General features: G+C 38.1%; 4 protein-coding genes and 1 long non-coding RNA gene across 13 annotated transcripts in view; 4 read left to right on the top strand and 1 right to left on the bottom strand.

Moving 5' to 3' along the window:
• Window positions 1-30,155, top strand: part of nbeal1 (neurobeachin-like 1) — a 57,498-nt gene extending 27,343 nt beyond the window's left edge. For 2 of the 4 annotated variants that reach the window (XM_079628568.1, XM_079628566.1), the window contains 40 exons: window positions 1-21; window positions 140-259; window positions 1,510-1,896; window positions 1,995-2,084; window positions 2,212-2,386; window positions 3,069-3,202; window positions 3,292-3,451; window positions 4,535-4,637; window positions 4,764-4,920; window positions 5,909-6,067; window positions 7,413-7,572; window positions 8,235-8,323; window positions 9,184-9,723; window positions 10,518-10,693; window positions 12,202-12,490; window positions 13,709-14,008; window positions 14,141-14,290; window positions 14,797-14,954; window positions 15,137-15,261; window positions 15,372-15,495; window positions 16,655-16,803; window positions 16,891-17,024; window positions 17,186-17,287; window positions 17,397-17,492; window positions 18,053-18,177; window positions 18,592-18,732; window positions 19,266-19,396; window positions 19,816-19,925; window positions 20,254-20,371; window positions 23,474-23,571; window positions 24,013-24,129; window positions 24,215-24,304; window positions 24,896-25,005; window positions 25,087-25,259; window positions 25,438-25,532; window positions 25,636-25,752; window positions 26,625-26,786; window positions 26,893-27,041; window positions 27,731-27,866; window positions 29,296-30,155. The exon at window positions 1-21 is cut by the window's left edge and continues 112 nt beyond it. In XM_079628568.1, the coding sequence (XP_079484694.1) occupies window positions 1-21; window positions 140-259; window positions 1,510-1,896; window positions 1,995-2,084; window positions 2,212-2,386; window positions 3,069-3,202; window positions 3,292-3,451; window positions 4,535-4,637; window positions 4,764-4,920; window positions 5,909-6,067; window positions 7,413-7,572; window positions 8,235-8,323; window positions 9,184-9,723; window positions 10,518-10,693; window positions 12,202-12,490; window positions 13,709-14,008; window positions 14,141-14,290; window positions 14,797-14,954; window positions 15,137-15,261; window positions 15,372-15,495; window positions 16,655-16,803; window positions 16,891-17,024; window positions 17,186-17,287; window positions 17,397-17,492; window positions 18,053-18,177; window positions 18,592-18,732; window positions 19,266-19,396; window positions 19,816-19,925; window positions 20,254-20,371; window positions 23,474-23,571; window positions 24,013-24,129; window positions 24,215-24,304; window positions 24,896-25,005; window positions 25,087-25,259; window positions 25,438-25,532; window positions 25,636-25,752; window positions 26,625-26,786; window positions 26,893-27,041; window positions 27,731-27,866; window positions 29,296-29,397 (6,072 nt within the window). In that variant the 3' untranslated portion in view covers window positions 29,398-30,155. Of the gene's footprint in view, window positions 22-139; window positions 260-1,509; window positions 1,897-1,994; window positions 2,085-2,211; window positions 2,387-3,068; window positions 3,203-3,291; window positions 3,452-4,534; window positions 4,638-4,763; window positions 4,921-5,908; window positions 6,068-7,412; window positions 7,573-8,234; window positions 8,324-9,183; window positions 9,724-10,517; window positions 10,694-12,201; window positions 12,491-13,708; window positions 14,009-14,140; window positions 14,291-14,796; window positions 14,955-15,136; window positions 15,262-15,371; window positions 15,496-16,654; window positions 16,804-16,890; window positions 17,025-17,185; window positions 17,300-17,396; window positions 17,493-18,052; window positions 18,178-18,591; window positions 18,733-19,265; window positions 19,397-19,815; window positions 19,926-20,253; window positions 20,372-23,473; window positions 23,572-24,012; window positions 24,130-24,214; window positions 24,305-24,895; window positions 25,006-25,086; window positions 25,260-25,437; window positions 25,533-25,635; window positions 25,753-26,624; window positions 26,787-26,892; window positions 27,042-27,730; window positions 27,867-29,295 lie in introns of all 4 variants that reach the window. The other 2 variants (XM_079628567.1, XM_079628565.1) reach the window with 1 other exon arrangement.
• Window positions 30,156-32,386: 2,231 nt separating this feature from the next.
• On the top strand, window positions 32,387-80,542 carry rbm26 (RNA binding motif protein 26). 6 transcript variants are annotated; one of them, XR_013799555.1, is made up of 28 exons: window positions 32,389-32,613; window positions 32,704-32,798; window positions 33,108-33,226; window positions 35,299-35,435; window positions 35,998-36,089; window positions 36,268-36,518; window positions 37,244-37,507; window positions 37,599-37,838; window positions 39,154-39,294; window positions 41,421-41,555; window positions 41,672-41,783; window positions 43,357-43,516; window positions 43,607-43,771; window positions 45,676-45,795; window positions 45,884-45,949; window positions 47,200-47,322; window positions 47,415-47,489; window positions 48,520-48,687; window positions 48,771-48,875; window positions 50,893-51,096; window positions 51,182-51,268; window positions 51,342-51,455; window positions 53,227-54,086; window positions 54,177-54,249; window positions 54,344-54,737; window positions 64,078-64,223; window positions 77,950-78,073; window positions 79,487-80,542. XR_013799555.1 is itself a non-coding variant. In XM_079628560.1 (24 exons), the coding sequence occupies exons 2-24, from the start codon at window positions 32,740-32,742 to the stop codon at window positions 53,314-53,316; spliced, it is 3,078 nt and encodes a 1,025-aa protein (XP_079484686.1). In that variant the 5' UTR covers window positions 32,389-32,613; window positions 32,704-32,739; the 3' UTR covers window positions 53,317-54,001. The 6 variants fall into 6 exon arrangements, 4 of the variants coding, with proteins under 4 accessions (XP_079484688.1, XP_079484686.1, XP_079484687.1 ...); XR_013799556.1 differs by having other exon boundaries at window positions 32,414-32,613; window positions 36,001-36,089; XM_079628560.1 differs by lacking the exons at window positions 54,177-54,249; window positions 54,344-54,737; window positions 64,078-64,223; window positions 77,950-78,073; window positions 79,487-80,542 and adding an exon at window positions 52,451-52,501 and having other exon boundaries at window positions 53,227-54,001.
• Window positions 73,879-110,581, bottom strand: LOC307007004. The gene is made up of 3 exons (XR_013799557.1): window positions 110,466-110,581; window positions 77,758-77,850; window positions 73,879-73,995 (listed from the first exon to the last, which is right to left on the bottom strand). It is a non-coding gene; the product is annotated as an uncharacterized lncRNA (long non-coding RNA).
• A 6,593-nt stretch (window positions 110,582-117,174) lies between these two features.
• On the top strand, window positions 117,175-122,687 carry obi1 (ORC ubiquitin ligase 1). Its single transcript, XM_079628564.1, has 6 exons — window positions 117,175-117,671; window positions 118,412-118,547; window positions 118,695-118,786; window positions 120,218-120,439; window positions 121,003-121,091; window positions 121,276-122,687. Exons 1-6 carry the CDS (start codon window positions 117,600-117,602, stop codon window positions 122,342-122,344), a joined length of 1,680 nt encoding a protein of 559 aa, XP_079484690.1. The 5' UTR covers window positions 117,175-117,599; the 3' UTR covers window positions 122,345-122,687.
• Window positions 122,688-123,880: 1,193 nt separating this feature from the next.
• On the top strand, window positions 123,881-126,831 carry pou4f1 (POU class 4 homeobox 1). The gene is made up of 2 exons (XM_079628559.1): window positions 123,881-124,321; window positions 124,646-126,831. Exons 1-2 carry the CDS (start codon window positions 124,199-124,201, stop codon window positions 125,630-125,632), a joined length of 1,110 nt encoding a protein of 369 aa, XP_079484685.1. The 5' UTR covers window positions 123,881-124,198; the 3' UTR covers window positions 125,633-126,831.
• Window positions 126,832-144,179: the final 17,348 nt, after the last annotated feature.

Below are 144,179 nucleotides of genomic sequence, written 5' to 3'. Positions count from 1 at the left end.
TGCTTCTGTGATTCGCTCTGGGTGAGTCACATGACCAAATAAATATTTGTGTTTTTTGTTACAGCATGGACAACCCAGTTCTTTGTCCAAGACCAAAGTTAAATTGAGTTGTAATGAGATGTTGGTATTTGACCTGCAGCACAGCATTGGTGTAGTTCACGTGCCGGGGAAGAGGCCGTTTGGCCAGAGTCTGGTTTACATCTTCGTGGATGGACAGCAGAAACTATCAGCACCTTTAAAATACCCAACCATGACTGAGGTGAGAGAAGTAACCGAGTCTGTACCGTTTCTTATTGAAAAACCACTTAAAAAAACACCCTAGCAGCATTTCAGAAAGTGAAACGGAACAGGGGAGCTATTATACCCTTTTTCAGAGTCTTGATTTTGTTTTCGGCCTCTACTAAAATAGGGTTTCATGCTTTATTTATAATAATACACGCTCTGGGATGTGTTTCCCGAAAGCATCGTTAGCCAACTATGGTCGCAAGTTCTGTCATTATCAGCATAGTTCAACGAGTTAGTGTTTCCCAAAACCATCGTTCCAACGAACATCACAAGCATCACAAAGTTGTGTGGTTGGGATGACAGCTCTCGACCTGTGAAGCAGAGTTTCTGGTTTTTATAACATGTGGGCTTAATAAATCCTCATCTTGAGCAAAATAAGCAAGCTGACATTCAGTACAATCTGTATCTTTTATTTGGAATACATGCAAATGTCATTTTTAAGAGATTTAAAGCGCCGTTTTTGAAGAGTGTGCATGTGCGTCCGAGCTCTAGTCCATAAGAACGAGTCTATGATTGAATCTGGAAATAAACCAAACCTGATGCCATGTCCGTAATTTATAGTGAAAAATCTGGCATTAATTCAATCTCAAACTGAGTAATTAAAAGTAGTTATTACTCCACCATGCGCGTGACGTCATTAACCAATGTGGTTGAACGACAAATTTGCGGGAATACCGTTTTGTAAAAAAAGTTGTGACTAGCTAGTTGATTTCTTCAACGATGCATCGTTCTATGGTAGTTAAGCAGCGAGTTACGTTGTTGAATGGGAAACACACCCCTCCTTCTCTATGAAGCCTCTCCTTCGGAAAAGCACAGTGTGCTCTGATTGGTCGGCTGGACGAGTGCTTTGTGATTGGTCAACCGCTTTGAGCATGTTTTGGAAATTTCACAGCCCTTGCCACGAATTTCATCACACTACTAACGCAACTCAACCAAGCCTCTTTTTTAACATAATGCATTGGGTGGGAATTATTTAAATGAGGAATACTGTGAGGTGTTCGTTCCCGGAAGGAAACTCAAGACTACAATGGAGGCGTTTCAGGGAGTTCAGAAACAGTGACACTGATATAGAGAATAACTCCCGCTGGAGGGACTTTGCAGAGATGTTTCATGCTCAAACAGCAACATAACGCACTAAAGAAAGTTGAAAATATAAAAAAGCTCTTTAAACTCTGTGTCTGTTCAGTCAATTATTTTATCTTTGTATCTCTCTCTCTCTCTCAGGCCTTCACGTCATGCTGTATCGGTTCAGCGGGTCACCGCACCACGACCCCACCTCCCTCTCAAATCCCAGATCCTCCGTTTTCCGGAGGTAATTCCTCGGGACGCACGTCTCTGGGCGCCATCCTCCCGGGCTGGGGCGGGCTGCTAGGGACCAAACCTGAGTCCGTCACCAAACTCATTTCCGCCGGGACTCAGGACAGTGAGTGGGGGAGTCCCACCTCACTGCAAGGGCAGCTGGGAAGTGTCATGGTCTTCCACGAGCCCCTCCAAGCCAGTCACGTCAAAGCCCTCTGTAGCGCAGGACCAAACTGTATTTCTCCCTTTAAAAGCCAAGAAGCTGAACTCGGAGACTTAGCACCTAAACTTCTGCTACACTATTCTCCAAAGGTGAGTTGTGCATGTAGATCACCTGAGCTGGACTGAGCTGTATACAGTAGACATTATTTATTTTCGCATCATGTCTCATTGTTCCTTTGCATATACAGGCATGTAGGAACCCAATTTGTCTGGATTTGTCCCCTAATATGCTGCATGGTCGCATGACAGGAAATAAAGTGGTCAACTGGGATATCAAAGTATGTATGCCGTTCCCGTCCTTTATACAATTTTTTTATCTCTGATGTTTGTAATCTATCAGAGTTTTGTCTGTAACTCTCCTTCTCCTTAAACACCTGCTCACACACACTCTTTCTTCTTTTGTAGGACATGATCAACTGTGTCGGAGGGCTCCCTGTGTTGCTTCCAGTCTTGGAACAGTTGACTTTGTTAACCCCTGATTTACATCACGTGGACCGCTCGGGGTCAGAGTTCATCAGCCCCGACTCAGTCACACCCGCTGAGGGAGACTGGGTCATACTGCCTTCAAACAGGGCGTCCGGTGAGCACACACTCATCATTAACTGAAACTGTTAAATGTCTTATTAATTAACAGAAATAAAGCTGAAATAAAATATAGCATAGCATTTTTTAAATAAACTGTAATCAGTTTAACTTAGTTACTAGTTACTAAAACTGAAATAAATATAAATTAAAGATAAAAAGAAAAACATAAAAAACTAGTAAAAATGGATAAAGCACATAACAAAATTACAAAAATGAAAATGAAAATTGAAAATATAAAAATTAAAGCTAATTTGACCTGTGAACTGAACTAAAATATATATATATATTATACAAATATATATATATATTATTTTTACAAAATAAATTAGAAATTCCAAGCCATTTGTCTAACCAATTTGTGTTCCAAATTTGAAGTTTTGTGATAAAAGTTTTGTGATAAATTGTGATAAAATAGCAGTTTCCATGGTAAAGCAATGTCCAATATCAAAACTGAATTTTGAGTGTTTAAGCTTATGATTATTACTAAAATATGTGAAACTTTAAGCGTATGTAAATAATCCTGTAATAACACTGTTATTAGCTGTTGGTAGACAGAATGAATATGTTACTGATCTTTTGAATCTTAAAGATCTTATCACTTGCCTGTATTTCTGATTACCGGTATTATATATCTCAACAATGTTGTCATGTGATGTTTGTGGACATTTATTATTCAGAGGCCAGACTGGAGAAGAATCTCGTAGCGACGTTCTTGCTGGTTATCAAGCATTTCCTGCAGCGGCATCCCATAAACCAGGAAACACTTCTGCACTCGCATGGTGTGGCCACGTTAGGAGCTCTGCTGCAGAAGGTACCCATGGTTCTCCGTCTCCTGGATTCTCAGTGTTTCCCTGTGCATGTCTTGGCTTATTCATCTTGATGTTCTGTGTCTGTGTGCAGTTGCCAGCGTTCCTGGTGGACGTGAGTGTGTTGGTGTCGGTCCAGCTGTTGATTGAGCAGATGACGTATGAGAAGAACTCGCAGCTCCTGCAGCAGCTCCACACACACCTGCTGTTCAACTTTAGCATCTGGAACCAAGGAGATTTCCCCCTGCGCATCGGTCAGTCTCGAGTCCTGTCCCACTATACACTTATACTACACTATATATTCAACCATGTAGTGTATGAATTTAGAAGGTTATTTTGTCATTGAATATCAGAGTCTGATAGCCCCTCCCCCTCTGCTGTGTAATTAAAGCTGCGACAGGTGATTTTTTTTTTTTGGTTAATTAAGTGCATCATCCCGGTCTTTAAAGTGCACTATTTTTTCTATTTGGAATTTTTATTTACTCGCATTATTTATACTATAAACTGTCATAGAATAGTGTATAAATGTGAATTGGGACGCACATTCTGTTTATTCACGCTGTAATTATGTTTGTGCAAAATCCCATTAATTTTCTCCATAATTTTTTTTTTTTTTTATAACTTGTTTGAGTTAAATGCATAAAAAAGCAATTGGCAAATGTGTTTAAAAAAAAAAAGCAATATAAATGTATATTGCATTTTTTTTAAAACACACATTTGCCAATTGCTTTTTAAATAATTTATGATTTATACTTTATGGTTTTATTAACCTACATTTGAAAACAAACCAGTATATGTCTTTATATTTCAAATTGAAAATGTAAGTTTAATTATTTAACTACATTTTAAAACGTGTATAAGTTTTAATTATGTCTATTAATTTGTCCATTTAAATAGTGATTTATTTATATTTATTTTTTTGTTTGATTTATTACATTGATAACTGATTGCTTCATTTTAGTTTTAAGTGCCACTCCTAGTCCTCCTTAACCATTAGCCATTGAGTTGCTTTAATTTATTTATTTTGTTATTATGTTTTATTTTTATTTTTTTATGTATTTTATTTTGTTCCAAGATATTATAAATATAATTCTGTAAAAGCCTCAAGTTAGTGTGATATCAAATAAATGTTTAAAAATCATGTTTAATTCCCATTGAAGAACCAAACTAGTGATTTGAAAACTCCGAAATCCCTATGAAGAAAATGAATATGAGAAATATTAGGCTGTTGAAAAAGTTATCGGTCACTGTTGCGCTCTATTGTGCAGTTATAATGTGCACGTTTTGTGAGGCTCCTGTACATTTGTGATGAGCATGATGTGTTTGTCGTGGTGAAGGTCACATCCAGTACATGTCCACCGTCATCAAAGACAGCAGGAAGCAGTTCAGGAAGAAATATGGAGTGCAGTTCCTGCTGGATACAGTTCGCCTTTACTATGGGTAAGACTACATCACAGAAAGTGACACAGCAGAGAAGTGAGGGATTGTGGGAGATGTAATTACCTAATGACTGTTCTGCCTCTTTCTCATCACTTCATCCTTTCTCTCTTTTTCTCTACTTTCTAGTTCTGGAAGTAAAGATGCAGATCTGAGTGAAGACGACATTAAGACAATCAGAGCATCTCTCTGTGGCCTTCTGAAGTATTACATCAGCAAGGGTACCACCCAAGATGAGATCCAGAGCATTCTGGGATACATCGCTGCTATTGGAGATGAGGAACAGGTGAGAAGAGGAAGATATTAGCGGAATTAGGATTAGTGTGTCCCAAAACATAGTGTGCTGAAAATAGTACACTACTGTTCAAAAGTTTGGGGTTGGTAATATTTTTTTTATATTCTTTGTCTAATGCTCACCAAGGCAATAAAAAATACAGTAAAAACAGTAATATTGTGAAATATTATTACATATTAAAATAACTGATTTCAATTTGAATATATTGTAAAATATAATTTATATTATTTAGAATTAAACATAATAATTTATATAGCTGAGTTTTCAGCATCATTACTCCAGTCTTCAGTGTCACATGATCCTTCAGAAATCATAATATGCTGATTTGCTGCTCAAGAAATATTTCTTATTATTATCAATGTTGAAAACAGTTGTGCTGCTTAATATTTTTGTTAATATGTATTATCAGGATTCTTTGCTGAATAGAAAGTTCAAAAGAAAATAATTAATTTGAAAAATAAATATTTTGTAAAATTAAAACTATTTCATACTTAAAAAGAGTGTACTTTATCATCACCACTGCAGTGCATTATTTACATACTAGGCTATAAGTTAAATAGAAAAAGACTGAATTTTAAAGCATTCTTAACTTGTTTTGGATTATTTTGACTATCAATTTCTTAATAATTTATTTTAGCTTTAGTATTTGAATTTAGATAGCTTTTATTTATACGTGATGTTTGACTGTTTGTGTGAGTGTTTTGTGCATGTGTCCAGGAAAGAAGCACTCTCTTTTATTGTTATTGATCTGCCCTTTCTAATCAGTAGAGCAAACGTCTGTCTTTCTCTATTTTAATTATTCCTAAACCTCAATGTACTCAACCACAAACTGGATTTACTGACCCGCCAATTCATTTAATCGATGCCTCTTCCGGTTTCTCCTGCTCTTATCACTTACTAGCAATAAGCATGAACTAAACATGAAAATGAAATGAATGCAGTGCTTGTGTTGTGTCTGAGCGACTGTGTTGTGTTGTAGCTGTGTGTGATCCTGGAGCTGTTGCTGACTCTTCTTCAGACCAGCGCTGCGCGGGACCAGCTCTTTCTGCTGCTGTTTGAACCGGGATCTGCCGACTCCTGCTACGCCCTGCTGCTCAACAACAAACACTCCGACCGCCTCCGAGAGCACGTCTTCAAGGTGCGCTTAACACCGTGTCCTAACCAGACGCGATAAGATTCCAGAGACAAATAATTTGTCTGTCCACTAGACGCGACTGCGAGATGCGTAAAAATCAATCAAAACCCACAGCCAATCAGAACAGCGTGTGGGCGGAGTCTCGCGGCGAGTGCACGGCACCAGAGAGTAATCTTGACGGCAATCGCAAGAAAATGGAGAAGTAGGCTACATAATCAAATTCACAAATATTACACCATTTAAACATTATAAAAAATACATAGGCTACTGAGTAAAACAATCTTTGTCAAATAATACACTTGTTTGTTCACACTTTGAACGTTGTTGTTTCCATTTGTTTAATTTCAAGATCCGAGGTGAATTATCCATTGTTGCTTTTACAGCTACAAAGCTGGGAACACTAATTGATATTCAAAGTCACATTACACACTTTTAACATTAAATAAAGCACATAAACAGTACCTGAGATTATCATTGCCGTACTTTGTGTTTGTTGTTCCAGCGCGACGTCGCAGAAAAATATAAACCGTTTCTAAAATAGAATCGTTGCGTGTCGCTGCCATCTTTCATCTGTGACACACATTATTATCAGAGGTGTTTGCTTCTCATGCTTGGGGTTAGAGATCGAGAAATAACGATAACGTATGCGCATCACTTGTTTTTCTGCAAATGAAACCTAAAATCATGCTGTTAGATTTCTAACCATTCAAAACAGGCACACACATCCCATAGACTTATAGAGAGCTGAGCATGTCTAGAGACCAGATTATTCAGACTTGCGATTAGTCTTTTCTTCCCTATTGTGACGTATATCTGAGTGAAACGGCTTCTCCAACAAGAACAAATGTAGGGCGGGACTTGATTTTGTCCATTGGAAATTGATTGGATGGTTGTGGTTTGCTATTGGTCGATCTCGTGTGAGTGACAGGTTGCCCCGCCCTCATGCAAGTAACCACGTCATCAGAGAAGAGAAGAGATGTCCCTGCAAGAGGGAGGGGAAGTTATAATGATTAAAGATTATGAGAGAACATGAATATAAAAAAAAATTATGCCAAACACCGATAAATAATTTATAATAAACATTTTTATTCATGGTGACTTTAATGTTCATTCTAATAAAAGTCAGAACTTGGATTCAAATATATTTTGATATGTATTCATGTTTGAATGCTCAGCAACTATACATATGCTTTATTTAATGCATGATGCATTATTTAATATTTGAGAATGAAGTAAATTAGTATTAAATTAAAATGTAAGATACTGTCTTTGTCAAATAGAGGTATTATTAGTATGTATATTGACATTTGAACGGCTGCTTTAGTCCAAACTCTGTGTGTGTTTGCAGTTGTTTGAGCGGATGCTGAAGTGTGACCGTGTGTATGAGAAGAGTAAACAGAGGTTGCGTTTGCGGGATGTGGGATACTCTGGCCTCAGTCTGCTGTTCTCTGAACTCCACCTCACTTCCACCCTCATCAAGTGCCTCCTTCACCAAGTGCTGTCTACTGGTCAGTCTGATTACCTCTAATCCACACACCACCTGACTCAGCACACACTCTGAGTCCTGGCCTGGCTTGGCCGGTTCAAATATTCATGATACATTTATAAGAGTTTTGGTGGCAAAATAAATTAGGTAACACTTTCTTTCAATGGTCCACTTTAGACATTCTACTGACTATAAGGAACTTTGCAACTACATGTATTTATGGCATAATTGCCATATTTTCAAAGCAAATACAGTGTAATATATAAAATATATAATATAATAAAATAGTAATCATTGTTATACATTTAATAATGCTGTCAAATCGATTAATCACATCTAACATCAAAGTTTTTGTTTTTATAATATATGCATGTATATATTATATATATTTGTGTTACACACACCCATTTATGAATGCATATATGTATATATAAATATATATGTGTGTGTGTATATGTATATTTATACATACACACACATTTAAAACTTTGATTCAATTATAATTATGAGTATATATAAATTATATTTATACATTTTTATATTTGATGTATTTATCTATATTGTCCAGCACTTATTTATGCACATGTACTTTATATAGAGAATGCAATGAATTGATAAGGCCACAGTGAATTTGTGATGTGAAATGTTGTTTTTCCTTATGACCTTAAACTCTTTGTCCTCCAGATACTGTGGTGAACTATAAAGATCTGATGGCTGTGATTCAGCTGACCCACAAATCGGGGCCCAGTGTTCGTCTGACCGTATGCAAGAGGGTTAGAGCACTTTCTTCTCACATGTACATATCATGTTATTAATGTTATTGGGGGGAAAAAATGCATAAAAAGTATGTAATTAAAAAAAAGAAAAAAGGTTTCTTTTCCATCTAAAAGGACAAAATACACTATAGAAGTACCAAAAATAATCCATATGTGTCCCTGGATCACAAAACCAGTCGCACAGGTATGTTTGTGGGAATAGCCAACAATACATTGTATGAGTCAAAATTATTGATTTTTCTTTTATGCCAAAGATCAGTAGGATATTAAGTAAAGATCAGGTTCCATGAAGATATTTTATAAATTTCCTACCGTAAATATAAAACATTTATTTTTGTGAGTGAAAGCAGCACAATCGTGAACATAAATGTACAACTTTAAAGGCAATTTTCTCAATATTTAGATTTTTTTGCACCCTTAGATTTCAGATTTTCATCTCAATAGTTATATCTCTGCCAAATATTGTCCTATCCTAACAAACCATACATCAATGGAAAGCTTATTTATTTAGCTTTCATATGATGTATAAATCTAAATTTTCAAAAAATGGACCCAAGTGACTGGTTTTGTGGTCCAGGGTCACATATGATACTTGAGCTATGTATTTAGGCTTTTAAAGCTGATGAATGATTGCTTTGTGTGAAGAAACAACCAAAAGTTTTTTTTTTTTTTTTTTTCATGGGACATAAATTTTTTTTGGTGAACTTCCCTTTAATAAAAACAAACAAACATGAATTTTCAAAAGAACGAAAACTAAACTGCAACTCAAATGTGCACTGAATTAAATAAAAAAAGGAGAAAAATATTTATTTATTAATGATTTCAACTTGTACACTTTTTCTTTCTTTCTCCCGCAGCTGTATGCGCTGTTGCAGTCTCATCAGGATGCAGCGCTGCAGATCTCCAAGCAGACGTGTTGGCAGGGCACTCTAATGCGCTTGCTCGTCCGGAGCCCCGGGAGCGACGGAGGTTCGGGTCGCGGTGACGCGGCCAGCCTGGGGAGTCTGGAGCTGAGTCGCAGCAGCGGAGGAGTCCGTGTGGAGCCTTCTCTGGAGCGCAGGACTGTCGGAGGCAGCGTGAACGAAGAGCGAGACAGCGTCTCAGACAGCAGGTCCATAGACAGCCTGGACAACGGAGACCTAATGTCTCTCTCCGAGACGCCAGGGGACGCACCCACACCCAAAGCCTGGGGCGGGAAAGCAGGGGTCTTGAGTTTGGACCTTTCCCATGTGCATCTGTTCGATCACGGGGACAGTGGCAGTCAGACTCCTGGTAGCATGCCAAGCACACCGTCTCCCCTAGAGAATTATAAACCTTTCCTCGGAGCTTCCTCTCTGAATGATGACAACTTCCTGTTCAGTGACAATATGTCCCTGGGAGAGTCTTTTAACAGCGAGGTGAGTCTAGAGATCTGATGTGTGTTTCGGAGTGCGTAAGTGGAGCATTTATCCTTCCTCGTACAAATAGTGTTGTGATTTTTCATCCTCTGTAAGTTCTCAACAAGAAGTAACTATTATAATGAAGGAATCAAGCGATTCTAAAACAGAAATTATAGATGAGTCTCATTGAAAGACATGGTACATTGATGCAAGAATGTGCAGATTTTACCAAGTATTTACAGGGTAATTCACTAATTTACTTGGCGGAATGGTTGTGTATTCCAGTGGTTAATATTAATACATTTACATTTTTATTAAACATTTTTGTCTTTTATCATAGTGCTATCTTATACAAACTTTTTCTTACCTATAATGCATTACATTTACACTAACATAATTTACACTACCGTTCATAATTAATATTTTTATTGAGCAAGGACTCATTAAGTTGATCAGAAGTGACAGTAAAGACATTTATAATGTTACAAAAGATTATAAAATAAATGCAGTTTTTTTTTTCAAACTTTCCATTCATCAAAGAATCATCATAGTGTTTCCATATCATGGTTTCCACAAAAATATTAAGCAGCACAACTGTGTTTATCATTGATAATTTTTTACATTTTATTTTTACTGGTTTTGATCAAACAAATGCTTTGTTGAGCATAAGATACTTTATTTAAATATAATTGTATTAAATAGGTTAACACACCAAAAATGTCTAATTAAATGAAATGAAAAAGTACCTTTATTAGCCAGAGCCAATGTTTTTTTCATTTGAAATGCGCCTGATTGATTGATTTTCCGCCCAGCGTACGGAGGAGGAGTTGTCTCGTCTGCTGTTGGAGATCGTGTTGTGTGTGATGTGGAGAGGTGTGGAGGGGTCAGATGACACTGCCTGGCTGGAGAGGGGTCAGGTGTTCTCTGCCCTCACCAAACTGGGCACTGCCAATGAGCTGCTGATGCCCGTCGACCAAATCAAACTCAGGTGACTATACAGCTCAAGATAGTTTCCTTGGAACTGCAGCTAAATACAAATGATGCACACATTTTTTTTTTTTTTTACTGAAACCAAAATTAAAGTTTTTATTTAAAGTTATCTTTAAATAATTGATTTATTATCAACAAAAACAGAAATACTTTATTTAATAATCAATGAATAATCAAAACCTTCGCCTTCCGAGTATACAGTTCTCAGTATGTTTACGGTTAGTAGAAGACTGTCTCATGTGACCTTGTTATTTGTACACGCTGTGACTATACAAGTCACAACATGTAAATAGAAAAATGTTGGCGTTATTTTGTCACTTATTGGGAGCAGTATGCTAGCTGGAGCCATTTACCTCTAGTCTTTGTGCTAAGCTAGGCTAGCGGCGGGTGCGTCAGACATGGTTTCATTAATTTAATTTAATTTATTTTATTTTTATAGCATGAATAAACACAACAGAAGTTGACCACTGTGCTTTACAAAACAAAAGTCCAGGAAACATGAGAGGAAGAGCAAAACACCATTACCATTGAGACAATGTAATAAAACCATAATTGAAATTTAGAGAATTTTAGAGAAATGCCCGGTCAAAAAGATACAGCTTTAATTTACATTTAAACTCATATAAATATAAAGAGGACAGCGATCTCAGGGATACGGGGAGGCTATTCCACAGCCTAGGACCGACAACTGCAAAGGCACGATCCCCTCTCGACTTTAATCGTGAATGTGGCTGGGACAGATTATAACTGCTAGTGGAACGTAGACACCTACCGGGCACATTCACAGTTAAAAGTTCAGATAAGTAAGAGGGTGCAAGGCCATTTAAGGATTTAAAAACAAACAACAACAGTTTAAATCGACTCTATAACACACCGGCAACCAGTTAAGAGACAATCAAATAGGAGTAATATGTTCATGTTTGCGAACCCCAGTTAGGAATCTGGCAGCAGCGTTTTGGACCATTTGAAGCCTTGTAATGGAAAACTGGGATATTCCTGCATATAAAGAATTACAGTAATCCAGGCGGGATAGAACGAAAGCATGTATAACTCTTTCAAGCTCTTTCGGTGATAGGAAAGACTTTACTCTAGTCTAGATAACAGCTTCAAGTGAAAAAAACTTAATTTAACTACTTTATTTATCTACTGTGTTTATGTGTTTACGCACGGAGATGAAAAGGGTCTGTATGGACTTATCTAAGTCTGGGGGATACGGTGAATAAGCTAAAGTCCCAACTCCCAAAAAGTTGGCGTGTTCCTTTAAAGCAGGATTGATTCTGATTGGCTGTCAATGTTTTTATCATTCATCAGCTGGAAAATAATTGTTCCGAAAGAGTCTCCAATTATATTATTTCTCTGTGCTGTTATCGCTATAGTTGTAGTGTGGACTCTCTCTGCTATTCTTTTATATTCAGAATGATTTCTAGAACTATATCTTTATCTTTATAGTTATCGCCCTTTGTCTGACTGGGCTTTTAATGCATTGGCTAACCTCTTTCTGTGCAGTCTGATGGAGAGGATGTTGGAGTGGGCCGTAACGGATAACCGCGAGGCGACGACGGTCACGCTACCGCAGCACACAGAGAATGCAGTGCGTTTGCTTCACGTGGTCCAGGACTTCCTGCAGGCTGAGGGTCTGGTGAATCCCGCCCTGTGGACTGAGAAGGTTCTGGATGAGACGGTGACTCTGATGGACGGGCTGATGGTGTGGTACGCCTCAGGGACGCAGTGGCTCCAGCTGTCTCAGGTGGGACTACGGCTGCTGCTCGGGTTCATGGCTCAGGAAGATCCGCAGGTGAGAGACCTCATAAGCCTATTACCTGTGATCAAAACTTTGCTGAAAAGAACCTGTTGTACACACTCTTCAGTTACACTTGAAAACGTGAAACTCACAAAATTTGAGTATCGTGCAAAAGTTCATTTATTTCAGTAATTCAACTTAAAAGGTGAAACTAATATACTATATAGACTCATTACATGGAAATTAAGATATTTCAAGCCTTTATTTGTTATAATTTTGATGATTATGGCTTACAGATTATTAAAACCTTTTCACAATATTCTAATTTTGAATTTGGGGTTTTCATAAGCTGTAAGCCATAATCATCAAAATTATAACAAATAAAGGCTTGAAATATCTCACTTTGCATGTAATGAGTCTATATAATATATTAGTTTCCCTTTTAAGTTGAATTACTGAAATGAACTTTTGCACAATATTCTAATTTTTTGAGTTTCACCTGTAAGTAACTTTGCAACTACATGTCAACTAACTCTCATTAAAGTATAAGTAGACTGTTATGGTAAGGTTAGGGTGAGTAGAGTTAGTTGACATGTTGTTGCAAAGTCACTTATAGTTAGTAGAATGTCTAAAGTGGACCAACGAAAACAAATCTTCTACATGCCTTCTGATTGGCAGTTCATAGTTTTTTAGCAAGTAAAAGGTATTCCAGGTGAATTTTAAAAACTTTAATCTTCAGGTCATGGTACATGCTTTTTTTTATAAAGTCAACATAAGAATAACTACTGGTATATTGATAGTAATATTTCAAGATGAACATATTCTGGATGGAAGAAATTTAGGTTTACTTGATTATCCATAAGTATTTTATTAGGAAAATCATGTTAAATGTGAGTATTAAAATATGATACATCAGGCTTTTGAGGTCAGGAACATTTATTTTTTACATCTCTTAATCATCGTTGTATTGCATTATATTATATGTTTTTCTCCCACAATAAAAACTACAGAGCTTTGATCATAAAACTAAGCATGCAAACTTCATCTTACTAAGACATATTATTGGGAGATATAGAGTGACACCTGGTATTTATATGCATTTTATGTAAATAGTCTGCTATACTGTAAATACTCCAAACTTTTATCTTACCGACCCCACATTTTAGAACAGTAGTAATTATTGGTATTAGTACTCCTAAACATGCTCCAATACCAAAATCTGATAATAAAAATCTTACATTATTCACGCTGTTTGTTCTTCATTTCCGGCAGGTGTGCGCCATGGCTACGGCCAAACTGAATGGCATCTTACAAACCAAGACAGTGGACTCTCAGGACGAGGCCTGTTATCTTCTGGGCCGCGTGGAGGGAATCCTCAGGCGCTCCGTGAGCGAGGAGACCTACTCGTTTTTAGTGCCTCTTCTCCGTACCCTCCTGTCTAAAGTCTACAAACTCCTGTACATGGAGCTGCACCTCCCTTCCCTCCCCGACACCAACGGAAGTCCGTCCTTCTTTGAGGATTTCCAGCTGTACTGCAGCTCGCCGGAGTGGAGGGTCTATTTGGATAAATATGTAAGAGCTGTATTAATTGAAGTGTAATTCCATGCTGGTCAAGCTCTCATAGTTATTTCCTGTTTCAAGTAGCATGCTCTCCGTCGCCCCCTGTAGTTTGTAAAGCTAATTTTTGTTTATCTGTCTCGTCAGATTATCCCCTACATGAAGCAGTACGAGATCGAGACGTTCAGTCAGGGTCATGAGAACATGGCCCTTTTTTGGAAGGACTGTTATGAGGCGTTCATGCTCAATCTGCACCGCAGGGACAGAGAGAGAGGAGAGAGCAAGATACGCTTTCAGGTACCAAAACATTTACACACACATACATACAAAACTAGTGTTTTCATACATTTACATTCTCACTGAATCTCTATTTCAAAGAAATGCTGTTCTTTTGAACTTCCATTTTAGCAAAGAAATAGAATGTATCAATTTCCACAAGAATATGAAGTTGCACAGCTGTTTTTAACATTGAGAATAATCAGAAATGTTTCTTTAGCAGTAAATCAGTATATTAGAATGATTACTGAAGGATCATGTGACACTGAAGACTGGAGTAATGATGCTGAAAATTCAGCTTTACATCACAGGAATAAATTATATTTTAAGATTTATTCAAATAGAAAACAGTTATTTTAAATAGCAATAATATTTCACACTATAACTGTTTTTACTGTATTTTTGATCAAATAAATGCAGCCTTGGTGAGCAGAATGGAGGCAGCGAATATTATTTCCCTTCAAATTTAATGCAGAATTGAATGGCAGACATTCACAAACATTTTAATTATCCTCAAAACTTTTCAGGAGCAGTTTGTGGAACCGTTCAGTCGTCGAGGGCGTCAGGAGAACCTGAGGTACAACAGCATGCTGAAACAAATCCACACGCAGAACAGCGCCACCCTCAGGCAGTGGAGGGCAGCGCGCAGAGGACTCTTCTGTGAAAGAGGACCCTGGGTGGACAAGTGAGTGTGTGTAGATGTCGCAGAGATCAGGAGTGGATTCTGTTTGTGCAAGTGGATGTGTATATGCCTAAAGACTATTCAAATGTGGTTTTCCCAGGGTGTAACAGACTAAAAGCTATTGGCTATAAAAAAATTAAATAAAATAAAAAGTGATCTGTAAAGCAGCTGTTTGTGTTTGGCAGGCAGCAGAAGGACACACACTGGAAGCTCTCTAGCGCTGAGAACTACTCCCGTATGCGACTCAAACTGGTGCGAAATTACAACTTTGACCCCCACAGGGAATCCAGTGCCTTGAGAGACAACCTGGGTAAGACATACACATATATAAAGTGTGAAATATGTGTATGTGTGAAATATAAAGTGCCTTATATTCTTATAAATCTTGTGAAATAACTGGTTTTGTGTGTGTGACCTCAGGTGTGCAGCACCAGCAGGTAAACGCTGAGTCACTGTTGTTAGAGGCGGTGAAGCAGGTGAAGGTCAGTGATCTGGAGGATGACATCCTGGAACTCCTGGAGGAGGATCCTGCATCGGCCAATCAGTGAGTCTCGGTTTAGATGGACAGGAGCAAAAGCCAATCGCTTTTACACAATAATACGTAAAACGAAAATAAACGTAAAAAATAGATGTGCAATCTCATGGAAACACCTTGAAAATTGTTCTTTAATGTGTAAATGTGTTGACTTTAGCTTAAAATAATTGGTACAATTAATTTGTCTCTTTGCATATAAATGCATTTGTTGCTGTGTAAACGGCTTAGTCTGTTTACATTTTGACATTAACATGTCAAGGTAGATTTCTTGCATTAATCAGTTTACTGATTTGTATGTTCACTGCTGTTCAAAGATTTTTTGGAAGCTCCTCAAGGCTGCATAAAAAACAAAACAAAAAAAGACATTAACATCCCGTTTTGCAGACAAGGCTTAAAGGGATAGTTCACCCAAAAAAGAAAATTCTGTCATAATTTACTCACCCTCAAGTTGTTCCAAACCTTTATGAATTTCTTTCCTCTGCTGAACGTTATAGAAGATATTTTGAAGAATATGGGTAACCAAACAGTGGATGGACCCCATTGACCCACAACTGATTGGTTTCCAACATTCAAAATATCTTCTTTTGTGTTCAGCGGAAGAAAAAAACTCATACAGGTTTGGAACAACTTCAGAATGACGAAATGATGACAGAATTTTTGAGTGAACTTTCCCTTTAAACCTAAGATATCTTAAAATATGTCAGTCCCATTGTTTTGTCTCAAGATGCACACCAGTAATGTTTTTGTTTTAGGCACGTTTATAAAAGCTTCTTAAATGTCCTAATTAAACTAAGGTCTAAGGCTGGCTTAATCTAAGCCCTGTCTGTGAAACTAGGCCTAGAAATATTATTCCAATCTAAAATCACTCTTTTCTATTTGAATATAATGTAAAATGTAATTTATTCCTGTGATCAAAGCTGCATTTTCGGCATCATTAACCCTTCAGAAATCTTTCTAATGCTGATTTGCTGTTTAAGAAACAATTATTATTATTCATGTTGAAAACCGTTGAACTGCTTCATATTTTTTGTTGAAACCATGATTTTTTTTTTAGGATTCTTTGATAAATTAAAAGTTCTAAAAGACCAAAAATTATTTGAAATGTCTTTACTGTTCTTTCATTATGTCTTTGTGGAATAAAACGATACATTTTTTGTCATTCTCTAAGGGCTGATTCAGAAGAGGCGGGTCAAAAGGAGAAGTTGGTGATCTCAGAGGACTGTGAGCTGGTCACTGTGGTCGACGTCTATCCGGGTCGTCTTGAGCTCACCACACAACACATCTACTTTTACGACAGCAGCGCAGAGAAAGAGGAAGGTGAGGAGGAATGGGGAAAGTGCAGTGTGAAGGTCAAAGGTCATGGTATGTGAGGAAAGAGCTGGTATTGATGTTCTCCGTTTTCAGGTGTAGGTCAAGACTTTAAATGGCCTCTGTCTCAGATCAGAGAGATCCACCTGCGCAGATACAACCTCCGACGCTCAGCGTTAGAGATCTTTCTCATCGACCAGACCAACTACTTCCTGAACTTCAAGAAGGAGGTCAGAAGTATTTCAAGTCATCATGAAACGGAAGTCGCGATAATCTTTTATTTTCTCTTGTGTTGTATATCCAAGGGACTTGATTTTGCCCATTGGAAATTGATTGGATGGTTGTGGTCTGCTATTGGTGGATCTCATGTGATTCTGTGTTTGATTGACAGGTGCGTAATAAAGTGTACAGTCGGATGCTGCTGCTGCGCTCTCTCTCTCTTCAGGCCACTCACTCACCGCAGGAGCTGCTCAAAGCCTCTGGACTCACACAGGTCACTGCAGACGTATGAGGCACTCTCAGTTTAGGGATTTGATGTTGTACATGTGGACTGAACGTTTAGAGCTGATTAAGTGCTGACTGTCACTTCTCTCTGTCATCAGAAATGGGTGAACAGGGAGATCTCAAACTTTGACTACCTGATGCAGTTGAACACTATAGCAGGAAGGACGTATAATGATCTGGCTCAGTATCCTGTGGTGAGTGACATTTACACACACGCTCGCGATTCTGTTTCAACTGCAGTATGGTCACGTGCCAAGTATGCCAAGTAAGACATGGTTCCTGGATCAACATGTTTTACAAATTTTTTATTCTTTTTCCTTTTGAAAATAAATAAAACAACAACAACAAAACAAAAACAGCCACAATCACATCTAAACAAAACAGAACATTTGTTTGGTCACTCATACATTCTTACATAAAACAAAATTGATGATAGTATATACCGGTATGTCAGATGATACATTGGTCAATAAACATGTTTTGTTGATCCTAGAACAACATTCCTGTCCGAAAATGTAGTCCTAACCCTGCTCCTAAACCTAACCCTACACATAACTGGATATGATATGTGTATAACACTGATGTAGAATCACCTAACTCTGGTTGTAAGTCTAAATTTGACATAAACTGCAAACTTGTCCCCCAAATCTGATTGGTTGATTGGAATGTTGTTCCAGGATCAACAACGATGTTGTACTTGGTGAAATCACGTTCACTGTATGGTGATTACCTAAATGATCTCACATGTTTTTAGTTCCCCTGGATCCTGTCGGATTATACGTCAGAAGAGCTGGATCTGTCAGATCCGCGTGTGTTCAGAGATCTCTCCAAACCTGTGGCTGTGCTGAACGAGAGGAATGCCAAAGCCGTCAGAGAGAAGTGTGTTTCTGTCTCTGTCTTGTTCTCTCAGTCCGAACAGATCATATTTACTAAGATAGAAATCTCAGTGTTAACTGCAGGTTTCACTGTATAATGCTGTTGTGGACCAGTGTTATTTTATATTATATCATAGTTCTATTATAGTATTTATCTATAGTTGTAATCATTTTCTTAATGATTTCTTAATGTTTTTTTCATTAACTTTATTTTTCATTATTATTTTTAATCAAAAAATATATTATTTAAGTGCTTTCAAATCGATTAATCGCATCTAACATAAAAGTTTTTGTTTATGTAATGTGTATTAGGTTCCATTTCAGTTGTAGGGAGCTTTAGAAGGAAGTTTCAGTGAAGTTTAGACCGGTTCGGCAGCAATAAATGCAATTGATAAATGTGCTTGTAAATGATCTGCAGATATGAGAGCTTTGAAGACCCCACGGGCACCATCGACCGCTTCCACTACGGCACGCACTACTCGAACGCTGCGGGAGTCATGCATTACCTCATCAGAGTCGAACCCTTCACATCCCTGCACATCCAGCTGCAGAGCGGCAGGTCAGGCTCTCTGCTTTTCCTGCTTCCTTTGTCAGCGGTTTTCTTTCTGTTCTCTTCTGTCTTTTGTCAACCAAATCACAACCTTTTTCTGTATGCTTTAAATTAATTTCACTTCAGTGACCTTTTCTTTCCAAAGGCCTTATATTCTAAGATCTTCCCTGAAGTCCACTTGCAGTAAACTGTCAATCAAGTTTTCTTGTACTAAAATCAGGATTGTTTTAGTTTTTCATGCTCTCTCTCTCTCTCTCTCTCTCTCTCTCTCTCTCTCTCTCTCTCTCTCTCTCTCTCTCTCTCTCTATCTCTATCTCTATCTCTATCTCTATCTCTATCTCTCTCTCTCTCTCTCTCTCTCTCTCTCTCTCTCTCTCTCTCTCTCTCTCTCTCTCTCTCTCTCTCTCTTCTCTCTCCTCTCTCCTCTCTCCTCTCTCCTCTCTCCTCTCTCTCTCTCTCTCTCTCTCTCTCTCTGCCTTCAAATCATATCTTCGCAAAATCCTATTTTCTATTAAATTAATAAATGAAATTGTCTTTGGCAGGTTTGACTGTGCTGACCGTCAGTTTCACTCCATTCCTGCTACCTGGCAGACCCTCATGGACAATCCCAACGATGTCAAAGAGCTCATCCCAGAATTCTTTTACTTCCCGGAGTTCTTGGAGAACCAGAACGGTGAGCAGGGGCAGCAGAGTAAACATTTCTCAGAGAAACTTTAAGAATTGCAAAAACTAGGTTGAGCTAGTGTTGCCAAAAATGGTCAGTGTGCTGTGAAAAACACTGAAGATTCATGTAAAAACAGAAGTCAATATGACCCAACACAAAAGTTGTAACAAAATTTGTGCAGCCTTTCCAAAGCACATCTACATGTCGAAACGTGCACATGCGCATGCTAATTTCTGAAATACACTCAAGAAGAAATAAATAGTTTAAACGAGTGTTTCAAGTTGTTTAAGAAAATTTAATGCGGGTTCATTTAGAAAATAAAATGATACTTCACTTTTAAAAACTCAATTTCAACCTACTAAGTGTCATGTTTCCCTTCATTACAAACTCCTTTTTATCATATCGTCTCTTTCTCTCTTTCATTGTAGGATTTGACCTGGGTCGCTTGCAGATCTCTAAAGAGAGGGTAAATGATGTCATCCTGCCTAAATGGGCCAAATCTCCCGAGGATTTCATCTACAAGCACCGCAAAGCCCTGGTGAGCCCGTTTCTGATGACCTCATCACAGCTCTTCTCCACTAACCTCAATAGAGAGCCTCCTGGGAGGGATGTGTAATTGAATACGCTCCTCTCTTGTTATCTTTTTCTCTCTTCTTCTCAATTCCTCTGCTGCTTCTGTCCTATTAAAGTAATGGCTTTGTGAAAGGTTACAAAATTAGAACGACAAAAGAGTCTTTCCCAGTCACCTCTTGGCAGATTCCTCTCATAATGGCGGATGGCCTCAGGTCTATCCTTCGAGACAAAATGGTTTGGAAGCATAGCATGTGACCACTTTCTTGATGTGGATGTTGTGTGTCTCTGCTCAGGAATCAGAGTATGTGTCGGCCCATCTGCATGAATGGATTGATCTGATCTTTGGCTATAAACAGAGGGGCCCAGATGCAGTGGAGGCCCTTAATGTCTTCTATTACTGCACTTATGAAGGTATGAAGTTGTAATGTCGATAACATCCTTTGCTACCAATTCTTGAGTAACATTGAGTGTGTTACATTCTTAAAGCTTAGAATCTCAGCTTTTTAAAGCATCTAACCACTTCGATCAACTCTGAAAGAGAGCTGACTAGACACGCTAAACTGGACTGTACCGCCCCGCGGGCGCCACTAAGCTGCGAAAATATTAATTACCATATTTTTCAAACATATTGCCTTGATTAACACAAAATAGGTCTCATTTGAAAGCTTAGAGTCTGAACTTTACAGTGAATGTAGCCAATTTGAGAAAATCCTAAGTTTTGCGAAGTTATTTGCTGATAAATAGATTTTTTTCCCCCATAATCTATAAAATACTTTTTTATACTATGTAGGCCTACTGCAATGTGTCAAAAACATCATACCGTTCACGAAACATTCACAGATCGTTGAAAATAGCACTTAATTTTTTTACAGCATATTATTACAATTAAAATTACCCCAAAATTAACAATCCATTGCTTTTATGACAAGATATTCCTAATGGAGAAACAATTTTAAAAATGCCCATGAGGGGGCGTCAAGGGCTGAACAAAAAGACTATCTTGGTTCCAAATGCTGTAACTTTTGATTCCTTTATCCAATCACCACAAAATTTTATCCAGATGCAGCTTACATATAGAGGGACTTCACCAAAAATTATTTTCCTCTTACCTTTTTTCCTTCCTGAGTTATTCCATGACAAATATGAAAGATATGCAAATTAATAATAACAATTATATATATTTTTTGTCTTTTATCAGCAGTTTCTCGGCAGGTGAATATCCAAATGTAATGTCATTTATATTTTCAAAAAACATGAAAAGTGTTCTTTCAAACGATACCTACCTTTTGATTCTCCTTGCTATAGTTTTGAAGTTATGAGTCTTTAATTCTGTGTATGTCACTCAGAAAACATTTTTTTATTGCATTCCAAATGGGGGAGGACTAAACAAAAAGGCTACCTTTGTTCCAAATACAGTAACTTTTGAGTACTTAATGCGATCACCACAAAATTTGATCCAGATACAGCTCACACTTAGGGGAACTTCGCCAAAAAATTATCTTCCCCCTACCGGATTTCCTTCCCGAGTTATTGCATGTCAAACAAGAAAGATATGCAAAATCATAATAAAAATTATATATATTTTTTGTCTTTTATCAGCAGTTTCTCGGCAGGAGAATGTCCAAATGTAATGTAATTATATTATATATTATATTATATATTATATATAAAATATTTTCAAAATATTTGAAAAGTGTTCTATCAAACGATACCTACCTTTTGACTCTCCTTGTTATAGTTTTGGAGTTATGAGTATTTACTTTTGTGTGTGTCATTTAGACAAAACAACTCTAAAAATGCCTTCAGGGCTTAAGGGGTTAAACTGAATAAAATACCAATAATTAATTTAATTGCAAAATGTCTGTATAAAGTGTTTTGAATTATCACTATCCATCCCTTATTTTGTTAGATTTTGTAATTGTCAAATACTGAGTAACAAAAATTCTTGCATTGTGTTCCCTTTCTAACCAAATGTTATTGTTTGATTGTAATCATAATGCAAAACCTGATACTTATCTAACAAAAATATCAAAAAGTAGTCTTTTAGAATGTCTAAATATATATCTAAACAAAAAAAAAGAATAAAATGGAGAAATAATGCCTAACAAATAACAATGGGAATCAAAAAGCATCTCTATAGGGAGCTATATAGGCCTATTAGCCTACAGGCGGTTGCATGACATTACACACATTAATGTTTCATAACGCCACTGGATGGCGCTTTACTCACTTAAATTTTTTTATTTTAAAGGCCTGCACTCTATTTTAATAGGAAATGTTGTATTTATAAAAAAAATAAAAAATAAAATAATAATATATATATATTAATTCTAATGGAAAAAATAGCTCATAAAAATTATATAATTAATGCAAAGTATCATAAAAAATTCTAAAAATTCTAAATAATAATCAGAAAATATTATAGAACAAAAAAATATTTGATTGGTTATCCTGGGAAAAAGTAAAGTTACATTTTAAGGCTTCGTCCGTTTTTGACCGGGAGGAAGCTAAGTGTAACCCATTTACGAAGAAGCCCAGAGGGTTAAACGCATGTTCTTAAACCAATTATGCGGTAGGGTAGGAGAAGAAATGTATCACAAACTCTGACTTTTTCTTGACCCAAGAAATATAAAAATGGGTTCTCATCTCGTGCAGCCAAAGGTCAAGTGGTACAGTTGTAGAAACTTCAAATATGAGATACTCTGGGGGTTGTATAGCTTTATTTAACATCACAACTCACAATATAAAAATAGAGTACTCTGAGTGAAATACATGGATGCTTGCATTTTGACGTCACCACCGGAGAATAACCTGTTGTTGTTGTTGTTGTTTTTAACACAGTCTTGTAACCACACGGTTAACTTGCATCGCCAGGTCATTGATTTGTAAACCGGTAAATCGAGTTGTTTCAATAAACTGAGCTTTGGTAGTTATCAGCGTATAGGTGTGCGTGTAAACATGCTCATTAACTAGTAATCGTCTGAATATGACAGACTTAATTTTATTACAGCTACAGTTTATTAAATGTTTAAACTACCATTTCTAAAGCAATTTTTTTTTAATAGAAACCATAGTTGCATTGATCTAGAAATTATAAAAAGGCACCATTTATAATTCATGTACAAATACCACAATTACTGTGCTAGAAGGATGTTGGTGAATGAATATTGTCCTTTAAACCAATTCTTAAAATTAATAACTACTATGATACTATATAAATATTACAAAAATAACACTGTTAAACTGTGGTCTTGAGTCAGACATCTAATTTCATATATAGCTGTGCTAGTTTCATGTCTTTTTGTCTCTTCTCACATAACGAATTAATTTCAACATATATCCATATTTTATGCACACTTATTAATGAATTCATTAATTTGGTAAGTATCCAAATAATAACCAGTCCTTTAGGGGGAAATAAAACTGACTACAAATGATGTTTATAGTATAAATATAATTAATATAGTGCAACATTTAAATTGAGCAAAACGAGACTGTCTCTGGCTGTTTTAGGGGCTGTTGATCTGGACGCCATCACAGATGAGAAGGAGAGGAAAGCTCTAGAAGGCATGATCAGTAACTTTGGACAGACACCGTGCCAGTTACTGAAGGTACGACACTGATGCTTCTTCAGACATGCAGGCAGTGTTATTACAAGCTCAGATGGAGATCACTGAACACTTGCAGCATCTTTAAAGAATTAGTTTGTCATTTACTTACCCTCACTTGGTTTTAAACTTGATTTGTGAGTAAATGATGGCAGAATTTTCATTTTTCAGTGTTAAATGGGTTACACTTTATTTTACAGTACATGTACTTACAGTGTACTTACCCAAGAAAGTGCTGGGCAATACAATGTTAGTACATGGGTTAAGGTTAGGAATAGGAGTAGGTTCAGGCCAGGGTCAGTACCTAGTTATTATAATTACTATAAGAAGTACTTTATGTACATGGGGAGCAGGACTGTAAAATAAAGTGCTACCATTAAATGCATAGCTTGAGTGTACAGATGACATAAACGTGACAGATGCTCTGTGTTAATGTGTGTTCAGGAGCCCCATCCCGTGCGTCTCTCTCTGGAGGAGCTGGAGAAGAGGAGAACTCGGCTGGACTCCTGTCCTCTCAACATTTTCGAGCACCTCACTGAACTCAAATCATTCTTCATTGAGGTGACTGAATTAGCAGTCCTTCATTGATGCGTTGTTCTGTTGAGTGACAGCTGTGGACTGATGGAGTTTCTTCTCTGTGTTTTAGGGCATCAGTGATAATGTGCCTCTGGTTAAAGCTGTCGTCCCTAAGAACCAATCACATTCATTTATCTCGCAGGGGAGTCCAGATACTCTGGTAAGTCTGGGCTTTATTAGCCTCGTCTAACAGACCGGTTTAAAGACACATAACATCTGAATTGACCCTATTATTTTATTTATTTATTTCATTGTGCTCATTTAATCAGTGCATGTAGTAATGCATTTACATATGTATATATTTATTCATTTATATATCATTTCAATATAATTTAAATAAATAAAAGTAAATATAATCATTTGAGTTTATTTATTTGGTAAGCAGCCATGTATTAAGTGAGGTACTGTGTGGGTCCTGATAACTCCAACATAAAAAAATGTATGATCCTCTCTCATTGTGGACAGTTTATCAATGCACATTGTAATAAAAATTTAAATATTAAAATTAAATTAAATTAAAATGTATAATACAAATATTTGAGTCAAAGTAATTTTATATTCATATAAATATCATTATTTTATATCATTTTCTATGTACTGTTAGAGTCCTGATCACCCTAAGAGTTTATTTTACAATAATGGTCATAATACATAATCCCGAAATTATAAATAAATGCATTGAAAATACCATTCCACATTGTCTTTAATGCCCTTACACTAATCATAAATAATGTGTATTTGGGTCATCAAGGTAACGCTGAGCCACAACTGCTTGATGGGAACTCATGGCTGGCTGCCCTACGACAAGAACATATCCAACTATTTCACCTTCATCAAAGACCCCACCGTAGCCAGTCCAAAGTGAGTCTCTCTGACGGTTAATGTCTCACATCCTGTTCGTAGCTGCCCTGCACTTCCTTTAAAATCGTTCTCTCTCTGTAGGACTCAGAGGTTTCTATCAGGGCCGTTCTCTCCCGGGGTTGAAGTCACCGCTCACCTGTTTGTTGTGTCTCATGACGGGAAGTTGCTCTTCAGTGGAGGCCACTGGGACAACAGCTTGAGAGTGACGTCACTTGTCAAGGGCAAAACAGTCGGGCAACATATCCGCCACATGGGTAACGGAAACTCTCTGCTTCTCTCGACCTTCCTCCTCTTCCCCTCTTTCTTTCCGCCGGTCTGTTTTTATCTCATGAATAAACGCATCCAGATTGTATGTTCTCACTTTAACCTTGAGTTGCAGGAAAGAGTTCTGCTAACTTGTGCATGTTTGTGTCTATGTTTCTGTCTCGGCAGACATCATAACGTGCCTGGCCACAGATCACTTTGGGATTCACCTGATCTCTGGCTCCAGAGACACCACATGCATGGTGTGGCAGGTGTTACAGCAGGTGCGGGGCATTTGTCTTCTCTCCTCATATAAAGGGGTTTGTATTTCTACTGCTGTGCTGGGACTCTGTTTAACTTGGTGTGTGTGTGTGTGTGTGTGTGTAGGGAGGTGCTCCGGTGGGTCTGTCCTCTAAGCCAGTGCAGGTATTATACGGACACACAGATGAGGTTGTGAGTGTGTCCATCAGTACAGAGTTGGACATGGCAGTCTCTGGATCAAGGGTGAGTCTCGTCTCTCACACAGTCACTCAAAAACACTTGCTGCGTCCCAATTCGCCTACTTATACTATGCCCTAAAAGTATGTACTGTTTTTGTGAAGAAAAGGACACACTTTTGAGTGTGTAGCAGAATAGTAGGTAAGCTTTGGGACAAACTACTTCATCATAATTGTGTGTTTAACGGACCGCTCTGTCTATTAGTTACATGCATCCTGTCACCGTATAAACTGCCCTGTCAGTCATCTTATCACCGTTAAAATCCTCCATATTCAATTTAATTTAATTTCCTACCGTACCGGAGAGAAACGCAGTAGCACGTTGATCTGCCAGTCGTGTGTCTTTCATGCGGAGACTCTCCTTGTGTTTGCATAATGATGCGTTTAAAAGTTAATGACCAAGCGCATCTTTATAAAAGTTCCCAATTGCGGTTGCAGATTAAATATAATGTGGATAAAATTGTAGTTCTAATTGAATCTTCGTCCAATGCTCAATGGGTTGTGGGTAATATTAGCTGTTAGAGTGTGCAATGATCTGCACTTTGGATTCTAACCAGAAATAGACCATCCGGGTATCAGTACTCATTACAACATACTATGATTTGAGACACACTAATTCTAATTTCAAATACTATTTAGGATGGATACGTGAATTGGGACGCAGCAACTGTTTACTTCTCACACCTATTCAGAAACTCGAAATCAACAGTGGCATTATATTAACCAATACTAATAGAGCTAATTTACATATAGAATTCCTTAAAGTACTGTCGTAAAACCATCCTAAGGGTCAGAGAAATTATCAGATTTAAAAAAAAAAAGGGATTTCAAGGAGGAAAAAGGTAGAACCATAAAAATGAAGGCATTTGTGTGTCACAGGATGGAACAGTGATGATTCACTCTGTTCGGAGAGGTCAGTACATGCGCTCGCTGCGGCCGCCGTGTGAGAGCTCTCTGCCCATGTCCATCATGCACCTGGCTGTGTCCTGGGAGGGACATCTAGTGGTGCACACCTGCATAGAGGGCAAAGCCACACTGAAGGTATCAAACACGGCTCAGTTCCTCTTCTCCCCGCCCGCACATATTTTTGTGCTCATGTAAAGCGATCCTCTGTGTGTGTGTGTGTGTGTGTGTGTGGTGTTTGCAGGATAAGAACGCCCTGCACCTGTACTCTGTGAACGGGAAGCATCTGTGCAGCGCTCCTCTGAAGGAGCAGGTGACAGACATGTGTGTTTCAGGAGAACATGTTGTCATCGGCAGCGAGCAGGGTTTCCTGTCTGTCAGAGATCTGTACAGGTGAACTTAAACAAGCATCAGCTTTCTAAAGCAAGCAGTTTCAGCAGTTAAAGGATTAGTTCACTTCAGAATTAAAACTTCTTGATAATTTACTCACCCCAACGTCGTCCAAGATGTTCATGTCTTTCTTTCTTCAGTCGGAAAGAAATTAAGGTTTTTAAAGAAAACATTCCAGGATTTTTTCAACGTGATTTATATGTGCGTTGCATTGCAGAGCTAGTGCAAGACAGACATTTGTGGTTAAAAAGTATATAAATGTTTCTTTATTTTATAAAATGAGCAATGGTTTGGGTAGATAAGACTCTTATTCCTCGGCTGGGATCGTGTAGAGCCTTTGAAGCTGCACTGAAACTGCAATTTGGACCTTCAAACCATTGGACCCCATTGAAGTCCACTATATGGAGAAAAATTCTGGAATGTTTTCCTCAAAAACCTTAATTTCTTTTCAACTGAAGAAAGAAAGATCTTATAAACATCTTGGATGATGTGGTGGTGAGTAAATAATTCTGAAGTGAACTAATCCTTTAAATTCCCTGAAGCCAGAAAGTAATGGCTCTTGAGTGTCATCAGGGCTGTCACTAATATAATCAAGTAATTGTGTTTATGTTTTATGATTGCTATCAGATCGTAAGCATGCCTGTTATTGAAACATGATCATAACACACCCTTTCTCCTGGTTATCACGGCAGCCTGACTCTGTGTGTGTCGCCGATGGCGATGCGGGTGCCAATCAGGAGCGTGTCTGTGACCAAGGAACAATCTCACATGCTTGTGGGACTCAATGATGGCAAGCTGATCGTGGTGGGCGTCGGGAAACCCGCGGAGGTAAAAAACTCCTTCAGGAACTACATCACCCAGAGGATGGAGGGTTCGCCTCTCATGAACACACTGCGTGTGCGATCGCCCGCACACTTGCTGCATCTCAGAGACCAGAACACGTTCAGCCATGACGTCATCTGACACAAATACACACACTCACACACTTAACAGGTGTCAAGTTCAGATACATTAAGCACATGTTTACCTAGCTATCTAAATAGGGACTACAGATTAATCTGAACCCAAAACCATAACTCCAATCTGCATTTTTAACATAATTTACGGTTTTTTTAAGACATGCCCAACAATAGTACTGTCAGCTTTAGCTGAAAACATCTGATCACATTTTTCAACAATTTCATACTCAAACTATCAATCACATAAACATAACAAACAATACACACACACAACATAAAAATGTAAACGTGCATTGAAACTATTGCCAAGGATTTTTAACTTGAGCATTTGTTGAATAATCAGTGGTAATTGTGTAAATGTTGTTTACTTAGTTTTCTATTAGCAGTTGGAGTTGTAGCCTAACCAGAGATGATACTACTAACAATGCCAATGGTAGTAGTAATAATAAATAACTCGTAGTGTCATGCTAATTCTAGAATAATTTTAAAACTGTAAAAATTATTAGAGGAGGGTTTTGATGAATTTTTTTTTTCTTTACGGACATTTTCCGATGTGCTTGACTGCACAGGTATTCATGCCAAACACTGAAGCAATTTTTTTTATATTTCAAACAATGCAAAGCGTTCTCAAGTATTTCCTCTTAAATATCAGTAGCTTGAATAGCAGCATTTGGGTTTCTGCATTGGATGAATTGATATGTTTTGATTGGAGAATACAGCCTGAAACATTCTCTACATCAGTACATAATCACAGACACTTGTAAACTTGATTTTACACATCAGTGATTTCTAAAATGAAACTCGTAGCATGTACATTTGCCGTTCTCAGCATTTCCACAAAGGGTGCTATAACGGACATTAATACAAACTGTCTTCTACAGTATGTTCACGTTTTTCATAGTGGAACAAGTCTTGGCCTTAGGCAAAAAAATGGAAAACACTGATTCAGTTTGCCATTTTCAAGTATGTGGAACTGGACAATTCGCTTGAAATGCATTCGCAAAGCATTCCCGTCTGTGTTTGCGTACTTGCATAGAGTATATTTCGGGCCTTTGGGTTTGTATACATACATAATCAGTACACACAATTATCATTTCCTTATCTCATCTTTTTTTGAGTTGCCTCACTTGAAATGTACCTTTTGATTTTGCACTGACCTCAAAGTGAATCCAGCACAGATGATCTCACATGCACTCATCAATCATCTTTTTTCCCCACTGTTCACCTCCTCTTTCCTTTTATCCTTCACTGCACTCTCCTTTCCTCTCCTCTCCTCTCCTTTCCTCTCCGTTCCTCAGATGCGTTCTGGCCAGATTACGAGGAAACTCTGGGGCTCCAGTAAGCGTCTCACTCAGATCTCGTCTGGAGAAACAGAGTATCACACCCAAGAGCAGCCCTGACCCCGGCCCCTAAATCACAGCCTTCCTGCCTGATTGGCCCCCTGCCCTGTCAATCACCCGAATCCATTGTTTCAGTTCAGAGGATGGCTCTCCTCTCTCTGAATCAATAAGAAGGACTTTTTAGCACCTGTATGCAAATCTGTGTTGTAGAGCCAAACGTATGCATGTTCCCTCGTATGTGTCGGCGTAAACGTGTAGTTGGACTGGTGCAGGCACCATCTGACTATATGTGTCTGGATTCTGTGAAAACCCTAATGTTGACCCTCCTGACCCCGCCCTCTGTCTTTTCCCACCACGCCTATTTTATGTTAATCACCATTACCACACAGTCATCATCAGCATCATTACAACAATATCTGTCTGTGTCCGGATATGCATTTAGTTTCAGTGGCCTTTCATACAGCAGGTGATCTTGGGTAACTCTTGGATTGTTTTATCAGTGGACACAGGCATTATTTATTTGCACAGTCTTGCTTTGGCACAGACCTCGACAGGTGGACGATCAGTATAATTCACAATACGTGTGACGTATTCTGTTCCAATAGACCAACACATCACACACTGCTTCATTTTGTAACAAAACTGATGTGTGTGGAGTGCTAAGGTGGATTTTTGTGTGTGTGCATAACTGTTGAATGTTCATTACTTGAATTACGATGTAGTTATTTCAATGAAGAATGCAAGATTTGATTTCAATGTTGTGGATGTATATGCAGTACTACAGTTCGATTTGTTGCATCTGCAGTTCTTTTTTTGGGGATAAAACACTACAAATACAAAGTGGGAAAAGTTCGAAGGGCTTTGTGAGACAGTAAGCAATACGGTTCGTCCTTCTGATGACACTTATTGAAGCATTCCACTGGTTAAACGATGCTCCGCAGTCTTCCTTGTATCCAAACCGAGCACTACATAGGGGAGCGGGGTACTTGTGTACCACGGGACAGCTAGAACCAATGCCGTGTAATTCGACAGTCAGGTGAGACGCTGTTTCCCACTCCTCTTTTATATTTCTAAGCCATGCAGTCTTGGTTTACTATGCAGGTAAACTTCCAGGCCTTCTAGAGAATTCACAGTTACGGACTGACGTCTGAATTCTTGCTCCTCCATATGCAGTTTTTATTTCTTCACCATAAGATGTGTTTTTGTTTCCCTTACAAAAATGTACCATAGTTGCTGGCTAAATGCTTTAGTTGATTATAGTCACAATGGTCAATCCATATGAAGTCTAAGAAAACTTTTCCATTTGTTAATACCAAACTACAACACTTACATTGTGATAATAACTGAGGTATTTTGGTGGACGCTATCTTTTCCAGTGTTTTTTTGAAAGGGCTTAGTTTGTTTTAATTCTCATTTTCTTACACTAATGTCTTTCTGAGTGACACGATTCATTCCTTTACTAAAGGACGGTTGTTTTGAAACGTATAAGTGATCAATGATATGAAGATATTAATGAAGATACTAATACCAAAATGCAGACGTCTTTATCAGGATGTTGGTTTTGTTTTGGTGTGTGTTGTGTGTTCTTCCATATATGTGCTTTAGTTTGCAATGGTGCTGAAGTTTAGATTTGAAGTCTAAATCGATATGTTGTTTGTTTTATTTCCTGTCACAAAGTGCTCCCTGCATCTGCTGTTTGCTCATATACCGAGAGATCTAGATTGATGCTATGATTTCTTTGCATTTGTTCTTTTTTTAAATCTGGCTTTTCTTAGCATCTCAATGAACCTAGGAGATTCCCAAGGTGGCTGTTTTTATTCACATATCTCTTTATATGTATGTGTTTTTCTTCCTTTAAACGAATGGAGTGCCTTTTTATTCTCTTTCGTCATGGACATTAGACTCCATGATCAATGACTCGATAGCATGACCTTTCGTGACCCCTGTGGACTTCAGCAGCGACTCGTCATGTCAGACCTGTGACTTACTGAGCTGCTTTTATTTTAGCCGTCACTAATGGATGTGTGTATATCTGTGCTTATTTATGAATCCAGTATGAAATGTACAGCATGAATTTTATTTCTGTCTATGATTTTTTTTTGCACTTTGCAGGTACGGCAAATTGTAAGAGAATTGTTTTAAATGTCTCCTTGATCTGTACAGAGAAAATGCTTTGTTATACGTGAAGATTTATCATTAAAGTACTGTTGAAAACTCAGTGATGTTTTTAAGTTGTTTTTGAACTGAATGATGGTTTTCATTAATAATTTAATAAAATGCAACATCATTAGAATGAGACATTGTGAATCTTTACTTTATCATTTATTATTTTATTTATCACAGTCACAGTGGCAAATCATTAGATTTTGGCTTCATTAATGAATCATATGACATGATAAATATATTTCAGTATGAAACAGGACTACAAAAAAATGATACAAAAAACATTAGGATTGTGTATTTAAAACAATACAGACAAGAGTATCCTAAAAATAAAGAACATTAGAAGAATACAGGGTTACGTCACAAAATTAAATAATTGTAGTAATTATATATACACACACATGATGAGTTAGTATATACTTGCAAGTACCTCATTTTTTGAATATATATAAATGAAGTGCTTGTGATTAGATTGTTACATTTAAAAATGCGCGTAATCAAACTAGGCTACAATTATGGTTTATTGATGTTATTCTCACAATGGCAGTAAATTATTCATAATTCATTGATTGTCCCCATACTATCACTTTCTTTCCTTTCGAAAGAAAGTTTAGCATAAGTTAGGTCAATAATAAAAGTTAGATATTAGTCGAATTATTATAATAATAATAATGATACAATTAAGTTCACGGTTCTCTGATGCCGGTTAACACGGTTCACATGCCATGCTGGGTAGTATGTATGATATAAATTCAAATAACACAATAGTTGAAATTATATGTTTTTTAAAGAAACTTATTTTCATATACTGTAGAATCTGATTTGTCAAGTGTGAGGCTGCCTGCCCGCTGCCTGCCCCTTTAAGAAACTCTCTGGAAGAGACCATGTGTGGTGGCGTGCTCTCGCGAGATCTGCCCGCGAGAGTAAACAGTCGCCATTTCTCGAAAGTAAGAAAGAGCAGAAAGTGTGGCGGATAGTTCGTTCGCATCGGCAGAGAAACCAACCCCAACCAACTCTTAAATTAAGCACCGTATCTAAGCTCTCAGTTACCGGCTGTCTTCCCTGACTGCTGTACAATTAGATGTGATATTGCAGCCGGAGTTTATGAGGGCGGTGAGTGAATGAGGCCTGACAGTAAAAACACATTACTATATCCTGACTAGACTAACGTTACAAACTCACTGTTGTTGATCACTCTCACAGGGGCACAGCTGCAGAAAAACAGCCCTCCCCTGAAAAATGATCATTGAAAACCTCGATGCCTTGAAGACATGGCTCTCGAAGACTCTTGAACCCATGTAAGTGATGCACTGTGCATTAAAATGAGCCTCGCACAATGATGCTGTATAATTATTTATTATTTACAATATAGTGGTATTAACTATATGCTTGAATGCTAAATGCGTTAATCTGGTTTTCTTAGTAGTTATGAGTTACTAGCAGTTGGTAGTTGAGTCTATTGTGCAGATAATTTAAATGAACTTTTGTTTAAAATTGTAACTTAGGTTGTCATATTAAAGACAGAACTGCATTATGCACTCTTTATGTGCAGCTGAAGATCATTTAAGTGAAATCTTCTAACTGAATTATATGTATCTGTCCCACAGATGTGATGCTGACCCTTCTGCTCTTGCGAAATATGTGGTTGCCTTGGTGAAGAAAGACAAATCCGAGAAGGAGTTGAAAGCACTATGCATTGACCAGTTGGATGTATTCCTTCAGAAAGGTACAATCCAATATAATGTTCTGGAGATATGCAGTTCCCTAAGTGGCTTTTGCTAAAACCAGGGGAAGAACCCTAACTAGTTGGATCATGTCAAGGTGGTTGTTGTGAAAAATTTTCTGAAGTTACTTTTATATTATTTGGCTGACAGCTACTTCAATTGACCGTTCGCAAAACCCCGCCCTCGAACGGTTCTCGTCCAATCCTAGCTCAGCAACTGTAACTAAGGAGAAGGACCTCCGTCAAACATTCCGATTTCAGCAAGATAGACCAACGCTACTTTTGCGTCATCGAAGGGTAACGCCCCTTTTTGGGGGAAAACAAACGGATTCCCCTGAGAACAGAACTCGCTCTAATAAGTTTCTTGACAGCAAAAATGGCACAAATATACACACTCTTTGCCGGCTGAGGACAGTGAGTGGTATTTAAAGAAGCTACTGGATATGGGGATACAGAGGTGTCCCTTTGAAATGGTCAAAAACTGGATTAATGACCCCACGCAGTGGCCAAATATGGACTATTCAGAGTTTCAGACATCTTCCACTGTCTCGTGGAATCACCAAATAACGTTAGCCTATTTTTTTTGTCATTAACACACTCACAGTATGACAAACTAGACGATGTCTAGAGGAGTCGGTGGTTTACTTGGATCATATTTCACTTGATTTAAGCTATTGACATAGTTTTGTTGTCGACTAGCTAACGTTGTTAACGTTACTAGTTAACGTTAGAAAGACGAAGCTGCTAGCAGCAGTTTAGTTGGTATGATAACGAAATTAAAGCCAGTAACTAGCAAGTACACTACATGTTAAATACACATAGTTTGGGGGGTTGAATTAGTGACACGAGCAGAAACCAGCCAAGTCCACTTTAGTCCTAGCCTGCCACTATTTCAACAGTAAAATCAGTTAACAGCCAAGGTAGCGTGCCTAGTGAGAGCTAATCACGTAAGTTAACTTTAACGTTAGCTGCAAGCAGCTTCGTCTTTCTAACTAGTATAGCTAGTCGATAACAAAACTATGTCAATAGCTTAAAATAAATCAAGTGAAATATGATCCAAGTAACTTAAACCACCGACTCCTTTTGACATGGCCTCGTCGTCTAGTTTGTCATACTCTGAGTGTGTTAATGACAAAAAAAAATAGGCTACTTACTCTTTAAATACCCCTCACGGTCCTCGGCCGGCAAAGAGAGTGTGTATGTTTGTGCCATTTTTGTTTTTTAAGAAACATTTTGCAGATCTAGAGCGAGTTCTGTTCTCGGGGGAATCCGTTTGTTTTCCCCCAAAAGGGGGCGTTACCCTTCGATGACGCAAAAGTAGCGTTGGTCTATAGTGCAATGATGCGCCTATGGCAGTGAGGTCTGCACGGGCTTAAAACTTGCTGTATTTTATGATTGCTTGCAACTATTATAAAAAAATAGGCTACATGTACAAACACCGTTTCACTACGGCACTGCGGCCCCTCATCAGTCAGCAAACGAGGAAAAAAAGAGAAAAAGCACGGACTTACTAATTACGAAACTTTGATGTGGTTGAACAGCTACACAGTCACAATTCCTCTGGAACTCAAACATTAAACTTCAAAACAAAGTTCGCGCAGTTGCACAACTATTCACACAAATATATCCTTATCAGTAGTTTGAGTTATGAATGAAGAGAACAGCATCGAGAGTTGATGGTTTCAGCGCGTCCTCTGATCGCAGTGTTGTGAAATAGCGCGCGCGGGAGCACATGCGCAAAACAGTTTTGTAAAATGATATATGATCAAATAAAAATGATTAATATATAATTTAACAAAACTGTTTTGTGCATGTGCTCCCACGCGCTATTCTGTCTATATTTCTGTCGTGCACTGGAGGATATGTCTGCTGCATTACTCCAAAACCAACCACGTATGGATCTCAACCCAGCCATGGCTATGGTTCTCAATTGTTTGACGGGCGTAGTAACAATAACTAAGGGGCGTGGCTTTTGCAAACGGTCAATTCCATGCCACTTATTTCTATGTTTATATTGCTGCATTGTCAGAACCGAACCCTTGATGATGTTAACATGCGTTTGATTTTGTTTTCAGAGACACAGATATTTGTGGATAAACTTTTTGAAGCTGTGAATGCAAAGAGTTACCTACCTCAACCAGAGCAGCTGACTTCCACAAGCAGAACCGAACCTCACCAGCGCACTGAGAAAGATGAAACAAAGAGAGAGGAGGTACAAAAACAACAACAAAAAAGAACAGATCAGTCCTTAAATTATGCTATTTGTTTTTACTTTTGAAAGAAAGAGATACTTTTATTCAGTAAGGATGCATCAAATCGATCAAAAGTGACATCTAGAATGTTACAAAAAACAGCAAATAAATGCTGTTCTGAACTTTTTATTAATCGAAGAATCCTGAAAAATGTATCACGGTTTCCACACAAATCTGAAGCCGCACAAATGTTTTCAACATTGATAATAATCAGAAATGAGAAGCAAATCGGCACATTAGAATGATTTTTGAAGGATCATGTGACACTGAAAACTGGAGTAATGATGCTAAAAATTCAGCTTTGATCACAGGAATACATTTTATTTTAAAATATATTCAGTTATTAATGATACTTCACAGTTTTTACTGCATTTTTGATCAGATAAATGGGTGAGCATAAGACAACAACTTTCAAAAACATAAAAAAATCTTACCAACCCCAAACTTGTAAAGTTTTATTGTGAAATTTTACCTTAGATGTCTGTTTTCTATTGTGTTTGATGGTTTTGATTATTTTACTAGCAGCTCAACCGAGATGAGGATCGAGAAAAGAAATTCACCCGGAGAATAAACCACAGTCCTCCGTCTAGCTCCAGGTACAGCCGAGACAGCAGGTGAGAATAACATTATAAAAATGTAACTTTCCCAAAATGCCTAACACACACACACACACACACACACACACACACACACACACACACACACACACACACACACACACACACACATATTAAGTTGCCTTGTTTACTAACCTCATCTGTATTTTCTTTTCTATTTTAAATGAATGTACAGGAGACTAGATGAGCGCAAGAAAGATGAGCGGACCACCAGGAAACGGGAGTATGACCGTAACCCACCCAGAAGGGACTCGTACCGAGAACGCTACAACCGCAGAAGAGAACGCAGTCGCAGTTTCACTCGGAGTCGCAGTCGCAGCTGGAGTAAGGACCGCACTCGTGACCGAGAAAGAGACCGGGACAGAGACCGGGACCGCAGCAGAACGCGAACTCGCTCACGGACTCGCACTAGGAGCAGAAGCAGAGGTGTGACGCCACTTTACTTTAGTGGTGATATTTATTGTCATTTGTATGTGTTCACTTGACATGACATAGTGCCATCTAAAACTTTTTTAAACAGACTTATATTTTGTGACTCATATTGATACAGACTGCATGAAATATTTTTACTTAAATACTAAAACTAGTCATTTTAGTTTAGGTGTTAAGTAAAAATGTTTTTGAAAGAAGAATTCTTATGTTCACCAAGGATACATTTATTAGATTAAAAATACAGTAAAAACACAAAATATTGTGAAATATTACAATTTGAATATATTTTAAAATGTACTCTTTTCCTGTGATGGTAAAGCTGAATTTTCAGCATCATTACTTTGGTCTTCAGTGTCACATGATACTTCAGGAATCATTTTAATATGATGATTTGCTGCTCAAGCATTTCTTATTATCAATTTTTAAAACAGTTGTTCTGATTCATAATTTTGCAGAAACTTATTTTCAGGATTCTTTAATGAATAAAAAGTAAAAAAAAACAGCATTTATTTGAATCTTTTGTAACATTATAAAAGTCTTAACTGTCACTTATGATCAATTTAAAGCATCCTTGCTGTATAAAAGTATTAATTTATTGCTGAAAACTGACTCCTTTTAAACTGTACAGTACTTGCATATACAACTCTCACACTACAGCACCATTTACAGTGCTTGCTTTTTTGTCACGCTCCTGTTGAATGCTCTTCTTGCCTTTCTAGAGCGAGATCCTGCAAAGGCAAAATACGACCACAGCCGCCCTGAACGTCAGGAGGGCCCGACCACTGATGGCTACACCGCCACACCTCTCACACCTGGAACATCCTCTGCTCATTTCCCAGTGCCCACCCTCAGTAGCACCATCACCGTCATAGCCCCCACACACCATGGGAACAACACCCCTGAGAGCTGGTCAGAATTCCCACAGGACCACACGCAGTTCAACAGAGCCGGCCCACCAAGGAAACGCTGTCGTGACTATGATGGTATAGAATTTTTAACACCCTTATCGGTGAACAGTGTTCACAGGCTAACCATCTTTGTGTCAGTAACATCCCGATTTGGTTGTCTTGACAGAGAAAGGCTTCTGTATGCGAGGAGACATGTGTCCTTTCGATCATGGAAGTGATCCAGTGGTGGTGGAGGATGTTAATCTTCCCAGCATACTACCTTTCCAGCCTCCGCCTCTTCCTGGAGTGGACGGCCCACCTCCTCCGGGTCTGCCGCCCCCTCACTCACTCCTGACTCCACCAGTGAACCTCAGGCCACCTGTGCCTCCACCGGGCACCATGCCTCCCAGCCTACCGCCTGTAGCAGGTGCGAATACAACCCTTTACTGGAAGCCATTATACACAGTATAATAATAATAATAATAATACATTTTATTTAAAGGCGCCTTTCATGGCATTCAAGGACACCTTACAAAATTCATAAAAAAAAGACCATAAACAATTAAACCAGTACAGCAACAAACATTAAATCGCATAAAAGCCTGCCTGTACAAATACGTTTTAAGACGAGATTTAAAATCTGAGAGACTAGAACTGTTGCGAACCTCTACAGGAAGAGAGTTCCATCAATGGGGAGCAGCAAAGCCAAAAGCTTGTGATCCCATAGAAGTTGTCCGAGTGCGTTGCTGAATAAGTGTAAGTGCAGAAGCAGATCTTAGCGGGAAGGAGTGTGTATATGAAGAAGATCTTGAAGATATGAAGGAGCCAAATTGTTAAGTGCTTTGTAAGTTAAAAGTAAGATTTAAAAATTTACACGAAATTTAACTGGGAGCCAATGCAACTTCTGTAAAACAGGTTCAAATGTGTTCAAAAGTGGAAGTTTTGGTAATGACTCGAGCTGCAGCAAGATTAGGAAGGAATCCTATAAAACAAAGCATTACAATAGTTGATTCTAGATGTTACAAGAGCATGCACAAGTGTGGCAGTACTCTTGAGGGAAAGGACAGGACGCAGACGATTTATATTGCGGATAAGGAAGCATGCAGAACGGGTAACTCTATTAATGTGAGATTCAAAAGACAGAGTTGTGTGTCAAGAATGACACCAAAACTTTTGACCTGGTTCGATAGAGGAACAGAACAGTTATCTAATTCCATAGAAGAAATATTCGACTTACTTATTGTATTTTTTGAACCAACAAGAAGAATCTCTGTTTATGTTTATAATTATAAGTCATTTCAATGCATTCATTTTGCTTTCTAATGCACCTAATATTGCATTGTATGATCTTATGAATAATTGTAGCCACATTTATAATAATTTTCTATTTATTGTAGCTCTTTATAAAGTATATTTCATTAAATGGCAAACGAACAATTTCAGATGTGACAAGGAATCTGCAAATATTATAATGCGTTTTATGTTGGGTTAGTCATTTGTAAAGAGATATAGGCTAATGCATTAATGTACATCATGAAAATACCCCATTACATGTAAAGGCTATTAAGTATTCTAGATATTTCAATATCAAATATGTGAGAAAATTATTATTTTTGAACATTCAAGCATGGAAACCTATTCTTGTAGACCTCTAAAACAAAATAAAGACTTTGAAAAAGGTCATAATAGGTCCCCTTTCTTGTTTGAATGTCTTTTATAAATGTTCTGTTCCTCTCTCTCAGGTCCTCCTCCTCCTCTTCCTGCCCTGCAGCCCTCTGGCATGGACGCCCCGCCGAACTCCATGACCAGCTCTGTGCCGACTATAGTCACGTCAGGGATCCGGCCTCCGATCACCCAGCCTCCACCACCCCTGTTCACTTCAGGTTAGTGCTCATAGATGTGTCATGTCTAATACAGTGATTGCTTGACTCTGAAGGTGTTTATGTAGACCAGGGGTCACCAAACTCGGTCCTGTAGGGCCGCTGTCCTGCAGTTTAGCTCCAACCCCAATTAAACACACCTGAACCAGCTAATCAAGGTCTCACTAGACGTACTAGAAACTTTCAGGCAGGTGTGTTGGACCTGGTTGGAGCTAAAGGTCCTCCAGGACCGAGTTTGGTGACCCCTGATGTAGACTGTCATATCTTGAGCCTGAACTTGTATTAACTGACCCATATGAGGATATATGTAAATTATGACTGGTTTTGGTGCAAGAAACCTTGATTAACGCATAGCCGTATAGCCAGCCAGCCTTCATTTCAAAATAAATTCTATTGATTACGACTCTCTTGATAACTTTTTTTTTTTGCTTTATAAATAAGTGTTACATTGTGTTCAGCATGCATGAAGATGGAGATTCAAAAACAAAACAGGCTTTAATAATCCACACACTGAATGAATGTGCAGGAGAATAACGCAAACCACACAATGCATAAACGAGAACTGACCAAGAACAACTGAAACACAGGGCTATATAAACAGGGTTAGAACAAAGAAAAGTAAAGTAGACATGTGAAACTAATACATAACTATAGAATCAAACAAGGACATAATCAGTAACCAATGAAACCAAAACAGGAACTAAAGGAAATGAACAGAATGTCAAAATAAGGGTCCACATTACAGAACATAAAACTGACAATAAGCTTGTTGGTCTATTGTTATATGTATAACAGTTAGTTCCCATCCTCGCATCTGACTGGACAAGAGACTTTCTCAAACTTCTGATATTTCACTAGTATCAGCACTGCTCGTGCATTTAGACAGGCTGTCAGTCACTGCAGGTTACATTATTACAGCACTAGGTGGCGACGAGGGTCTCGGGTTTACACTTTGCAGACAGTCCCTTTGCACTTGTCTCTGCCTGCTCATAGAGACCAATTTATATTATAAAGCAAAATTGGGTTGTAGCTCGTTGTCTACGTTACTATGATTGGAAATAGGTGTCATTTGTGTTTTTACAGCGTTTAGCTCACGAGTTATTGATCCGGGAAGTTCGAATCTGTGAATTTATTGGCAACTTTACTGAACTCTTTACTGAACTAATCACGTTAGCATGTCTTTTCATTTGAGTCCAAGTTCAAATACTATGAACCGCTCCATTGTTAACGCATGGAGCTCTGAAACACTGCCAGCGGGACATTAAACAGGAAGTGTTTGTCCGAGCTCACAACAGGTTTTGCGAGGGAACGCAAAGTTTTTCGGGGTAACGCAAAAGATAAAAAAAAAAAGATTTTTTTCTCACATCCCAAATTTAGCCACTACCCTGTCCCTTTAGGGGCTCCGTAGATTTTTTCTTATTATATCAATGTTTAAAACCGATGTGCTGCATAATATTTTTGTGAAAACCATCATACATTTTTCGAAGAAAAGGTTTAAAAGAGCTGCATTTATTTAAAATAGGAATCTTTTGTAACATTATTGCTGAATAAAAATCTATTCATTAAAAAAAAAAACTTACTAACATCAAACTTTTGAATGGTAGTCAAGTCCCTTGCAAGTAAAGTCTGTTCACTCGGCAGCCATATTTGCAACGCCTCCGGCACCTATTTCAAACATCCAAGAACAAGTCCTATTTGAATCTGAAATCTCAAAAACTTGCCGAACTCACAATTAAATAACATATTTCAAATCAGCAACAAAATCTTACATGAACTGTCCCATAAATGTTGTTTTTATGCTCAAAAAGGCTTATTTTTCAGGCTAGACCAGCTAGTGCAGTCCTAAGCGCAAGTTTTAGGTTTCTTCGGGAACCGGAGCTTTTAACGGCAGCTGCAGTGACGCAATAACTTTACCAATCAGAAAACTGTTCTTTTATTTAGAAGGCGGGACATATTCCTCCATATTGCGCGTTGTAGTTTCTCACATTCACAAGTTATAGGAGGGAACAGTCTTCACATATCCATAGTCTTTGATGGTAGACTATGGTTACATACCAAATAAATAAAGATGCTGATGATTTAAATTTTTTTATTTATTTATAGCCGTTTTTGTTGTTATTGATCTGTAGACTCATTTGAGCCAGACGTGTATAATCCTGAAGCCCCAAGCATGACCTCGCGGCCCATGTACAGACACCGAGTCAACGCTCAGCGGCCCAATCTGATTGGTCTGACCATGAGTGAGGTGGATCTGCCCCACAGAGGTAACCCTGAGCACTGGCCTCTCTGCTTAACCCGCTCCTCATGAATATAATAAAGTTCCTATTCGATCTTCTTATCTTTTAACTTCCCTCTTTCTGTGTATGTGTAATTCTTTCAGAGAAAATGTCAAACAACAACAGCACTCGGATAGTTTTAGAATCGGACTCCAGGAAGAGAGGAGCAGGGCCGCATGATGGAGCAATTCTTGCTAAGAAACCCTGGTTTGACAAGTAAGTTGTTATAAACATTATCTACATAAACAATTAACGACCTAGCATAAAACTAAGGTGCACATTTTTTAGTTTCAAAATGTAAATATCAGTTCATGACTGGTGCATTTATTTAATTAAATGTACCAATATGTTGCCTCTTAACCCTTTAGGCGCCAGAGTTTTTTTCCTAAAACGTTCGATTTTGACATCTTAATTTCAAAAGGCTATATCTTAAAAGTGATAAAAGATAGAGACTTTCTGTAAATTAGAGAAATATAAAGGATGATCCAAAGTTTATGTAGGGATTAAATGTTCCCATCTAATTTGCATATTATGACATCATATGGTTGCGGCCATCTTGGATTATAGAAATTTCATGAAAAGTCACGTTTAATGATAAAATGCAGCACTTCTTTCCCCCCAAAATGTCCCTCACCTTCTGTATGCTATATTGCACAATACTGAATGCTCAGGTAAATAGTAAGTAGTAAACAAACTGTGTAAATCATTACTAATAAATGGTAGAAACAAACCGAATGCATGTAGTGGTTGGCCTTTTGCTGTAGAGATTTTCCATTTACTACATACAGTAGGCACTCTGATTATATATATATATATATATATTACATATATATATTATTCATATGACACACAAACACAAGTAGACAAGACCTGTTTAGTTGCCCCGTGTCACACCGCCTCTGCTCCTGCTACGAGCGCGCGGGCGCGGCCAGATCTGCCTCGCGCGCGCGCCGAGTGCGCACAGCTCGGACTACTGTCTTTGTCATTGCGACTCCACACCCTGCCTCCACGTTACCCCATAACTTTCCTATGAATACTTTGACCTCGTCTAACACACTCAGTAGCTTTAGACAAAGTCTCCACCACAATAATGTCGCCGCGATTGCGGAGAGGCACACGGTCAGAAGACAAGCTACATGGCTAGCGCGGTAAAAACCGGGAGAAGCGCGAGCTGCACCATTGCGCGGCAAAGATGTACCGGGAGAAGCGCGATCGTCATTTTCAAAAGGCAAATATTCCCCTTCAGAGTCAGAATCGGCGAATAACATTTGCAACACATCCTCACGATACAAGTTTTTATTAGCCATTTGATGATTTTCTCTCACAAATCTCACAATTTACTCAGACGCTCTGAACTGAACTGCTTCCGCATCAATGACACGAGCGCTCACTTGCTCTGCTGTTTTCTCCAATACTTTGAATAGGAACATGACGTCATTTTGGTCTTGAATCAAAGTATTAATGTCTGCCATCTAGTGGTAGGGAATACAAATGAGATATTACACCATATTAGGATCTACAGCCTGTTTTATTAAGTATGACGTCTTGTCGCAATTTTGCGACTTTGGCGCTTAGAGGGTTAATTGCATATGTTGCTGGAAATATACAGTGTTCCCTATAAAAAGAAAAAACTCTCTCTGCAAATACTTGAGTCAAAATCTCAAGTTATGCACCCAAATAAAATAATCATGATCTTTTTTGGTGCAGTGTACATTTTTTGCATCTCTTCAGGCTGTTTCATTGTTTTGTTTAGTTTTTTGACCTTGTGCATATAATTTTTACTCCTCAGACCAAACTTCAACAAACCCAACCACCACGGCTTTCAAAGAAAAGTGCCCTACTCTTTAATAAACACCAAACTGGCCATCCGTCAGATTCCTCATGAGCTCAACAACATCAGCAAACTTAATGAGCACTTCAGCAAGTTTGGAACCATAGTCAATCTCCAGGTACTGTAGCTCAAATAAGCCTGTGGTTAAAAGTCAACAGTTGTGATATGTTGAGGGCACAGGCTTATAGGCATATCCTCTCTGTTCCAGGTGGCGTATAATAATGACCCAGAGGGGGCGCTGATCCAGTTTGCCTCCCCTGAAGAAGCCAAGCGGGCCATGCAGAGCACAGAGGCGGTCCTCAACAACCGCTTCATCAGAGTACACTGGCACAGAGAGGACACAGTGGAACACATGCACACCACGCCACATCCGGTATGAAAACCTTCAGGAAACACACTATCACTTGGAATAATCAGGTGTAATTGAACTACTAGAACTAGTGGTCGAGCAATATGGGGTTGATTCGTGACCAGTGCCACTAAAAATATAAATATATATTTAATCCACAATTAGATTTTAAAGATGGTACTAACTAACATATATTTATCACAAATTGATTTAGACATACACACACACACACACACATAAATAAATACATGCATACAGTACCAGTCAAAAGGTTAAAACATTAAGGTTTTTGAAAGTATGCTGCATTTATTTGATCAAAAATACAGTAAAAACTATAATACTGTGAAATATTATTACAATTTGAATTAGCTGGTTTCTGTTGTAATATATTTTAAAATGTAATTTATTCCAGTCATGAAATATAGACCAGTGCTCTGATCGGATCTTGGGCACAAAAAACTTGATCTTGTCATCTCTAATATATATATATCACAATGTTTACATATTTATCATGCAATCACGTCAATACAATTCATATTTATTTTACATAAACTAAAATCATATGAACATTTGAACACTTTTTCTGTAATCCTATTATATAATGTTATAGAATTAAAGAATTTGTTAAACATCATGAATAAAAATTTAACTAATTAAACACTATAATGAATTGCTGCATGCATTAATACCTCTTTCCACAACACAAACTTTTATACTGTTTTGCAGTACACATTCCTATAGCTTTTTAGGGCAAATTCTTACAATATTGTCGCATGATGTTAACGTGTTGGGCATGATGTTTGCCCAATACACTCATCAGTGATGCTTTTAAAGGAACACTTCACCCATTTGCATTAGACTTTGTACCTTTAGAAACCCAGTCACATTTTCGAATGGTCATGGTTTATTCCCTTATTTTCCCCTGAGATGGGAGAAATAAGGATTTAAGTGTTCCACTTCCTGCTTTTTATGACGCAAAAATCGCCATTTTGCGTCAAAAAGCAGGAAGTCCAATTTCTTTGAATACGGGTAAGACTACAAACACTAGCTCATCATTTATCCAGTAGAATGCGCTGTTCCGCATGTTTTCAGCCCGCCCATAGAGGGATCTCACTCACAGAATGTACATATAGTGTCAGCCTTTTTTGATTTGGAACCTAAGCTAACAGGCTCTTGTTCTGTGGAGAAAGCTGAGTAGTAGCGGTTACCATCCTCTTTTTCCCGGACATGTCCGGCCGTCGAGATCGTCCATAATGTCCGGGATTCGGCTTTTGCTTTCTGCAGTCGCATTCATTGTTTACATGCACACCTTTTGTTTCAATCTAACTGAATTCATCCCGATTGGTGAATCTGAATGTAGTGTTTACTTTACATGAACGCTAAACAAGTGATCGGTTAATGTGTGTTTTAACATTGCTAAGAAAATTCCCGCTCCTCCGTGAGAGATACGAGACGAGACCGGTGCGTCTCAAAGGTGCCGCTCATCAGTAATCCCGCCACCGGCCTCGCGTCGTTCTCCCGCGGCCGTCAGTCTCGTCCTGCCCGTCACAGTAAACATGATGAATGGCGACTGGAGAACGCAAAAGCCGAATCCTGGACATTTTGGGCGACATCAAAATACCGGCAAGACTCACGGAGACTCAGTAGCCTAGCCTTGTTGTTTACTGCGATCTCTTACCGGTAGGCGTGGCCTCCTAGGGCAGTGAAGCAAGTGCATTCTGGGAGTTGTTGTCTTTCATCCCCATAAGCCAAAAATAAATTTTCTGGCTTTTCTTAGTCTAGAAGGCTCCAAATTCAAAAATTATTTCACATTTCTTCTACATAAATGACCTATTTTAAATACACATTCATCTTTCCAGAGGTGAAGTATCCCTTTAATGGTTCCAGCTGTAAAATCTGATTATAGAAGCCATGTTTGTTGTTTGTAGAGCGTACAGTCTCACCAGGAGCCTGCAGGGACCACACTGAAACAGTCAGTGAAAGACCGGCTCGGACCCCTTCCCACAGCTCACCCTGATCCCTCACAGGGTCCCAACGTCCCTCCACAGGTGATTGTAATGTTGAAATGTTGTTGGATTGGCTTTGTCTTCCATGTTGTCTCAGATCTCAGCATGTCTGTTTTTCTGTTCTCTACAGAATATAACCAAAGCTTCAGTGAAGGAACGTCTGGGCTTCGCTAAACCAGCTGTCCTTGGAGGAAAGGTTTGTTTTCGTCTAGTTTTGCATAGCCAGGCTTTGTATTGCTATTATAAAGTCTAGTCCACATTTCAGCTTACTTTGACATGTTTGTGTAGAATATGTTGTGACTGTTCATTTCATATTGTGTATCACTGGCTTATTTTGAGACTCTTCTAATGGTTTATATTAGGGATGCAACAAATGAAATTTTTTTGCCGAAGCCGAAACACTTGGCCGAACACTGTTTTTCGCATTTTTTCCCCATTTATTTTGACAATTTTTCCACAATTGCATAAATTAAATAGAACAAAATGTGCTTTTTACTATTTTGTCTTGCTTTTCAAAGAGAAAATTAATGATAAACTACAATTTAAAAATATTTATTTAACAATGAACATTTTGTTTACATTCCAGCAGACATTATACCAACAAAGCACAATATAACTTAAAAAAAATAAATTGTTAAACTAATAATATTTTTATTTAACCATCTTTGAGCTTATGTTAGGCTCTATAACTGCCTACAACAAAAAGTGCATCTTTTGTTATTTGATTAACATTACTAATTAAGGCTGCTGTCATTTTAAGACCAAATGCTTGGATCTGGTAATGCAGTATCACCGAGCGGTTAAGCCATAACCGACTGTATTTATGTGAGATGATGGGCAGTTTGACTGACACCTGTGTCTGTGTCAGTATTTCACCATTCAGGCGCAAATAGAAGTGAATTCGGGATTGCGCGCTGTCTGAGAGAGCGCTTCTGGTACGCGTCATTCAGCCCGATACAACACAAGTTATTTTTTCACAACTTACTGTGCATCATTTATAACTTGATACTCTTTTTGAAGATTCTCGTTAAACACACGCACCTCTGACTTGATCTCCGCGCTGACTTGAATTACAATAAATCGTGCTGTAGACTAAGTTTTTACAGATGCACCCCTCGACAATTCAGCAGAACAGTGTCTGCAAACGGGCATTTTTGCGTCTTTCTCGGACACTGACACTCCACACTGAAGACATGTTTGCTGGATTTAAAGTGTGAGCTGTGCGCCGCTGCCTCTCACTCTATGCTGGTTGCCATTTGATCGCGTCATCATCAAAAACGTCATTGTTCGGTAAAATTTATTCAGTCTTTTCACTTATTCGGCCGAACAACGAAAGTGCTTTTTAAAAATATTTTCACCAGGATAATTTCGTTTGCCCAAAATTCGGTGCATCCCTAGTTTATATGTAATTTAAAGCTTTTACATTTTATTTTAATTTCTTTACAGGTCTTTTCCTCATCTACTGGACTGACTAAGACGGTTTATAACCCAAGTGCACTGAAAGCTGGCCAGAAGGGGGTGCCATTTGGGACTAGGGTCAGCACTGAAGATGCCATGAAAAGAAAACAGGTTTGTGTAATTGTGCTGGAAAATGCAGCTTATTTTTTTTAATGCTTGTTTGGGCAGTGTTTGTGAACGCTGGTTCTGTTGTTCTCCACCAGGAGGCGCTGAAGCTTCAGCAGGATGTCAGAAAAAAGAAACAGGAGATTTTGGAGAAGCACATTCAGACTCAGAAGGTGCGTCATTAATTGTTGCCCTTTTGTCTTGTGCATATGTTATATTAATTGGTGACAGCAACTGAATATTTTTCTCTTTTTTGAGTTGAACATCTCTGTTTTAATGATTTTGATGAAGTTAAAAAGTTAACTACCATTCAAAGTTTGAGGTCAATTTTACACATTAAATTGATCAAAATGTAACTTTTTATACATCAGAGAGTCAGGGTTTCCACAAAAAAGGAAGCATCACAACTGTTTTCAATTCAACACTGATAATAATCAGACATTTTAACTTGAGCAGCAAATCAGAATATTAGAATGATTTCTGAAGGTTCATGTGACACTGAAGACTGGAGTAATGATGATTTGCCAGCACAGAAATAAATTATTTTTAAATATATTAAAATAGAAAAGTAAACCCTTACCCTAAATGGCAATATTTCACAATATTACTGTTTTTAGTGTGTTTTTTATAAAATCAATGCAAGGCTACGTTCAGACAGCAGGCAAATGTGGCCCAAATTTGATTTTCTTTTTTCGCTCATGTGATTCAGATCTGTTTTTCTCATGACAGTGTGAACCGCACAAACCACATCTGATATTTTCAATTCCGATTTGTGCCACTTCCATATGTGGTCCTGAATCCGATTCAGATTGTATGTTTTGCAATGCGACCGTACTCTGAACGGTCACATCGAAATTCATGTGACTTACGTCTCTCTAGAACAACATTCGTCACAATTCTGCGCACATGGGAGTCACTTCGAAAGATTTTACATACCTGAAATTATCAAGACTATTGTAAAAGGTAGTCTGTAGAAAGACAGTGATGTGTCAGAGCTCATAAGTATTTTCAGTGACGGCTCTATATACAAGAAAAACATGATTTTTTTTTTTGGCTTCCACGGCTGATAACACTATACGTGTAATCACTGACTTTAATGTTCTCCATGTTTACTTCCGTATGACAGCGTGCTGCGTTTCGTCTTTTTTTGGCTGGGGTTTGGCATTAATAACTTTGACTGAGACTTGTGCGTGTCATATTCAGCTGCTGATATCTAAGCTGGAGAAGAACAAGGCCATGAAGGTGGAGGATAAAGCTCTGATCATGCAGACCCTCACCACCCTCACCAACAGCATCACCAAACTCCAGGAGGAGATAAAAGGACTGTCCAGTGCTCATGTCCTTAAGACCACTCTCAAGAGCAAAGCCCAGGTACACACACACTCTAACAAAACATGATAGTCAAGACATGAATTGTCCTGCATATGTATATCCTGATGCATGACCGTTTGCAGGCCCAGAAGGAGCTCCTGGACACAGAGTTGGACCTTTATAAGAAAATACAGGCAGGAGAGGATACTGCCGAACTCAAGATCAAATACACTCAGCTGCAGTTAGAGGTATTTCACAAGGACACCACAACTCCATTCTTCACCTCACTTTATGATTTATTTCTTGTATTTATAGTTAAAATGGATATCACTGTATATTTTTCCAGGACAATATTAAATATATATATATATATTTGCTCTCAAAACATTAAAAAGGGTATTACTTTTTTGCTCCTCATGAAAAAAAGACATTGTCTGGATGAAGAGCGATTGTTACATAGTACATAATTTTTTACTGCAAAATCAACACGGTTAAAACTTAATCTAGACTTAGTCACCAGTTACTTACTGCTTTTTTTAACCTTTTTTTTTACTAAATGAAGACTAAAGGAACAATTAAAGTCATATTTACTTGAATGCACTTTGAAAAAAGTGCAATCTTTCTACAAAAAGTGGTGGTTGTTACAATAACAAAGCAAATTCTTTAATGAACAAAGAAACCCTGAAGAGCAAAGAAGCTCATCACACATTACATAGAACAAGTAGCAGGTTTATTAGATCTATATCTGTATATATTTTTTGTCTCATTGCAATGGTTAACACATTGCATTTTAAAATTCAATTTTACATTTATATATAGATGTCAATCCATAAACTTTGCAGTGTGTAGTAGTAGCATGAGAAATAAAACTTTTATTCAAATTAGGGCTGTTTTCGACTAAGGATTTTCATAGTCGAATCTGATTCGTTAGATTTTGCCGTAGTCGACTGATAGTCGAACTTTTTTTTTTTTTTTTTAGATAGCAGCTAGATTTTTTCCATTTCAAACAAAAGAGCTAAAAAAAAACTAAAAGAAAAACATGGTGTGTAACAAATACCTTTTATTAATTTAAAGCCAGATGAACAAAACATCACATATCAAACATCAGAAAAGTTCACATAAAATAGGAACAAATTGGCTTCAAAAACAACAACGTGCCAAAACATGCCTTTATCTCTCACTTAGGAACCTATTTCTTGGCTTTTAATTCAGTTCACACTCAGGAATCGGGATAAAATAAATAAATAAAATTAAACTTAGCGCAACAGCCTGGCACTAGTCTAAAATGTCATAAACATTTTTCAAAATACAATAAGCCTGCCTGAATAAATAAAAACAATTACTCAACAACGAAAATAAACATAGGCCTAATATAAATCATAATCGAATGGGCTTCAGAAAGTGCACATGCAGCAAAAAAGAAAAGAAAAAGGAAAGGATCTTCGTTGCTGAGACGCTTCGCGCGCAGCCTTCAGCTTGCACTTAACTTTCTTTGGGTCATCTTTAACCTTCTCTAAATACTCCCACACTTTTGATGATTTTTTTAGAAGCCATTGTGAGCCAATAAATCCGTAAATGCTAACAAATGCGGTCCGGACGTTACAGGCATGTAGTGTGCTGCTGCTCATTGGTTACATAACACTCAGCGCCGCCGCTCCCACCACGCGCATCACGCGCTCTGCGCACCAAGAGCTAAGGTGAGGGGGCACCAAAAAAATAGCCTAATGAAAAATCAATAATTATAATGCCGATATTATTTCAGTATAGAAATACAGACATCCCAAATGAAGTTCCGGGAGTCTTCCGCATATTGATAGCGGCTCACTGATGCCCGCGAATTAGTTAAAATCTCTGGAATCTAGAGCGAGCGCGTCCGCGAGACAGAGACTGTGCTCCAAACCGCGTAGCGCGTGCACGGCAGAGAGGGAGAGAGAGCAAGTCCGCGCGCGTCATAAATAAATTATGCAATTATGCTTAGGGCACCAAAATGGCTAGCAGCGGCTCTGATAACACTTCCCTACTATTCGACCATGAGGTTCATAGTCGAATCAGACCTCTCCGAATCGAATCGTCGAATCCTCGACTATTAGAAGTCAGCCCTAATTCAAATTGTCATTGGGTTGTAAACAAAGCTAGCAAAGAACAGTCCCCGGTTTTGGTTTATTTCTTATACTCATCTTATACTCAATCAGACCTTCCACCGGGTGGCACTACAGTGCTACTTAAACTCTATAAGCTTGTATTAGATCTCTTCTTTATATTCAGGCTGCCAAAAGGGGGCTTTTGACCTCAGGACGTGGGAGGGGGGCCCACTCCAGGGGTCGGGGGGCCATGAGGAGCCGCGGCCGAGGAATGCGAGGGCGCGGGAGAGGAGCTCCAAATCACGCTGTGGTGGATCATCGACCCAGAGCTTTAGAGATCAGCGGTTTCACTGAGGCAGATCGAGTCGACCTGCTGCCGCACTTCGCAGTGAGTAACTTTAAAGGGCACATTGCATCACAAAGCTTATGAGAAATGTCTTTGACTCATAACCACTTTTCCCACTAACCTTCAGCAATATGGGGATATTGAAGATTGCCAGATGGAGGATTCTTGTCTTAGTGCCATCATTACGTACAAAAGTCGCGGAGAGGCTGAACAGGTACTAACATATTTACATGTGCATATACATGCACGCCTTCATGTGGACTCTAAACTTCAACTCTGTTCCTCAGGCGGCCATCCACGGCATTCGGTTAAATAATCAGGAGCTGCGTTTGGCCTGGCACAAGCCCACGGCTTCCCTCAACACAACAGACCTGGATGAGGCTGAACCTGAGGATGAGGAGGTACGCCCTTCATCACTGTTCACTTGAAGTGTATTTGGTCAGTCTTTTTTGTAGCTGTTTGTATTTATTTAATTAGGTTTGAAAGTAATTTAACTATGTATTACAACATAATAATGTTCGCATGAAATTAAGCTAAAATGATGATGCACACTACTGCTCAAAAGTTTGGAGTCAGTAAGAAGTTTTTGAAATGTATTAGTTGTATTCATCAAGGATGCATTTAATTTTGCAGAAGTGTTGGTAAAGACATTTACAATGTTACGGAAATGTCAAATAAATAGCATGCGTCACAGTTTCTACAAAGTATGAACAGCATAACTGTTTTCTAATAACTGAGTAATAATAATCAGAAATGTGTCTTGGGTAGTAAAATCAGCATTTGAGAATGATTTCTTATGACTTTTTAAGCATCATTACTCCAGTCTTCAATTACATTTTAAATCATATTAAAATAAAAAGTATGTTTTTATGATATAAAAAATATTTCACAATATAAATAAATTTGATCAAATAAATCCAACTTTAGTGAGCATAAGAAACTTCTTTCAAAAGCATGAAAAAATCTTTTCAACCCCAAACTTTTTAACGGTTGTATATTGAACACACATTTTTGGATTATTCAATAGCGTAAATACTTCACATACTGAAAGGTTCTTCATCTTAATTTAGTTGTTGTTTCGGACTTATTGGTCACAAACCAAAATATCAGATTATTTATGACAAATGCAATCATCAGTGCATGTACAGCTTTATCTAAGATAACTTTTATAAAACAGTTCATATGAGCCACATTTACGACTGTTACATAGGGCCTGTTTACACCTGGTCACTTCATGGGTTTCTACTGATTGGATGGCTTGATTTGTTAAAACCGCTCCATTTACAATTGGCCGCATAACTAATATAAATCCGAACTTCAATTTCCGCGCTATATGCAAATTTTAGTTCACGTCAACGAAAGCAACAGATATGAGCTGCATTTTATTTATCATCAGCTAATATCAAGATCAAAGAGCGCAATAGGAGAGAGAGCGGCATCAGCACTGGTAAGATCATCTAGTCTCTACTTTTAATGAAGATGATTGTGTGTTGAGCGTCTGCGACTTCATTTGCGGCAGTTTGTGCGTTGGCTTGGTGAAGAGATGCTCAGCTACTCATCTGCACTGATGCATGTTACAGCAGCGCTGTCACATCTGGCTATAACATGTCATATAGCCTATAAACACGCTCTCACACGGTTTTGGGAGGAGTAAAATGCATTTACACGTCCAGTTTCGTCTGGAATGCATCTCAGACCACTCGAAAGCGCTTCGGAGGGCATTTACACCTGGTCTTCTCACGATCGGATGGCTATCCGATCAGAGAAAATGCATGAAGTGACCAGGTGTAAAAAGGCCCTAAATAGCCAATACATGTCATGCACACCTGTGACCACACAACATTAGAATTATTTTCTGTTGTGGAAAGTAATGTTTCTTAGCAACTGTAAACATCTTTGTATTGCCTACAACTTATCTTCATAAATACAGGCCACACGCCGCTGTATTTCCGTATTATTCCTTGTTTCATCGATGTTATTGAGTGTAAATAACAGTTCTGATTACATAGAGCTTGCGTATAGAGTGAATGTCCCATGGTGTAAGCACAAAACATTTGTAACGTCACATGGTATGTAACGTCACTTAGACCAGCAATTTGTGACTGACCACCTGGAAAAGTTTCATAATTGAGCGTGCATTTGGTTCTGACTGTGTGTTCTGATTGGTTCCAGTTTCCAGAGGATTCGCTCGTGGACGATTCCCTGCTGCAGGACGACGATGAAGAGGAAGACGATAACGAGTCGCGCTCATGGCGTAGATGAAGATGAAGTCTTCTGTCCAGTCCTGCTGCACTGCACCACTCTTGAGTTCTGTGTTTTTGAAATGGTTGTTTTTAAAATTCTAATTTACATTTCATTAGCTTTTTTATTTTACTTATCAAACCTGAGCAGCACATCGAGATCGTCTGTCAGAAGGCTGTGAATTTGAATAACTGAGTTGTGAAATTTCATGAGTAATTTGGTTTTTCACCCTCATTGATTGTTTTGTATCGTGTCAAAACATTGACTAACTTTTGCTTTTATTTGAGTTTTTTTATGGTCAGTATGTTGACCCAGATTTCTTTTGAACAGTTCTGAAAATGTTACAGTTTGAAAGTAATATGGAGAATGTTTCAATTTCAAAGACCACAGTAGAGCATTTTTGAAGCATTGTCATGAAACATGTTGTACGCTTTCCTTAGTATAATCAGCCTGATGAGGATGTAGCTTTTGTGTACATATTTTATGTATGAATTTTAATGGTTTGTATGAATTCTTTGCTTCTGAATTCATCACCTGAGTTTAATTTTGAACTGTAAAAAAAAAATAAAGAATTGAAATGGTCTAGAAAAAATAACAGCTGTAAAAAAAGAAAAAAATATTGAGAGCTCTGCTGCAAAAGCAGCATTGAGAAAAGAAAAAAAAATCTGAACAGCTGAATAAAGACCATTTCAACCCCCCCACCCCCAAATCCTCACAAAAAGAGCAAATTTCCTAAATTCTTCATGCACTACAGTACCAGCAGGTATGTAGCATGAACAGCATAAAATGAGGTAAGCAAGATGTTTTTATATATTACACATTTCTTTTAAAATCTTTTTTTTGGTGACTAACTGTAACTGTTGTGCATTCCTGCCCATTAGGCCATGTGTGATGCAATAAAATGATTATGGATGAAGGTTGAACTACATCGGATGACCGAAACATAACATAACGGTATGGATTTCGTTTCATTCTTGATGGCCTCTCTCTAGTTTTTGGACATTTCATTGTCAACTCATGATAAAATTGCCCACCTATTTTCCCACAGGGACACTAAAACCTGTTTTTACAATATTTGTTGACCCTTGCCGCCATCGCACCATCTTGGTTACTTGTATCCGGAGCCCCCTACAACCTCCGAGCATCACATTTGCATAGTGGAGAACGAATTACCCAATCAGAGCTGTGGCAGTCGGTGATGTGGCTCTCCCACCTTGGTGCCTGTCATGGAAACTCAGCTAATTGTGAAGAATTGGATTTGCACTTGGAGTGTGCCATGAAGCTCAGCTTTACCCCCACCAACTAAACCTCGTCCCGACCCAGCAAGGGGGCCCTTAAGTGGACGCGATCCCCCTCCTACACGACCTCATGCTGCAATCTTCTCCCAATCCCCCCTCCGTCCACGGCCGGGACCTGATCTCTCACCGTAGCACAGGCCTAAAGTGAGTGTGTGTGTGTGTCCCATTCCTCCCCTAGTTAAAAGTTGACCTTTGACCTCTATACCAGTGTAATATAACATTTTAATAAGCTTTGTTGGGTCAGTTAGTGTGTCGTTACTATGGAGATTTTCACGGCGTGAGGGATGAAAAGCGCCATTCTTAAATAGAGCTATTTAATCTGAGGGACTCCCGCAGCCTGACTACTCTGTAATGAAGTGATGTATTTGTTAAACCGGGACTCATCGTGAGCTGCGAGTCCGTGAGGCGAATGCGTTTCCGGCAGGATAAACCACGTAATGTGTTTACCACAGAAAACGTGGGCTAACGAGTTTAGAGCGTGTCGGAGAGCTTCAGCTAACGCGTTTACATTGGCCCCGTCATTTGTAAAGGCTCTTTAATCTGTAATATGTGTCAGTAAGATAAATGGGTTTATTTCTTAACCGGTGAAGTAAATTATGTGTTAGAATTGAAAATAAGGTGTGAAGTTGGCATCGAGACTTATATTGTTAGTCCCCATCTTGCATATTTAGGTCATTTAAAGGGATAGTTCACCCAAAAAGGAAAATAGTCATTTACTCGCCCTCATGTTGTTCCTAACCGGTTTCTGTTGAACACAAAATATATAATGAATGTTGGTATATTTTAAAGAACAGTTGACCGTATTCATTGGTTTCCATAAAAATATAATATTTTGTGTTCAGCAGAAGAAAGAAACTCATACTGGTTTGGCACAACTTGAGGGTGAGTAAATGTTAAAAGAAATTATTTTATTTTTGGTTGAACTTATCCCTTTAATGTATGCAAAAATCATAACTTGTCCTGCTTATGTGAATTTACATATAACCCACATTCAGCTCTGAAGTCTCATTTATTGGTTTGTTTCATTAAAATGTGCTCGTCTTTATGGTGTGCGATGGGTGACGGTGGCCTCCTCCTGCCCAACCTCTCTCGTACCCTCCTGCTAGTGCTGAGAACAACTCTTTAATATTTTATGTGATCACGAGCCTCTATAAGCAAATTTCAGTCCCCAGCAAGTTCAGCCAAAACATGATTAATTTAGTGTTTATCCCCGACATCCTTTAAAAAAAACAAAACCCCCTCGGCCAGACGTGCAGAGCTCAGTTTGAGACTAAATCTCGAACTCTACATCATAATACAGGCCTGAGGAGAAATCTATGTGGCCGCATTTTCTTGTTTGGATATCTGAGAAACAGGAAGACCGAGTTTCCTTGAACTGGTTTTCATGCCACTGGGCGGCAGTCGCTATAGACTAAACAAATGCCACTGCTTGTGCTTGCAAGAATGCAACATTTCATTTTTCTTTTGGTAAAATTATCAAGTAAATGGAGATGAACGGTAGACAGGAGCACTAGCTGCCATATGCAACCATGACATCACTGATTTGACACATTTAAAATGCTTAAATTAGATAAGTTTTATCAGTGTAAATGACTAAAAGTGAAGGATTACCAAGAATACATAGTGTAAAGGGTTAGTTTGGCCAAGTTAGTTTGGCCAATGTCCTCATGTCGTTCCAAATACACACGACTTAATTTGTTTATTTTTCTAAACGCAAAAGATATTTTTAATTAAACCTGAGATATTTCTGTCACTATTAAAAGTCTATTCAACCAGAATGTTTCAAAAAGTATAAATAAATAAATAATTAATAATAATAATTTGGAAGTATATGAGGGTGAGTAAATAATAACAGAATGTTAATTTTTGGGTGAACTAACCTTAAAGTCCTTACAAAACCGTTGCAATGTTCTCTGTGTTCATTTTGGACTGAGCATTAAAAATGTCTACCAGCCGTAGAAAAGTGCGGTTACACTGTAACAAGGACACCTTTTAATAAAGTGCAATTCTACAATTACGGTAAACAAAACTGGAAGTTGTGGTTGGCAGAAATGTACTGAACAAATACGGTAGCAACATTTGAGGTTTTACAGATTTACAGTAAAAAAAAAAAAATCGTATTTCTTTAACTGATAATGTTAATATACCAACCTGCACTAATATCTGTTTTGTACCTTTGTAATACACTTTCTCATCACCATATTTTTTTGTTGGTTGTCAAAGTCACATGATTTATCACGTGAACAAGCAGCTTTTCCACAAGCCAAGACGGTAAATACTGATTTATAAAAGGTGCACAGTTTCATTCATGCAAACCATTTAAACACATTTTTACTATATTTGACCGTTAAAATTTTTATCTTTTTTTCAAGTGCAATATAATTGCATGTTCCTACTATAAGATTAAGGTTAGTTGCTTGTAATTATGCAATTATGTTATAATCTGTTATTAAGTAGATGTAACATGTAAATTAAACTATTACCATTTGTGCTCTTTCAAATTGACTAAAAGTTCAATATGACATTTACATACTACACTGTATATTGGTTTGCATATTCTCATCATATGAATTCACATTGAATGAGTATGCCACAGAATGCTAACTTTGCAAGAGCTTCTCATGTCTTCTGCAATTGGACATCAGTTTTTGACTCAAGGTCCCCGTATGACCAAGACAATATTCAAAGGCCCTCCTATTTAAGCTATTATGTGCTTTTGTTGAAGCACATAATAGAAAAACAAAACAAAAACAAATACAATATCAATTTAACATTGTGCATTCTTATTTTTAGTATTTTTTATTAGCATTTAATTAAGATCAGTAGAACTAAAATAAAGTAAATTATTAAAATTAAGTTATTGAGGCCCCCTAGTGGGACCACGGTAAAGTAATTTAAGAAGAATTAATTGCAATTTTACAGAAGTATAAGGATTATCAACACAGCACTAGTAATGACAGATTACTGTAGTTGTGTTTTGCGCTTGCTTGTCTGTTTTTTGCGCACGTCTCTCTGGGTGAGTTGTCAAGAGTCTCCATCTGTCTCACTCTGTGGCGTCGGTAAAGGTGCTGACAGAAGCGTTGGCTGTTTGAACTTTACACTGGCCTTGTCATGCAGACAACTGCCCTCAGCTGAACCACAAATCCCAGATTCCCCAGCAACATGGCAAAATTAGCTCCATAAATCAGAGGGGCTTCTGGGAATATGCCCTGTGTTGCCAGGGGCAATGGATCATCCCAGATACTGGTGTCAGGGGTGCGTGAGTCTCGGTGCCACAGGACACGAGACCGCGGGCACATCCAGCCGTCGCTTGTGTTAAAAATACTCCAGTGAACTCGAAGAGATGTTTGTCAGTGTAAATATTCACACGCTCATGCAAAGCCCTTTTTTATTTATATATGCATTGGCTAGTGTGTGATGTCATTTTTATTAAAGGTATTCAGTAGAGTAGATTTTGAACTGTTGTTGTCATCATGGCTACATTTGCAGTAGATCGACACTTTTTTTTTTCCCTAGTTCTTTGATTTCTGAATGACAGTGTGCTGCAAATATGCAGTTTTGCATGATGTTACATTCCCCTTACCCCTTCATATTTTTTTTACAATATAAGAGACATCATAAAAGTTTAAAATTGCATGTTATTTCCTTAGTACTGTCCTAAAAAATGGTATTTCACATAATGGATATTTACATATAGTCCATAAGATAAAATAACTTGATTGATTAAAAATGGCCAGTTAAAAAGTGTGTGTGTGTGTGTGTGTGTGTGTGTGTGTGTGTGTGTGTGTGTGTGTGTGTGTGTGTGTGTGTGTGTGTGTGTGTGTGTGTGTGTGTGTGTGTGTGTGTGTGTGTGTGTGTGTGTGTGTGTGTGTGTGTGTGTGTGTGTGTGTGTGTGTGTGTGTGTGTGTGTGTGTGTGTGTGTGTGTGTGTGTGTGTGTGTGTGTGTGTGTGTGTGTGTGTGTGTGTGTGTGTGTGTGTGTGTGTGTGTGTGTGTGTGTGTGTGTGTGTGTGTGTGTGTGTGTGTGTGTGTGTGTGTGTGTGTGTGTGTGTGTGTGTGTGTGTGTGTGTGTGTGTGTGTGTGTGTGTGTGTGTGTGTGTGTGTGTGTGTGTGTGTGTGTGTGTGTGTGTGTGTGTGTGTGTGTGTGTGTGTGTGTGTGTGTGTGTGTGTGTGTGTGTGTGTGTGTGTGTGTGTGTGTGTGTGTGTGTGTGTGTGTGTGTGTGTGTGTGTGTGTGTGTGTGTGTGTGTGTGTGTGTGTGTGTGTGTGTGTGTGTGTGTGTGTGTGTGTGTGTGTGTGTGTGTGTGTGTGTGTGTGTGTGTGTGTGTGTGTGTGTGTGTGTGTGTGTGTGTGTGTGTGTGTGTGTGTGTGTGTGTGTGTGTGTGTGTGTGTGTGTGTGTGTGTGTGTGTGTGTGTGTGTGTGTGTGTGTGTGTGTGTGTGTGTGTGTGTGTGTGTGTGTGTGTGTGTGTGTGTGTGTGTGTGTGTGTGTGTGTGTGTGTTCATCCTGCCCACTGTTCTTCAGAAAAATCCATGACCAGGGTAAATTGTACTTATTTAGTGTCTTCTGGGAAATGTGTAACTATCTTCTGTAGCTTCTGGAGAGCTGTTCTAAATGAAACAAAACAAAATAAGAAAACAAGTTTTCACACCGGCTCTTGATGCATTGTTTCTCCTGCTGGAGCATCAGTGAATGTTTGCAGCTTTTATATGTAAACATCTGTTATGTGCAATACCTTATTCAGGACAGTACTAAATAAGAAATAGCATGACATGTTTATGATGCCTCTTATTTTGTGAAAATTAGCTTTATGCAGATTCAACAAGAATGTAACTCATATATTATGGAGCTTTATCCAGAATGTTTTTGTGAGTTACATGTTTTCCCGCTCGTTGCACAATACCCTGAGCTGCAATTCATCATTATTGCATCTTATTACATTGTAATTATTATGTAATAACATCAATCTTTTGAACTGGACCTTTGCAGTTGATTTTGCTGCTTTTTTCCAACACTTTGATATTTACATATGAACACGTTTTATTCATATGCAAACCTTGTTGATTGTCCATATGTGTACTTCACTCCAAGACTTGTCTTGTGTGTGTTGGCCAGTTAATGTAAACCCAATGATGTATTGACATTCTGATTTGCACAGATGTGACAGGCTGTAACGAAGGTTAAAGATGTCAATTTAATTATGGGTCAAAGGTCACATTACTTTACAAACACATTCTGGAACCAAGATGACAGATTACAATGATCTCAAGTCATTTAGGTTCCTTATGTTACTGTAAATTGAAGATAAAGAATATGGGGGTGATGTTGGTGAAATGCATATTATTCTTTTTTTTTTACTTTTTAGATTATTTTTTAATTTGATCCTGAAAGTTGAAGAGATGTGACTTGAATCCTCTCTAATAACTTTTTCTTAAAGCAATTAAATAATTATCCTGGTTATTGCAGCAAGTTTTCAATCACTTGCTTTGATTCCCAAGCCTGTTGTTGTCTGGATGCTATCTGCAAAAATAATTGGCCTCTGTTAAAGATCTCTGACCTTCTGTTGTTATACCGGTCAGTGCGACGCAGTTCAAAGGATCAATCCTGCTGCACTTCGCTGTTTTAAACTCCGAGTGGAAATAAAGAGACTGCATCAGGACCCCAGGGGCTATTCAACATCCCCCTCCACCCCCAAACACTGCTATCTGTAAATTAGCTGACTTTGTGACCCTGCCTGTAATTGCATTAGTTTATCAATGTAGCACACAATTTATTATCTGGAGCAATAACCGCACACGCACACAGGACTGGTCTCAGCGCGTGGGGTCTCAGGACTCGCCTCACACAGTAATTAGAGAGGATTTCAGAAGACATTATCTAATGCTTGTGTTTGAGAGTGTGCTGGTATACAGACCTGTGAGCACATGAATACACACACCAGACCTTTATTCACATCTATCTGTCTTATCAGCCAGGTGCCAATAATACAAATATTCGATCATCAATGGTATTTGTTAAAGCCGGGTTCACACTACGATTCTGGCCATCTGAGGCCCTGTTTACATCCGGTATTAAGATCAGATCACAAGTGGACGACGCTAAATGCAGGTGTAAACGGTTCCAGAGTTGAAAACACATTTAACCGGATTGCTTTCGTAGTGTAAACGCTCATGTGGTCGAATGTGTTCAAACAGCCTCAAAAGACCGTCTACTCTCCGTCTACTGACCTAATCCATAAACCTTATGGGAAGAGCGCTAGCCAGATGGGATTTAAACTTTGTCGGCTGAAGATCTAAGTTTGGTTTGAAGATGAAAAATGTGCCAAGCACAATGTTCTCTCATATTTCTGATTTCTAACACACACTCACAACGTTCGGCTGGTCTTGTGTCTGTCAGGGCAGAAACTAAAGCTGATGCTCTCCGTGCGTTCATATGTAAATTGCGCAAGATTATTTTGTCCATTAGGTCGAAAGATCTGAAAAAAACCCTATTAATTTTCCCGCCAATAGACCCTTCCCTCGAAGAAATCAGGACAGAAGTGATTGAAAGTTGACAAAAGAAATTGATTAAAACACCAGGTCTAAACGGGAATGTCTCCCTCGTCTACTTGTGATCCGATCGACCAAAATGCATCTTAATACCAGGAGTAAACAGGACCTGAGACAAATGTTGAGAATGCTACAAGATTCCTCTGATCCTAGGCCAAAATCTGAAGTGTTGAACGCTAGTTTGACATATTAGCCAATGGCGATTAATGACCATTGTGATCAAATTGTGGCAGTGTTAGAAGATTTGACGCACAGTCCTGTAGTGTGACTTCTCCTACGACAGCCGTAATTACACGCAACTAACCCTAAACCAATGCTTAACCCTACATGGTTAATATTACTTAGTATAATTACACTGTAACAGGACATCTTAAAATAACGGGTAACCCACAATTCTTTAAGAAAAACATCCCAGGTTATCCAGTATTTCCGACAACTACAAATGTTCTGCGAGTCAAATTGACCCGGAACGTAATATAAGGTTTATCATGGGCAAGTACCACACACATTTTTTTCTGAAAAGATAAATCAGTTTATGTCCATAATTATTAGTTACATACTTTAGAAATTTAGCATGGTCAACATAGTTTTTCCCTGAATAGCAGAGTTCCTACATTTCTTTTTACTTCATTGTAATAACAAAAGAAACAACAATTCTTAAAGCGTGTAACACTCTTTGATGGAGATCATATTAATTTAAGATTATACTGTAGAAACAATAACAGTGCTTACTATGATATTTTGGCAGACACTGTAAAAAGCGTTGATGCATCGTTGAGAAGATAATATACTGTATATCTGGCAGATTATTGCATAATCTAATCATAATAATCTAATTATGGTAGCCAATACCTACAAAATACAACCCTTTTTCATCCCCCCCACCCCCCTGTAAAACCCACCAACTTCAATTTTCCAGTCTACTCTTTTTTCCATTGCCATTTATTTTGAAGATTATTATGAACTAGATCAAAATATTTTGAAACTGAATCAATTCCAACCAAACTGAATGGTTATAACATGTCAGATTCTCTTAAGAATCGAATCATTATCAGATGAAATATTTAGTGATAAGTTCTTGCAAAAGTATTAACACATATTAATATATATATATTCTTTAATTTATTCTCTGCTTTACTGTTTGGGGTAATGTGGAACCTGATACAGAAGAAGAGCAGGTCAGTGTCTCTGCCATATATACCATATATTTATGATTTCTTCTCACCATCTCGCATGCTTCATCATGACTTTCTGATCATGAATGGAACGACCTTTTATCACTCCGTCTAACATCTTGTAAATTATCATGATTTCTTTGACCGCTCATGGGTGCATATTTACTCACCGCGAGTCATCTGTTCAGATCCGCCGCATGGAGATTCAATCTTTTCGTCTCCTGTCCCTGTTATATGCACCTTCAAGCTGTTTAATTAAAGCATGTATTATTAATCCCACTATATTTGAGTCGTTTTTCCTGTGCCTGCGCAGATATGACTGCTACATTACGGGTAAATTGTTTTGCAGTAATTCCCATTTAATGTTTCTCTCGTAATCAGTGGCTTTAGTGCGGCAGGAGGCACGGGAGCGAGAGGAGAGCCGGGACAGGGGAGGCCGTTACTGTAGCTTACCGTTTGATGTGCCAATCGCATATTTGGGGCCTGTAATTAGGTCTGTTTTACAAGTCAAATGCAGCGCCAATGACAGTCGCAAAATATGAGCTTAATAAAAAGTGCCAGCTGAGACGATGCTTCCCCCGTCCTCGTCTTTTTCTCTGTCTCGCTCTCAGAAATATCAGCTTCAGTGTAAAGTCAGCTCAAGGCCAGTAATGATTCTTCCTGACTTCACAGTTGTTCATTCTAATATACGGCCAACCATATCTTGCAGATATTAAGATTATCAGACCTCAACGCTCGTATATCTAGAGGTGCCGGAAGCCACATTGGTACCAGACATTGGCACTTGATTACTATACATTCATTCCAACTCAATGGAAATTGGTTTGATAGAGTTGGAGTGATTAGTTAGATGAGACAGTTTGAGCCGTTCTTAACTGTTCAAAAGTTCACCACGTCTCCTTCTAGAAATACCATCAAATGTTTGTTCTCGGCCATTCCCGTTTTGTATTAGCTTTCAAAATCTACAACATTTTAAAAATGTTTTGTGATATAAGTGGAAGTATTTCCATAAAAAAATGTTCAAGCTCAAACACGTATTTATTTGCACAACAAGAAGAGCATGATGGACATCAAGAGCCATTACTCAGTTATCTTACACAAGTTAATGATATATTATAATATATAGTTTTTACCATATACCATTTTTTTTACCATCTTTTGAAATCTCCTGTTTGATAAAATATTACAAATCAAGGATACAAACCACATGACAATTGATCAAATCCATTGCTAATACTTACTGATGTTTGTTCTGTTGTTTTTTTCTCTCCAAACTGATGTCACTTCCTGTTGGATGATGTCATTATGGAACTGGCTCTTGTTAAAGGCATTTTACAACTCATACAGAAAACAATGATGAACATCATCAATTTCTGAATTAACATTTTATTTTTATATATTTGTAAAAATATCTAAAAGGTTAAAAATAAACTTTATTTAGGATATTGGAATAATTCTTCATTATTATTTCTTAAAAAGCAATGGAGCAGTTTGTTTTAAAATATTAATGTATAAACTTTTGTGTTGAAAACAGGAAATGGTTGAACCCCAAGAAAAAAAAATATATTTCTCAATACATATGTTTGAAAACATTTCAATTAATAGTTAAACCTCTTCACATTTATAGAAACATTCAATCAATACCTACAGAAAATGATGCAAGAAAAATCCAGAGTATAAAACTGACATAAATACAAAAATGACATTTCTAAGAAAACGTCACATGCATTTTGAAACTGAAGATTTTCCCTTTTTTATAATTTCAGGAATCCCGTTCATCATTGGCACAGGATTGTTTGCGGCATCACTTCCTGTCTTCATCCTTTTGGTCACTTTAATCCTGTTGAAAGATCAAATTAAAGAATATTTTCAAAGAGATTCCGCTCACTGTACTCTCAAAAGTTTGTGGTCGGTAAGTTTTAGAAAGAAGTCTCTTCTGCTCACTGAGGGTGCATTTATTTGATGATACAAAAAAAAAATGCAGTAAAAATAGGCTAATATTATGAAATATTATAGCGATTAAAAATAACTTTATTTGAATGTAATTTTTTCCTGTGATGGCAAGATGAATTTTTAGAAATCATTCTAATATGGTGATTTGCTGCTCAAGAAACATTTATTATTATTATTATTATTATTATTATCATTGTTGTAAAACAGTTGCTGCTTCATAGTTTTGTTGAAACCATAATTTTTTCAGGATAAAAAAAAATATATATATCAGGATTTTTTAAAGAATATAAAATTCAAAAGTAGAACATTTATTTAAAATGGAAATCATTTGTAACTATATAAATGTCTTTACACTGTAAAAAATTATATGATCATTAAGTTATGACATGTTTTTAAGTAAGTTTAATGTCATTTAATTTAAGATTGTACTTTAAAATTTAAGGCAGCATCTCTTTAACTTTAATCTCTCTAATAATATGATCATTAAGTTATGACAAATTTTCAAGTACGGTACAATCTTAAATTAAATTACATTAAACGTACTTAAAAACATGTCATAACTTAATGATTACCGTATATAATTAGAGCGAGATTAAAGTTAAAGAGATGCTGCCTTATGTTTTTAAGTAAGTTTAATGTATTTTAATTTAAGATTGTACTTGAAAATTTAAAATCTCTCTCTCTCTCTCCTCTCTCTCGCTCGCTCGCTCGCACATCTGTCTGTTCGTCTCTTCTGCTCTCCTCCATCTATCGATACTCTTGTCATTTATCTGGACGCGGCAGCCTCGTCCGCCATATTGATTCTGTACAGGCAATTTACTGGGAAATGGCAGTGAAGCAGGGATTTATTGTGCAGCCACTTCATTGTCAGATGATGGGTGTAAAATGTGATCGTAACGAGGGGAATGAGGTGGGCCACTCCGTCGTAAATAACTCGGGTCTGATAAGGACGAGTATTCAAAGAGCCACAGAGGAAGATATTTAACCTCATGTATTAACATCTGTCATGATCAACTGGAGATAGGTATAGTATTTCCCCTCAGGGATAACTAAAGTATATCTATTTCTAAAATATATCTTAACATATAGTCATAACCTGCTTTAACCTATGCCATGTTCTGTCGTCTGCCGCTTTAAATGCTCGAGCTCTTTAAACCCGGATGGATTCTGATTGGCTGTTGAAGTTTTTATCATTCATCAGCTATAAAAAAAAAAAAAAAACATAGTTTTGAACGTGATTCCAGTGATATCTTTACTTAGTCTAAACCACAACTAGGACGGTAACAGCACAATTTGTTACAGCACAGTTATCGGCATTACTATTAAGTCGTTTATTAGGCCCTGGATGTCAGTTCATATGTGCAGGTTTGAGTCAAACTTGCAACATTTCCCAGTCTTTTACCCCCAATATATTTTCTTTTTCTTTTTACTAACATTTATTGAAAAAAAAAAAAAAAATCAAGCAGGATATATTCCTAGATCAACATCCATTTCCTATCTACCAGATTTTAGGGCTGAGAACGTGTTTCATATTAAAGGGATACTTCAGGATATAGCATTAAGCTTTGTATCAGTAGAAAACCTGTAGTATTTTCAAATTACCGTGCTTCCCTCCCTCATATCCCCCTGAGACAAGAGATTTATGTATTTTTTGTCTGTAAAAAGTCCTCTAATTTGTGTCATCGGAGGCTTTGCGTCCAGAGGCTAGAGACTACAGCCAGTAGAAGGCGCTAGATCCGCATGTTTTCAGCGCGCCCATAGAGGGATCTCACTCACAGAATGTACAAATAGTGTCAGCCATCTTTTATTTGAAGCTAAGCTAACAGGCTCTTGTTCTGTGGAGAAAGCGGAGTAGTAGCAGTTACCATCCTCTTTTTCCCGGACGTCGAGATCGCCCAAAATGTCTGGGATTCGGCTTTTGCTTTCTGCAGTCGCCATTCATTGTTTACACGCACACCTTTTGTTTCAATCTCACTGAATTCCTCCCGATTGGTGAATCTGAATGTAGTGTTTACATGAACGCTAAACAAGTGATCGGTTAATGTGTGTTTTAACATTGCTAAGAAAATTCCCGCTCCTCCGTGAGAGATACGAGACGAGACCGGTGCGTCTCACAGTATCAGTAATCCCGCCACCGGCCTCGCGCCGTTCTCCCGCGGCCGTCAGTCTCGTCCCGCTCGCCGCAGTAAACATGATGAATGGCGACTGGAGAACGCAAAAGCCGAATCCTGGACATTTTGGGCAATCTCGAAATCCCGGGCAGACTCGTCACGGAGACTCACTTGTAGCCTAGCCTTGTTTAACAGCGCTCTGACCGGTAGGCGTGGCTTGGGAGCTTCCTCGTAGGACAGTGAAGCAAGTGCATTCTGGGAGTTGTTGTCTTTCATCCACATGAGCCACAAATACATTTTCTGGCTTTTCTCAGTCTAGAAGGCTCCAAATCTAAAATAATTTCACATTTCTACTACATATTCATCTTTCCAGAGCTCTAGTATCCCTTTTACCAATCAACACACCAATAGGGGAAGTTAAATAAGTGTAATTTCTGCGCCACTAGTGGCAGCAAATGGAATTGCGATCGGATTGTTTGCGTAGCTTGACTGGACCTGATGCGTCCTTCAAATGGAGTAGAAAATATCATGAATGAACGGGTGAAGCCATATTTACAATTCTAGATGATATGCGATTAGTGATTTCGTAAGAGGAGTCGTCTATTTGAAACATGGCGGAAACATAGATCTATAATGTAAACGATACAATATATCTGTAACTTCTTATAGACCAGTGAGCGGAAAGCAAGTCCATAGTAAATGGTTTAAAGTACTAAACTTTTTTTTGTTTGCTTAATGAAACTAAAATATTGAATTTTGATACCAAGTGATAGAAATCAATATTTTGCATCATTTTGAATTCAGATGTAGTTAGTTGGGTTTGTTTTGTTTAGGCTACTTAATTTTTATGTTTCTGACATGTCGTAATAACGAATTCTCGACACTATTGTACGAATTTTCCAGGTGCACTTGAAGGCAGCATGAGATTATCAGTTCAACCAATGGCGAAGACGACGAGTGTTTGAAACTTTAACTCATTATTTTTCAATCCAGTGCCACACTTCACTTAATGGTAACTGATATCGCTAAATCATCCAGAAAAATCACTATAATCAGAATGTATAAAGTCAGCTGACCAGTTTAGACCAGCATAATGACCTTGTACTATTCTTTGCTGTTTTTGCAGACTTTTCTGATCAGAAAATATACGTGATTGTGAGTCTTCACGCGCTTTTGTCCTTGCTCTGATGTCGTCTGTGTTCACGTTGACGAATGGGCCGTGTGACTTATGGACGTCACATTACCGTGAACATGTCACTCGAATAGAGCCGTCAGCCGTAATAGCCGTGTGCTCCGTGCCGGAGGTGAGAGGGATTCGATGATGATGATGATGAGATCTCTCCCGTAATATCATAAAGCAGTGTTTAAATATTTTAATTTCATTTGTCAAGCTGCCGCCTTCCCCTCACTCCATTACTCTGCTAACCATCCCTCATCAGCTGAATTAGTGCATTATTCATCAGCACTAATTATTTTCACATAATGTCTGCCCCGATATATTTAACCCTCACATTATATCTCCCCATAATGGCCTTGTAAAATTGAAGTGGAGTTGGAAAGCTCATTTAAAGAACATCAAAGAGACGGGGATGAGTGAGATGGGAGTCTGTGGAGTTAAACACTTCGGGTCGAGGGTCCCCGCTGAGTCGGGACATTTGTTCCTGTCTGATTTGCATGGTGAAGGAGAGGAGAGGTCGATGGGAGAATAGTGAATGAGTGTGTGCTCTGGTCTTGAAGCCTACAGTGAAAAATGGTTCTTGATAAGACGAGGGCTGGTTCTTGAGGCAGAAGAACTGGAGACATGGCTTTGGACTCTAGTGATATTTCAGTGAATCTTCAATTAGTGGATCTTTTGGTCACCCAAAAATGAAAACCATCTTCAATTACTCGCCCTCATGTTGTTCTAAACCTGTATGAGTTTATTTCTTCTTTTGAACTCAAAGATATTGTGAAAAATTGTTGGTAACCAGACAGTTGATGGTAGCCATTGACTTCCATGGTATTTTTTTTCCTACTATTGGAAGTTACAAACATTCTTCAAAATATCTTCTTTTGTGTTCAACAGAATAAAGAAACTCATACAGGTTTGGAACAACATGAGAGTGAGTAAGTGATGACAGAATTAAAACGTTTCGGTGAACTGTCCCTTTAAATCTTCAAACCTAACATCCATGTTAAAATGTTTGTCACAAATCAGATCACACTTTTTGGAGAAAAAAAAAGTTATGTATGGATGGGTATCAATAATATATCAGAAAGTCATAAAATGTAAAATCAAGTCCAATCAGTGCTGTGATTATATATATATATATATATATATATATATATATATAGAGAGAGAGAGGATATTTAAAAAATCTGAGAATGAGAAAAGCCCAAAATGGAGTAATTATGACATTTAACCCTTATAGTGTCACCCCCCTTTTTTTGAATATACATGAAAATGCACTTTCCGAACTTAAATGTTTGTACTTAAATGGTCTTGTTTTAAAGAAGAAAATAGGCAGATTTTTTTAGAAGTGAAATAAATTAAGAAAGTGTAACAGAAAAAAAGTTATAGAAGTTTGAGTTTATGAAAATATTTAAAAAAAAAAAATTATTCATATTTTATATAAAATATATTTTTTCAAAACCTGGGTAACTCTAAAACTGCACAAAAATCAAAGCCAAAAATCTGAACAAGTTGTGTTTTAAATTTTAGGTTGATATCTCAAAAAATGAGCTTTCAGTGAGATTTTGTTTGTGCGCAGTACCACACTTTTTCACTAGTTGACATTACTGCCCATATAAGGGCGCCTGTATTTCCATATATGGTTTTTCTTTATTTCTAAAACATTTTCAGACCTTTTTTTCTAAAATAATTGAACAAATGCTATCTTTTGAACTCTTGGCATGAAAACAAACTGAGGTTTCTACCATTTTTTTCATGATTTTTCATATTCATCACTATTTCAAAATAAAGGACTGAACACCTTAGGAGTATGAAAATATTTTTGTTGCAAATTGATAAATTACAGATCCTCTGTAATTTATTTTGAAAATCAGTCACCGAATATGAAAACTAGAGATTGTAAGCTTTCAAATGATATATAGTTTGTCAATATTACTTAAGGTTTTTACTAAGATATTATTGTTTTAAAAATATAATGGCAAACGTCCCACCTGTGGGACGGTGACAGCAATTTCACAGAGGCTAGCAATAGCAAGCTAGCTTGGAAAGCATAAGATCCCAGACTTCCTTCAGAGCGTCTCCAAAACCTCCTTCAAAACACATGAACACACACACAGCCAGAGCAGAGTCTGTAAAGCGTCACGAGAGACGTCACATGGTCTCAAAGCACATAAAATTACAATAATAATGAACGTAAACAACTTGGATATCTGTGTTTCTATATCAGCATGAATATTAATTAATCTGCAGTCAGGTGGTACAACTAGAGCTCTGAGTCTGAGGACGTGAACAGCTCCGGGTAGAACGTCACGGGTTGCCATCCTGTAATTACGGTTACAACATGGCGTGAACGCAACATAAGTTTTGGTTCAGGAGGAACTGTAAAAGTCGGCTTCTGTTTGGCCATTTTTTGGTCCTGTGACTTCCACAGTTGTAGTATGTAAAAAAAATACTAGTTTGACCACTTCTATAATTGATTGCTATCAGAATGTGCAGAGCGTTTCAACCAGAATTGCCCTACCCAATACCTTTAACATTTGGAAAAGGGACAATTGAAAAAAATAAAGGTTCTTTTTTCATTATGAGTTCTTCAAATCAATGTTTTGGTTTCTTAAAAATTTTCTAAAGAACTAGAACTATTTTGGAAGTATTAAAATGTGAATGAATCCGATAAGTTGTGAAATGTCAACATTACGAACAACATTGGGTTTTTACAACATAGGTTTATAGTAAACTTCTGTTCAAAGATTGGGGTCAATAAGTGTTTTTTAAAGGAAATTAATTGTATTCATTTGTTTTTTATTAAATTAACTTTTATATACAGCTGCTGGAAATTCAGCTTTGCCATAACTGGATTACATTTTATTTTAATATATATTAAAATAGAAAAGAGTGATTTTAAATTGTAATAAAAAAAAATCACAATACATATTTGACAATATTATTTGATCAAATAAATGCAGCCTTTGTGAGCATTAGAAACTTTTCAAAAACATGAGAAAAAAAAACCAGATTAACCACAAACTTTTGAACAGTAGTGAACAACACTTACATTCAAGATTTAACTATATATATATATATAGGCTATACAATTTTTTTTTTTTTTTTTTTTTTTACCGGATAGTTTCACCACTTGAGTATTACAACTTTAAAATAACGTTTTTCAAACACATAATGAAGTGTTATTTAATATATTTTAAACTAGACTTTTAGATTCCTGGTATCTGAAGGCCTCTTTCAATCCCTCAGCTTGCACGACATCTGCACACCTTCAAATCTTTACTTCCACACAAGATCTTTCACGTCCTTCTCTTGTCCTACAGCTTTACTCGTTTCTCTCGCTCTCCTTCACGTCCTTCTGGTTTACCTCCAGGAGCTCTGACATCTCTGACTGGGGTTAAAAGACTGAGACACACACACACACACACACTTGGGAAGCTGGACACAAAGGGTTTTATCTGATCTTTATTAATTCATGGCTTTGACATTCCACAACATGTAAAATTTAGACATGCACCTTGTTCTTGCTCCAGTTGGTTTATTTGTAGTGTCCCGTGAGCATTAACAGTGACCTTAACTGTAACCTCTCGCTCTCATCACACACACACACACACACAGACAAACAGAACAACACACAGGGGAGTCAATACTGTTAACAGATGACTTCAAAACAACACTGGCATTCTACAAGACGAGTACGAGCACATGACACTGATGATCATCTGATCTAAATACTAATGCATTGAGTGAACCAACAAATATGACCGAAGGAGATTATCCAAGACACATTTAATGTAGATGACAGGGTTATTTTAACTCCAACTAAATCTAAAACCATTAAAAGTGACACAATATTAAACATTACTTAAAAATATATAAAAACCTTTAAATTATAATTTTTTCAGCTATTTGCCAAATGGAACTTTCCATTTTCATTTAGTTTAATTTGATGAACTAAAACCAAATTAAATTATATTGTCATTTATTAAAATGACAAAAATACAATTACTAAAACTGAAATTAAAAAGAAAATGGAAATTATTTTTTATAAACTATGGTTGTGTGTTGAATTTTTGTAAGGGATGCTCATGTCGTTTTCTGCTATAAGTACAAACCTCTGTCATTTAAAAAAAAAAATATTAACTTCATAAACATTATATTCATAAACAAAAATCAATTGAGTCATGGGGAAGAAAATGACCCCAGCTGGTATAAAGAGGAGGTTTGCAGTAGTTTTCATCAGCGCTAATCATTTCCGGCTGTAATGAGCGACTCCTTCAGAGACTTTTCCAATTACTGTTATTGGGAACTCAGGGCCGTGACAAAAATTAGCATGCGATTCCAAAATGATCTCTCATTTGAAGAGGAGATGCAGATTATGAAATATTCAGGTTCAATTTTCCCCCGTCTGCCGTCTAAAAGAGTCATAATTAGAGCAGGATTCACATTGTAATTCATTGTGTGGACAGAGCCTCCGCGACACGCTCAATAATTCAGTGCGGGGCCGAGGGTCCCGGGCCTCTTCCACCGGCTTTATGAGGGTCATTAGAAGGATTCCTGACTGGCGGGTGGAACTCAAAGTTATTTGTACACTTAAGTCACTCACAAAGGTGTTTTTGCTCAAAGTCTTTAATTCGACTGTATTTTTTAATTCCTCTCCAGTCACCGTTGGTTTACTCCAGTGCTATTTTACTATTATTTGTATTCGTGACCCTAGACCACAAAACCAGTCACATGGGTCAATTTTCTGAAATTTAGATCTATACAGCATCTGGAAGCTGAATAAATAAGCTTTCCATTGATGTATGGTTTGTTAGGATATGACTTTTTAAAATCTGGAATCTGAGGGTGCAAAAAATCTAAACATTGAGAAAATCTCCTTTAAAGTTGTGCATTTATGTTCACGATTGTGCTGCATTCACTCACAAAAATAAATGTTTTATATCTTTACGCTAGGAAATTTACAAAATATTTTCATGGAACTTTATCTTTACTTAAAGCTGCAGTCCGGCACTTTTTTGGGTTTAAAAATATCAAAAAATACATTTTTGAAAAAAAACGTAACCAGACAGTGTTCAAAACGATCTGCTTGCCTTACCTCGATTCAAAACGGTAAGCTTGTAATAATGATTTTAATTCTAGTGGTACTGGTGGATTTCCGCGGGAATTTCGAGCATGTCTTTGCGTCATTACGTCACTTCTGTACACATAGAGAAGGAGTCTCGGCTAGTCGGCTATTATAGCGTGTGTGGATGATGGAGGTGGAGATTTAGCTTAGCACTTGGTATGGCGGATCCCGAAAGTTTAAAGCGACAATCACCAGTGACAACTGGAGATTCACCAGTTGTAAAACCCAAAGACTTCGGACTTCAGAGTGGCTACAGAAAAAATATATTTTTCACGTTTTGACGTGATATAAGCAATCGTTAGATTTAATCAGCATGCTATAGCTACTGCAATGCTTCCCCCCACCCCCCGAATTTGGTCAGAACAAAAGTGAATGTTACTTACTTGTTCAGATGACATTTTCCGATGAAAATTCTAATGTTGACACTTTCAAAAAGTATACTCTGAGATTGCTGATGACAGTACAGTATCCACAGCGACGCAGCAGCCTCAATACATTGTGTTCATCCGCGCTGTTTCATGCCGATTTACTACCCACGCACAGTTAATAATTCCGCGAATAACTGCAATTGCAGATTTCGAACAGAGATGGCGACAAAGAGGAAAAACGACGGACTGCAGCTTTAATATCCTAATAATTTTTGGCATAAAAGAAAAATGGATAATTTTGACCCATACAATGTATTGTTGGCTATTGCTACAAATATAACCATGCGACTCCAGACTGGTTTTGTCATCGGTCTTTATTATTAAGATCATAAGGATTATTAAGATTAAGCAGCATTCGTTGATGCCACTGGGTGTGATACTTTGTTTCTGATGCTTTGAAATTCATATTTTGAATTGGCTTTCATTTTTATCATTTCATTTTAAGTTTTGGTACATCAACTTAAACATTATTTCAGTTAGTTGCAAAAGCAACATTTCAACACTTTAAAAAAATATATGTAATTTTACTGTTTTATTTTGACAGATTTTTCCTGTATTTTGAAATTCTAACTTTTTTGTTACATGTCGAGTGTAAAGTAACACTTTTTTTGAATAAACATATTCACAGAATATATTTCAATGAAAATGATTAGTTTAAGTTGCAAAATAAAGATTTATATATTAGGGGCATAAAGATGAATATATTAAGGCATACTTATCTATGAAGCTGTAAACAAAACTGCTAAATGAACACCTTTGGAAATTTGATATTAGTATCTCTATTTTCTGTGAAGCTGCTTTTAAATACTGTACATTATGTATATAAATGACTGACTTTAGCTGATGTTTAGAAGCTGCATGGAGTCAGTTGTCCTCAAGTTCACACAGGAGTCCTAGCAGAGAAATCACATTAACTATGAACGTGATTTTGACTTAATTTTGTCAAAATATGCAAACTGGACATGTGCTGAGACTTCATCAGTTTCCAAACTTCTCTCACTCTGACAGTCCAGACTCACGTCCTGATGTGTCCTCGAGGACTGTCTCGTCACACTTTAAAAGCTCAACATCTGTGTGTTACGTGCACATAAAACACACGAGTTTATTTTAATGAGACACTCATGAAATGTGATCCGCAAGGTAATATAACATGACAGTCTTAAAGGGCAACATGTCACAACTGATTCTGCAGCTTTATGGCCTCGCGTTAAAATTGAATAATGGGAAATTGAGTTTTCTCAAAGTCTGAAATGTTTGCTTATCGCTTATCATCTCGTAAAATACAGTAACAATCATCTGTGCACTGAAATATAGAGCTAAGAGCTGGATTAACATAAAGGCTGCTGGGACTGTTTATTTTCAGTAGAAATAACTCAAAAATTAAGAAAATAACTGAGACCCACACACACACTAACGTTCAAAAGTTGGGGTCGGTACGATTTTTTTATTAAAAAGTCTCTTCTGCTCATCAAGGCTGCGTTTAAAAAAAATAATAAAATACAGTAAAAACGGTAATATTGTGAAATATTATTACCATTTAAAATAACTGCTTTCTATGTGAATATATTTTTAAATATAATTTATTCCTGTGATCAAAGCTGAATTTTCAGCATCATTACTCCAGTCTTCAGTGTCACATGATCCTTCAGAAATCATTATGATATGATGATTTGCTGTTCAAGAAACATTTCTGATTATAATCGCTGTTAAAAACAGTTGTGCTGCTTCATATTTGTGTGGAAATGGTGATGCAGCTTTTTTTCAGGATTCTTTGATAAGCAAAAGATTTCTATTTGAAATGACTTTTTATTCATTTGAATGCGTCCGTGCTGAATAAACATTAATTTCTTTATCCAATTGAATGGTTGTGTATGTACAACAACAAAATGTATGATTACAAGCCTAAGCCTGACAGAGCAAAGAGACAAATCCGCTTGAATTATGAAGCGTGTCTAATTGGCAGGTGGACAGGCTTGTGTCTCTAATAATTCACATCTAGTGTCCAAATGTGACTGCAGGATTCAGTCAGACTCATTTTATGCAGGAGCGCAGACGTTTCTCTCTGCGTAATAAAACCCTCATATGCTTCATTCTCTCACTGTGACTGCATGATAAATCAAACTGGAGATATTTCAGCAGAATTTAGCCCAAGGAGAGGTAATTTAAATAATATCTCGCGCAGAGCTGCTTCCGAATAAAAATTATGTCTCGGGCAATATTTCATCCAATATGAAGCCGAGAAAATGATTTTCTTCCTAAATAACAAAAACGCAGTAATTCAAATAGGCAACCTTTCTATAAGCAAGGTTAATTACGTCCTGCGCTGGAAGAGGAGATCGCTAACATGCGGAAAACAGATGCCGCTAGCTTTCCAAACACCGTGCGTTTCATTACTCTTGTCATTATTGAGTGGATCATTTCATGCTATAGAGTTAGGAACATTACGTTAAGTATCCCAGATAATACTGTCACTTATCATGTTTGCCATTATTTTGGAAAGGTATCCGACTCCATTCCTGACTAATAAAGGTTATGTAAGTCACGAGAGCTTGAGTCACTGTCATGACGGCCACACTTTATAGATGTGAGTATTACTGCCACTAATGGGACTTGATTATTAAACTGAATTATTAATCTCGAAGTTGCCTGTTGGTGGGGAAAAGGCAAAATGACTCTCGAAATGAGTTTATAATTGTGTGTAAATTGGTTAAAGTTGTTAACCTGCTGATCTACTTTAGCTGTGGGTTAAGATGACGGACCACTGCGGCCTTTTTGAAGGAAAATTTTATAAAAAAATATTTTTATGCCCTTCTCTCACTAACTTCCATCCGTCTCATTCACTCGGATGTACATTACTGTGCCCACTACTGTCGGAAGTGTGTTTAAATGGAAACGCCCTTGATAATTTTTGGGTAATTTAAGTGCGAGCACCAAGATGCTGTTGTGACGTCACAATCGTGTTGCATTGTGGTCTATGGATCTGCCTGAATGTACATACAGTATGAGTAGACTCGCTCCCTGGGTCAACGCCGAGGGTCTGTCCAAATTAGTCTCGCGTAGCCAGACCTTCAGACTTACGGCTGAAGGTCTGGAATTCATAGCAGCTTTCTTTGGCCAAGGCCCGCCCATAAGGCCGTTTGACCGAGATGTCAAACAACCAATTACAGTTCGTTTCGTTCAGCGTCACGTTTCGGGGCGTGGAAATGTCCCCACAACAACAGACCGGCGTGCAACAAGTCTCCACTAAGTGCCTCAAACAAAACTCCTGGACATCTCTTAAAGAGTCTATGCCGTGAACCTCGCATACTTTCTACGTTTAGCTGATCTTGATAAATGCTCATTGTCACTCATGTAAACACAACAGTTTTTCTTCCGCAATCACACGTCTGTGCTTTGTTTCCCGGCGGACCGAAAATAAACGCGGCACTCGCGCCCCCCGGAAATCCGATAAAATTCAACCAATCAGATGACGACTTCGACATTCCTGAAGTGTTTCCAGTTAAGTGTACCATATGCATCAGACGTTTAGCCAACGTTCCGTGGGCGTGACGTCTGAGGCTGAGACTAGTCCAAATAAACTTCACTCGTGTACTTGACGAAGTCTAACGCCCCTCAAAATGGCAGCGGGAAGTTCACAAGTGCTTGTCTAAAAATGAAGATAGTTCACAAAAAAAAAAAATCTGTCATTAATTACTCAAACCCGTAAGACTTTCGTTCATCTTTGGAACACAAATTAAGCTTTTTTTTTTTGGATAAAATCTGGGAGATTTCTGTCCCTCCATTGACAGCTGCAACTACCACTGAGAGGTAGTAAAGACATAGTTTAAGTAATCCAGTGACTCCAGTGGTTTGATCTCAATTTAATGAAGTAGAGTGCTTTTTTTGTGAAAAACAACACAATTTACCACTTTATTTACTAAATATTAATCTGCTATGCGTTCACAAGAGCACCAACAAAACACTCTCGTCGCTTCTGAACTCTTTCCCCGCCATTGGGCGGCAGTGGCTCAGTGGTTCATGTAGGTTGTCTACAAACCAGCTGGATGGCGCCTTGACACCGCCGTCGGTGTATGAATGGGTGAATGTGAGGCAATATGTAAAGCGCTTTGGTGGCCATGGGTCTGTTAAAGCGCTATATAAATGTAGTCCATTTACCATTGACGGCATTTTCCGGCTTTTCCGTGTTAAACCGTGGGGAAGCTATTGTTCATCTTCTGAAAGAGTACAGAATCTCCAGATCAAAACACAGGTGAAGAAGCAGAAACCAGTGATAGAAGCATTGCTTACGCCCATTGTGGTCTTTGAAAAAAAGAAAATATGCAATTGTCTCAGTTTTTAGTTCAGAATGTTGCTTTTTTTTTATAAACCCTTCCCCACATTCATTTTGATTTTAAAAAAGTATGCAAGAAGCTAGAATAAAATGTTTAAAAGCAGGCTGGGAAAGAGTTCACATTGAGGTTAAACCTCTGGAGTCACAGTTGCGTAGACTGTCAACGGACTGTCAAATTTCATTTCTTCATTTGTGTGAGGGTGAGTAATAAATGACAGAATTTTCAGGTGAACGATCCTTTTAAACACCAAAGACTCAATTGTTAGGTTTTTTTTTTTTTTTGGCTATTATGTGAAAGGGTTAAAAAAGGACCATATTATCTTACCATTCATGTCATATTTGATCTGTAGCTGTCATTCAGTTGATGAGTTGAACCTTGAGAAGATCAATTCCTGTCAATCATCACTGAACGAAGAACCTGAAGAGAAAGAAAAGGAAAGAGACAGAGAGAGAGAGAGAGAGAGATGGAGGTTCATTAGAGTTTCTCCAGTTTTTAATTGGCTGTGTGTGTTTGCAGGAAGGTGACGTGATCTCTCCGGTGTGTCAGGGTCCGCTGTGCCCTGGAGAGGGTCCGGGACGGGACGGGACAGGAGGGATGTCACCGGGTGTCATGGCAGATGAAGCCCTGTGTGGAAGTGCAGGTGTGTGAGACTCATGCTTTGAAGGAGACCTCACAGACTCCAGATCCACACACACTGAATACAGAACAGCCTGATCTCTACACAGTGACTGACACACACACACACACGTTTCACTGGATATGTTCAGTCAGTGTGATATACAGCTTACTACATGCTACACGTTAGTTAAGTAGTTAGTTAGTGTCCTTGATGCTGGTCAATTCCAATCCGTATCAATCCGTATCAAACACACCGTAGTAAATCTATATTCTAGCGCAGGGCTACTCAACGTTGCACGGGGCAACAAATCTGTAGTCTTGTTTTCAAAAAGTGAAGATACTTTCATTTGATCTTATTTTTTTTATTCAAAACATGAATGGAATAAATTAGATTTAAGATTTAAAGATATATTATACTATATATGTGATATATAGTGATATAATGTGTATGTATATATGCATGTAAACAGAAGTATTGTAGATTGTGTACACTACTGTTCAAGATTTTTTAATGTTTTTGAAAGACGTCTCTTCTGCTCACCGCGGCGGCATTTATTTAAACAGAAATACAAGAAAAATAACAGTAATATTGTGAAATATTAGAATTTAAAATTACTGTTTTAATGTATTTTGAAATGTACTTTATTCCTGTGATAAAAGCTGAGTTTTCAGCATCATTACTCCAGTCTTCAGTGTCACATGATCCTTCAGAAATCAGCATAATATGATGATTTGCTGCTCAAGAAATATTTCTGATTATTATCAATGTTGTGCTTCTATTTTCACGGAAACCATGATTCCTTTCAGGATACTCAAGACTTTTTTTATAAAACAATTCAAAACAACAGCATAGAAATAGCTTTTAACATTGTAAATGTCTTTACTGTCGTGTTCACTTTTGATGGAAAAAAAGTGTCCTTGCTGAATAAAAGTATTAAAAAAATTATATGTTAGTATGCATTGTATATTGCCTAATATATATATATATATATATATATATATAATACTATGCCATGTTGTATGCAGCATGCAAAGACAAATATTTCAAACAGCAGAAGTGTACTCGTGTATTGTCAGAGAACTTCATGCATCAGTTATGCATTCAGAAAACCACTTACTGCCAAACTATCTACTATATTTTCCTGCAGTTTATTTGTTGGAGCACAGTATGTGAATGTAAATAAATAAACAAGAACATGTGAATGTTCTGTTTAGTTTGCATGGTATAACAGGATGACCTGCCAAATATGCAGTATACATCTAGTGCACACTACTTGACCTTACATTTCTGCTGTATACTACATATTTCGGCAAATATACAGCGTACTTGCAGCCACACACTATACCAGTTCAGGCTGGAGTATGGCTATAGTAGACACAACCCATCCATTCATTCTCATTCGTCCTTCCTCCACCAGTTTTCTCTGTTTTTCAGGTTTGTCTCTAGGCTTTTGTGGGGATATTCCGACCGGTCCTGAAAGAGATCCGGCCAGCCTCTCTCTGCTCTCAACACACGAGCGGTTTCCTCTCGGCCTGAGCGCTTCCTCGCCGCACAATTTGCAAGAGACGATTCACAAAACTTTAAAGTGTTTGGCTTGTCAGATTTCTCCCCAGCAAGCAAAGAGAGGCTTGTATGGACCTAATTAATGTCTGCGCGCTCCGTGTACAAGATTTATCTCTGAGAAAAGCACACCACGCTCGCGGTATAGCGCTAGTTTGTAAAAGCGCACACAGAAGGGACACCGAAGTGCTTTCGGTCCAGGGCAGGTGAGATGAAGGAGATGTCTGTGGCGTGTTTTATCAGCGCATGAGAAAGATGGGGAGGATTTGTCTCTGTTAAAGGGATACACTGCTCCTTTATTAAAGCCATTTATCACCCTTTGAATATTCTCCTTTAATGGGCTCTTGGCCCTAATTACCCAACTTTGTCAACAAAGAGCAGAGCGTCTCCTGTCCTCCTCACATACATGTCTTTCATTCCCACAGGCTCTCTCTCTCTCTCTCTCTCTCGGTATCAATAAGCAGCGTTTTTCATGCTGTTGTTAAGATTAATTCAGACGCTGTCTGGAGGCACTGGACTGTTTGTGTATGTAGGGAACGCTGGGTGTCTCAGCACAAATTTGGTTGTATTTCATTTCATATGAAGGAATCTCAGAGTAGATTTGGTATAAATGCTCTCATTTAGGGCTGGGGTGATATTCTGAATATTCACAGTAGTTTGCAATGATTTTATACAAAGTTTGCTATGTTTGTTTATTTGGCCGTTCAGTGGAGGCCGTGAGATTAGACTGGTTTCACCAGACAAGGTTTTAATAGCGCCACTGATTTAAACGCAACATGAAATTAAAATGGACCCTATTTAATTATTTATTTTTTAATGCATTTATTTTTATTTATCTTAATGTGCATGTTTCTTCTGCCCAAGTGATAAAGGAAAACAAATGATTGTCTTCATAAGCTTTTATTAAAATGCAGCTGTATGGTTGATGTCACTGAGTCTCTTATTTGTCCTTTCCTGCATCCGCTGCCTCCAGTATAATATGTAACGCTTACTTTCTACGATTCAGCCGATTCCCAAACGACAATATCTATTCTCGTTAAAGCTTTTTTTTTTTCACTTGATTTCTACGGTTTTAGTTCTTACATTAAACATGTTGAATCTAATGAACTCGTACTTAGCCAATAGAATACATTGTGTCTCTATTGACAACATTAAATCTCCCTATTTAGAATGTCCAGTAGGGGTTCCTCAAGGCTCCATACTTGCACCTATTCTTTTTTCTGTATACATTAACGACCTGCCTACAGTATGCCAAAACATCAATATTTTAATGTATGCAGATGACGCAGTCATTTTTACACATGCAAAAACTGTTCGAGAAGCCTCTGTCACTTACATCTGCACTGAGCCGTATACAGGAGTGGCTCTTTAAATCATGTCTACTACTAAACCCTAAAAAAACTGTTTGTATGATGTTTTCTAAGCGGCAGATTGAAGTGACTCGCTCAAATATATTTTTAAACCAAGAAGAACTAGAGATTGTATACGAATTCAAATACCTTGGCATTGTATTAGATCCAACACTGTCTTTTAAAAATCAGTGCACGCTTAAAACAATGGAGTCACTTTTCAAACAAGCTCTAAAAATTTTAGACCGGAAACCACTCTCTTATCATCACTGCTTAATATTACAAAAATATAACCTACTAAGCTTTGCAAATTTCTTAAAGCTCAAATATGCCTGTGCTATTTATAAGATCCTACATGGTCTTGCCCCACCCGCACTAAGTGACTACATTAAGGTGAAAACAACGGGCGGAGGCAGAAGTGTAACCAGGGCCTGCACGAGAGGTGATTGTGTGGTGCCTCACAGACGTACAGCTTTCGGACAAAATGTACTATCAATTAAGGGGACAGAGATATGGAACAAATTACCGGTTGCTGTGAGAGAAAGTCCGACCTTCCCCAGTTTTAAGAACCAACTTAAACGATGGCTTAAAACAAATCAAGTATGTGCCCACTAATGATAATTGTTGTAATTTAGATAGTTTAGTACGGTTCATTGTATTACTTTATAAGTGTATGTACACACCAAACTAGATCTAGCACTTTGCAGCATCAAATAGTACTTTAAGAAATTGATAATGCACTTAATGCACTTTGAGTAGCACTTTACTATGTATGTGTATATGTGTGTGTTTCGTCATGTATGAGTATGTCATTTTAGATGCCCTGTCTGCTAATTGCGGCATTTCTTATATGTTGTTGTTAATTGTAGTGTCTTTTAAATTAAGTCAAATCATGTTGTTTAAATTAAATGTTTAGTTTCTTTGTTACTAGGTATTGTTGATCACCTCACATGGGACTACAAATGTAAAATAGCCTGGGGGCTAACTTTGGCATATGCACATTGCTGAAAAGCTATGTTCATTCATATGCATTGTCCCTTTTAAATAAATAAATGACAACAATGGCTTTTTGGAAAATATATAAATATCAACATTGGATATTGCAAAAAGAAAAATTATCAAGTTAATTTTTAGCTTCTTTCATCGCCCATATTCTCAACTTTTAGATGGAATAAAGGTTTTTTAAGGTAAAACTCACTCTATACTGTGTGTGTGTGTGTGGTTTGACCTACATTATGAGTACCCAAAGTCCTTATTTTGTGGTGTGTATATTTAGGTTTCAGGCCACGCCCCTATACATGTGGACATGCTAATGTAGGCTGTGTGTGTGTGTGTCAGCTATCTGAAGAGTTTCCGGGTCCCTCTCTCACTACCATCCCATGTCAGCCGTTATTGTGTTTGCAGTGTAATTAGCCACTTAACAAGCTGACCTGAATGAAGCCTGTGCAATAAAGAGTTTTCAAGGAGCTGAATGAGACCGTCAAAGCTTTTGTTTGCCTATTAGACGACACAAAAGGTTCAGGACAGCCGGTTCAGAGATGGAGAAAAGATACTGAGCAACATTTATTCTATCAGACATAAAAATCACAAATGGCATATCTTTGAAATGTTAATTATTTATTCTACATAGCAATGTGATTTAATGGGGAGCAATTGGAGACTTTAGGTCTTTAGCTTTTAAGCTTTTAGCTTTGCGTTCACCACATAACTACCGTAATTTGGAAGAAATGGAAACCAGGGACGTTATACTTGGAGCGGATCAGATTTATGCGTTTCAATGGAAACCCCAGACAGCAACATAGGCCATACTGTCTGAAACATCGCGCATGCTTAAAGGGGGTTCTTGCACAGATGGACGGACGTGAACTATGCTTGATGCTAGCTCTGCGATATATGCGAAGTTCGCCAAACATCACCATGATTCTGAGGCGGAGGATGAAAAGGGCCATCATTACAGCCTGCGCATGTGCGAGAGAGATCTCAGGACTGGTGGAACAAACAACACGATCTCATGAAAGTGCGTATCTATAGCACAAATTAAATTTCTCGTGCCATTTATATGCCAAAAATAGTTTTTGTGTGCATGATACACGCTGTAAACCCCCTAGGATTAGGGATGTGGAGTGCGTGCGTATTACTCGCCATAAAGTGCATATCATATGCAGGCAATAGAAAAAAATGTATTTCTACGAAATTTTCGCAGAAAAATTCGTGCTATACGCACTTTCATGAGATCGTGGCGGGCTTTAACGAGGAGCAGTGGGTCTGAAATTTTAAGATGAGCATTGAGCAAGCCAACCTTTGATATGTTGTGTCAAGTTGTCAACATGTGTCCACATTCCTCTCCTACGACGACACAACGTTTCGTCGGGCCATTTGCAGATGCGCGTCGGGGTTTCTCGTCATTAAACCGCGGATATGTAGCCTAATGCCTCAGAAAACCCGATCTGCCTGTTTACATGACAGTCGCATTGGCACATATCTGATTTATTTCCACATATGACCAAGGCCTGAAACCGATCTCGAAATATCCGAATGTATGCGTTTTTTTCCTGTTTACACTGTCATAGAACACATCGGATCTGTGTCACATATGAGCAAAAAATCAGAATTGGGTCACATTTCACTGACAGTGTAAACGAGGCCATAATGTCGGCCCAGATCCGGCCCACATCTACACGTGGACTCCACATGCCCCAGATGTGGCCGACACTATTTTGCTCTCTGGGACACTATCAACGGTGACATGAATCTGCAGCAGTCAGCTGGTACAGGTCAGAGCTATTTAAGTGTTTTATGTTCATCATTATGTGTGATTTGTAGTGGTCATGGTTTTGGAGAAGCTCTGAGACTCTCTTTGGGAGGGTGGGATCTTATGCTTTCAAAGCTAGCCTCTCCAAAAATCGCATACCTACCTTTAAATCAGCAAAAACTGAATTTGCGAAAGTCTTTTCTTCCCTATTGTGACGCATATCCAAGTAAAACGGCTACTTGAACAAGAAAAAATGTTGGGCGGGACTTGATTTTGTCCAATAGGAAATTGATTGGATGGTTGTGGCTTACTATTGGTCGAACTGGTTGCCCCGCCCTCGTGCCAGTAAACATGTCATCAGCAAGAGAAGCATCAGAGAACTTATTTTGATTTGAGATCACGAGGTCACATGAAATTAAAATAAAATAATGATGTGCATGCACAGATAATTCATTTATAAAAAAAAAAATCTGCAATATTCCAACAAAAAAATGGTCAGTTTTGACTTCATGCTGGCTTAAAATCTCCTGAGCAACATCTGATCAAAACAATGTTCCTCTGGGATGGGAATCTGAAGTATAATGACATCTACGTGTCCAACAAACCTGTCAAAACCTCAAGAAACGGGCACTGATCGGACACAAAAGCATAACCGCAGCTAGTGTTCACTTGCTAACAAGCCTGAGCGCTAAACCCACAGTCACCGTGTGCCATAAATGTGGATCCTCAAACTGAGTGTGAACAGGCGATTTGAGAGCCGTAAAGATCAACCCCTGTGGATGACTACAGTGCTGTGCTGTTGTCTTTATTTACCCGCAGCTAAATTTCAAATAAACACACACACACACACACACACTGATATGAGGTCATTAAGCGCTCTGAATAACGGCTAGGCGTTTCTTTCATTTTGAGACTTTGGTGTAACTTAAGTGTCTACAAAGGTTCCCTGGTGTGTAATGTGATGTATGTGTGTGTGTGTGTGTGTGTGTGTTTCTCTTCTCGAGTACAGTTATTAACTCCTGTTTAGAGGAAAAACACAACACTGCTCCACTACTACTGTCCAGCGGCGGAGCTCAATCCTGATTGGGTAACGGGGCCACAGTCAAACCGAATGAATCAAATACATTGATCAGAAATACATTTTATGCTTCCATGAGCAATATTGAGATTTTAAGGATCAAAGAGCTTGTTAACCCAGTGGTTAAACCGTGCTGGACCTACACGAAGAACCTGTACGGTTTGAAACATGTCAATACTGTCACCAAAGCTGCTAATGAACTTTGCACATCTGATCGTGTGTGTGTGTGTGTGTGTGTGTGTGTGTGTGTGTGTACACTGGGGTAACACGTCAGATCAGAAATCCCTGAATGAGATAAAAAATGTATCATACACATGATCATAGCCATTGCTTGACTTAATGGAGGTGCAATAGCAGATGATGTCCAATAGAGGCCAGTATCTCTGTATTAGATCATGTGCATTGAACATACAGTATCATTAAATATACAGATCTTACACTACATTTCAAAATAATAATAATACTTTTATTTAATAATTAATATTTCTTGAGCATCAAATCATCATATTATAATGATTTCTGAAGGATCATGTGACACTGAAGACTGGAGTAATGATGCTGAAAACTCAGCTTTTATCACAGGAATAAATTATATTTTACAATATATTCACAAAGAAAACAGTTGTTTTAAATTGTAATAATATTTCACAATGAAATAATGTATTTTTGATTAAACAAATGCAGCCTTGGTGAGCATAAGATTAATTTTTTTTAGAAAAAAAAATGTTTTTAGTGTATAGGCCTATGTTATTATTTAATCAATATCTTCAATATTATATATTAAATGTATTTATTTGATTTATATTGATTTACTTTATTATATATAATATACATCACACAGATTAAGATTTAAGGCACATTTTTGTGATAATTCCCATTTGACTCAATAATTAAATTATTTAGTGAATAAAAACACAAGAAATATTCTGTTTTAAAGCATCTGGTTATGGCACATCTAACATTTGTTTTGCATGAACACAACCACATTAATTCAATGAGGTATTATAAAACCTATATGGGTTGAAAAAAATATTTAATTTTCATTTCAAATATCAGATTCAAGATGTTTCAATTTGACAGTAAAACATTAAACATCTTTGAAATCCTTAAATATTAGGAAGCACAGAGTAAATCTCCTCATTACCTCTCAAGCCTGTGTGAGTGTGTTGATGAATAGCACACATTGCTTTTCACTTAATATCTGTTGGATGTCATTCTCAGTATTGGCAGTAGGTGGCAGGATCCATACATTGATTTAATGTGGTCTGAGCTGAAGGGCTGATGTCATTCTGACCAGAACCTCCATATGAACACAAATGCATGCCTTATTAAAGTGTACCAGAACATTCAACCTCTCACCAGAACCAATGTATTTTTTTAAAAGCTTAGCCCCAAATCTAAATTCTGATTGGATGAGGCAAAATGTGTGTGAGTTTCATTTAAAGCATGTTGAGTCCGGCTCAATTAAGCAGTGAGTAATTATCAGGGAACTCACCGGGAGGCTGTGAGGGCCATTAAGGGCCCCTGGTTAGAGCCATAGTGTCTGAATCTCTCTCTGCGCTGACTGACACACTTCTGCTCTATCGGCCAACGTGAAATGCAAACATATTTCTGAATGTGAGTGTTTGCATGTATGCACAGTCTATATGCTTGATCACATTGGTTTAGTCTTGAGTTTTTGGCTGTTTTGCACTCGGACAGTCTTTCAGCTCAATAATGCAACGCTCATTTGCATAACAATACCACCACGAGCCATAATCAGGGCTGGGAGAAGCGTTGGCTTCATATATGACCAATGGCTCAATCCACTGCAGCTCCGGTTAGATTAGCACATTAAGACTAAACGCCTCGATGGGTTATGAAACAGAATCAAAATGCAGAGTTTAGTTTAAACACATGGGCATCAGTGAGTCCTGCAAGGCATTGTGGTTAATTCATCTGGCTTTTAGGACACATCATACAGTCAGTTACAGTAACATCATTTTATGCTTCATTACTTTAAAAAGTGCCCTTCAATGCTGTCATTAATAAACAGGTGTGCAACTATAGTATAATATTTGAGCAGACAATATAGTTTGCAGGACATTTTTGGGTTATGTCACATATCACAAATACTCCATATTCTTTTCATTTCTAATATAAGCCTTTATCAGTTAGTTTTGCTGAAAATGTTGACAGGAGTCAATCGGTTATGCTTTAACTTTTAAATGTGATAACTTGTAATATATGTTAAATCGTTATTCATAAAGGGTCAAGTTCAGACACTTAAAGTTCATTAAGTAAAGCTTTTCATTAATTGTTAAAATGATTTACACAATGGCAAGAACATGAACAGGATGGAGATAACTTGCTTAATTCATTACTTGATTATTTTAGCATTTTGATATTTCGATATCATACAAATTTCAATCATTTTCTCAAACAAGACTGAATGTTCTATGAGACAAACCAAATAAAACCACTAAACATCACAGAATTCATCAAATCTATTGCTAATACTGATGCTGTTTTCCCTCCAAAATGATGTCACTTCCTGGAGAATGATGTAAATAAGGAAATGGCTATTGTTTTTCTTTTTTTTATTACACAAAAGAACAATCAAATAGATTATAGAAAGATAGAGTTACTTTTTAACCAATTTAAACAATATTCTCAAGATTTTTGTTTAGTTTGAAACACTTGAAATTGCCAGTTTTGTATGTGTCAATCTCCTTTAAACCAAAGAATTGAAAATATTCAAAATTCATTCATATGGTCACTAAATTATGTAATTCTGATAAAATCTCCGACAACGTAAGATGATTATACTGCAAATATATACTGAATATACTGAATATGACGCGTATGATTAAAAAGGTATAGCTAAAAGTAGTAAGGTTTTTGCTTACTGGTAATGATATAAAATAAATCAAGAGATAAGGCGAGTTAAGTGTCAGGTTTACACTAATAAAGCAATTAATCAACTACTTTATCATTTATAATTGACCATCTATGATTTTAGAATTAAAGCACATTGCTAAAAACATTATTTAGAAATGTACTTCATTTGATTTGGATTACGAATGCAATTAAAAAAGTTAGTCGAACTTCATTGTGTTGCATGCAAATATGATTCATTTGTCAAAGCTCTGCATGTCTCAGTGTGTGTGAACGTGTGTGTGGCTCGAACTCACTGAAATATTGAAAAGCTTTTGTTTTGCCTAGTTAACCATGCGCTGGTGTGACACAAACTGTGAACAATGCCATGGCACACGCACGGGACTCCTCAACTCTATTATTCATGACGGGAGGACAGCAGTCCAAACAGAGAGGGAACGGCATTCATCTGAGTTCAACACTAAACCAGTGCTTCAGGACGTCAAGAGCTGGCCCGACAGCACCACAACTGCTTATCATACAGGTATTAAACTGGCCATGACCTGCACAGTCCCAACAACATGCACAATTAGTAACAATTTGCACCGAAATTGGATAAAGTCTGGTTTCAAAAACAAACAATGTAGGAAACATTTTCTTCTCCCTTTTAAAGATCCTGAAATCTGTTGATTTAACTATCCTAACTTTGGTGGTTAGTTGCATTTTAATGTTTGCATTAAGGATTGCTCGTCCCTCCTGTCTGTGACCCAATCAGAACAATCCCAGACAGCAACATAGTGCCGGCCCAGATCCGGTACACATCCGGCACACGTGGAATCCACACGGCCCGGATCTGGGCCGACACTATGTTGATGTCTGGGAAACCTCTCTGGTAAACCCCGTTTGGGGTCCTGACTCGTCAGTTGAAATGCTTAAAAAAAAATGTCATGCATAATATAAGTCAAATGAAAGTGTGTGTACCAATTATGATTGTGTATAATGACTTTGATTGAAATAAAACTCATGCAAATGAATAAAAATAGTTATAACTTCAGATTTGAGGGAGGCCAGAGCCGTGCACCCTGAACCCTGCACCTGTGCTGACCGAACTTTTGCCTGCGTGTAAAGTCAGTCCGTGGCCGTGTGTAAAGCCAGTGAGTGGAAGTGTGTGGAGAAAAGGGGGGATCAGCAAATAAAGCTCAGAACAGCAGTATGGCGCTCTTTCCCAGCCACTAAGCTAAGCCATGAATTATAGATGCCTCCTGAGGATTTTCTCTTTCCGCTCCTTCTTCCGTCTTTTCTTTTTAAAGGACAGAAAGGGATAGAAAAAAACAACAACAATACACAGATAAAACAAATAGATGTGCTACAAGCCTATTTGGACTGTTATGTTGAAGAGGGATGTGCTCGCAAACACCCTAGAAACGACGTTAGAAGCATTCGTGTGGTTTCCAGATCATGTGAGATTTGTTAGCGTTACAAACGCGGGCAGGTGCCGCAAAACGCCGTCATAAAGACTCACACTGATTGTCAACAACATTTATTGGATACTAACCAAAAAAGCTTCCTGTTTCCAAACAGGCCTATCAAAAGCCACATTAACGGCATGAAAAAAGGGAAAAGTGCCTCTAAATCGTGAAAAGAGTGAGTGCGAGGTGATGTAATGCTGTCTTACTCTTAATGAATAAATTATGCGCCTGAAATTTCATCGTCATAGTAACTGCCCCATTTCTGTTGACGGCACACACACACACACACACACTCAAATGCAGGTCACTGATAAACCTAATGTGTATGGCTTTATTAGACAGCATGTAAATGACCAGTATTTGCGTTTCTGATTGCAAATAAGTGTGTTAGAAGATGCATGTGTGTGTGTGTGTGTGTGCAGGAGGGAGGGAGTTGGCGCAGGATTGAGTCTTTATCCATGCGTAAGAGCTTGTGTGCGAGTGTGTGTCTCTGAAGGACATAAAACAAAACGCAGCGGGCTGCTGGGGCCTGTAGTTGGTAATTGCGCGAGTGGCATTTTAGCGATTCTTGCCGCACGGGGGTCAATCTTTCCCCAGGTCACTGACAGTGACATCATCAAACCGCTATTAACTCGCCAAACAATTTCGACTCCATCCAGGCCCGGTATCGATAACAGACCGTATCAAACATACAGAACTGGCCAAAATCTGCCCTCAATCTAAACCCTTCACCTTACAGCCCAGCACACACTACAACATCCATACACACTCGAAAAAGAAACAAATGGTCTTCTCTCTAAAGAGAGAGAGAGAGAACAGAGGAATGGAGATATCAGAGGAAGGAAACACACTTCACCGTCTGAAGATTTCAGATGAGAGTTCCTCTAAGACAGATCTCATGCACACACGGCCGTGGGTTTGCACAGTTAAGCCACACTTAAATATGTATGAATGTCATTGCTTTAGATCTCTGGTTCTCAGCCACGCTTTCTTTGCTTCGGGACCCAGATTTTACTTTATCAAGCCCATAACCTGCATTTAATGTCGTCTGGGTCATACATACTGTTATAAGTTTGAGGTCTTGAAATTTTGAAGTGTCTTATGCTCACCATTCTGATTTTGATAAAAAAATACAGTAGCCCATAAAAAGTAATATTGTGAAATATTATTGCAATTCCAAATAATTTTTCTACTGTGATATATATATAAAAAAAGCTTCAGTGTCACATGATCCTTCAGAAACCATTCTAATATGATGATTTGCTGCTCAAGAAACATTTCTGATCATTATTATCAATATTCAGCTGCTTAATTGTGGTGGAAACCTTTTTGTCAGGATTCTTCGAAAGGTCAAAAGAACACCATTTATTTGAAATAGAAATCTTTTGTAACATTATAAATGTATTCACTGTCAGTTTTGATCAATTTAATGCATCCTTGCTGAATGCTACTGATTTATTTTGATAACAAAAAAGTATATTAATTACTTTTTAATGGTAAGGTATTTTCTTTAACCTAGTTGGTTTTCTAGGATAAAATGTTTTCTCATACAGAATATGATCAGCCACATTTATTAAACAAAAGGATTTTCTGTCTGTCACAAACATTTATAAAACCTTTTTTTCCCACTTGAGTTAGACATAAATCATGAACTATGCGATACTCTCCAGCCTATATTGATAAGATAACACTGATAATAATGAGCTTCATTCCACATAATTCAAAGTGCTCTACACTGGAAACTGTAGACAAAGACATAAAGCTGTGAGGTTTGTCACGAGTTTGAGAGTGTTCTGTCCTGGTCCTACTGGGTGAACTGTTCTCTATTGACTTACAAGCAGGAGGCATGTGTCCAAACGCACTGCACTATTTTCCTGTAATAATAGCCAGCAGCCATGCAGCTAAATTATTAATGGCCACTATTCAATACAAACAGGTAGACACACACGCACACACACACACACGCGTCTTTGCAGCCACTCCAGCCAGGTTTTGTTTCACGCACAAGAAGTTCCCGCCCACCGCTGCTCACATCACAGCAAACGCCGGACGAGTGTTTGGGTTTTAGGAAGACCCGGAGAGACGGGCCGTTTTAGACTTAGACTGACTATAGGATCTTGTATTACTGGTCTAGATAGTTTTGGACAGTACCATGATGACAACATCAGGGTAGTTTTTGTAAGAGCAGTAATCCGAGGTCGTTTAAGTCTTATATTATTATTATTTTTTATTAAAAAATTACTGCAACTAAAAATACAGCCAACCATATACTAGTTTATTGTATAGTTTGGACAGCATAATAAATCAAGAGAAAACACTTCTCATATATTCGGCTGTTGATAATCGCATGTCCAATCAAACTCACTGAACAAAAATGATTGTATGATTTACTTTGTAATTATTTGTGATATTTACTAGCAATTTCTAAGTGAAAATTGTTTCAAAGAAACGGCAAGTAACACATTGAATTAAATGTGACAATTTGAAAGACTGAAAAATATTTTCTGGTAAAACTTACTCCAATAATCTTAGTTTAATTTACAACTTTTACAGTATATTTAGCTGTGAATTCATTCATGCACTCAAAAACCATGAATATATCTATTCTAAATATAGAAGTAAGTGCAAGTAAAAAATAAACCCAGATTAAGTACAAGAGAGGATAAACATTATCGTTTTATCGACCACAGTTTATTTTTACAGTGAATTATTGGCTGCTGAGACCATGAATGCATTACAATTTTCAGCTTTTCTATTCATGTCAAGTTAATAATTTTGTACATTATTGGGCCTATGCAGTTAATATTAATAAATCGAAGTGTTCGATCTTAAAAACATTTTTGAAAAGTTGTTTATTGTACAAATCGGATGTGAACATGTTGAGATTCACTGATTTAATGTACTTTCCTGAATATAAAAAATGTCTGACCTCCCCAACTCAACATTTTCTAGTGACTGGTCACACCAATTTTTTTAATTGGCCCAAATGAAATTCAGCAAATTGAAAAATTTAGATGTGACCAGTCACTAGAAAGTGTTGAGTTGGGGAGGTTATAATTTTTTTTACAGTGTAGAAGGAATTTAGTAATTAACAGTTCCACGGTAGTACTTTACTTTAACTGAGTGACCTTTTGCAGGAAATGGAGAGTCCATTCACCTAAAGGCAAAGAAATCCTCCCATTTTCCTGCCACACTGCCATTACGTTTTTACGTTCCCTTTTCCATCAGTAGGTGAATCGACAGAATTTGGCACCGATGTGCAGCAGCCAGATGAGATTAGAAGGTTAAGGCTTGCGGATCATACCATTACATGATCAATAGCAGGGTTAGGGGGGAGTGAGTACACTGATGGGGCAGAACACATATACCATCAACCTCTCGACCCCCTCCACACACACACACACACACACACACACACACACACACACACACACACACACACACACACACACACACACACACACACACACACACACACACACACACACACACACACACACACACACACACACACACACACACACACACACACACACACTCCCTCCCCTCGATCAATTAGCTGCTAAGTAAAGAGATCTGTCCTGTGCCGCCCAGGCCACACTGTAAGAGATATGCCCTCCTCCCCTCCTGTCCTGTCCCGTCCGCAGAGAGAAATGAAATCCTCCCTGTGTTACTGCGGGCTCTTCTGAGATAAAGGCTCTAAATAAAGAGCGCTTACATCATCAGCCATGGCATCACCCATCAGAGGAGACATGCACAGATCACATCACATCTACAAATCATCTATATGCTCATTAAAGCACATGAAATGTATTGCAAAAGAAATATAGACTGTGCAACAAAAAGCTCTTCAAATGAGTCCTGTGGTCGATTGGCTGTGCTGATCAACCAATCAGCAGCCAGCATTAAACGGAAACTGTGATCATCTTTTCTTCCCTATTGTGACGTATATCCGAGCGAAGTAGCTCCTTGAACAAGAACAAATGTTGGGCGGGAGGGACTTGATTTTGTCCATAAGGATTTGACCCTTCGAAGGGAGTTTGATTGACAGGCGATCTGACCAATCATAATCCGCCATCCACCGAATCCGCCATTTTTGTCCGACAAAGCAGTCAGGAGAGTTAGTAGATTAACGCTTGGAGGATTTGAACTTGAGAAGCGGAGTGTACTGACGCCTTTCCGTGGTTAAAACAACATTCCTTCTGATGTTCATTCATGTTTATTTGATGCTATAAATGAACTAGAAGGAAGAGATGATCGGTTCACGAGCGGCTCTAGCGATCTGTCAGACACATTAAAGAGCCACAAAACAGTATTTATTGTTTAAATTTCTTAAAAAAATTACCAAATTTTAAAGATGAGACTTTGTCTCAGTGTGTTGTCAGCATCCTCTCTACTCCACGATGTATTTTTCACCGTGTGAGAACATGGTGTGGCGTGAGAGCGGCTTGTCGGACATAGCAACAGTAACTAAAGGCGGCGGGTCTTTGCGAACGGTCAATTGATTGGATGGTTGTGGTTTGCTATTGGTGGATCTCATGTGAGTGACAGGTTGCCCCGCCCACACGCCAGTAAACACGCCATCAGAGAAGAGAAGAAATGTCACTTCAAGAGGGACGGGAAGTTGTTTTGATTAAAGATTATGAGGGCACATGAAAAAAGATGTGCATGAATAAATCACTTATATTGAATACAGCAATATTCCATGAAAAACAAGAATTGTCCGTTTTGATTTCATGGTGACTTTAAATTAATTTTGTAAAGATTCTTCTGAATTCAGGGTGTGTTGGGATCATTATATTTACAAGATGAGCACATGTAAATGCATTCACATATTTTCTTTGAGTCCCGTTAAAAATGGCGGAAGCTAATTGGTTCGGTCATAATTAAAGCTACAGATTGTATTTACTTTTTTCAAACAATTGTCCTCTATTGTGCAGGTATTCAGTAATGTTGATGAAAACCCACTTACAGTAATGTAAGTTTCTTTGTTTACATTTAACTGGGACAATATCAATCAAACACAATGAAAAAATACACAAATACTGTATATATACACTACAGTTAATTTTTTTTTAAAGAAATAAAAAATTCTAATTCAAATTAAGCACGACTATTTCAAATTGAATTTCAACACTGATAATAATAAGTAATTTTTCTCGAGCAACAAACCATCATATTAGAATGATTTCTGAAGGATCATGTGACACTGAAGACTGGTGTAATGATGCTGAAAATCACAGGAATAAATTACATTTTAACATATAAAAAAACTGTTATTTCAATATTTAACATTATTGCTGTTTTTACTGTAATGTTGACCAAATAAATGCCTTTGTGAGCATTAGAGACTTCTTTATAATAATAAAACCTTCCATATTTTTGAACTGTAGTGTATGTGTAGGTCGAAGTCAGGAAGTGATAAAACAGAACATGTCCAAACATGTCCATTTTATTCCAAACAAACATGCACATCACATTGCAATTAGGACTTTCAAACTCATATAGGCACTTCCCAGCAGGATTTGAGGACAACAACCGTCAGCTGTGAGCAACATACCTCAGCAGTGTGAGAGATGTAGAAACTTTCAGGAACTACACGACTCTAACCGATGTGGACGTGACACTTCCTGTTAGGAGCCGCGTGCTCTGATGATCCTCGCTCAACACAATAGCCAAAGACTCAATAATTAATCCAACACAAGTCATCATTCCTGATTCTGTACCATCTGTGATTCACTCCACACTTTCAGTTTGGTTCAGTGTCTCACATATTATTAAATACCATTCTTCACATCTCACATTCATTTGCACTCTTTATATGTGGTCAGTTTACATTGGAAAGTTGACAGGTCCTGTGGCGTGATGAGCTGCCATTTATTAAAAATAATAATAACAATTAAGTAAGAATTATACATCCAATGAACCTCATATTAATTGAAAGACTATAGGGAATATTTTCACTTTGAACAATTTATTCATAATTCTGAAACTAAGTCTTTTTTTAAAAGGCTGCTGAAAACTTAGCTTTCATCACAGGAATAAAATACATTTTCAAATATATTACAATAGAAAACATTATTATTTTTGACTGAAAATTTGATCACATAAATGCAGCCCTGGTGAATATATGAGCATACTTTGTTCAAAAACATAAAAAAAATCTTACTGACCCCTTTAAACGGTATGATTAAAAAAAGTCCATAGAGATGTTGAATCAAACACAACATTAAACAGAATAGAATAAAAAAAAAAAAGGATTTATTTAAATATAAAATAACAATATAACCATTTAAAAAAAAAAAGAATTAAGCACATTTTACTTTTAAATCAAGCAAAGTAATACCAGAATTCCAGATGTTTCAGGAAATTCATTCTTAAAGGGTTAGTTCACCCAAAAATAAAGATTCTGTCATTGAATACTCACCCTCACATAACACAAATGAAGATCTTTTTGATGTCCCTCCATTGACAGCTAAGCAACTACAACTTTGAAGCTTCAAAAAGTTCAAAAAGAGATCGTAAAACTAATCCATATGAATTTTCTTTAAAAACCCGATAACTTTAAAATGAAGAACAGATTGAATTTAAGCTTGAGGAGTAAATAATTACATCATTTTCATTTTTGGGTGAACTCTTTAAAGGGGGGGGGGTATAATGCCCTTTTCACAAGATGTAAAATAAGTCTCTGATGTTCCCAGAGTGTGTATTTGAGGTTTTAGTTCAAAATACTCCACAGATATTTTTATATAGCATGTTAAAGTTGTAACTTTTTGAGGGTGAGCAAAAACACACTGTTTTTCTGTCTGTCCCTTTAAATGCAAATGAGCTGCTGCTCCCGGCACAGGGGGCGGAGCTTCAACAGCTTGTGTCCTTTTACCTCACACACAGACATGCACTGGAAAGTTCAAAAACGTTTAGCCTTTTATGTTCAAACGGAGTCAGACAAAGATGGAGAGACTTCGAGAAGAAGTGACAACATGTAGAAGCAACAGGACATTTCTGAATGGTTAGTTGATGAATTTATGTTGCTGATGTGTATCTTCTAGTCATTGATTAGCATATTCTGTCATGACAATATATATATAGTGTTCAGGGGGCGGGGTTTATGTAAATTCTAGGGTTGGTAATGTCACTAACCCGGGATGAATGTGGTGTAGTCCCTACCAGCCGTTTGTTGTAGTCCTTAAAAAACTATTTCTTTAAAAGCAAATTTCTCCCTTTGCTTTGAACTTTGAGCGTTGTAACTTTGCAGATGTTGTTTATGTTCAAACAGCAACATTACACACTAACTAAAGTTAGAAAATTGAAATCATACACAACCACCCCTTTAAGAACGAAACATTTCCATCTAACATTATCAGTTCATTCCTGAAATTCAAAACAAGCTCTTGGAATTCCATATGTCATATTATCTGCTCGATTAATTTAACGTGATACCCATTTGCCTGATCTAAACGCTATCAAATTTCACAGGTCTGGATCAGGTTGCTTCAGGGCTGCTAGTACTGCACATCTGCCGGCACCTGCTCGACACCGCACGGCATAATTACGGCACACTGGGAAGGTGTGAGGCGTCACACGGGCCCCGCACCGCTCCTGGCCCCGGGCCACGGCTCCACACAGCGGTGTAATCAGATGAGAGGCTGAACGAGCCTCTCTGGGCCGCTTGGCTGTTTGCAGAGGGACTGGAGGACCGTAATGCTCTAGATTAATAGACCGCTATAAGATCAGTGCTGGAATGTCACGAGTGATCTAGATACAGCGCCAAATGCTGGACACAGTGGGAAAGGGTGCTTTTGTTTTTCTGTGGATGGGAAAGACCATAAGTGATGGATTCTTTTATTTCCCCTTTAAGGACATTTTTTTGTCACATTACAGGACAAATGCATTCATGCTATATATAGGATATGTTTTTTCCATAAATATTTCTCTGACAGTGCAAGGCCAGAGTCCTGTATTATAATGGCACATGTGGGTCCAGGTTGTTACTGAGACGTCCATCATGATGTGCAGCGACAGCTCTCCGTCTGGATTGAATTAGCTGGAGCACTTATCAAGAGAGAGAACGACGGGCAAAAAGACTCAAAATAAATATTTCACGACTAAACGTGTCAACAGACAGTTTCGGCCAGGATGTTGTTTGAGTGCTAGAAAGTACAACAATTAATAAAATAGCAGTATGTGGCCTATAGCAACAGACCAGATGATACTGACAAGACAGAGTTTTTTAGAACCATTGATATTTTGTTAATATTTCAGTTTAGATTTTACTTTTTATATTTTCTGTTACCGCTTTAATTTTAAAGCGTTAAAGGTTTTGTAATTTATTTTAAATGTCTATATAGTTTTAGTATTTTTTTATATATTTTTTTAGTTTATTTAGTTTTAGTTCAAGTTCAACTAAAGGAAAATAAAAAAATATTGCCTTTGTAACCTGAAATAATATACGTTTATGTTAATATTTTATTTTAAGTGCACTGTACAAATAATTGCTGCCTTTAATTTTAAGTACAATCAACTTGACTGTATAAGTCATTTCAACTTAAATTATATTACATTAATTATATTAAATTGACAATAAAAACACGATAAAATTTGTTGAATCTTGTATAAAGTATACCTTAAAGTTGAAAATTGCTTAACTTATTTTAAATTATTTAAGTAAATGTAAAATCCAACCCGATCTCACGGCAATTCGTACGAATTTTACGAGGTGGCTAATTCGTACCAATTCATACGACCTCACTCGTACGAATATGTAAGTTTTTTGCTAAATTGTACATATTTCACGATTTGCCAAAATCGTATGAATTCATGCGAATGACCTACCCCTGACCCCGCCCCTAAACCTACCCATCACGTGGGTTTAGACAAATCGTACGAATTAGCCACCTTTTAATCACTCGTACAAATCGTACGAATTAGCCACCTTTTAATCACTCGTACAAATCGTACGAATTAGCCACCTTTTAATCACTCGTACAAATTAGTACGAATTGGTCGTGAGATAGCGTTGGAAAAATCATACTGTATGCTGACTTATTGATCATATCATTTTTGACAGTGTAACGCGTAAGTGTTTTTTATATTTTAGTTTTTGTTAATGATATTAACTCCGCAACAAGCATTTTTCTGAAATTTCTTTATACTAATTTAATATTAGGGATGGTGGAATCTGTTCCCACACAATGCCTCTATAAAACCAAATCATAATTGCACTAACCATAATATTTGTCTGCTGAATATAGACTTAAAGTCTGCATATCACCCACAGTAATGATGTTCACATCATCAGAAAGAAAAGAGTCTTATCATGCGAGCAGATAGTCTTTCTTCAGTGTGTATTCTCTATGCACAGGGGAGCAATTCCAGTCGGTCTTCCTCTGATAATACTATTTGTTAAGTCGATAAGCATAACCGTGTACACATTATCACTGAACTGCTTTACTGAAGAACCATTGGAATCCAATACTGATACAAATTTGATTGGCTAACAAACCGTGGTGCTTACATCTACACTGCAACAATAAAAGCCAACCTTTACAACAGTGTGCATGCCATCCAGCGATTCACAGACTTTTAGAGTCATTGTTCAAATGTAAAGACGTCGTGTCTTTATATATATTGGTGATTAGGCCACAAATTCAACAGAGAGTTGTGTAAAATACTGATGGGTTGTTCATGCATGATTTTTTGCATCATACAAAATTCATAATTTATCTTTGGCTGCATTACAATGATTTTGCAATGTCCTAATTTTGCATAAGTGGACATTTAGGAATTTAGCTATTAAGTAAATAAGCATAGAAATATTTTTGAGTGCCTCAAAAACCTTGTTTTGTGCTTTCTTACACAACAGCATCAGGGTCTCCGGTTGCTAGAAAACCTCATGTTAGAACTGGAGTAATCAGACGGCAGGATGATTGTGTGATTTTATATATTCTAATAATTCTCTATTATGTAATAGATAACTCTATTATGTCATTCTCATATAGATGTACTTGTTAGGTCTGTATGCTTTTGCTCTGTGGGACAGGGAACTAAGAAAAAAATATAAATTTCACTACAGTACATCACATGTGACCAATAAAGAACCAGTTTAATAAACAAGTAAATATTCCATAACTTGCATTTTAAACACAATGTTGCCAGTTACTTTGTCTGTTTTCGTGCCGCCAACGAAAACCGATCCAAACGAAGCAACAGCACAACACCAAGGTGTTTCGTTCCTGAATGAATCAGTGTTTTTGAACAAATCTGCTGAGTGAATGATTCACTGAATCACTCATGACAAATCCTGAATGAAGCAGCATTTTTAAACAAATCAAATAATTCAAATGACTAACAATGCAGAAAGAGTCACTGAAAAATATGCATGACCATTATATTTGACCACTGAATTATATTTTAATCGAACAATTTGTGTATTATTATAGCAAGGGCTACATGCACACACCCCTGTTTGGGAAGCATTGACCAAACTCTCATAGAGGCCACTGAAAACACACTACTGCAGCATAGTGTAACATTAACTGCCCCTTTCCAGGGTTAATATAACCCTGTGTATTTGTAGTCAGTGGGCTAGAGCCATTTCCTTTCTACACCAAGGCCTTCATTTTCAGCCTTTTGCAAGCGAGCCATGCTCAATGGAGTCTCATCCACGAACCACGGGTTGCCTGGAGGCCAGAGAAGCTGCGCTGCTCACAGACAGGACAAACTCATATCTCTAGTGGATATTGCAAGAGAGGCTTCAGGATTAACCCACTCTAGGGTATATCTTATGAATCAATGTTAGAAATAAAGGAAAAGGACACATTTTCCCAATTCTCCCAGTAAAATACTGGGCAGAGTCCGTTCCATTAGTTTAATATCTGAATGAATCGCTCTGGAGTCCCAGTCGCTCATTAAAACTGGCATGTTAAGAGATGGAAATGCAGAGTGATAGATTTCTGCAGCGATAATGGAAATCTCAGAACAAAGGCTGGTTATTAATGAATGTGCTTCATAGCATGAGCATTTGAAAAAGAAAACAGAAAGGAACAGTGGGCCGGGAAATGAAGGCCTCGGAGATGAAAAACAAGCATGTGTGAGTTATTATATTAATCATACGAATGATGAAGACACTGCTGATGGGAGATTGTTGTACATGTGGGATATTCAAAGAATGTTTGAAAATGTTCCGAATGGAATGCGAGTGAACATCTTAATGCGTGCTCATATACTGCTGGCTTCATACTACTTTTTTAGTACTGTCAAATAGTATGTATTTGCAAAGGATATATTTGAAATATGCATACTGTAGAAAACTACATTTGCCAAAATGTGCAGTTTACAGCAGTGAGGAATACTGTACCCATGTAGTGTGCTTGATCTGACCATCCATTTACAATGTGTAAGTATTATTGGCCATTGTCATCTTTTTCTTGATTATTTGATTTTACCAAAAGTAATAACACTTGATTTTGATGCTCCCCAACAACAGACATTCTGTTCACTACAAGTCATGCACATGTCAACTAGTAGACTTAATATCTACTAACACTTTATTTTAATGCTCCACAACAGAAATTCTACTGACTATAAGTAACTTTGCAACTACAAGTCAATTTCATCTTAACCTTAACCCTTCCTCTAACAGTTTACTAATACTCAACTAATACTCTAATGAGTTAGTTGACATGTAAGTGCAACATTATATAGTCAACAGAATGTCTAACTGGGACCATCAAAATAAAGTGTAACCGATTTTTTCAATTCAGGAATTGAAATTGAATTCAGCCACAGTCATGAATCATTAACTCTGATTTGTTTAAAAAAAAAAAACAGATTCGGCAAAATTAGGTTTGTTAACTAGTGTTTTGTGTCAAGCAAACAATAGCACTCAACGTTATTTTAATCCTATTTTGTGTTTAAAAAAGTCTTAACCTTTGCAAAGTTATTAAGATTGTGAATAAAGAGATATTTCGCAATGCTACTGTTTTTACTCTATTTTCGCTCAAATAAACACAGGCTTGTTGAGACACTTTGAAAAACAAGAAAAATTTCGTAAAGACTCTTCCTCTGGCAGTATTAGCACATCAGCACAAGGTCAGAGCCGTGTCTCAGCTCATGGTAGACACAACTGCCCTTACCAGACAGATACACATCTCAAGGACCCTGCCTTCGTCCGTGCCGGCCGCCCGATCAATAATGTGAAAGAGAGACAGCATTTAAATGACCTGTTAGAAGACTGGATTTCCTGTGGAGAATTGAGAAACCAGTAACAGCAGGAAAAAAACGCTGAAGAAAAAGAAGCGATTGCAACAAAAAAGGCAGGAAGAAAAACTGCTGCTGGGGTGATTATCTGCGGATTACATCGCGGCTGCGGGGGGTTTGGGGTAAATATGATATAATGAGGGCTGAATATAACGGTAAAGGCTGGGAGGGAGTTCTTATCAGAAATTATAAATCAGATATATAGTTCCGGTCCTGGACAACTGATCAGTACAGCGTTTCAGCCGTACATAAAAGAAGAGCTGTGACACAAAACACATTTCACTCACTAGCTTCACCTTAGTTCACACGTCACACACTAGATGACACCTATGGATTTGAATGTAAAAATGATTTCCGCTATAGAGCATCACTATTAATTTTGTTCATACTAAACATTAGTAACTCGTCCTGCAACCAGGGTTGGGCACCATTTAGATATGAATACGTTTAGAATTCAATACATTTCAATTCAATTTCAATTCCTGAATTTTAATTAAAGAAGATGCAGAATTGCAATTCAAATTTGACTGCAAGGAAGTAGAATGAAAATGAATGGAAAATTATAATAAATTCAACTAGATAGATAGATAGATAGAGAGACAGAACTATGGATGGATGGATGGATGGTCAGACAGAGGGACAGAAAGAACGATAAATAGATAGATAGATAGATAGATAGATAGATAGATAGATAGATAGATAGATAGATAGATAGATAGATAGATAGATAGATAGAGATAGAGATCTGGGTCCTCACTGCTCTGCTTAATGCTCACAGGTATTGTGATTATCAAGTACTTAACAGTCAGTGTGTACAAGACACCTGCCAGAGAGAAAGAGAGAGAGAGAGAGAGAGAGAGAGAGAGAGAGAGAGAGAGAGAGAGAGAGAGAGAGAGAGAGAGAGATGTGACATGTTTTTGTCTGCATTCTTCCTCTGGAAGCATCTGGAAAACTGTTCCCAGGAAACCCACATGTCGTTCACAGCCATATGCTCATATCTTCACAATACAGGTATCTGTGCGTGCGTGTGTGTGTGTGTGTATGTGTACATCTGCTGGCATTGTGGGATTTGCATTTATCAGCGTAGCAGGCAGAAATGTACAGCATTCACAAGTGAGAAAACTCCAAAATGAATCTTTCATATTTAGCCCTGAGCGCAGTGTGAGTAACTCGGCTGTCTGTGGTTTTGCTGTTTAACAGCCCATTCATGCTTTGCGTTCCCCTCTCTCTTATGACATTACTGAATCAATAGCTTCAGATGTAGTTCCTGTAGTGCTTTTGTTTCAAACTGAGGCCCGTTACGGGAAGTAGGCCATCGCTTAAAGAGTCTGCGCTTTAAAACGACTCTCTCATCTCAATGCTAAAAGACGATCTGAGGTGAACCGCAGGTGGAGGAGAGATCTGTCTCGAATCAATCTTTCATCTTCCTGTGTGAAAAACAGTGGCAAAACACACACACACACACACAAATGCAGATAACTGCATGCTGCTGTCACCTGACTGCCGTCACTTCAGTTGCCCCAGAGTTGAGGGTTTGGCTCTTCATACATTTTTATATTTTATCTTGTACACAATGAATTTCAGTGGGATCCGATGTTGTTTGGACAAAAGGACAGTTCTTCAAAATATCTTATTTCATATTCCACACAAAAAATAAATAATACAGATTTAGAACAAGTAAAAGATGACAGAATCTCATGAGCTTTAAAAAAGAGACAAAAACAGTCCGTTCAAATAGACAGATTCCATGATCCAAATGGTTAACCAGCAATCAATAAGCAATCTCACCGTGACTTGTGTCGTCTATTGTGTCTAAATGAGACATTAACACTAACTGTCACTTACATCTCAATATTCACTGCTATTCTGCAACGTCATTATAGCCCAACCACGCGTAAAGGTTAGAGACCAAAAGGGGACATCATTTCCAGGTCATGACCTTTGGCAATATCAATAGAGCATGTTTGATTTAGTCCTCTTCAGTGGGATTTGTGCTTCTGTCTTAATGCTCTTAAAGTGGATTACGAGTGAAGATACTTGACACTAATGGCTTGTTGAAAATCCACCCTGTTACAAGTCCATTTGTCCTTCAAATTATGCCTACTTTGATGGCTGAAGTACTTGTTAAAAGGTAAAAAGTGAAGAACTTAGACATAAAAAGGTGTCTTACAGTGCAACATTAAAAAAAAAGTGGTTCGCGGGCCACGGTTTTTAGGTGCTGTTAAGAGACGTTAAAAAAAAAAACCTGATACCACAAGAATAAACTGATGTGAAAAAACACTGAAAAAATTAGCAATGGCTATGTTGACTTCGATATTTTTACTTTGTTACTGTACTTAAGAACAATTTTGAGCACACTTGATCAGAGTATTTTTATTGGGGGAAAATGTTACTTTACTGCATTCCAAAGCACTTCATTTCATAATAACATTTAATTCCTCATTATTTCTGAAGAAATCACCGCCTGATACCCCAACGATAGCGATGTCCAATTCATGGATGAGCCGATTCTTCCCAACGAACCTGTTGAACTGGTTCACAAATTGCACTGAATGATTCATTCCCGAATCGGATTGATTCGATTGCAGCTGTTCTGGAGTCAACAACTGATTCAGTGATTCGCTCAAAATGAACTGCGATATTGTAGGAGCTTGAGTGGCGTGAAATGTACGTTACTAATTTAGTAAATGATAATTTACTCATCATATTTAAGTCAGTTGAGAACTAAATCTTATGCAAAATGTTCAATGAGTATAATAATAAGTATAATGTTTAATAAGTTTTGGTAATAAAATGAAAAGTTTGCTTATTTGTACATCAATGCATTTGCACTAATATTTCTTATTATTGCTGTCTAATGACTATTATTGGATAGAATAAATTATAAACATGTTTTATCAATCAATCCTTTTTACTTTTAGTACTTAGGTACATTAAAAAACAATAACTTTTTGTACTTTTACTCAAGTAATATTGAAAATGAGTACTTATACTTTTCCTAGAGTCATATATATTAGGGTATCTGTACTTTTACTCAAGTAAAATAAGTTCAGCAAAAGTTGTCCTGAGTACTATCAGACATTCGACACATCACATCTCTCTTTTTTCTTCCCTATACAGTCAAATTAGGCTGTAAGTCTGGTAACTTCAGCACTGGATAAAAAAACAGAAGACGTTCCTGATGGATGGAGCGTCGGAGGCTAATAGAAACATATCGACAGGAAAATGTTGTGCTTATCTCACTCCTGCTGTAAGACGGCAAGCGACAGTCCCAAAAGCAGATGGGAGACACTTTAGGGAGTGAAGGAGGGGGAAGAGAGAGGGAAGAGAGAGGCGGAGGGATGTGGAGTTATAAATGAACAGTTTTATAGCTTTATTGCTGCTAATTCACAGGGAATCAGGACTCCTGGGGAAAAGGCAGAAGGCCAGTCTCCAGATGTAATACTGATCAATGACACACTCTGAAAATGATTAACTTTCACACAGAGGGTGTCACAAATTCAGAGATCATAGTGTTTTATAATGCAGTCGTCTCAAATACTGTGCAGCACAAATGTCTCTGAAGAACACTGAAATGGCTATTATTCAGAAAACTCTTTATTATGACAGACTCTTTTCTTTATTGTGCTCTTTGATTTATTACTTTGTATTTAATTAGACCGCAAACTTCTAACATTAGTGGTTTAAAAAGTGTTTTCCTGTGTGGTACAGAGAGTCTGCTGAAAAGGAAAGTTTCCGAAACCCTATTATGCCCTTTTTCAGTCTTGATTTAGTTTTTGGGGTCTACTAAATTATGTTTTCATGCTTGATTTGTTCAAAAAACACATTATTTTCCCCATATTTGACATTATTGCAGCACCTCTTTCCCCAGTCTGTCAGTAACGCTCTGTTTAGTTCCTTCTCTATGAAGCCCCTCCTTCTCAAACGCACAATGTGCTCTGATTGGTCGGCTGGACCAGTGTGTTGTAATTGGTCAACCGCTTCAAGTGTGTTTGGGAAAAGTCCCGCCCCTTACCATAACCACGAGTTTCAATACACCACTAACTAACTCAACCAGGCCCCGCCCCTTTATTTGCATATGTCTTGGGTGGGAATTATTTAAATGAAGAATATTGTGACGTGTTCGTTTCTATTTCATGTTGACTTTAACTAAAAAGATTTTTTGCAACCTATAAATGAAATTCTAGAAATACCAGAAAAATCTCTATATTTTTTTATAAATCTCTTTGCAAATTGATATTATAAATCGCTATGTCTCTCTCAATCAATGGACACTCCAAATCATTGATGAAATTAACATTAAAATTGTTCAGTAGCAGCAGTATTCAGATTTGTTTTTTTAACAAAATAATTTGACATTTTTCTCTATAAGCACATCTCATTTGCATTAACTTGCTATTATATAGGTTTCCATTATGTTCATTAGGTTATCAATATGATGCTAGAATTGTAGGTTGGAGCAAACAATTCACAAAAATTATTTTAATTTAAGACTGTACCGGAACCAAAATATGTGTACTCTACGTAATGGACTGCATCTCCTCTGCTTAAGCCCAGGAAAATGGTCAGTTTGAGTGAAAGTGTGTTAATTAAAGTGTATGTGTGTGTGGGATAACGTGTGTAAAGTAGCATTACTCATCCATGACATCAACCAATTGATCATGATGTAGGACTCAATTTCAGAGGGGAAACCTGTGATGTAGGAGTCAGCAGGTTATCAGTCGGAGGCCTGCACCTTGTCTTTATTGAGGTGGAGGTGTTTCTGTCCACCAGAAGAGAGAGAGAGGGTGTGTGTGTGTGTGTGTGTTAGCCTCCCAATGCACAATCAATGAAGGGTTTAACTCAAAGGTGGAAATTCACCGCGCAGTAAATATTGTTTTTCTACAATCTGCAGTTCCCAAAAGAGCCATCATAAGGCATGTGGAAAGCATGACTTGGAAACAGATGTATGCCATGAATAAAAACATTTGTGTTGCCAAACATGTGATTCGATAATAAACTCATGACTATTTCAACATGTGTTGCTAATGTACATGAGCTGTTTCGCTCTTAACTGCTGGTGTTTGAAGACATTAAAGTCCGGTGTAATTTTGGACTCCTAATGGAATAGGCTTTTAATGTTGACTTAGTAAGTGACCCTTATTATGAGAAGGACTTTGGATTGGACTGCATGACGAGGTCCGCGGTCTCTTAAGGGAAAGCGAGAGGTATTGCGGCATTATTGCGGTGCTCTGATAGCAGGTGCTCCGCACTGACTTGGCCTTTATTGACCCATTACTCAGTGGCCCTATCGCTGGACAGTAACGGCCCGGTCAATGGATGGGGAAATGGTGACCATTCACCGCCAAAACTACGCTTTTATTTGCCCACAGTGCTGAGCTCTGAAATATTGTGTGGCAAGCGTTTTGTGTTATATTACCCATCAATAAAATTTTGGGGCCTTTTTCCTACTTTTATTGCTGTTTAGATTATCGGAAAATTATTTATATAGTACAAAAAGTACCGGTAAGCAAATGTATCCTTAAAAATCGAACATCTAACAATATTGAACAATATTTTTATTACAATGAGCTGTAGGTCAAATAACATGTACTGCCCATTTTAATGTAGATAAAACAGAAAATTTCAGTTTTTTCATGTTATTGACAGCCAGTTATTCACAGTACAAAACACTGGAGGCACAAATAGTATATTTTTTCTGCAAATAATCCAATACATAATATCTGCCCAATTTGGCTAGTGTCTAATTGGACACACAATCTTTTATGCAAACAACAAAAGACAAAGGAAGCATTTTCACCCACCATTTTAAAAGTTGAAGCCTATTTTATTTTTATTTTTCCATAACTATGATTATACAATACCGTTCAAAAGGGTCTGAGATTTGAGAAAAGATTTTATAATGTTTATGAACAAAGTCTCTTAAGTTCAACAAGGCTGCATTTATTTGATCAAAAATACATAAAAAATGTAACAATTTAAAATAACTATCTTGTATTTTAAAATATTTTAAAATGTAATTTATTCCTGTGATCAAAGCTGACTTTTCAGCATCATTACTCCAGTCTTCAGTGTCACATGATCCTTCAGAAATCATTTTAATATGCTTTTTTTTTTTGCTACTCTCGAAACATTTATTATTATTATCATCAATGTTGAAAACAGTTGTGCTGCTTCATATTTTTGTGAAAATTGTGATACACTACCGTTCAAAAGTTTGGGGTAAGTGATTAAAAAAGAAGATTTATTTAGCAAAGACTGATTCAAGTGATTAAATGTGATAGTACATACATTTATAATGTTACAAAATATTTATATTGCTTCACATCTGTGTGAAACTGATCCTTTTTTTACAGGATTCTTTGTTGAACTGCATTTAAGAAAAAAATTGAAATAATTTTTAATGTTATAAAAGTCTTTAAAGTCACTTTTGATCGAGAATATTCCTATAAAAAAACATTTGAACGTTAGTGTATGTTTAGTTGCATTTTATAATTTGCATTTACCATGGCTCTTCCCTGAAGTCAGTGATCCTATGAGAACAACAACCTGTTTTTGAGGTCATTACCTAAGAGTCGCAGTGTTAGGCCACGGCTCATACAGTTCAACCCTTCCTAAAGATATGTCTAAGCACAGTTTGACTACATTTCAGGTAAAAGCAGGTGGTAGTACAACAGATTTGAGGATTTTGTCCTTTTCTCCATCCATGTAGTTATGTAATTGACTAAAACCAGCGTGTCGTTTTATACCACGACACCTCTCAGGACTAACATTACAGCTGTCACCTCCCACTGCATGGGATCGCTCACAATTTACCACCAGTTTGTGGGATCCAGTTACTCAACCCCGCAAGGACACATTCACTGGAAGAGAGCGAGGGCGGTTCCGAGACAAAGCCCGGTGAGTAAGATTCAAAAGAGGGAAACTGGACCCTGGCGGGCTGCGTTATCAGAGTTTTGTGTCGAAATAATTAGCCTGCTTAACGCGCCATCTGGGCCCTCCTCCGCTGGCAGGCAACGGGTACCAGATGCCACCTGGCTCATTCTGCCGCAGCGGTAGAAGCAAACTCCGCCGCGAGTGCTACATCGCCTCTCTGTTGGGCCCTAAACGCTGCGACGAAGGGCTGAACAACTCCCGATGAAACTGTCGAGATGGCACATTACGTGCCGACCACTTCATTATCTGAGAGCTTAGCATCTTTTAGAGGTCCAGAACACACTAAACTGCGCTACAGGACGTAGATTGCATTGTCAACAATGCCATTATCTTTAAAGGACGTAAACACTTCAACAAATTCAATCCAGACTGTAAATTCTGAATAATTTGTTTGGGAATTCTCGTCCCACATGAATTTGAATCTTAAAAGTAACGACTCCCAGAGAAAGAGACTGTTAAGACGGCTAAAGAGATAAAGTTTAGCACGTCCACTACTTTTCCAGCTTCTAATTACCCAAACAAATCCATCACCTCCCAAATTTCCCAGGTTATCAATGAAAAGCAGCTGCCCGGTAATGTGACCGCTCCAGCTCTTTCGGCACTGACAGTGACAATGGGCAGAAATATTTGTTCGACTGGAAGAGGCCTGCTTGGTAACTTGATAAGGGTCTGAATTTACTTGATGAGGTAAAAAGTTCCTGAGCTCAGCAGTATGAGGCTGACGGTCCCCTGAGGGCGGCTGAGAAACCGTATCTGCCCTGTAGGAGCTTCCCCTTTGGTAAGCACTTCTTATCACGAGGCCATCACGGCTGGCCGATAGCGCTGGGTAATATCCAGTAACAGCAGTCTTATGTGAGATCCAATACACGGATCAATCCTCAGGCCAGAGAGCTCTCATTATCCTCCACAGGCTTTCTTACCCGCGGAGACCGCGCAAAACACGAATATCATACATATAAAGCTTCTTATCTAGAAGAATAATGACAGTTTGGTGTGTTCTTAGCTGTTTAGGTCATATTAGAGACATCAGGATACATGTTTACTTACTGCAGGGCCTCAAAATAGTTGAGAAGGTATCATCACAATGCGACAAGTTCTCCGCCAACTGCACACCGCTCCCTTATGGGCGGCTTTACAATGCAGTAGTGCAGTAAATGTGTGTGTGTGTGTGTGTGTGTGTTGGAGCCTGATGATGGGAAGACACAAGAGATTGAGAGAAAGAAAAAAGAGGCAAGACAACAGGAATATGAGAAAGATAGACAGGAAGGGAGAAAGACAGAGACATTGGGAGCGATGGGACTCTGAAACCCCAGCTCCATTCCTTTGGGGACGCCCATATACTGGCGCACATTTCCCCATGTGACCAAAGAAACGAAAAAAAACAAAAAACTACCAATTGTCATTCTCACACTCGTCTCCACAAGAGTGACTCATTCTAATTCACACCAAACAAGCAGGTAAAAAAACAAATACTCAGCGAAGGCGCGATAATAATGCAAAGATCCTGAATGATTGACGCGACAGACACCCGAAGAAAATTGGAAAACTTTTAATACACAACTGTCATTATTTTAATAAGGATTGAATGCTTTATCGGACCACACTAAACATTGAGATATTTGTATAATTTTCCTTTATGCAGAAGTCTGTTTGAACAAAAATGGACTTTACTCATAAAGCATGCCAATTTTAATTTTGCAGAGCAATAATAATAAATATATAAAATGCCAATTTGATTTATTAATTTGTCAGAAATGACTCTCAATAAATATATCAGAAATTATTCCAGTCAAAGCACTCATGTTTAATGACAGTTTGCACGAATGGCCTCTTAGATTCTTTGGCCTTAAATGTTACTGTTCCTTTATTAAAAGTCAATATGCAAATTCCAAACTTATATTTCAATGAATTTTAAAAACTCCACTTCACATTGTATGTGTGTCCTCAGACTTTAAAGAAACACACATAGGCTACCCTCCATACAAACACAAGACAGCTTCACTGAACAAACTTGAAATAACAGAAAAGTAGATTATAAGTAATTATATCCACAATTAGAAGAACACCATCCAGTATAAACAGACTGTTCCTCCCAGGACTGCTAAACCACGAGCCGGGCGGCTGCTGTCCAGTAAAACCAGCTTGTGTTTCTTACCTCCAGTGAGGAGCTGGTATCTAGAGGGGAAGGTCAGGACCTCTCTGCGTGCCAGCGGTCGCGGATCTCATTTGGCTCCGGCAGGACGGAGCGGCGCAGCGAGCGGGAGGGAGTAAATCAGGGACAGAGAAGCCGGGTGAAGAGGAGCTCCATGCGACTGCTCGAGCCGGGCCGGGTGGACGGCTTCTTTTGCCTCTCCCTGAATGAAAGCAATCCCTGAGACTGAATGGGTAATGAGATCCCGGCTCCTGAGATTTTAGCTTTCTTAATCATGTTCATAATTAATTCAAGAACATTGATAATTTCATTACATTCTTTTTGTCTTATCAATAAATGATGTGCCTGCACTTTTGGTCTTGTGTACGGGAGAGAGAGAGAGAAAGAGAGAGAGTGAAAGAGAGAGAGAAGGGGAGATGCAGAGAGTAATACAGTACTATAGGCAAGAGGAGATGAATACGATACAAACAGCAAAGTGGTAATTATAATCTTTGACCAGGCCACCAGCAGCACAATATGAAGTCAAGTGGGCACTAATAATTAATAAGCCCTTATGCTCAGAGTGTGTTTGATTACAAGACGCGTGTTTTGCATGTCTACGCACATGCCGTGAGGCCACAATTAGAAGTGACTTTAAAAATGAGCACTTTTTCATTTTGGAGGTTGGTGCATGTCAGTTATGCTCATGTTAATTTACACCAAGATTTTATTTTACAGTTTATATTGGAAAATGTATATTCAGTGTCTAATGGTTAGTGATGTGACTAACCATTTTTATTTTTTCATCAATGTTAATCACTTTTTTTGCCTAGTTCATTTAAACAGCCCTGCGGTAAAACAAATTAACTTAATTAATTAAAAAACTGCATACTGCAAATAATTATAATTACTAAAATAAAAGCATTAAGCAATGTAAAATAAATGTTTTTTTTTTTTATGTAAATTTCAAATATTTTATCTCAACGTCTATTTGCATATTCTCAAAAATCTCTTTTTTTCACACGCTGAATTCAAAAGATCACATGCTGGAGTCATAAAGCTGTCGCCTTGAATCCAATATTGCACAAATATATAAAAAGAAGTGATATAAAAAGAAAGATTATAAGACAGAGCTTTCTGTCTCTGCAGAAGTTAATGAGGTTCTATGCATTTTTAATGGGTCATTGTGACAAATTCCACGAGCCGACCACCTCTGTTTTAAGCATGAGAATATGTTATGCTCTTTTATCGACTTTTTCTCAAAAATCTATGCCAGTATATGTGCTGCAAATAAATGAAATGAGGATTTTATAACTCAGGTTGAACCAGTGATGATTATGTTACTGTTTTGTTTACATCTACTTGAGCAAGTAAAGGAGATTGAGGCAGAAAGCGCGAGTACAGTAATTTGATGGATGTGACTGACCCCGTTTATTGGGCAGTGAATGATAAGCCTCAGTGGGAGGGTTAATCTGATAACAAGCGCAGCAGAAATATCTCGTAAGGAACTAAACGTAATCACTCAGAGGCTGGTCAGTGCTCAGACCGGTGACTATGATTGATACACGGACACGCCATCCGTTCCTCGACAGGAACAAAACCGGCGACGTTTGCCGCACAGATTACGCTGATATCAGCGCTGTAACACAACAGCATTAGGCCTGTGATGCGAAGAAACCGGCTGTAATGCAGGTGGACATAAAATACCTGAGATGAAAATGTATTTATAGTCTTATTTACACGTAAGTTACACGCCCTAATAAAACCGGAGGCAAAAAGTACAAAATTTATGGAGGTCATTTTGAAGGCACTTGATATAAGATGCCCACATGATGTTTTTTGCATTCTTCACCCGCACACATTTTAATCACATTTTCTGTGATCTATGCATGCCACTCTCATCTGTACCGCGACGTTTGCGTTTGCCCTTCCCAGAACAGATTGCCACAGTGCATGTAATGATGGCCCTGCCCAGCTGTGCTTCAGAGGGCCAGTGGATGATAGTATTTCCATAATAATCCACCCTCGGCTCCCAGGGGCCCCTTGAGAGAGGTACGGATGGAGGAAGAGGGGTGTAGCGGAGCCCAGGACTGTCGGGGCTGAGCGGAGCCTCATCTGTGGTGTGGAGGAGGAGGAGGAGGGGGGGGGGGGGCACGAGCGAGTCGTGTGGCTCAACCAGCCTGTAGGCAATGCAATAAAACCAGCGCACGCTGCTCCTCTCTGCACCGCGACGCACGGCCCACCACTAAAACTGCACCCGCGGAGGAGAATAAATTTGAGGCTGGAGAGAGTGAGAGGAAGGGGGTGGTGGGAAACGGCTAGAGAACAGACTTTGATACTAACAATTGGGGTGGCGTCCCACGCTCTCCATTAGAGAAGTGTTTTTATGCATGCATTCATTTCGTGCCTAGTCTTTGAATTAGAGAATGCATTCTTGTGTTTAGTCTATGCTTAACTTTTGGTTTATGAAAGCATGCGCCGTATGGATGTCTTTGGTCGCGGTTTCTTATTTTTAACTGTGTCGAAGTTAAAAATAGCTCCACTTTTGACATGCAACCCTGCGGATCAATGTCAGTGTGTAAAAAAAAGATCTAATCAGATGAATCTGAGGGAAGGACAAGCATCTTAAGAGAGCTCGAAGTCTACACTACTGCTTAAAAGTTTGAGGGCAGTAAGATTTCTTATTTAAGGAAATTATTACTTTTATTTAGCGAGTGACAGTAAGACGTTTATAATGTTATAAAATCTTTCTATTTGAAATATATGCTCTTTTGAACTTTCTGTTCATCAAAGAATCCTGAAACAAAAATGTATCTCAGTTTCTACACCTGGTTTCAACATTAATAATATTAGTATGATTTCTGAAGGATCGTGTGAGTAATGAAGCTGACAATTCAGATTTGCATCACATTACATTTTTAAATATGTTACAACTTTTTTACTGTATTTTCGATCAAAGAAACGCATTGATGATCATAAGAGAACTCGTTCATTGAACAGTCAATATTTGTTGTAAAGTCAGTGATTTCTTCAATACTTACAGAGCCCCTAAGCGACACGATGGTGAAAATAAGTCAATGCTTTTGCGTTCTCTCACAAATCTGTTGTGTTTCCCCCGATAAACCTTTTGAGCTCTTTGCGAGCGAACGCAAAGTTTCTCAGGGGAACGCAAAACATTTGCGAGAGAGAGCGAAAAACATTGACGAATAATTTTTCCTCCATCTCATGATTTTTTTCTTTCACCATTTCCATTTATCTCACAGGAAAACGTAACTGTGTTACTTGGTGGGAATTTTGTATGAATTTGTACAATGTGAATCGTACACAAATGTATGACTATTGAAAAAAAGTAGGACTGAAGGTTCACCCCTAAAGCTATCCATCACTGGGGCGTAAGCAGATCGTACAAACATGTACGAATGAGATCGTATCCCTTCATACGAATTAGTCACCAATTCAGCAAAGCGTTAAAATAATTGCCACAAGATGTTGTCAACACTGGCGTCAAGCCACCAACAAACAGAACTGCAGAAATAATGCCTGTTTCCAAACACGTTTCCCATCTGTCATTGGTTGAACAAACATCTGGAATCATCCCACAGAATACTTATTCATACTTCTTTCTGGCCTGGTTTCACAGACAGGGCTTAGGTTAAGCCAGGATTTAGTTTAATTAGGGCATTTAAGTAGCTTTTATAAACGTGCCTTAGAAAAAAAACATTACTGGTGTGCATCTTGAAAGACAAAACAATGGCACTGATATATTTTAAGATTGGTCAGTTCAAGTTGCTTCCAGTTGAAACACCTACCAGAACACATCTGGTTTGAACGTCTCCAAAGATGTTTTATTCCTCCTTTGCAAGCTTTAAGCACAGTTTCTGAGACATAATGGATAATTCCAGATGCCGTGAGCTTCAATACATGATACAAAACGTAAAGAACCGGATGCCGCTCCGACTTTTAAAGGGCAGGGTTGCGAAAGGGCAATGAAAGGTGCCTGAGCTGTGGAGGGGGCGTCAGCTGCGGCTCGACTGTGGCTTAGGAAAGAACCCCATGGACAGCAGGGGCCCCTCATCTCCATGACACACTCTTTCGCACCGCAGCGATCGCGGTCAGGGGCCACGCTAATCAATACACGGAGCCTGCAGGAGTGCGGGGGAAATGTCTTAATGTCCTCAAGATGTGCGCGACTGCAGGTTACACTCATTCTGGTTCGCCAGCGACGCTAAAACCACTGGCATGATGGCCACGTTGGTGTGCGTGTGGGGGGAGGGGGGATAGAGAAAGAGGGATAGAGGGCAGGCTAATTAATGTAAGCATTTGCCAGTGATTAAGCTTTAAACAGAAAGGTCAGCTAAGCAGCGGAGCAAGGCCTGTCCCAGCGCCTTGCTCTTAGGGCAGTCTAAACCTTTCCAGTTTAAATGGTAAAGATGCCATTTCATGATGGGGGAGCATGGGACACATGTAGGCCTGACACACGGGTCATTGGCTCGCCACCCTCCATTACCCGGCCAAGGCAAATGTGCCGATCTGTGTCATTTAAGGGATGAAAAATAAGGCCTCCGACAAGATCAATAGATCCTGCGGTTCTCAACCGGCTGTGATTAATTGACTGTCACCAATTAATGGGGGAAAGATTACAAAGCATTGTCTGAAGCATATGTGGGCAAAATACAATCTTTAGAGTATCTGAACTGTTCCAATAATATGATCTGAACTAGATTTTTGCATGTGCAATTGCAAATAAATATTTTCAAACTAATTTCACAAGACTTCTCTACCTCTCATTATGAATCAAACACACTGACCATAATCAATACGCATCATGTTGCAACTGTGCCTGGTTGTATAAATCATCAGAACTTTGGGAATAATTATAATATAACATAATATACACTATTGTTCAAAAGTTCAAGGTCAGTAAGATTACTTTTTAAACAGATATTAACACTTTTATTCAGTAAAGATGCATTAAATTGATTAAAAGTGACAGTAATGTATAATGTTACAAAATATGTTTTTTTCCCCCTCAAATAAATGCTGTTCTTTCAAGCTTTATTATCATAAAAGCAACCTAAAAAGATGTATCATCTGTTTTCAATGTTGACAATAATAAGTACAGTTTCTTGAGCAGCAAATCATCATATTAGAATGATTTCTGAAAGATCATGTGACACTGAAGACTGGAGTAATGATGCTGAAAATGCAGTTTTGATCACAGGAATGAATTACATTTTTAAATATATTACAATAGAAAGAAGTTATTTCAAATTGTAATAATTTTTTACAATATTACTGCTTTTACTGTATTATTGATCAAATAAATGCAACCTTAGAGAGCATAAAATACTTCCAAAATGCAAAACAAATGCACTGACCTCAAACTTTTGAACAGTAGTGTATAATATAATAAATGAGTCCTCAGCAAATCAAATCAACCCATACCTCTCTATTAACAACGCCATCTCCGAATGGGCCTTTTTGCAGACTTATGTGTCATCCAACTGCTCTGGATGAATCATTTCACTGGAGACTTGTGATGAAATGGACATCTCTTGTTGACACAGCTCTTGTTCCACTTACGAACGATGAAGTGAGTAGGCAGCGATTTTTGTGTGTATTTCTGAGATGCTGATCTCACTGACAGGAGAGACAAAAGGGGGAGGTGGTTCTGTAAAAATAAGAAAACAAGGCAAATTTATGTTATTATGTAAGGGCGTGCTCAGCAGTTTGGTCTTTGCTTCCAAGTGTGTGCAAACTCTCTCTCCAGGAATGATTCGACATGCAGATGTCTAAATCTGAGTTTCAGACCTACTGGCGTACAGTTTGACTACTCATAGTCTAGACAAAGTGAAGTCTCCATGGGCTGTGTTGACATGACAGACCTGCAACAAATGACAGTAATGTAGTCGCAGCACCAATAGTCCGCTTGATGCAATCAATGTACAACATTGTTTTGCATCAGTTCGATGCTAATGAAGTTATCTCACAAGCGCTCAGCCACTGGGTCTGTCATTATGGGATAATAAAGCCATCATTTGGCGATGACCAATGAATTATGAGATTGAATAAAACGGTTTACACTGTTGTAATAAAACTCTTGAAACAAAGAGCCGACGTAAAGAGCAGACCAGGAGGGACAGAGGAGCATTTTGAGTAGTAAAAATGTACACAGATTGGCTTTTATTTGCTATTAAGACATGTGGTCACTCTATAGATTTTGTTTTTGTATATTTTGATCAAGTAGTGATCTTATTGTGAAAATACCAAATGTTAATGCCCTTAAAAACACATTTGAGATGGACAGCAACCTGATCACTCAGATATCAGGCTGTGATTTAAGATACAATTTATTCAAGTATTTGTTCAGGCCATATACAAAAAAAGTATATCCTCCAATACATGACTACATAAACTATTATGTTTGCCTAGACCCTAGGCTACACTGACAAAGGTGGTCTACCTGCAGCAATAATCACATTGTTATCATAAAAGACCAGAAATAAAACATTAAGCACAGACTGTCTATAATAAGTGCAGGTTATAATAATGCACAACCACAACAACCATATTATTATTATCTACTAATAATGTTTTTATCATTAAAAAATATGTTATTTTAGGTGCACGCCATTTCGTAATTACCGTAATTACGAGATCGAGATTCCAACTTGTAAAAAGCGTTCACGTCCGCGTAGAACTAGTAAATACAGCTTTTTGAAATGCATAATTCACAGTCAGAGGACGTGAACAGCTCTGAGTAGAACGTCACGTGTTGTCATCTCGAAACTACCGTAATTACGACATTGCGTGATTCGTGAACGCAGTATTGTTTGTTGCTGTTGGTAACTGAATGAATACATCAAGATTATTTTTAGCAGTAAATATGATATAGGCTGCTAGATACGGAGGAATTAGTGGAGAGACCATAAATTCTATAAATACAAAACGTTGCTTTATAAAAGCATTAATAACCACAATCGTTTAACACTAGGCTACTCACCACAGTGAGAATGTACAGTAGGCTACTAGTCGGAGGCAGACGCGTTTCGCTGTAGTTTAGTACTCTGCGCTTGCCGTAGTCGCGTGTGCTGCTAGTTACTTTGTTTCTGTTGGAGGGAGTTTTGGATCATGTTTCTAATCTCTGAAGACTAAATCATGGCGCAAAGTTTTCAAAACGTCACTCTTTCATTGACTTTGCCGATATCCTGCCAGATTTGCCTCGGAAAGGTAACACCTTTAATGCACTTAGTTTAAATACGGCAAGAGTTGAACACAAAGTCGTGCAGTGCGCGCGTGAACTTCATGTTTGTTGATTGTTGATGCATCTCGCTCTTTAAATTAAAACAACTTTAATGTAATACACAGTTATTTGATCATATCTCAGTGAAGATACTGTGTAAAATACGTGCATGTAAAGATAATAACGTTTCTCTAACTCAAAACAGCGATAGTTTTATTACAGTAGAGCACCACGGGTCCCTTCTGATTTAGTTTTCTCCCAAAACACAAATGAACAAAAACGACCATTCCAGCACTCACCTGAACACTGAAGCAAAGAATACCCGAAACAAGCACAGAGGGTGATGTCAGATAAAATGCACCAGATAAGCTGGAATGTTAAAGGGATAGTTCACCCAAAAGATGAAAATTCTGTCATCATTTACTCACCCTCAAGTTGTTCCAAACCTGTATTAATTAATGGGCAGCATTGACTTCCTTAGTATTTTTCTCTCTCCATACTATGGAGGTCAATGGGTCCCATCAACTGTTTGGTTACCCATACTCTTCAAAATATCTTCTTTTGTGTTCAGCAGAAGAAAGAAATCCATACAGGTTTGGAACAACTTGAGGGTGAGTAAGTGATGACAGAATTTGAATTAGTTAATTTTAGGTTGAACTATCCCTCAAATGTTAACAGTCATGATGTTGCATTTACCTTTTGGTTTGCTCTGATCTACACCTCAAAGGTGCGTCAGCCGGTCATTTGTTGCAACAACCATGTGTTCTGCTCCAACTGCATCAACGTTTGGCTGGAGAAGAGCAGTCAATGTCCCACCTGTCGAGTGGCCATCACTCCAGAAAACCCCTGCAGAGAAATCATTGGTAATGAGACCTCACAATCATAGCTTGTTATTTTTTCAATGTAATGTGAATGTAATATGTAATACTATAGAACTTTGTTTGTTTTAGGTTGGATGAGTGTGATTAATTATCTCTCTTTCTTTCTCGTGTGTGTGTGTGTGTGTTTAGGAGCCACAACTGACAGTGAATCCAATGAGGGCTCTTCTGTGAAGAGACGCCTCCGAAAGACTCGAGGGGAGCTGCTTTTGCGAGAATATGAGGTATTTTTTCTCAAAGACCCAATGAAATGGTTTGATAAATACACATTTCTTTCCTGTATTGAAGTTTCACAGAGATGCACCGATTACAATTTTCTTGGCCGATTCCGATTTTTCATTGAGTTTGACCTGCCGATACCGATTTTAGCCGATTCCGATTACATTTTTTTCTAACCACTTTACAGCATACACAAATTTTTTTTCACATTTTTTTTTTATAAAACACCATATACTTTTACTAAAACTCAATAATAAAAACAAGTTTAAGTGGGTAAATGTTTGAGTCTTCATTTTCTTTTCTGACATAACCTTCTCCAGTTCTTGTTAAAACACACTAGACATGCAAATTCTGTGCATATTGGGCACTTTTTGTGTGAAATCATATTTATTTTGTCCATCAAAAGTGTGCTTTCACTTTAATTGAGCGTGAGCAGCACAGCAAGAATAGACTCGGTGCCGAAACCCGCTCTTCACACGCGACTCTCATGCGCTGCTCCTGCTCCCGGCCGTAATTCACGAGGTTTCCTATATGTGCGTTCTGTGTGCACGTGTGAAGTTGATGTTGCACAATGTTAATCATGCGGCGCCCGAGTGCATTTGACCGGCATGAAATAGACATATGTCAGACTGACCCGCCGATCCTGTGGAATTCCGGTCACCAGTCAATCAATCGGTTTCCCTCCAAAATCAGTGCAGTAAACTGATAAGCCTCTAGACTCCAAATTGGATTTTATGTGATCTTCAACACATTTTAATACACTGCCCAACCAAAAATTTTTGTTGTTTGGATTTAAATGCTTTAGAGTCTATGATTCATTGTTGCAGTGAATATTATGTTTCTAGCATATTAGTGTTTGGCAACCGTTCTTCTAACCCTAACTGATGGAGTGTGTAGCTTTTCATTTCTTAGACAACCATGTATGAAGACACACCATGGCCATATTCCAGAATGACAATGCAATGCACCTCTTGATGGAAATAACATCACAACATTCATTTCCATCAAATGGTGCATACATTTTTTGTCAAGATCTTGCATTGACGATGCAAGAGTCCAGCACTCTGTAAAGTCTCCTCCAGAACACCACAAAGACTTTCAATGAGTTTAAGCTCTGGACTCAGATGAGCCGATTCATGTGTGAAAATCTTCCTGCTCCTCCCAAACATTCTTTCACAATTTGAGCCTGATGAATCTTGACATTGTCATCCTGGAATATGACCATGACGTGTCTTCCTACATGTTTGTTTAAGAAATGAAAATCTACTCAAGAACTGTTGCCAAACACTAACATGCTAGAAACATATTAATCACTGATCCAATCATAGACTCTTAAGCATTTGACTATTTAAATCCACTTTTTTTTTGACCAGGCAGTGTAAAATATACCTAGCTATGCAACGAAAGCCAGAGCTTATGAATCATCTGTCTTACAGGATGAAATCGAAGCCCTCTTGAAAGAGAACGAGGACTTGAAAAGCAAAAACCTGAGCCTTGAGATGCAACTTAAGACCGCTCTGGAACCGAGCACGGTCTTGGTTCCTCAGAGCGAAAGCAGTACTGTTGACCCGAGCGCTCTGGAGGAGTCGGCCAATAAGCTGAGAGCTGCCAATGACCTCTACAGGAATGTCAAACAGGACCTCGAAAAGCTGAAGGAAGTATGAATGGGATTGTAAAAAAAAAAAAAAAAAAAAAAAAGATTAGACCCTGGCCAAAAACATAAAAATATCGCCCCATAATTTAGCTGTCTTGAGATATTCTGCATTGACTGTGCTCACTTAGTCATTTAAACTGAAGTTGTAGTGTTGTTCTCTTATCAGTGGATAATAATTTTCTGTTTTCAAATATTTTGTTGTACATTCTGAGGAAACATGTCAAATTATTATTATTTTTTAATGTGAGAAGTCTCATTTGCTATCATCAAACTATTTTATACATATTTTGGCATTATTTGGGCTACTCTCTAAACATCAGCAATTGGTATCAGTTGTTGAAAAACCCTTATCATTCATATCATATTACAGTAAAGAGATATGGTTGCAATGGCTTGGTGCTTAGTCCACATCTAGAGCATATATATATATATATGTATGTCCCAGCTTTTCTCTGTATTCTAGATGAATTTCACTGACCATTGGAAATATGGGAAAGGGTGTTATTTGTCTTATGTGCTTAAAAAAAAAAGCAACTATTCTGAAAGAAACATGCTTCTTTCCCTCAGGCTAACAAAACTCTGCGGTCCCAAAATTTTGACCTAATCCAGGAAAATATGCACTTGAAAGCAGAAGTGGACAGCAGATCTCCTCAAAAGTAAGCACAATGTTCATTATACAATGTTGGTAAAGTGTACTGACTTGCATTTTGAGTTAGATTAAACATTGACAACAACAAATAAATTATTCATTTTATATATTTATGGATACTTGCCCAGTATTAGTAACTCAGACCTTTCAAAATTGATTTTATTTGTGGTTTGTCTGTGTTTTACATTGAGGTTTGGCCGATATACAGTCGCAGCTCTCGAGGCTAAAATTCATCAGTATGAGCGGGACGTGGCCCAGCTGAAAAGAGCTCTGGAGCGCAGCGATAAATACATCGAAGAGCTTGAAGCCCAGAACCAGAGGGATGAGCCTCAGTCTGAAGAAGGCGTTTGTTCAAACGCTGCCTCTGGAGGGACTCAAAACGGAGGGATTGAAAGGATTGCCCTGATGCGAAGGAGCCTGAGTGAAATGGAGGAAACTTCTGTTTGTACAGACCTGGACCGAAAGTGTTCAGAGCTTCCCAACAACCACGGGCACCTACTGACTACATCTGATGCGTGTTTTCTAGGAGGGACCTTGAGTCCACAGAAGGATGGACTCAAAGATGTTACGGTTCCCTCTACACCCTCCTCGGCTCTCAGATCTCTGAGCTTGAAGAGTCCTGTGGTGTGTAGTGACCGAAAGTTAGGTCTCAAACCTCTCACTTACCTGAGAAGACTGAGTTTTGATGATTGCCAGGGCCCAGCCAGCTCTTCCTCAATCAGCCAAAGCCCAGAATCCTTCCAAGGCAACAAAGGCGCTCCTTTCAGTCAGAAGACCGCTGTGAATTCAGACAGAGAGGTCTTGTGTGGAGGCTGGATGGACTGCGGACCTGAGCTGCCCCGTCTGGATGAAAACAGAGAGAAGTTGGAGCCGTCCGAGGACCCTACGGGAAACAGTGAGGCTTGTATGGATGCAGCGTACCTGGACAAGATCTCTGAGCTGGACTCTATGATGGCTGAGGGTGAGAGCTCCAACAGTCAGGTCTCTCAGCTTCCCCTGGCATCATCCTCATCCTCACGCTCTCCAGACTTTGATGCCACCCAAATACCAGAACTGGATTTCTGTAGCAACCTCTTGGCTGATCCTGGAACAGCAGGAGAGGACCAAACCACATCTTTGACACAGGAGACCACCCATTGTGATGTTGAGGTCAGTGACAGAGCTGGAGATACGGTGGAAAATCCCGGCCAGCCCACCAAACGCAAGTGTCCCACAGGGTTGTCCATCTCCAGCCCCTCCAAACTCTCCAAACTAAAGTAGAAGCAGAAACATTTCAAGTATTTTACAGCATGATCTTCCACTTCCAGCATGATTTCAATGACTTTTCAGGAGAACAACATTTCTGTTCCATCAGGGCTTTTATTACAAATTTGCCTCACTGTTCCTAATGATGACAGCAGTGTGCGCTGGATCATGTTACTGTATGATATAAAAACTATTTCAGGATCCTGAGGGGATTAGGTGTTACCATTACACTTTTCTCTTGAAATTTAACATATATTTTTCTATCAAATTTCAATGCTTTTCGTGGTTGTACGAAATGACCTGGCCTTCTGAATAAATCTGTATTTAAACTGTGAAATCAATAAATGCTATTCGTGCATACAGTCTGAAAATATTAAGTCATTTTCTATTTTCCAGATATTTTCATAAATGTTTTTTGTTCCTGGGTGTTATCTAAATAAAAAACGTTTGTATGCCTAATAGTTACATTTTCACATTTTTAAAACCTTTGATTTAGTGTTATGACACCAACAGTAAACGTCGTAATTTTAGCAATAGTGCACGCAAACACAGTCTTTCTGTGTTCAGTGCTGAATTATTTCACGTGTCATCACCAGAATACTAAACAAATCCATTTACTACCCAGCTCTTTCACAGTCTTTTAAAGAATTAATTAATGCTAGTGAATTAACACTTCATTAGCTCCAACTAAAAGCGCTGGGCGATTAAAAATTCATGCAGTGATTAGAGTTTAGTGAAATATACATGATAGTTAAAGTTGCGTAATCAATCAAGGCAATGCCACCATGACGCGTTAACGTGAGCGAAATTTCAATATTCAAATACAATATATATCTAATATAAATACAGATTATATTTTGATGTCTGCGAATTTCTGTTGACGTCATTTGTAATGTATGAATATTTATGTATAAAACGTCTGAAACGATTTTCGTTATATAAATACATAATATAATATTTATATTATGCAATTAATTCGTTTTTCTTTTTTCCCTTTATCTTATCCGATATATAGAGTTGCTTAATGAATCAACGCGGTGCAACCATAAACATTAGCTAAATAAAAATATTCGTTTGCAAATTCTCATGAAACATAAATAAACGAATAGCTACGGAATCAACAATGGTTCCAATTTATGGATGCATTTTAATTTTGCAAACGATTAATTCAAATAAAATTAACTACATTATTTCGCAGTTAAACTATATATTTCATGTTTCTATTTGCTTATATTTCATTCATTAAAATAAATGCTTATTATAAACATTTTTATATTATTTATTTTAAAAAAAATGTATGCCCAACTTAAAAGTGCCTGATTAGTTTGGATCTATTTTTACATAATAAGCTTTAAACATTTATTTAAAAAAAAAAAACTATTATTCAGACATTTACACAGTCAGCCCTCATTTGCATATCGAGTGTTAGCGGTTACACTGTTACCGTTTAAAGCAACATTCTAAATCAGTGAAGGCATCACGCATGCGCACGGAATCCACAGGTATGGAAGCCCCCCTCTCCGTCATTAGGCCGATTTACAGTTCGAGGAGGACATGAGACGAGAAGAGGCGCGATGAGATGAGAGGAGAGGAGGAGAAGAGAGTCAATCGCGCTCGTCTCGCGAGAATAGGCGAGGCTGCCGGACGAGATGTGAGGGACTCAGGTGTAAGAGCGCTCCTCATCCACACACAGCAGAGCCAAACAGAGACGCACACACACACACTGCGGGCATCTTCTCTGTACCATCAGCAGCCGAGCGCTACCGCATCCGCCCGACGCCAGAAGAGGAGGCGGGAGGACCTGGCCTCTCTCGCTTTGGGTTTTATCCTCCTTTCGTGCACTTTATCAAACCCGGATCTAGCGCAAACATGATGTCCATGAACAGCAAACAGGCGCATTTCGCCATGCATCCCAGCTTACCTGAGCACAAGTACACATCTCTGCACTCGAGCTCGGAGGCGATCAGGAGAGCCTGTCTGCAGACTCCACAGGTAAACGAGCTCCAAACTTCTGCTTTTCTCCTGCGTTCTTCTCCTCTGCGCGCGAGGAGGAGCGCTGGAGGCGCATATTCTGCCTTAATGTTTTTTTCATGTATTCCACAGCAATCATCCGCACGCCTGTGATCTTTTCTGAAGGCATGCTCACTGAAGGCTCAGGCTTCAGCCTTTTTTTGTATTAATTTTTATGACTGGAAGCCTCTTAAAAGGAATATTCTCTCTGTGTTATGTGTTGACACTATTCCCCAGCTGACATCTCCACTTTCTTTCTGTTTCTCTGTTTTTCTCGCTCTCTCTCTCTCCCTCCGACTCCTCCAGCTACAAAGCAACATCTTCGCCAGTCTGGATGAGACGCTCCTGGCCCGCGCCGAAGCTCTGGCGGCCGTGGACATGGCCGTGTCCCAGGGTAAGAGTCACCCGTTCAAGCCCGACGCCACGTACCACACGATGAACACCGTGCCATGCTCGTCAACCTCCACCGTGCCACTCGCCCACCACCACCATCACCACCACCACCATCACCACCAGAACCTGGAGCCGCCCGACCTCATGGAGCACATCAGCTCTCCGTCGCTCGCGCTGATGCCCAGCGGTCACGAAGGGGCCGGTGGAGGAGGCGGAGGAGGAGGCGGCGGGGGCCTGATCTCCACGTCGGCCCACCCGCACCCGCACTCACACATGCACGGGCTCACCCACCTGTCCCACCAGGCTGCTATGAACATGAACTCGCCGCTCACTCACCACGGGCTCTTACCGGGCCACCACGGCGGTGCGCACCAGGGCGCGCCGGGACTCCTCAACAACGGACTGCCCTCCATCAACGACTCGGACACGGACCCTAGGGAGCTGGAGGCGTTCGCGGAGCGCTTTAAACAGCGGAGGATCAAACTCGGGGTGACTCAGGCGGACGTGGGGGGCGCGCTGGCCAACCTGAAGATCCCAGGCGTGGGCTCCCTGAGCCAAAGTACCATTTGTCGCTTCGAGTCTCTAACTCTGTCGCATAACAACATGATCGCGCTCAAACCCATCCTCCAGGCGTGGCTGGAGGAGGCCGAGGGCGCCCAGCGCGAGAAAATGAGCAAACCCGACATTTTCAACGGCAGCGAGAAGAAGCGCAAGCGGACCTCCATAGCGGCCCCGGAGAAGCGATCTCTGGAGGCGTATTTCGCGGTCCAGCCTCGGCCGTCCTCGGAGAAAATCGCGGCTATAGCTGAGAAATTGGATCTCAAAAAGAACGTGGTGCGAGTATGGTTTTGCAACCAAAGACAAAAACAGAAGAGGTTGAAATTTTCCGCGGCTCACTGATGGACTATATATACTTCTGTAGGGAAACAAACATCAAAACAAAACTGACTTTTGGGGACCAAGGAAAATCGCTTTGGCTCACGCGCGTGCTCATGATTAGTACCGTTTGATTTTCACAACTCATGTTTCTTTTCACTGTACTGGTGAATGTGAAGTATGCAAATAACAGGTAATCCAGACGAACTACTTTTCTGCGGTTCAACTCTACATTTGTTTTTGTTGCCCCAATGACGTTTATTCTGAATGACGAAAAATAGCCATTGATGGATTACCTCATAGTTTAATTCTATCCTATTTATTTATTTATGTATTTATTTATTTATGTTCAGCATATTTGTGTACTTATTCATTCGTAACAGGGAACTGCTATATTTTTGATTATTAAATGTGTTAAAAGCAGATCCCGTTTTCACAGTCTTGCTGATGAACATCGAGTATTTCAAAGGTCTGCTCTGATGAATACAGAACTGAACAGGAAAAGAAAAGTATACAGAGTCCCTTTTAAATAAAGGTGGCAACCACCGCTCGTATTTGTTGAAATTGCACTGAAATCTACTGTTATTTAGATTGGTTAGATATATTCTAATGCTTTTGTGTATATATATAAATATACGTACAAATGACACTTGCTCACCGTGCAAAACTGAATTCCCAGTTTTTTTATTTTATTTTATTACTTATTAGTCTATTTATTATTGTTTTGGCAAATCAGATTTCTTCCTCTGCGGATATTAGTTAACTCGCATGATAAAGATGATTATATTTACAAAGCAAAATTGTCCTGAAATATAATTTCGTTGGTTTGTATACTTTGGTTTGCAGTGCAAACATTCTATGCATTGAAAGAAAAAAATAATAATTACCAAGCACTACATAGAGTATCTACTGGTAGACCTTTGTGGATGGTGTAAGTCACTGTTTAATGCCTGTTTTCACATAAAGACACAACGTTGTTTGTCGTGTTAATTGTTCCTGAGAAAAAAAAAAAAAGGTTGTAATGATTTGATTTTGTGCACACGTATGTTTACAAACAGCGGCCACGTGCGCATCACTCTGTCATACCTGTGCACCTGTCCAACAGTCTGCTGTCTCTCCATCTTCTCATCCAAACTTCTCATTCTGTAAGCCAAATCCAGCTGCAGGGCTCCGGGCCCGGCGATCTTCTCAATAAACGATGGAAAATCAAAGTGGAGGCTTTCATTGGGGTGTATCTTATTCTATAGCACAGACAGACACATCGCAGACAGATTTAGCCACTGTATGATTGTTTATATTTTGTTACACATAAATGTGTAAATGTGGAAACAATATTAATGTTTATTAGGATTGGAAATGATCAGGGATATACACATAGCCTACTCACAGTTATAGATACATATACACAATTACATTTAAAATACATATTAGGGGAAAAAAAGCGAAAATATGGACTTAAAAGTTGTATGCCATAATTAAAACTTAATAGAACATAATAATTAAACATAATTAAGATAATTAACATGCAATAGCGCAAAAAAATCAACTAAATATTAACCAAAACCTGGACCCAATAGCTTTTCTTTCTTTCTTTCTTTCTATCTTTCTTTCTTTCTTTCTTTCTTTCTTTCTTTCTTTCTTTCTTTCTTTCTTTCTTTCTTTCTTTCTTTCTTTCTTTCTTTCTCTGTCTTACAGTGGCTTCCTTATCAACACAAATCTTTGATATACAGTCATTACTCCAGAAACATGCATTATTTATACATTTTTATTGCTCTTCATTTCCATGATCTGGATTTCTCTGCATTCCGTTAGACCAGTGAAAATAGTTTTTTTGTTTACAATGAAATTCACGTAAACGAGAAAACGTCCTTAATTTTTTCTTCTTCAAAATTGTAAATACAAAAGATACAAAATGGTCTAATGAATAATAGCTAATAATAATAATAATAATAATAATACTTTTTAATAAATGTCGCAGGATTTCGGCCATGATTCTCCTTTAGCATCACATTTGAATATGCCTATACCCTTACTACGGTTTATTAAATAATTCATGCTCTGTGGTTTGGAAAATTAATAAACGGAATACAACAAGACACTAATTAAAAAGCTCGGTAATTGTTATCGGCGCCCTAATGGGGTGTTAGTGTGTCAAACAAATGGAATTTTTGGCCATGCACGTGTCCGCTAAATGAGGTAACATGAGCATTACATTAGATCTCCATCTGAATAGAATTCTGCGATTCGATATCCGCTTTTAATAGCAGCCGAAAACTCTTGGCATTATTTCCTCGAAACAGTCCTGAAGGCTGTAGGTGAGATGATGGGGTTTTACCCTGCCGATCTGATAATAAACATTTCATGAAGCCTGAGAGCAGGCCGTCTCCAAACAGCCTCACTAAAGAAACGCGTCTAATTTCAAAAGTTTGTTTATTCATCAAAAAAATAAATAAAAAAATGACACTGCAGATCTTTCTCACTGTAATATTGAAGAGAAATTCAGGGGGGAAGGGGAGGGGAGCTTTACATTTTGCTGCCTTTAAAAAAGATATGTTATATGTAGGTGATGCAATATTAATCGCGCTTTGCTGATATAAAATGCAATATTTTCAGACAGCTATCGGGGTTTTTCAGGGAAGCACTTGATGAAAGCAGGTCGCAGCTGCAGTGCTGCTGCTGCTGGAGAAAGAAACATTTATTGCTCCTGTTTGGCTTTTGGCAACGAACAGAAGAACGCAGTGAGTATATGGACATTTTCTTTGGGAAAGGATGATTTGACTGGCACTGAAAGGCTCCCAATCTAGTCGTGCTTTTGGATCGTTTTGCAATTCGACGCTCTCTTGGCGCGACAGCATATTAAGCGAGAGAAATATTCATTTTCAGCTTTAAGTGACTTTCTGGCGTCCAACACCGCGCACTCCTCAGATCCAGTCTTTTTTCTTCTATTTTATATAGAACATTTCTACAAACGAATCTTTCCAAGAAATGATTCTCTGTAATTTTATTGCTGGTGATATTTTTATTAGGCTATTTGCTATTTTTATATCGAATCCGTTTCTTCCCTCACACTATAAAATATTGTGTTAAATAATCTTAAACGTATTCAAGGTAAAAATTAACTCGTTTATAAGTCAAATAAATAATCGACTGACTACATTAATTACAAATAATTGTATAATATGTTTTATTTTTAAATTAAAATAATATAGCCTAATATGCTAAAATAATATATAGCCTATATATTTGTTTGTTTTTATTTGTTTTAACAATAAGTCAGCTAAAGCAGCTTGCTTTTTACAGTGATGTCGGAGATGTAATTATAATTTCATTATTTTCATTTTACTGCTTTTTTAAAAATTTCGCTAATCCCCCCACACCTTTTTTAGGTAGCACTTTATTTTACAGTCCTGATTCGCATGAACATATTAATAACACTTACTAACCCCGAACCTACCCCTAAACCTTAACTTAACCAATGTTACCTCACACTACTCAGTACTTGAGTACACTGTAAGTCCACTGAGAGTGCACGTACTGTAAAATAAAGTGCAACCCCTTTTTATATTAATTTAAAACTTCGAACTACGTTTTTCCATTGAGAAGCGCACGTGCCATATTTCAGCACCACGAACAGCTCCCTCGCAGATTGAAGAGTAATGCATTATTGAGAGTCTATATCAAACAGCTCTAGGCTGCTGCTGTCTTTCTGCCTGCACTAAAGCCTCTAATATGTTAATGGCCGGAGGGGATGCCGCAGGTACAGATCCCAGCTGCTTCATGAGCCATATGTCAGCCGGTTTGCCTCATGGATCTATTAATCAAGAGATACTTCATCAACACAACTCAACAGCATCCCACCCTCAAAGTTCAGCTGCTACAAACAGCAACAACAAGAACACCGGCTAACCCATTTAACGCGAAAAGAGAAACATTCTGTGGATGGATGTGAAAGAGAGAGAGAGAAAAAAAGGTCTCTTCTGTTGTCTGGGTTATTTACACGGTTAAACGAGCAGTCGTCAGTATCATTCTAACCTTCGATAAAAAGAAATTATAATTGTTCTACCCGAAAAAAATCAACCCGTCTGGATATATAGGTTATTTTATTTCAAAATTATTGTTTGATGTTTTTTCCCACTGAGCAGAACAAATCTAACTTGAAATAAAACTATTAATCTCAGATTTGGAAATTATTTATCAGCCTTAAATGTTCACTTATTAAGGAAATTTTAAAACTATTTAGCCAGTATGTACCTTTTTTATATTTTATTTATATATGTATTTTGTTATTCTATGAATAAATTACAATAAAAGGTAACACTTTATTTTACAGTCATTGTTACATATGTTAGTAATAACAGTAAATTATGCATAATTACATGCAACTAACCTTCAACCAAACCCTAACCCTAACCCTATAAGTACATTGTTACAAGGACACCTTAAAATAAATTGTAACCCAATATATATTTTAATACCTAAAATATTAAACACATTTAAATAAAACAAAATAATATTTTACATGACTTTAGGATAAAATTATGATGTCAACTGTTTATTATTGTTATTATTTTAATAAGCAATGCGATTAGTAATTTGTCGATTAGCAACTAAAGCTGCCTGTTTTATGGGAAACACGTGCACACAGAGCAAATTCAGTGTCGGTTATAACAATGTCCATGAAGGATGGCCTGTGCACGGAAATGTCAAACAGGGGGTTGGGAGAGCGAATCCTCCGGATCTGTGTTCATTTCCAACTTGTATTTATTCAGTGATCTTCAGCATCTCGCCGGTCTCGAGTGGAGGCGGGCTGTTGACACAACGGCGTATTTCAATCACAAGGGGTTCAGAGACAGACCAAAAACCTATTTGTTTAATAAATCCGTCATTTAAGTTGAAAAATATTTGATAAGCAAGGTTGACCCCCCCCCCTTTCCAAACCCACGGCGTTTACTGCAGCTGAGAGGAAATAGAGGTTAAAGTCTTTATGCAGATCAAAACCTGCTCGGCTCTCTGCATTTATCTGCGCATCAAATACTGCAGACAGCCCGACTCCAGATACTCCCTTCAAGAGCAAACTGACAGAAATTAAAGAGCCAGCAAGGTTCCTGCCAAACAATATCCAGCTGTAGCTTTAAGCACGTGAGAATCGTGGCGGATCCGACTCTCCCATTGGATTGTTAGAGTAGCTGTCAGTCTGTTTCTTTATGATGGGCTGTATAAATGTCAAGTGCTTTCTCTCACCCTGTCTCTTTAACGCTCTCATGGCCCCGGGCCCTGCACTTTTTGACCTTCTATTGAACACACTGGCCCCTCATCATTATCCTCATTTTGCCTCTGGAGTTCATCGTTTGTTCCAGCAATCCCTCTTCACCAAAGCGTGGAGATATTTACAAACCAGCTCTGGGTGACACTGTTTACAAATGGGCCCTTCAGATGGAGTTTTGAAGCCATTTGATTGGCCAAAGAGAGCGTGGAGAAAGTGTTGGAAAACTGTGGATGAGTGTTATTATACATCTCTAAATCGATTTGATTTTTCTCTACCACGCTTCCAGATGATGCAGTGAAAAAGATAACTAAAACAAAAAATAAAAAGATGTATCAATGATTTCTCCTAGACAGCAATGAGATGCATGGAGAAGGAATGGAGACTTTTTGCCCCAGGCTCCTGTTTTTCAGAATATTCTGAATAAAAAAGACCCCAGCAGTTTCATGTGGCTTTTAAAAAAGAGATTTCAACAATGTTTTAAAACACAGATTTGACCAGATACAAATGTCTGCAATCAGTAAGTTTCAGTAAGAAAACATTTCTCCTCCCAAGAACAAATGATCTATCCAAATTAATTCTATACAGCTCTATATTCTCACTCGATCTTAACATTTGTCTTATTTGTGTCTATTTTTTATTTAAACATCAGAGACAAAGTTGATGCTCAAATGTGTCATAACTGAGAACTCCATTAAGATATATTTGAGTTTCATTGCATTGGGTTTATGCCTTAATGCATAAAAATCACATAAAGAGATTTTTTTTTTTCAGTCAGATTGTCCACTGAGTAATAATTTCTTTAATATTGTATTACTTTAATTTTCATATTTATAATACCATTAAAAATGTATGTCATTACACACTTCAGTGGGGTTCTTTGGGTTCTTGACTCAATTTGAAAGAACTCTTTATGCCAAAAGGTTCTATATAAGGATAAATGTTTTACATTATCGCATAGGCTACTATCACGTTTAACGAGTAGGCTATAACGTTTAATTTAATGTTTACATTTTTAAAATCTAGTGATAAATTGTGTACGAGCTGTTTGATTCATAAAATGTAATTATGTCTATTTGTAGAATTCAGAAACCTTTGTTATTAGCGACACCGCTGGCCGTTAAGTGAACTGCAGTCAGCAACTTATTGTATACTCACGAGTCACGGTCACGGTGAAGTTCTTTTTCATTCTTCTCTTAGAAGTAAAAAGAAATTGGAAATACTTTTGCAGCAATATAGCCTACTGTTAACCAACATCCAGAAATCGTCCACGCTGCTGAAAACAATGTAAGATGAATATATAAATAGGCAAGGCTATATGCTGCCTGCGCGCTTTCCTCAATAACAATAAATAGCTACACAACAAAATCACAGAGGAAGAAAACAGCAGTTAAAAACACTTCTGATCATAGCGATGATGTGGAAATGTTTGCGCAAGTTCTGCAAATAATCGGCATAATGTCGACAGAGGAGGTATAGCCTAATTAAAATTACACTGTTAATATAGTTTGATTATAAAGTAAATTTTAGACTACCGGTATATCGATCTGGCTTTGTGAGACTATAGTTATATTTCCTTTTCTTTGCATGACACATTGACATTAGGCTACAGTAAATTACTCTTTCTGCTTTATCCTGAACATTATAAGCATTCGTTTCATACGTCATTGAATGGAAGAGAGGAGCGCGCGTAAACGTCACATCCTTTGGATTTTCCCGGCAAAAACGTCCCGAGTCCTTCACATAAAAATCAGTCTTTCCTAGACAACTTAGGAAATCAGGGAAAGTCTCGTTTTTTAGGTTTTGTTAGAAGCTGTTCACTAATACATGGAAATCCTTAGATATAGGCCCTTTAATGATGTAATAATGAACACAATCAATTAATTAAAACTAAAACCCATGATGGGAACCCCTTAAAGTGCCTGACAGAACCCTTTTAAGGTTCTATATAGGACCTTTTCTTCTTTTCTTTACGTTTATTTCAAAAATGAATTGTTTTGCTTAATTCTGCTTAGCCACTGAGGATATTAACATAGCAGTGGAATCACCAGTCTGTGGAACGGCATCAAACATCTCTATAGAAACTTCCACGATCTTTACAAGGGAAAAAATAGGCAGCTGATCATTTATCCCAATGAATGGCTTATCGATCACAGATGTCTGCACGCAGAGGTAAAGATAGACCTAATGCGATACATTATGCATGAAACATATCCCAAACAAGATCTGACAGGACGGGCCGACACTGTGCCACTACAAACTCATCGAGTCGTCTGGATAAGCGTGAACTGGCGATGAACGACTGAATATATTCATCAGCTTGAGTCTAGTGGAAGTTTGAAATTTCGTGCTCAAGGCTTAAAGGCCCTGTGCGTGTGTGTGTGTTTGTGTGTGTGTGTGTGTGTGTGTGTGTGTGTGTGTGTGTGTGTGTGTGTAGATAATGAGAGAACCGGCCTGGGCCACCCCTGTGCTCACCACCACACCATCAAATATTCATCAGTGTTGATTAAACAAGACACCGGCCGCAGATCTGGTGGCACTGTGCTAGAATGCCGAACCATATGCAAAAAGAGGAATGAAATAGGATGGAATGTCCTGCAGTCTGAGGTCAGCGTCACATCAGGATGTGACATCAGAACTGACATCAGACATGCAGATGATGATGATGATGATGATGAGAGAGGGCAGGAAATGAGAGGCTGGAGAGGTCATGTGACAACAGATGAAGAGATGAGAGCTAGACAGTGTGTGGAACATGAGAAAAATGACAGATGGGGAGTGGGGATGAAAATAGGGAAGAGAAGACAAGAAACCTGCATATACGGTTATTTCCTCTGTGGAATAAAAAAACAAAGTTTTGAATAATCTTCACACAGATCTTTTTAAGTATACAAACAGTTTGCAGTGAACACAATTGTAAAGCTATATTTAAATAAATAAATCTTATTCATAAAAAAAGATCAGTTTTTCACAAATATTAAGCAGCACAGTTTTCAACATTGATAATAATAAATGTTTGCTGAGCAGCAAACCATCATATTACAATGATTTCTGAAGGATCATGTGACACTGAAGACTGGAGTAATGATACTGAAAATTCAGCTTTGATCACAGGAATAAATTACATTTTACAATATATATTCGAAACAGTTATTTTAAATTGTAATAATATTTCACAAGAGTCAAAAACATAAAAAATTAACCAACCCCAAACATTTAGTCAGTAGTGAATTTAAAATATGAAGCAGTTTTTTTTTTCTCTGATTCTTATATGCTCAGTTATTCAGGCTATATCTGCAGGTGCATCATTATACCAGTAGGTGGAAGGAAGCATAGATATCATATAATAAAGGCTAGATGTCTCGTCCGCGCTGCTGGCCAATGGAGGTCGACGTCAGCACACGGCGGCCATCTTGCCACAGGGGGCTCGCTCACTCGTAACATTGTTTTAATGGTGCATGTACTTTTTAAATAACCATAACTTGCTAAATTTTCTACCGATTTTCAAACGGGTTTGTTTGTTATAAACGTCAGAGATGTAGTTATGACACTGCGTATTTATGAATAATTATAATATTATATATTTAAACATGTTCAAGCATCCAGAATTATAGCCACGTTAATAACGTTTGTAAGAAACCAAACCATTTGTAAATCCGTCAAGATTTCAGCAAAAAAAGAGTATTTGTGTTCGTGCAGATCACTGACCTTACAGAAAGCTTCCCTGTGACAAGATGGCCACCAGGTGATGCCGTTCGAGACTCCGCCGTAAGACATCTAGCCTTTATTATGTATATCTATGGAAGGAAGTGGCTTTATCTTTATAAGTCATTGAATCATTCACTCAACCGATTCATTCAAACACACTGGAGAAACGAAACAAGTGATTCTTTATGAGTGAGTCATTTACTCCATTGATTTGCTGAAACACACTTGCTGCATCCGAAATCACATACTTCCCTACTGTATAGAAGGAGGAAAACAGCATGCAACACAAAAAAAGCATGTCCAAACTCACAGTACTCATAAAATACTAGGCAAAACATACCTGGATGAGCTACTACTTCTGGGGAGATTCTGTTGTGTGCATACCATGGACACTTTACTATCCCATGAGGCCACGGGAGAGGATTTGTGAATGACAGTGAAGCGATGCAACTGATCCTGGTGGTCACATGATAATGACAACATGGCGAATGTACGTTTACATTCATACTCGCACATTCATACTATAGCACATACTTTTTTATAGCTTGCAAAGAAAGTATTATTTCAAAAAGAGTACTCAACAGAGTATACGAGAGCAATGAAACAAGGGCTGCCTTAATGAGAGTCATTTACTCAGATAATTAGTTCAAACACACCAATTCATTCCAGGAACAAAATATGCTAAATTTGGAATCCCACACTAGCCTACTACCCTTAATATGTATGCAATATATAAAGATATGGTAAAAAAAAAATTAAGAATATAGTATGCAGTTCCGATTCACACGTACTGTCACTGAATGATTCATTCAACAAATTTGTTCAAAGACGCTGATTTTTTTTTGGAAAAACACAAGTGACTTGCTGAATACAGAAATGTATACTACTCATACTACTTTTACCACATCTTTCTATGCCAGAAATAGAAATAGTAGTAATGGAAGAATGTGGTTCAGAATTCAGCAACTGTTTTTCTGAATCAATCATTGAGTCATTGACTCTGATTCTTTTTGAAGCTTGGCTGATCTGGTCACTAGGAACTGTCATTAAATTCAAACGAGCTGTGTGAAAATTCATCTGAAATGTTTTATTTTGTGTGAACCAGCCTCGGGCATAGTGAAGAGCAAAGTTTTCAGGCATTGACAGTTTCATTTTTTAGGTGAACTGTTTCTTTAAGAACAACGCATTCGAGGAGAGGATCAGAACGAGGACAGGACTGAACTTGACAGGAAAGGGACAGTGGAATAGATGGGTGGAAAAAATGAATTGAAAAGAAGAAGAGAGGAGAAGAGAGGTCGGTCACTCCCGAGCACATTAAATATTTGATGAGATGTGTGGTTCAGCAGAGACAGGAAAGAGTGTGGTCAGAGAGGTTAGCCCAACTCATTTACAGCACCGGAGAGAAGGAGAGACAGACACACAGAGAGCATTAAGGGTAAGATGTGTATTTTAGCATTGTCTGTCAGCATGCACAACACTTATTTGCTATTTGAGAGATGAAACATCTCAAAACATGACTACATCAGAGCTGTATAAATTATTATAAATCAATGATCATTGTTTGTAGATAACATGTTCTAAGAACATTTAGCGAATGCTCCTCAAATTATGTGGAAATGTTCTCTTTATTAAAGTGCTCCTATTATTATTTTTTTTCATGTAGTGTGTAACAAAGCTGTTTGTGAATGTAAAAGGTCTTCAAAGTTTTAAAGTGCACAACAAATAAAGTTATTGTCTTCTAAAAGAGAAATCGATTCTGAACTGCCTGGAACAAGTCGTCATTAATTCCAGTCTCACTTCCTGTTTGAACCTATATAGGTTTGTAACTCATTTGCATAATGCCAGCCCATGGTCTTCATTGGCTGCCCACAAACAACGACCCTCACACACTATAGTTGCAGCTGAAACTGGAAGAGTTTGGGTTCATGTTGTTGACGTGCCGAAAATACACGAAGCGAATCCGCTCTGCATGCACTTCCAAAGTATGAGGACTCACTCTCAAATTGATATGGTAAAATGATGACATCTTTCCTGTTCCTATCACTATTTATTGAGGAAGCCCCCGGAGCTGAAATTCAGATATGGTAATGGAAGTTTTGTTTCCAACACATGTTGTAAGCAGTAGACCAATCACAACAGACTGAGTCATCTGACCAATCAGAGCAGAGTAGGCTCTCGGAAAGGAGGGGTTTAGAGAGACTGAGTCCTTGATCAAGCCGTTTCAGACACAGTGAGAAAACAGGTGATGTAGCAGTGTTCATTATGAGATCATTTAATTCTCACGTTTTTTTTGAACGATGTATAAATATTGTTTTTGAGAACATTATTAAAGACCAGGTAACTTTGAACAAACGTTACTTGAAGAACGCTTGTTCATAGCTTTAGGAGAACCTTGCCAAAAGTTGCCAAAGTTGAGAGCTTTCCCTGTTAGCTGGGTTCAAATCACTTTAAGGTTTAGTCAATTGAACAAACCTCTATCCCTAAGTATCACACTTCCCTGTGTAACTCATCCTGCATTTGTTTGTGTTACAATACATCCCCAAATCACATTTTTCTTGTTGAAGAGATGTGTGCTACTTCAAGTGTACTACAACTGTACAACTACTTCAAAAAAACAACAACTTATGGACTATAGTGTCAAAAATCATTATGGAACCACCTAGCAACACCCTAGCAACTGGTTAACAACCACTCAGAACAGTCACTGCACAGCAACGGTCTGACAACCATCCTTCATATTTTTCTTCATAAAGCATAAAAATGTTGCTTGGATTTAAAATTAATCAAATATATTTCTTTTTTTGTTTGTTGAACTCTGTGACATCATTCATGAGTTTGTGCATGGATTCATATTCTGTGCATGAATTATTAAATAACAATATTTTAAATATTTGGGTAGTTATTAAGAAGAAGTTCATGAATAATTGATCATGTCTCCAATGTCAGCAACAGAGTAACAGTGTTTGTTTTGATCTGTGACAGTTTGTGTATCAGGACGATTATATTGAATTGACCCATAAAAATACTGCATGTAATAATGTATGCATATGCAAAATAAAAGGCTTAAAGCTGGAATTTGTGGAGAGTTGTATTTTTTTACTTATTTTTTTTATTTTTATGTTTGTTTATCAGAAAAAATAGGATTTTTGTGTGTGGGTCATGTTGCTGCTAAATGGGGATTGTAAAACCTGAAATGACCTTCCAAATTCCAACTTAATAATCATGAAATACTGTCTTAAAGGGGTCCTATTATGCTTTTTTCCCTGTTCAACTTTCTTTAGTGTGTAATGTTGCTGTTTGAGCATGAAAAAGGTCCGCAAAGTTAGAAAGCACAAAGTCCCTCCAGCAGGAGTTATTCTCTATATCAGTGTCACTGTTTCTGAACTCCCTGAAACGCCTCCATTGTAGTCTTGAGTTTCCTTCCGGGAACTAACACGCCACAATATTCCTCATTTAAATAATTCCAGCCCAAGTTATATGCAAATGAAGGGGTGGGGCCTGGATAAGTAGTATTTGGTAAGGGGCGTGGCATTTCCAAAGCACACTCGCTGTTGACCAATCACAACACACTGGTCCAGCCTACCAGGGCTGCGTTTCTCGAAAGCATCGTTAGCCAACTATGGTCGCAAGTTCCGTCGTTATCAGCATAGTTCAACGATTTGGTGTTTCCCGAAACCATCATTCCAACGAACGTTCGCAAACAGCATCGCAGACTTGTGTGGTTGCAACGACAGCTCTCGAGCTGTGGTTAGAAGCATAGTTTCTAGTTTACATGAGATGTCGACTGAATAAATCCTTATCTTTAGCAAAATAAGCAAGCTGACATTCAGTACAACCCGTGTTATTTATTTAGAATACATACAAATGTAATTTACGTCTTCTAGTTTGTCAAGAGATTTAAAGCACCGTTTTTGAAGACTGCGCATGTGCGAACGTGCTCTACTATGTAAGAACGAGCCAAATATTGAGTCTGGTAATAAAGCAAAATAACTGAGAAAAATTAGAAATGGTCTTCAGATGCCATGTCTGTAACTTATATGACATAGAATAGAAAGGCAATTTTTTAAAGATAAAAATGTGTGGGTATTTGTGAGGATGAGTGTGTGATCTCATTAACATCCTGCTGCCAGACTGAAATATCATCCATTAGATTATGTTACACACACACACACACACACACACACACACACACACACACACACACACACACACACACACACACACACACACACACACACACACACACACACACACACACACACACACACACACACACACACACACACACACACACACACACACTATTATTGGCCATTATTATTGTGCACGTTAAACGCACATTAATTCTGACAAACTCCTCAGACTGCACACGTGAAGGAAATCTTTGGCCAAATATAGCTTTACTTTCCCAGCACTCCTCCAGACCAAACCAGAGCAGACACCTGCAACACCCTGAAACACACACGCACGCGGCTGCAGTTCATTCCCAGTCATTTTCGTCTCGTCTTATCAGCCCGTCATCCTGACAGACCATCATTGATTAGCATGTCGGTTCTGTGTCTGGGTGAGACGGCCGCGGGTCATCGGGAGTGAGAACTGTCTCTAACCAGAGGCCACCAGGGACACCTCCAGCCCCCCTGATGTCTGAGACTGACAGGTAAGGCTGGAGCCCCGGTGAGCTGGATGTGCCCTCACGCTCTCGCTACGCCGGCCCAACGCTCCCCTAACGCCGGTCGACCTGATCAAGCTGTCAGGGTGAAGGCGGGAAATGAAGGAGAATGAGAGGTCAGATTGACACCAACAACATCATCAGTGGACCGTCTGACATGCACTACAAGGTATAAAATGATCTGAATTTTAACAGTAAAAGACTGTAAAACTTACGGTAAAAACCTTTTAATTGGTAAGTAGTCCGTATGGTGAAAAACTTTATAATATAAATATTTTGTGGAACACATTGGGTACAACAGGGAGTTTTTGAGCGCCACTGTTTGTTGTGCGAAAACACAGAAACATCTAATAGGACATTTATTGTGATTTTACAGTAAAATACCGTATCTTCTTTAACCGGTAATATTTTGTTGAATACATTGGGTACAACAAGGAGTTTTTGAGTGCCACTCTTTGTTGTGTGAAGTCGCTGAAACATCTAATAAGACATTTAATGTGATTTTACAGTAAAATACCATATCTTCAATAAACGGAAATATTTTGTGGAATACATTGGGTTCAACAAGGAGTTTTTGAGTGCCACTGTTTGTTGTGTGAAGTCGTTGACTTCAGTCTCACTATATTCTCTCTCTCTCTCTCTCTCTCTGTTCTCTGTCCATTATCCATTGCTCAAACAGGGGAAACCACTATTGATGTATGTCTTGATTGCTCTGATTGACTGCGGTGCTCTGTCGTCTGTCTAAATTTACACAGCTCCCCCATATTACTGCCCCTGACACCCCCATCCACGCACCTCCTCAAGGGGACAAAATCCACACCGCCACACGTCAAAACGGTCCCGTCCACCATTGTCCAATTTTAACCCACTTATTGAGCATTAAATGACTATACAGAGAGAGAGAGAGAGAGAGAGAGAGAGAGAGAGAGAGAGAGAGAGAGAGAGAGAGAGAGAGAGAGAGCGAGAGAGAGAGAGAGAGAGAGAGAGAGAGAGAGAGAGAGAGAGAGAGAGAGAGTCAGAGAGGTGAAGAATGTCACTGAATTATTTAGAGTGAAAACACAGAGAGGAAATCAATGGGGCAAAATCTGATATTAACTGCAAATTAAACAAAGACAGCATGAGAGGGTCCCTGTGATGATTGCAGGGATGATCTAGTGTGTGTGTGTGTGTCGTGGAGTTCAGTGTATTTCTTGATTGAAGGCAGGGACTAGAAAACCTCACCATCAACTGCACTAAAACCCTCCAGTAATGCTCAGTGAAAAACATGCTTTATAGATGTTATCTTTATAGACACTAAATTCTGATAATAATCAGAAATGTTTCCTGAGCAGCAAATCATCATATTAAAATGATTTCTGAAGGATCATGTGACACCGAAGACTGGAGTAATGATACTGAAAATTCAGCTTTGCATCACAGGAATAAATTACATTTTACAATATATATTCAAAACAGTTATTTTAAATTGTAATAATATTTCACAATTTTACTGTATGAAATAAATTTTGCCGCAGTGAGTATAACAGACTTAAAAATCATTACAAACTTTTGAATATTAGTGTACATGGCACATTTTGTATTATGTTGCATAATGTCAACTGTTTAGTATATTCTGAATATTATTATTAATTGAATGTTGGTATTTTTCCCACTGCATGTTAGTGATTTTACTCTGATTAAGGAGGTTATTAGGACACTCTTTACTCATGGTAAAATCACTGTAATTACCATCCATTCCAGGACCGAAAGTATCAGTAAGTAATAAATAATTGAGCATGGTACAGTTTGAGTCATCAGATGCTGGGATGTAATTGACCAATAAAATCTGTGCAGTGATGCTCAATTAACCAGTCAAACAGAATGACTCAGCATAAAATGGAAACTTTATTACCTCTCGATTACTACAAATGCGCTCCCTGTCTCTCTCCCTACTCTCAGTTTATCATCAGGTAATTAGTATTTTCATTAACTCCAGCAAGAGATGAGCCTTGATCATTTCATTTTCCCTCCACGAGTCCTTATTATGGTGTTGCCTTATAATTAATATGACTTATGCTCAGCCAGTGTAATTTCCTTTCAGTGTCTTTCTTTCTCTTTTTTTTTTTCATTATATATAGGTTTTCATTTATACACCAGGCATGCACACAATAGGGGTTGTATAAACTGGTTGATTAGTTCTACCTCGAGGCCTGTGGATCACATGACTTGCTCTATATTCACAGACGGGGTTGTAGTATGTCATTTGTTTTTACTCAGCTTCGTAGATGAGTAATTTGAAATGCTCTGCGTAAATGTTAGATTTATTTCAAGATTTTAGAAAGGCTTTAATATACACAACATGCAATAGTAATTATTTAATAAGAAGAAATACTTTTCAGTATCAAAAGAAATACATAGTTTTTGAAAGAAGTCTTTTACAGTTTTTTTCGATTGCTAAACGACAGTGAGCACAACTGGAGCTACATGTGCAAAACTCTAGCTACAGTCTGCACTACCAACAGTCACCTGAGCTAAACAGTTCACATCACCTGCAAAACTCACTCCAAGCAACACAACTCTTAACACATGGCTCAAAACAGGCTCAGTGCAGCCAAACACTATGCACAACCCTCACTGAGATAACACACACTGTCACTCAGAACACACTGAGAGTAAAAACACTAGCATCAAACACCAATACAGAAAATACTAACTTTTCATCTGTACAGTTTGAACAATTTCAGTGACTTCATACAAAGTAATATTTTCTTCAAAGAAAAGAGTGACATTGATTATTTCACATGATTTATTTACATTTTTAGAACATAACAATTATTTAAGGTAAATGAAAATGAGCAGTTTGCTTCAATAGTGTAGTAATTTACAGAATTACAGTAATGAGAAAAAAAAAAGGTAGAAACTAAAAGTACATGTAATTCAAACAAATAATTGAAGGGCTAATCCTGCCTCTCTCTAGCATCAGGCCACAGGTTTTCATCCACATCACATCTAATGTTCTCTCTTGCCATGCACCTGGGGAAGAACCTTCTGGAGTGCCTTATCCATCCCTGGCAGTCCTCTGGACTCGTGTCCTCACATCCGGCACGCATGGCTTCCAAAAGAGACATTTGGTCATGTGGGCGGTGACCAAACACTTTCCACCTCCAGGCAGAGAAAAACTCCTCTATTGGGTTGAGGAAGGGTGAATATGCAGGCAGGTACAAAACTATAAATCTGCGATGTGCTGCAAACCAATCTGTGACAGCTGCAGAGTGGTGAAAAGCGACGTTATCGCAAACTATGACAAAAACTTGGGGGTTTCTTACTGGCTCCCCCTGTTCTGCTGGCACTAGCTGAGCATAGAGCTGTTCTAGGAAAGCTATAAGCCTTTCTGTGTTATATGAGCCAATGAGTGGTGTGTTGAGAAGCAAACCATCATTGGCCATTGCAGCACACATGGTGATATTTCCCCCCCTTTGGCCTGGAACCTCCACAGTGGCCCTTTGACCTATAACATTCCTTCCTCTGCGCCGTGTTTTGGCAAGGTTAAATCCAGCTTCATCGATAAATACAAATGAATGTGGTGTTTCCAGTGCTTCCACCTCCATTACTCTCTGAAAAACAGTAAGTACACAGTTTTACTGTAGTAATGCTATAGTGTTTTTTTTACTGTAAATATTTTTTATAGCTGTGTATGTAACCTCAGACGTCTTACCTGGACATATTGGTATCTTTGCTCTTTTACCCGTTCACTGTTTCTCTCAAACGGTACAGTGTATAACTGCTTCATTGTGACTTGGTGTTTCTTTAGGACTCGAGAAATAGTTGTTGTGCTGACAGAATTAATATTTTCAAATATATCATTATCAGCCAGCACTCTATCTTGAATCTCCCGCAGTTTTATTGCATTGTTGACAACAACCATGTCAACAATAGCATTTTCCTGCGCATCTGAAAATATTTTTCCTCTTCCTCCTGTTGGGGCCAGCCTTTGGGTCCTGTTGTAAAAATATATTTTACTGTATACAGTCAAACTTACTGTAATATATATCTGTGTAAATATTCTATAATTGAAATACAAAATAAATTCCTGTAATGTTTTCATTTACTGTGAGGATGTAACTCTCACCTGTTTGTATGATGGAAAATTCGCATTACAGATGCCACTGTGGATCTTTGCAGATTGGGTTGCACCCTCAACCCTGCCTCTCTCAATGAGAGACCATGGTTCACGACATGGTCTATAAGTGTAGCCCTTATTTCATCTGAAATAACAGCTCTTTGTCTTCTTTGTCTTCCTCCACGCATCCGCCCTCTCCCTGCCACCCTTCTCCCTCCACGAACCCGTCTTCCTTGTTCCATTTCCAAAATTAGTCTTTCTGAGCTCTACCTATAGGCCTCTATATATATGTGTGTGTGTGTGTGTTCACTAACAAGTCTAAAACAAGACACCTGCTTAGCCTTTCAGCTGAAATTACAATCAGCAGTGTTTGAAAGGCACAAGGCTGAAATCTATTCTGTTTTGAATATGTGGTTCACAGTTTTGACAGCAGTGTGTTAGCATTTGAACAAAGTGCTGTAAATCCACAGTGTTGTGCAGGTTGTGGTTAAAGTCATGGGATAAGTGTGTAGAGTTTTGAAAACTGTGTTCAAGCAATGAAAAACGAACTAGAGTTTGGTCCACATGAACTGCTGCTGTGCAGACTGTAGTTAGAGTTTTGCACATGTAGCTCCAGTTGTGCTCACTGTCGTTTAGCAATCGAAAAAAACTGTAAGCCCACCAAGGCTGCACTTACTTGATCAAAAATACAGTAGCCTAATTCAGTCAAGTAATATTGTGAAATATTATTCAAACTTAAAATAACTCTTTTCTATTTTAAGATATTAAAAAAAGTAATTTATTCTTGATATGGCATAGCTGAGTTTTGTCTTCAGCGTCACATGATGCTTCA

This window comes from Phoxinus phoxinus, assembly GCF_949152265.1.
Source record: "Phoxinus phoxinus genome assembly, chromosome: 11".
NCBI lineage: Eukaryota > Metazoa > Chordata > Actinopteri > Cypriniformes > Leuciscidae > Phoxinus > Phoxinus phoxinus.
This window is presented reverse-complemented; position numbering and strand designations above follow the sequence as displayed.

Excerpts from the sequence above, each read along its gene's own strand:
- rbm26 (XM_079628560.1), top strand. The coding sequence starts at position 32,740 with ATGATCATTGAAAACCTCGATGCCTTGAAGACATGGCTCTCGAAGACT. Across the intron at positions 36,090-36,267 it reads AGGTACAGCCGAGACAGCAG|GAGACTAGATGAGCGCAAGA; the intron begins GTGAGAATAACA and ends ATGAATGTACAG. Across the intron at positions 48,688-48,770 it reads CTCTCAAGAGCAAAGCCCAG|GCCCAGAAGGAGCTCCTGGA; the intron begins GTACACACACAC and ends GACCGTTTGCAG.
- obi1 (XM_079628564.1), top strand. The coding sequence starts at position 117,600 with ATGGCGCAAAGTTTTCAAAACGTCACTCTTTCATTGACTTTGCCGATA. Across the intron at positions 118,787-120,217 it reads TGCTTTTGCGAGAATATGAG|GATGAAATCGAAGCCCTCTT; the intron begins GTATTTTTTCTC and ends TCTGTCTTACAG. Across the intron at positions 120,440-121,002 it reads ACCTCGAAAAGCTGAAGGAA|GCTAACAAAACTCTGCGGTC; the intron begins GTATGAATGGGA and ends TCTTTCCCTCAG.
- pou4f1 (XM_079628559.1), top strand. The coding sequence starts at position 124,199 with ATGATGTCCATGAACAGCAAACAGGCGCATTTCGCCATGCATCCCAGC. Across the intron at positions 124,322-124,645 it reads CCTGTCTGCAGACTCCACAG|CTACAAAGCAACATCTTCGC; the intron begins GTAAACGAGCTC and ends CGACTCCTCCAG.